Below are 144179 nucleotides of genomic sequence, written 5' to 3'. Positions count from 1 at the left end.
CAGAAGAGGAAATGCAGAAGTCTCTAGAGGGACCTCCCTGGTGGTCCAGTGGTGAAGAATCTGCCTTGCGAGGCAGGGGATGTGAATTCGATCTCTGGTCAGGAAACTAAGATCCCACATGCCGCAGAGCAACTAAGCCCGAGGACTTGTGCGCCGTAAGGAAAGATGGCGCAACAAGATCCACCGGCTGGAATCAAGACCCAACGCTGCCAAAGAAATAAAGAAATATTTTTTTAAGTCTCTGGAGGGTAAAGATAGTTAAGCCTGACCTCCAGACCTGGCTAGCCTTTTCGCCAATATTTTGGAGTCCTTCTCGCTCCATTGACCACGTATCTTTCCCTTTTTGCTTCCCAAATTATCATCATAAGGGGTTTCCAGGAGTTTGTTGGAGGTCTGGAACAGACCCAGAAAGGTGAAGATCTTTGGTATTTGGAGCAGTGAGTCAACCAGATTTCAGATAATAGGCTCCTTGTCCCTTTTTCAAACAAACAAACATAACTTCACGTAGTTATGGAAACCCCATATTAGAGACCCAAGGGCCAAGAAGGAAAGCAAAGCGTGCCCTGTATATACCCTTCCTTAGGGCTACTTGGCTTCTCTCCCATCCACCTGTGTTTCAATCATAAGTGAACTTGTCAGAAAATGATTTTAATTGTACACACAATATATGAATATCTTCTCCTTACAATGAAAACATAACAGGTAAGGATAAGCCCTGTTTAGCTGCCATTGCCAATCCTAGGCTTCCTTTCCCTGCCTCTGTTCAATGTGCTTAGAGTCTGTCCTTCAGTTCAGTTCAGTTCAGTTCAGTCGCTCAGTCGTGTCCGACTCTCCGCGACCCCATGAATCACAGCACGCCAGGCCTCCCTGTCCATCACCAACTCCCGGAGTTCACTCAAACTCATGTCCACAGAATCGGTGATGCCATCCAGCCATCTCATTCTCCGTCGTCCCCTTCTCCTCCCGCCCCCAACCTTTCCCAGCATCAGAGTCTTTTCCAGTGAGTCAACTCGTCTCATGAGGTGGCCAAAGTACTGGAGTTTCAGCTTTAGCATCAGTCCCTCCAATGAACATCCAGGATTGATCTCCTTTAGAATGGACTGGTTGGATCTCCTTGCAGTATAAGGGACTCTCAAGAGTCTTCTCCAACACCACAGTTCAAAAGCATCGATTCTTCGGCGATCAGCTTTCTTCACAGTCCAACTCTCACATCCATACATGACCACGGGAAAAACCATTGCCTTGACTAGACGGACCTTGGTCGGCAAAGTAATGTCTCTGCTTTTTAATATACTATCAAGGTTGGTCATAACTTTCCTTCCAAGGAGCAAGCGTCTTTTAATTTCATGGCTGCAATCAGCATCTGCAGTGATTTTGGAGCCCAAAAAAACAAAGTCTGACACTGTTTCCACTGTTTTTCCATCTATTTCCCATGAAGTGATGGGACCAGATGCCATGATCTTTGTTTTCTGAATGTTGAGCTTCAAGCCAACCTTTTCACTCTCCTCTTTCACTTTCATCAAGAGGCTTTTGAGTTCCTCTTCACTTTCTGCCATAAGAGTCTGTCCTTACAGAAGTTTATCTAAACGTTTATTTTTTCCTATAGAATGCACATAATGTTGCTGTGTGCTTTAAAAAAAAATTGTGTCATACTATACATGCAATTCTGGAATTTTCACTCTTTATTTAAAAGATTGTCAACCCTAAAGATACATACACTTCAGTGTTCATAGCAGCACTATTTATTATAGCCAAGACATGGAAACCACATAAACGTCCATCAACAGATAAACGGATAAAGAAGATGTGGTATATATATATATATATATATAATGGAATATTTCCCAGTCATACAAAAGAATGAAACAGTCCTATCTGCAACAACATGGATGGAGCTAGACTTTATCATATTAAGTGAAGTAAGTCAAAGAGAAATATTGTAAGGTATCACTTATGTGTGGAATCTAAAAAAGTAATACAAATGAATGTCCTTACAAAACGGACTCAGAGACATAGAGAACAATCCATGGTTATCAAGGAAGGTAGGGGAGAGGATGATAAATTAAGAGTTTGGGATTAATTATGCATAGTACTACAAGGATGATAGATAAACAACAAGATTCTACTCTATAGCACAGGAAACTATACTTAATTTTTAATGTAACACGAGGACCTTATACTCAACATCTTGTAATTACCTATAATGAAAAACAATCTGAAAATTATATGTATATATATAAAACTGAATCACTTTTCTGTACACCAGAATCTAACACAACATTGTAAACTAACTATGCTTCAATTGAAAAAAAAAAGAAATAGTATATTACCGGTCATCATCTTAAAAAAAAAAAAAAGTCATCCCTTCACATCTAACACCTCACCAGGAACTGTTCTTAGTGAGCACCCTGGAAGGAAAACTAATATTTATCATGGTTTCAGTCAGTTCCAGACTACTATTTATTTATTTAAATTTTTCATTTTATATTGGGGTATTGTTGATTAACAGTATTGTGTTGGTTTCAGGTATACAGCAAAGTGATTCAGTTATACATATACATGTACCTATTCTTTTTCAAATTCCTTTCCCACTTAGCATTGTATTATTATGTATTATGTATTGTATTATTGCACAGTATTATAATATATATATTTATCTTTGTGTGTGAGGGAATATTACTCAGCCATGAAAAAGAATGAACTCTCACCACTTGTGGCAACACAGATGCACACGGGGGCATTATGCTCGGTGAAATGTCACGTATTGTGTAATGCCAGTTACGTGAAATACTCAGAGTAGGCAAACCCATAGAAATAAAAAACAGATTAGTGGCTGCCAGAGCCTGGAGGAACAGGGAAGGAGGAGTGTCTGCTAAATGGATATGGAGTTTCTTTTGGGAATGATGAAAATGTTTTAAAATTGATAGAGGTGATAGTTATACAAGTCTGTCGCTATAGTGAAAGCCATTGAATTTTACACTTTAAAGGGACGCACGTTATAGTATGTGAGTTATGTCTAAATGGAATTATTATTTTAAAAAATAATAGAAGAAGCAAAGCAACTGACGGGAGGGGTGGGTAGATTTTCACTATTCCACTGCACTGCTTATGTACACAACTGTTTGAGAAACTTCCTAAGAAAGAGTTAATGCTAATGATGCTGATTCAGCACAATGATAATGGGTTATCCCTGAGCTGGTGGTCAGTCATTCCAGTCAGTTCAGTCACTCAGTCGTGTCCCATCTTTGTGACCCCATGGACTGCAGCACGCCAGGCCTCCCTGTCCATCACCAACCCCCAGAGTTTACTCAAATTCATGTCCATTGAGTCGGTGATGCCATCCAGCCATCTCATCCTCTGTCATCCACTTCTCCGCCGGCCTTCAATCTTTCCCAGCATCAGGGTCTTTCCAATGAGTCAGTTCTTTGCATCAAGCAGCCAAAGTACTGGAGTTTCAGCTTCAGCTGAAAGAAGAATATTCCGAAGAATATTCAGAACTGATTTCCTTTAGGATGGACTGGTTGGATCTCCTTGCTGTCCAAGGGACTCTTAAGAGTTTTCTCCAACACCACAGCTCAAAAGCAATTCTTCAGCACTCAGCTTTCTTTATAGTCCAACTCTCACATCTATACATGACTACTAGAAAAATCATAGCTTTGACTGGACAGACCTTTGTTGGCAAAGTAATGTCTCTGCTATTTAATAAGCTGTCTAGGTTGGTCATAACTCTTCTTCCAAGGAGCAAGCGTCTTAATTTCAAGGCCGCAGTCACTATCTGCAGTGATTTTGGAGCCCAAAAAAATAAAGTCTGTCACTGTTTCCACTGTTTCCCCATCTATTTGCCACGAAGTGATGGACAAGATGCCATGATCTTAGTTTTCTGAATGTTGAGTTTTAAGCCAACTTTTTCACTCTCCTCTTTCAAATCAAGAAGCTATTTGGTTCTTTGCTTTCTGCCATAAGGGTGATCCAACCAGTCCATTCTAAAGGAGATCAATCCTGGGTGTTCATTGGAAGGACTGATAGTAAAGCTGAAACTCCAATACTTTGGCCACCTCATGCGACAAGTTGACTCACTGGAAAAGAGTCTGATGCTGGGAGGGATTGGGGGAGGGAGGAGAAGGGGACGACAGAGAATGAGATGGCTGGATGGCATCACCAACTCGATGGACATGAGTTTGAGTGAACTCTGGGAGTTGGTGATGGACAGGAAGGCCTGGCGTGCTGAGATTCATGGGGTCGCAAAGAGTCGGACACGACTGAGTGACTGAACTGAACTGAACTGAATCAGCGTATCTGAGGTTATTGATATTTCTCCCGGCAATCTTGATTCCAGCTTGTGCTTCACCCAGCCCAGCATTTCTCATGCTGTACTCTGCATATAAGTTAAATAAGCAAGGTGACAATACACAGCCTTGACGCACTCCTTTCCCGATTTGGAACCAGTCTGTTGTTCCACGTTCAGTTCTAACTGTTGCTTCTTGACCTGCATACAGATTTCTAAGCAGGCTGGTTGGGTGGTCTGATATTCCCATCTCTTTAAGAATTTGCCGTAGTTTGTTGTGATCCACACAGTCAAAGGCTTTGGCATAGTCAATAAAGCAGAAGTAGATGTTTTTCGATGATCCAACAGATGTTGGCAATTTGATCTCTGGTTCCTTTTCTAAATCCAGCTTGAACATCTGGAAGTTAACAGTTCACGTATTGTTGAAGCCTGGTTTGGAGAATTTTGAGCATTACTTTGCTAGCGTGTGAGATGAGTGATATTGTGCAGTAGTTTGAGCATTCTTTGGCATTGCCTTTCTTTGCGACTGGAATAAAAACTGACCTTTTCCAGTCTATGGCCACTGCTGAGTTTTCCAAATTTGCTGGCATATTGAGTGCAGCACTTTCACAGCATCATCTTTTAGGATTTGAAATAGCTCAACTGGAATTTCATCACCTCCACTAGCTTTGTTTGTAGTGATGCTTCCTAAGGCCCACTTGACTTCACATTCCAGGATGTCTGGTTCTAGGTGAGTGATCACACCATCATGATTATCTGGGTCATGAAAATCTTTTCTTCTGTGTATTCTTGCCACCTCTTCTTAATATCTTCTGCTTCTGTTAGGTCCATACCATTTCTGTCCTTTATTGTGCCCATCTTTGCATGAAATGTTCCCTTGGTATCTCTAATTTTCTTGAAGAGATCTCTGGTTTTTCCCATTCTACTGTTTTCCTCTGTTTCTTTGCACTGGTCACTGAGGAAGGCTTTCTTATCTCTCCTTGCTATTCTTTGGAACTCTGCATTCAAATGGGTATATCTTTCCTTTGCTCCTTTGTCTTTCACTTCTCTTCTTTTCAGAGCTGTTTGTAAGGCCTCCTCAGACAGCCATTTTGCCTTTTTGCATTTCTTTTTCTTGGGGATTGTCTTGATCGCTGCCTCCTGTACAATGTAACGAACCTCCATCCATAGTTCTTCAGGCACTCTGTCCATCAGATCTAATCTCTTGAATTGTCACTTTCACAGTATAGTCATAAGGGATTTGATTTAGGTCATACCTGAATGGTCTAGTGGTTTTCCCTATTTTCTTCAATTTAAGTCTGAATTTGGCAATAAGGAGTTCATGATCTGAGCCACAGTCAGCTCCTGGTCTTGTTTTTGCTGACCATATAGAGCTTCTCCATCTTTGGCTGCAAAGAATATAATCAATCTGATTTTGGTATTGACCATCTGGTGATGCCCATGTATAGAGTCTTCTCTTGTGTTCTTGGAAGAGGGTATTGCTATGACCAGTGCATGCTCTTGGCAAAACTCTATTAGCCTTTGCCCTGCTTCATTCCGTGCTCCAAGGCCAAATTTGCCTGTTACTCCAGGTATCTCTTGACTTCCTACTTTTGCATTCCAGTCCCCTATAATGAAAAGGACATCTTTTTTGGTGTTAGTGGTAGAAGGCCTTGTAGGTCTTCATGGAACCGTTCAACTTCAGCTTCTTCAGCGTTACTGGTTGGGGCATAGACTTGGATTACTGTGATATTGAATGGTTTGCCTTGGAAACGAACAGAGATCATTCTGTCATTTTTGAGATTGCATCCAAGTACTGCATTTCATATTCTTTTGTTGACCATGATGGCTACTCCATTTCTTCTAAGGGATTCCTGCTCACAGTAGTAAATATAATGGTCATCTGAGTTAAATTCACCCATTCCAGTCCATTTTAGTTTGCTGATTCCTAAAATATCAATGTTCACTCTTGCCATCTCCTGTTTGATCACTTCCAATTTGCTTTGATTCATGGACCTAACATTCCAGATTCCTATGCAATATTGCTTGTTACAGCATCGGACTTGATATCACCAGTCACATCCACAACGGGTGTTGTTTTTGCTTTGGTTCCATCTCTTCATTCTTTCTGCAGTTATTTCACTGCTGATCTCCAGTAGCATATTGGGCACCTATGAACCTGAGGAGTTCATCTTTCAGTGTTCTATCTTCTTGCCTTTTCATACTGTTCATGGGGTTCTCAAGGCAGGAATACTGAAGTGGTTTGCCATTCCCTTCTCCAGTGGACCACATTTTGTCAGAACTCTCCACCATGACCCATCCATCTCAGGTGGCCCTACACAGCATGGCTTATAGTTTTATTGAATTAGACAAGGCTGTGGTCCATGTGATCAGATTGGTTAGTTTTCTGTGATTGTGGTTTTCATTCTGTCTGCTCTCTGATGGAGGATAAGAGGCTTATGGAAGCTTCCTGATGGGAGAGACTGACTGAGGGGGAAACTGGGTCTTGCTCTGATGGGCAGGGCCGTGCTCAGTAAATCTTTAATCCAATTTTCTGTTGAAGGGCGGGACTGTGTTCCCTCCCTGTTATTTGACTTGAGGCCAAACTATGGTGGAGATATTGAAGATAATGGCGGCCTCCTTCAAAAGGTCCCAGGCACGCACTGCTACACTCAACCCTGCAGCAGGCCACCACCAACCCACGCCTCTGCCAGAGGAGGGAGAGACTATTTTACTAATCCCATCATTTTCTGAGTGAAAAGAAGTGTGTACGTGAATCTGGGCATATGCACAGACTGGCTGATATTGCCAGTTGCTTATCCCTTTTCTATTCCTCTCTTTCTCTTCCATTTTGTTTTGGGCAGTTCAGTTCAGTTCAGTTGCTCAGTTGTGTCTGACTCTTTGCAACCCTGTGGACTGCTTCATGCCAGGCCTCTCTGCCACAACCAGCTTTCGGAAACTGCTCAAACTCATGTCCATCGAGTCGGTGATCCCATCCAACCATCTCATCCTCTGTCATCCCCTTCTCCTCCTGCCTTCAATCTTTCCCAGAATCAGGGTCTTTTGCAATGAGTCTGGTGTTCACATCAGTGGACAAAGTATTGGAGCTTCAGCTTCAGCGTCAGTCCTTCCAATGAATATTCAGGACTGATTTCCTTTAGGATGGACTGGTTTGATCTCCTTGCAGTCCAAGGGACTCTCAAGAGTCTTTTCCAACACCACAGTTCAAAAGCATCAGTTCTTCGATGCTCAGCCTTCTTCATGGTCCAACTCTCACATCCATACATGACTACTGGAAAAACCATAGCTTTGACTAGACGACAGGACTTTGTTGGCAGAGTAATGTCTCTGCTTTTTCATATGCTTTCTAGGTTTTCATAGCTTTTATTCCAAGGAGCAAGCATCTTTTAATTTCATGGCTGCAGTCACCATCTGTGGTGATTTTGAAGCCCAAGAAAATAAAGTCATTTGGGGGCAGGACTGTACCCGAACACCTTCCCAAGCTCCCTTGAAGCTAGCGGTGGCCGTGTAAAAGCATTCTTGCCGATGAAGACGTAAGCAGAGTTGTGTCAGAGCTGTGTCAGATAGCTTTTGCTTGTGTGTTAAATAGGCAGGCTCAGAACTGGCCCTCTGAGACTTCCCTGGTGGTCTAGCAGTTAATACTCTGCGCTCGCAGTGCAGGGGATCTGGATCCAATTCTTGGTCAGGGAACTAGACCCCATGCGCTGCCAAAAGGCACAGTGCAGCCAAAAAAGAAAAAATGTGGTCCTCCTTTTGATTCACTCCATCTTCTTTCTGCCTGGGTCTTGGACTTGATGGCTAGAGCCAAAGCAACCACTTTGTGGCCAGGAGAATCACAGACTCTGACAACATTAAAATGTAGAAACAACGGCAGAGACTACCTATGTTTGGGTATCGTTTGATTTCTTTCATTCTAATCTTCATTCTCAGTTTTGTTTATATGCTTGTTTTTCACTTACCTGTGAGAAAAAGGAATCCTAGTGTTCAGTGTGGTCCACGGACTTACAACATAGGCATCACCTGACAGCTTGTTAGAAATGGAGCATTTCAGGCCTGCCCCAGCTTCCAAATCAGAGTTCATAAGATCCTCAGTTGATTGAGAGACACATTCACGAGTGAGAAGCTGTGGTTTCAGTAATCACACGAGTGTGGCTGATTGCAATCTAACTGAGATGGAGGTTACCTAGACTCCACAAGACACGATTAGGTGCTGTTTTGTTATCAACAATAGTGGGAAATCATCACAGGCAGCTGAAGTAGGAGAGAAGGAACATGGCAGGACAGCCAGGAGTACTGGTGTGGGGCATTTTCTGGATGTTTATTAAATATTCTATGGTATTTACTCCATTCCAGGCATTGTTACAAGCATTATGGCAAGAATAGCTTATTTAATCTCCGTGGCAACCTATGACTCATTTCACAGATGAGTAAAGTGAGGCACGGATAGGGTAAGTCATATAACTGGTGAGTGACAGAGGCAGGAGAGGAACTCATGCATTCTGTTTCCAGAGGCTGTACCTCACTTCCCTGGATTCTCCCCACAGGCTTTGGGAGAATTTTTTAAATTAATTAATTAACTTAGTTGTGGCATGTAGGATCTTTAGTTTTGGCATGTTAACTCTTAGTTGTAACGCGTGGGATCTAGTTCCCTGACCAGGGAATGAACCTGGGCCTCCTGCATTGGGAATGTGGAGTCTTAGCTTCTGGACCATAGGAAGCCCCTGGGGAGAATTTTAAGGAAGCCAAAGCACCTGTAGGGAGGTTAGAAAGTGGATAAGTATTCCTTTGTTTTCCTAGTGCATTTTGGGAGGTATGGGCTAAACATGCATTATTCTCACTTCACCTTCGAAACTTCATCTCTTCAACGCTTATCTGCTGAGTGCCTGGTATGTGCCTTGAACTGGGGGTGCGTTGGTGGTGAGATCCTCTTCCTGCCTCCACAGACCTGGGAAGAGACAGGTAATGAGTTCTGATGTTGTGCAGTCAGTCCTGGGAAAGGAGTGAGCAAAGCAAGCAAGGAGAAGGATATCTAATCCAAGAGACAGAAAAGAGCCAGATGAGGCGTGAAGGATGACCAGGAACTATTCAGGCAAATCTGGGCTGTGTAAAATGTACTTCTGAGGGAATTGCCAAAATAAAGACCCAGAAATGAACAAGAGAGTGGCACTGAATGGCCACTGGTACCATTTCCTCAACCACCAGCCCTGAGGGTAGATGTGTTTAATTTCCATTCTACATATGTGGAAACTGAGGCTCTGGGTGGCTAAGCAGCATGCAAATTCTAGAGTTACACAGCAGATAAGTAGCAGAGATGGGCTTGAAATCTGCTTGTAGTTCAGTCACTAAGTCACGTCTGACTCTTTGCCACCCCATGGACTGCAGCACATCAGGCTTCCCTGTCCTTCACTGTCTCGGAGTTTGCTCAAACTCATGTCCATTGAGTCGGTGATGTCATCCAACTGTCTTATCCTCTGTCGTCCCCCTCTCCTCCTGCCTTCAGTCTTTCCCAGCATCAGGGTCTTATCTGACACTAAAGGCAGTGTTCCTTCTACCATGTTTATCCTACCCCTTCTAGAATCAGGGACTCTGTGCCTTCTGGTGCTTAGAGACTTAGACCAGCAGTAGGAAATGGCAACCCACTCCAGTGTTCTTGCCTGGAGAATCCCAGGGACGGGGGAGCCTGGTGGGCTGCCGTCTATGGGGTCGCACAGAGTCGGACACGACTGAAGTGACTTAGCAGCAGCAGCAGCAATGCCTGTGTAACTCCAGCAGCTGAGGTCGAAGGGTAATTCCTAGTGTTCCCTTGCACCTTCCCCTTTATCTTGTGACACTCCTGAACCCCAATGGGCTGTGGATCTCCAGGGTAAATGTGCTTGACTGGCTGTGTTCAGTAACTAGGTTCAAGGTGACGGGTGACGTGCCAGTCTGGCTGGCCTTATGCACCCTGGGGGAATGGCCCACATATGTGTTTTCACCCTGATCCCTGATCCTACACCTTTAGACGTTCACCACGCACCTTGTTAAACATCTTTCTAACTTTTTTGACAAACTGCTGGTCTCCTCCCACCCCACTTTCTCCCCTGCCTAACAAGGCGGGAGGCTGATATATTATCAGGTAGATTTCTGTCTGCTCCTTGTATTTATTTGGCACTGACCCAATGCCATGAGGCTGCCAAGTGGAATCTGGTCATCTTAGGTTGAATTAATGAAAGCATAGGGCTCAGAATCAGGGAGGTGGACTTGGATCAGCGCTCACCAACAAAGAACATTCTGTTCTGGGAGAAAGGTCGCCAAAGGCAGCCAGTTCAGAGGAGGGTGTCCAGAGAGTAAGAGGCTCAAAGCCAAAATGTATGAGTAATATTGAAAGAATTGGGGTTGTCTGGCCTGAAGCAGGAATGACTCAGGAGGAGATGGCTCCCAAACGAACGAGACTCCAGGGATCTGCAGGGGTCATGTCTCAGCATCACTTCAGAGTCCATTCCTCTGCTGGCAGCCAGATCTTCAAGCCCTCAAGTCCTCCCAAGCCCCTGCGTTTCCTCATTCATTCCCCTTACTAAGCCCTAACTTTTCCCTCTCTTCAAACCCACGACCTTGCTCTCACTTCTTTTATTTTTACAAATGATTTTGCCTTCTTTCCAGAAAAAAATTGAGGCCAGTAAGAAGAGAAAAAAATTCCCTGCACCATCAACTAATTAGTATCTGATCTCATCCTCTCCCTCTTCCTTCCTGTCTTATGGCTGGACTCCTTCCCAGGTGATTGCTTCCGCCATGACTCTGGAGGTCATCCATCAATCTTGTTCTCGTCTCTTCAACATCTTCCACTCTGCTGCTTCTTTCTCCTCTTCCTATGCACAAGTCTAAGTCCTTTCCTCAAAAAGCAGACCAGCCCCCTGCTGCTCCCACTGGTTGCCTCCTTTTCTACCTTCTCATTCAGGTAATCTTTACACTCCCTCTTCTCTTCCTAGATTCAGTTCTTCAAGCCATACCATATAAGCTGATGCTATTTAAGATATTGGGGGACATCCTTGGTGGTCCGGTGGCAAAGACTCTGTGTTCCCATTGCAGGGGGCCTGGGTTTGATGCCTGGTCAGGGCACTAGATCCCACATGCCACAACTAAGAGTTCTTATGCCACAACTAAAGAACCTGCACACAGCAAGGAAGATCCCATATGCCACATCTAAGACCCGATGCAGAGGAATAAATAAGTATTTTTTTAAAGAAACTTTGGAAAAAAGACATTGGACAATATTGGGTTGAACCACATGAAATGACATGTTTCTGGTAATAGCTTTCTTGTGATATAACTCACATACCCTACAATTCACGCATTCAAAGTATACAATAGTTTTTAATATATTCACAGACTTGTACAGCCATTACCATAATCAATTTTAGAACATTTTCACTATCCCACGAAGAAACCCCAATATCCATTCCCCCAGTTCACCAGCTTTCTCCATCCCAGCCCTAAGCAACTGCTAATCTACTTTGTGACTCTACAGATTTGCCTATTCTGGACATTTCATATAAATGGAATCATATATTAATAATATGGAGTCTTTCCCATATGACTTCTTTCAATTACGGTAATGTGTTCAAGACTCATTCATGTCGTGGGTGGTATCAGTAATTCGTTCCTTTTTATAGCCAGATCATCTTCCATTGAATGGATCTACCACGTTTCTTTGCACATTGATCCGTCAATAGATACTTGAGTTATTTCTACATTTGACTATTATAAATAGAACTGTTAAAAACATTTGTGTACAAATTTTCATGTGGTAACTCTATGTTAAATTTTATGAGGAACTGCTAGACTGTTTCTTTTATATTCTCACCAGCAGTGTATGAGTGTGTCAGTTTTTCCACATTTTTGTCAGCACTTGTTATTAACCATCTTTTTTTGTTATAGCAATTCTAGTACATATGAAGTGATATCTCATTGATTTTTTTTTCATTTCCCTCATGACTAATGATGTTGAGCATATTTTCACATGTTTATTGGCCATTTGTCCTGAAGAAATGTCTTGAAAGTGAAAGTGGAGTCGCTCAGTCGTGTCCGACTCTTTGCGACCCCATGGACTGTAGCCTACCAGGCTTCTCCATCCATGGGATTCTCCAGGCAAGAATACTGGAGTGGGTTACCATTTCCTTCTCCAGGGGATCTTCCGACCCAGGGATCGAACCTGGGTCTCCCGCATTGGAGGCAGACGCTTTAACCTCTGAGCCACCAGGGAAGCCCCTAAGAAAGGTCTTACAGATCCTTTTCACATTTCTTATTTGAGATATGTTTCTCTTTTAATTTCAAGAATAATCCATTTACAAAGTTGTGTTAGTTTCAGGTATATAGCAAAGTGATTCAGTTACACACACACACACACACACACATATATATATATATTCTTTTTCAGATTCTTTTCCATTATAGGTTATTACGAGATATCGAATATAGTTCTCTGTGCTATACAGTAAGGCTTTGTTGTTTATCCATTTTAAAATATAGTAGTTTATATCTATTAATCCAAAACTTCTAATTTATCCCTCTCCTCCTTCCCCTTTATTAACCATAGTTTGTTTTCTATGTCTTTGAGTCTATTTCTGTTTTGTAAATAAGTTCATTTGTATTATCTTTTAGATTCCACAAATAAATGACATAATGATATTTTTCTTTCTTTGTCTTCTTCACTTAGTGTAATAATCTCTAAGCTCATCCATGTTGCTGCAAATTGCATTATCTCATTCTTTCATTCTTTTTAGGGCTGAGTAGTATTCCAGTATATGTGTTTGTGTGTGTGTGTGTGAATATATATATATATATATTTTACATCTTCTTTATCCATTCATCTGTCAATGGACACTTAGGTTGTTTCCATGTCTTGGCTATTGTAAATAGTGCAGCTATGAACATTAGGGTGCATGTATCTTTTCAAATTAGAGGGTTTCTTTTTCTGCATACGTGGCCAAGATTAGGATTGCTAGTTGTTCAGTCACTCAGTCGTGTCTGACTCTTTGCGACCCCATGGACTGCAGCATGCCAGGCTTCCTTGTCCTCCACCATCTCCTGAAGTTTGCTCAAACTCATGTCCACTGAGTTGGTGATGCCATCCAACCATCTCATCCTCTGTCATCCCCTTCTCCTGCCTTCAATCTTTCCCAGCATCAGGGTCTTTTCCAATGAGTCAGTTCTTTGCATCAGGTGGTCAAAGTGTAGGAGCTTCAGCTTCAGCATCAGTCCCTTTCAATGAATATTCAGGATTGATTTCATTTAGGATTGACTGGTTTGATCTCCTTGCAGCCCAAGGGACTCTCAAGAGTCTTCTCCAACACCACAGTTCAAAAGAATCAATTCTTCGACGCTCAGCCTTCTTTATGGTCCAACTCTCTCTTTAATGAACATCTTTATGGTCCAATAGATGGGGAAACAATGGAAACAGTGACTGACTTTATATTCTTGGGCTCCAAAATCACTGCAGATGGTGACTACAGCCATGAAGTTAAAAGACGCTTACTTCTTGGAAGAAAAGCTATGACCAACCTAGACAGCATATTAAAAAGCAGAGACATTAGTTTGCCAACAAAGGCCTGTATAGTCAAAGCTATGGTTTTTCCAGTAATCACATATGGATGTGAGAATTGCGATTGCTAGATCATATGGTTGGCGAAGGCAATGGCAAGCCACTCCAGTACTCTTGCCTAGAAAATCCCATAGACAGAGGAGCCTGGTAGGCTGCAGTCCATGGGGTCGCTACAAGTCAGACATGACTGAGCGACTTCACTTTCACTTTTCACTTTCACACATTGGAGAAGGAAATGGCAACCCAGTCCAGTGTTCTTGCCTGGAGAATCCCAGAGATGGAGGAGCCTGGTGGGCTGCCGTCTATGGGGTCGCACAGAGTCAGACACGACTGAAGTGACTTAGCAGCAGCAGCAGATCATATGGTAATTCTAAGTTTTTCATCGATACTCCATGTTATTCTCCATAGCAGCTGCACCAATTTACATTCTCACCAACAGTGTGGGAAGGTTCCCATTTCTCCACACCTCCTCCAGCATTTATTATCTGTACACTCTTTGAGGGTGGCCATTCTGACCCGGGTGAGGTGATAACCTCATTGTAGTTTAGATTTGTATTTCTCTAGTAATTAGCGATGTTGAGTATATTTTCACATGCTTGTTGGCCATCTGTATGTCTTCTTTGGGGAAATGTCTATTTAGGTCTTCCACCAATATTTTTTTTCATTTGATTGGGTTTTTTGGTTTCACGATACTGAGTTGTGTGAGCTGTTTGTATATTTTGGAAATGAAGCCCTTGTCGGTCGCATTGTTTGCAAATATTTCCTTCCATTCCACAGGTTGTCTTTTTGTTTTGTTTATGGTTTCTTTCTTCTGTGCACGGTTATGTATCTTTTTAATATTGAGTTCTAAGAGTTCCTTACATTCATTTTCTAGATACAAGTCCTTCATCAAATACATGATTTGAAAATATTTTTCCATTACATTGGTTTTCTTTTCCACTTTCTTGGTAATGTCCTTTGATACACCAAAGTTTCTAATTTTCATGAAGTCCACTTTACTGAATGTATCTATTTTGTTGTTTTGTTTGTGTTTTTAGTTTCATGTCTAAGAAACCATTGCCAGATCCAAGATCGCAAAGATTTACTCCTATGCTTTCTAAGAGTGTTACAGGTTTAGTTCTTACATTTAGGTCTTTGATTCATCTTGAGTTAATGTTTGTTATGTGTGAAAGTTAGGAGTCAAGCTTCATTCTTTTGCATATGACCATCCTGTTTTCCCAGTACCATTCATTGAAAAGACTACTCTTTCACTCATTTAATTGTTTTAATATCCTTGTTGAAAAATCAAGTGATTGTAAATATGAGGGCTTATTTCCCAATTCTCAGTTCTTTTCCATTGATCTTTATGTTGATATCAATGTCTATCAAAGTGTTAATTTTGATAGACAGTAATTAACACTGTTTTGTAGTAACTTTTGAAATCAAGATATATGAGCCATCCAAATTTGTTGTTTTTCTAGATGGTTTTGGCTATTCTGGTGGCTCAGATGGTAATGTGTCTGCCTGCAATGCGGGAGACCCGGGTTCAGTCTCTGGGTTGGGAAGATCCCCTGGAGAAAGAAAGGCAACCTACTCCAGTACTCTTGCCTGGAAAATTCCATGGACTGAGGAGCCTGGTAGGCTACAGTCCATGGGGTCACAAAGAGTCGGACATGACTGAGCGAATTCGCTTTCACTTTGGCTATTCTATGTCCCTTTTATTTCCACATAAATTTTAGGATCAGCTTGTCAATTTCTATAAAGAATCCAGCTGGTATTCCAATACAGTTGTGTTAAATCTCTCAACCAACTTGAGGAGTGTTGCCTTCTTAACAATGTTAGGTATTGTGAATGTCCTTCCTTCTATTTAATTTTTTTTCAACGCAATTGCTATCTTTGAAGTTCCAGAACAGTTGAATATTGGCAAGTTAGTTATTTTAAACGTAATACACAGAGAAAAGAAAGTCAGATTTTCCCACAAAGCCAGTATAATTTTCACACACAAACCAGAATCCAGTAGCATCTTAAAACCATAATGGACACAACCTGTTTGCAACAGGGTAGTGGTTTCCTGTGGGGAGGGGAGTAAGAATGGAAACTGGGGGGGGATGTGTGGAGTTGCATGTGTGTGTTCACTTTGTCATCCATTCAGCTTTTTTTCATTTATTTAAATTTCTATTTTAGCAATTATAAAGACACCTCAATAAATTTTAAAAAGATTTATTGGCGTGTAGTTGATTTACAATGTTGTGCTAGTTTCAGGTGTAAAGTGAATCAGTTGTACATGTACATATATCCTCTCTTTTTTATTTATTTGTATTTTGTCTATGCTGAGTCTTCATTGTTGTGTGTGGGCTTTCTCTAGTTGTGGAGAGTGGGGGCTACTCTCTAGTTGTGGTATCCACTCTCTTAGATTCTTTTCCCCTATAGGTCATTACAGAGTATTGAGTATCATTCAGTATTTTTGTCTTTAAAGATTGGTTGATTGATACTTGGCTGTGCTGTGCGCGGGCTTTCTCCGGTTGTGGTGAGTAGGGACCACTCTTCATTGCGGTGCTCGGGCTTCTCATTGCAGGAGCTTCTCTTGTTGCAGAGCACAGATTCTAGGGTGCATGGTCTTCAGCAGTTGTGGCTGCTGGACTCTAGAGCACAGTCTCAATAGTTGTAGCACACAGACTTAATTGCTCCCGGGCATGTGGAATCGTCCCAGACCAGGGATGGAACCCATGTCCCCTGCATTGGCAGGTGGATTCTTAGCCACTAGACCACCAGGGAAGCCCTTAGTTTTTTTAACAGTTATTTTTAAACATTATTCTAGATGAACCCAAGGTTTTGAAAGAAGTTTAAGGATTCCAACGTGAAGACAATGTGATGATATTCACAGGTAATATAATTGCAAATCTAGACAACCCAATAGTACTGTTGGAAAAACTCTTTCAAAAAACTCTCTTATACAGAATGAATTAAGCCAGGAACGTGGTTGGTTGCAAGACAAATATCGAAAATCAACAGCATTTTTATGTTTCAGAAAAAGAAAGCTAGAAAAAAAGGAAGAAAAATACTGTACTCAAAAGAGCGCCAATACCCACTTTTATAATGTCAGCAAAAACGAAGATGAAAGAAAATGGAAGAAGAAGCAAATGAAAATACATACCATGTTCATCAATAAGAAGATTTAATGGTGTGAAAAATACATATTCTCCCTAAATTTACCTTTATTTTTAACTTTATGTCAATAAAAATACATTATAAGGTTTTTGTGAAAGTAGACAGAATCTAAAGTTCAAATGGAAAAATAAACAAGTGAGGCTAGCCAGGAAAATTCTGAAGAAGAAAAGTAATAAAGAAGGATTAACCTTAGTATGGTGGTGGTTTAGTCACTAAGTTGTGCCCGACTCTTTGTGACCCTAGTATGCTCTGAAACATATTATAAAGCTGCATTTATGAAAAATGTTTGGTACTGGTACATGAAAAGAAAGACAGATTAATGAAACCAGTTAGAATTCAGAAACAGATTAAGTACATTTGAGAAGCTAGTGTATGGTAAAGCTGTATTTCAAAGCAGGGAGGAAAGAAATAAAATCATACAATGTAGTCATTGGTTCCCAGATAATTGCCTAGCCATTTAAGAAAACATAAAGCTGGGTGCTTATCTGATTCCTTACATCAGATAAATTCCAGATGAATAAACAATTTAAATGTAAATAAGTGAAACAAAGAATAAGAAAACACGGGCATGTGTACACACACATATAATTTTGAATCGAAGAAAATCCTTCTAAGCAAGCCACAGAACTCAGAAGCTGAATAGGAAAAAAATGGCTACATAAAAATTAAAATAGCTGCATAGTATAAAAACAGCATAGACTAAGTTAAAAGATAGATAACGCACTAGAAAAAAGTAAAAAAATTCAGAGTACAAAAAAACCCCACTTTCTTTAATATCAAAGAGTTCACAAATAAAAGGGAGAATATGAATAGTTTGAAATTGGACAAAGGATGTGAACATGTAGTTCACAAAAAAGAAATCCAAATTGCTGATAAACACATAAAAAGTCTCTCAACCTCACTAGTGACTAAAGAAATATAAATTAAAATGAGATAACACATTGACAAAGATCAAAAGTGTTGATATGGTTAATTCATGTTGATGTATGACAGAAATCAAACCAATATTGTAAAACAAACATCAATCAATTAAAAATAAATATTTTTAAAAGTGTTGATACTGTTACACCAGTGGCATGGCAAAAAAGTGCTGAATAGTGCCCTAAAGGAATAAGAGGAAATAGATGCTTTTATAAATTGTTGGCCAGGGCATAAATTGGCATACTTATCACCGTGGACAGAGGAGTTTGGCGGGCTATAGTCCATGGGGTCGCAAAGAGTCGGACACGACTAAGCAACTAAGCACACACATCGCATTTAAGGATGTTCAAATCCTTTGACCCAACTAGTTCACTTATGTAAATCTACTCCACAGATAGTTCAAATACATTAATAAAGGAATAAGTAGAACTTTTTTTTTTTAAACAATCACAAACTAACAGAAAAGTTGGAAATACAGAAAAAGAACTCCCACCCCTGCACCAAACCATTTGAGAGTAAATTGCTAACATAACCTGAAAATAGAACCAAATTCATGCCACATCTCCCTAAAGTAAATGAGAGTTTATTTCCCATTAGCTCAGAAACTCTCATGTATAACCTAATACAGTGATTGAAATCAGAAATTAACATCGATATCATCTAATCATCGAACTCTTCAGGTCCATAATTATCTGAATGATGTCTTTGTAGGAAAAGGATCCAGTTCAGAATCAAGCATTGTTTTTGGTGGCTGTATCTTTTTAGTCTCCTTCCATCAGTCTTTCCCTGACTTTTATAACCTTGACACATAAAAAAAATTACAAGCCAGTTCTTTTGAAGAATGCCCCACAATTTAGTTGATCTGAGGTTTCCTCGTGATCAGGTTCAAGTTACTCATCTTTGGCAGGAACCCCACAAAATGATGCTGTGTTCTTAATGCATCCTACCAGGTGGTGCTAGATTCGGATGTTACCATCTCTGGATGATGTTCATTTTGATCACTAACGGGGTGTCTCTCAGGTTTCTCCAGTGTAAAGTTACTCATTTTCCTTTTACATTTTGAAGCACTTTGTGGGAAGTGTTTTGAAATTATGTAAATATCCTGTTCTTTGCCAAACCTTTTTTTTAAAAAAACAGCTTTATTGACTCACATATTTAAAGTGTCTAATTTGAGAAGTTTTGACATATGTATACAGCTGTGAAACCGTCACCACAATCAAAATAATAAACATATCCATCATCCCCCAAATTTTTCTCTTGCCTTTTTGTAATCTTGCCCTCTCGTATTTCCCTGAATCTTCCCTATTCCTTGGCAAGCACTGATCTATTCTAGTCTATTACTATAAAAGAAGTTGCATTTTCTAGAATTTTATATAAATTGAATCATACAATTTATACTCTTTTGGATCTGAGTTCATCCACGTTGTACATATTAGTAGTTCATTCCTTGTAAGTGCTGAAGAATACTGTACTGTATATATATTAATCAGTCTGTTTCTGCATTCTTCTGTCGATGGACAGTTGGGTTGTTTCTCGTTTCGACGTGTTACAAAGGAAATGTCTCTGAACATTCATGTACAAGTCTTTGTATGAACAAATGCATTTGTATCTTTTGGGTAAGTACCTATTAAAAAGCTATCAAAATGGTTTTTCAAAATAATTGAATAATTTATGTTCCCACCAGCAGTATGAGAGCTACAGTTGCTTCACTTCCTTACTAACAATAGTATTATGAGCCTTGTTTATGGACATTTTTATAGGTGTGTGGTGGTATCCTATGGTGGTTTTACTTTTCATTTCTCTAAGTACTAAATCTTTTGAGCGTGTGTGTATCTTACTTACTGAAGGTCTGTTCACATTTTTGGCCTATTTAAAAAAATAGGTTATTTTCTCTTTATTGAGTTTTGTGACTCCTTTATGTATTCTGGGCATAAATTCTTTATGTGGTTTGCACACATTTTCTCAATGTCTGTGGCTTTTCATTCTCTCTCTGAACAGCATCTTTTAAAGAGCTGATATGTTTTAATTCTGATGTCTTATGGATTATGTTTTTGGGGACTGTGAAATCATTGCCTAACCCAAGGTCACAAAGATTTCCCTTACATTTACTCCCAAAGTTCTATAGTTTTTATTTTCATATTTAGGTATATGATCCATTTTGAGTCAATTTGTATGTATGATATAAGGAATGGTTTGAAGTACTATTTTTGTTTTCAAACTTATTGAAAAAATTATCTTTGCATCCTTTGCTGAAAATAGATTGATCAGATGGGTATAGATTTGTTTTGGGATTTTCTGTTCTGGTACATTTATCTATTTATCTCTTTTGGTGTCAAGCCACTCTATTACTGTTGCTTTCTAATAAGTCTTTGAAGTTGGGTTGCTTGGTCTTTCTCAAGGTTATTTTTGTTTTTCTATGTCCTCTATAGTTCTAGATGAGATTTAGAATCAACTCGTCAATTTTTACCAAACCACCCCGTGAAAAAAATCTTGCTGGGATTTTGATTATCATTCTAGTAAATGCATACATCAAATTGAAAATCCTTGGTAGCTCATCGGTAAAGAATCTGCCTGTATGGCAGGAGAACGCTTACCAATGCAGGAGACTTGGGTTTGCTCCCTGGGTCAGGAAGATCCCTGGAAAGGGAAATGGCAACTCACTCCAGTATTCTTGCCTGAGAAATCCCATGGACAGAGGAACCTGGTGGGCTACAGTCCATGGGTCACAAGAGTAGGACATGACTTAGCAACTAAACCACTATCATACATCAAATTAGAGTGACTGACATCCTGATAACACCAAGTCTTCCAATTTGTAAGCGCCACTTATCTCTCTGTTTATTTAAGAACTCTTTAATTTCTTTCCACAATATTTTGTTATCAGGGTATAGATTTTGCACATTTATTCAGATTTATCTCTAAGCATTTCATATTTTTTGATACCATTGAAAATAGTTGCATTTTTAATTCCAATTCCTATTGATCATTGCTATTGTATAGAAATAGAACTGATTTTTGTATGCTGCCTTTAAACCCATTTACTAAAGCTAGAAGCATTTTTGTAGATTCCATAGAACTTTCTGCATCGAAAGTGAATAAAGATAGTTGTACTTCATTTCTACTCTTTTGTATTGACACCCCCAGAACAATGTTGAATAGAAGAGGTTCAAGTAAGAATCTTTGCCTTATTTCTAATATTAGAGAAAAATATCCAGTATTCCATTATTAACTATCATGTTAGTTATAGAATTTAAGTGCCCTGAATCATGCTGAGGAAATTTCCTTCTATTCATAGTTTGCTCGGAGAAGGCAATGGCAAGCCACTCCAGTACTCTTGCCTAGAAAATCTCATGGACAGAGGAGCCTGGTGGGCTGCAGTCCATGGGGTCGCTACTAGTCGGACACAACTGAGCGACTTCACTTTCACTTTTCACTTTCACACATTGGAGAAGGAAATGGCAGCCCACTCCAGTGTTCTTGCCTGGAGAATCCCAGGGACGGCGGAGCCTGGTCGGCTGCCATCTATGGGGTCGCACAGAGTCGGACACGACTGAAGTGATTTAGCAGCAGCAGCAGCAGCATAGTTTGCTATGAGATCTTTTTCTTTAATCAGGAACAAGTACTGGATTTTTCCCCAAACTTTCTCTGCCCCTATTGAGATGACTACATGGTTTTTCTTATATGCTGTGCTGTGTTTGTGTGCTGTGCTTAGTCGCTCAGTCATGTCCAACCCTTTGCGACCCCATGGACTGCAGCCCACCAGGCTCCTCTGTCCATGGGGATTCTGCAGGCAAGAATACTGGAGTGGGTTGCCATGCCCTCCTCCAGGGGATCTTCTCAACCCAGGGATCGAACCCAGTTCTCCTGCATTTCAGGTGGATTCTGTATAGTTTTATAATATGATGATTGATTTCATTTCTGGAATAAACACCACTTGGTTGTGGAATATTGTCTTTCCTATACAGTTCCTATATAGCTTCCCTGGTGGCTCAGATAGTAAAGCATCTGCCTGCACTGCGGGAGACCCGGGTTCAATCCCTGGGTTGGGAAGGTCTGGAGAAGGAAACGGCAACCCACTCCAGTTCTCTTGCCTGGAGGATCCCACGGACGGAGGAGCCTGGTAGGCTATAGTCCATGGGGTCACAAAGAGTCGGACACGACTGAGCTACTTCCTTATACAGTTGGGTTTGTTTTGCAAAAACACTTTAAATTCCATATTTGTGTTCATTAGAAATGTTGGTCTGTAGTTTTCTTTTCTTGTAATATCTTGGCCTTTGCTACTGGAGTAATTTTGACTTCTTATAAGGAATTGAGAAATAATTCCTCCTCTTTAATTTTCTGGAAGAGTTTGGTAGATTTTGATGTTATTCATTTCTTAAATATTTACTAGAATAAATGAAACAGTCTTGACCTGGACTTTTCTTTATGGGATGGTTTTTAACTACAAAGTCAAATTTTTAAACAGATAAAGGACTATGCAGGTCATCTCTTTCTTCTTGAGTGAGTTTTTGTAGCCTGTCTTTCAAGGAATTGGCCATTTTTAAGTTGCTGAATTTTTGGCATAAACTGGCTTATACTCTTATTGTCATTTTAATGTTTTTTAATTTGTAGCATTATCACCTCGTTCATTTCTGTTATTACTACTTTGTGTTTTCTTTTTTCCTGGCTAAAATATTATGAATTTTGCTGATAAAACTAGTTTCTCAAAGAACTAGCTTTTGGTTTCATTGATTTTTCCCTTGTTTATTGTTTTCTGTTTCACTTATTACCACCCTGGTCTTCAGTATTTCCTCTCTTTTTGAAAATTTATTTATTTATTTTTGGCTGTGCTGGGTCTTTGCTGCCGTGAAAGCTTTTCTCTAGCTGCAGGGAGCGGGGACTACTCTCTAGTTGCAGTGCTCTGACTTCATTGCTTTGGCTTCTCTTGTTGCCACTCCAGTATTCTTGCCTGGAGAATCCCGTGGACAGAGGAGCCTGGTAGGCTACAGTTCATGGGGTCGCAAAGAATTGGACACGACTGAGTGGCTTCACTTTCTTTCTTTCTTTCTCTTGTTGCAGAGCACAGGCTGTAGGACATGCAGGCATTAATAGTTGTGTCACATGGACTCAGTAGTTGCCGCTCTTGGGCTCCAGAGCAGAGGCTCAATAGTTGTGGCATATGGGCTTAGTTTCTCCATGGCATGTGGGACTGACCCAGACCATGTGTCGAACCTGTGTCTCCTGCACTGGCAGGCAGATTCTTTACCACTGAGCCACCGGGGATGCCCTCTTGATGAACTGGCCCATTATTGTTAAAAAAGGATCATGTTTTTCCCTGGTAATAGTCTTTGCTCTAAAGTCTTTGCTGATATTAATATAAACACTTCAGCTTTCTTTGGATTGGTGTCAGCCTACTTTATTTTTTCCTTCTCTTTGCCTTTAACCTGTCTGTGTCAGTATTTAAAGGGGGTTTCTTGTAGGCAGCATATAGCTGGATCCTTTTTTATCCATTCTATTTCTACCTTTATTTGGGATGCTTGGACTACTTATATCTGATGTGGTCTAGTAAATTTAAATTTCACACTTTGGCTATTTGTTTTCTGTGTGTCCCATTTGTTCTTTGTTCCATTTTCCTTTTTTTTTTTCTGTATACTTTTAGGTGTGTAATTATTGTGACTTCATTTTACTCCTTTGTAGGATGCCAAGAACTTTTAATGTTTAGAGGACGGCCTTTTAACAAATGTGAGAGACAGAAGAATCAAGGATTTGATCCCCGGGTCAGGAAGATCCCTTGGAGGAGGGCATGGCAACCCACTCCAGTACTCTTGCCTAGAGAATCCATTAGACAGAGGAACCTGGCGGGCTACAGTCCATGGGGTCACAGAGTTGGACACAACTTAAGTGACTTGGCATGTACGCATGATGGGAAAACTGGATATCCACCTGCAAAAGAATAAAACGGAACCCTTACCTTACCCCATTTTACTCTTTTGTTGGCTTAATAGCCATTAACTATTGTGTTATTTCATATTCTACCTTTAAGCAATAGTACGCATCTTGGTAAACAGACATTACAGCAGCGCATCTATTTCTCCTCTTCCAGATTTTGAGTTATTGTTGTCTTATGTTTTATTTCTACGTATATTGTCAACCCCACAAGACATTTTTCTCATTTTTGTTTTAAACAATTGTCTTTTAATCATATCTGATGATGCTGTATGATGAAGTTAAAGCGAAAGTCGCTCAGTCATGTCCGACTCCTTGTGACCCCATGGACTACACAGTCCATGGAATTCTCCAGGCCAGAATACTGGAGTGGGTGGCCTTTCCCTTCTCCAGGGGAATCTTCCCAACCCAGGGATCGAACCCAGGTCTCCCGCATTGCAGGCGGATTCTTTACCAACTGAGCCACAAGGGAAGCCCAAGAATACTGCAGTGGGTAGCCTATCCCTTCTCCAGCAAATCTTTGTGACCTAGGAATCAAACTGGGGTCTCCACATAACAAGAAAAAATATTTTCATATTTATCTATGACTTACCTATGTAGGTACCATTTGCAGTGCTCTTTATTCATTTATATACTCTAGATTTGTATCTTGCTCATTTTCCTTCTGTCTGAAGACTTCATTTTATCACTTTTTCTTCTGAGAGTACAGATCTGCTGGTGACAATTATTTTCTTTTCATGCTTGAAATATGTTGTCTTTTCGGTTGCACTGTTTCTAAAAAAATCTACTGTCATCTGACTCTTTTCCTTGGTTATAATGTTTTTTTCTTTAGCTGCTTTTAAGATTTTTTTCTTAATGATTGTTTTTAAATGATTTGATTATATTGTACTAGTGTCATTTTCATCATAGTGTGTGTGTATGGAGGGGTGGGTTTTATGTTTGTTGATATTCTTGAATTTGTGGTTTATAGTTTTCATCCAATTTGGAAAAAATTTACAATTATTTCTTCAACTATTTTTTCTATTCCCCATTTCTGTCCTTCAGAAGCTCCAATAACATACATATTAGGCATTTTAAGTTGTTTCACAGTTCATTGATTCTCTTCATTTAATTTTTAGTCTTTTTTCCAATCTGTTTTATTTTAGAGTTTCTGTTGCCTTGTGTTCAAGTTCACTAATCTTTTCTTTTCCAAGATCTAATCTGCTGTTAACCCCACCCAGTATATTTTCTTAGACATTGTAGTTTTAATTTCCAGAAATTTACTTTAGATATTTTTAAAAAATATCTTCCACATCTCAACTTTTAGAACATTTGGGATACAGTTATAATAATTGTTTTAATGTCCTTCCCTCTTAATTTTAGCATCTATGTCACTTCGGGTCAATTTCAACTGATTAATTTTTCTCATTACAATCATATTTTCCTACTTTTTAACATATCTGGCAATATTCTATTTGATGCCAGACATTGCAAATTTTACTTTGTTTGATGTTGAATACTTTTGCATTCATATAAGTGGTCCTAAATTTTCTTCTGAGATGTAGTTACCTAAAAACTCTTTGAACCTTTTAAAGAGTTCTTTTAAACTTCGTTGTGTAGCACCAGAGCTGTAGGGTTTTTTTTTAAACTTTGTTGGATAGCACTACAGTAGAGTTTGTTTAGACCTAACTGTCCCAATATTAAAGCAAAACCCTCCTGAGTATTCCACCTGATGCCCGAGGTTTTCTGCACTGATTAATAGGAACATGAACTCGGTGAGTCTATATATTTTCCAATTCTTCCAATATTTCCCAATCTTGACTCATTCCATGACGTGAAGACACTGTTCAGTTCTCAGCTAAAGAGGCAGGTATGTCCCTCTGCAGATCTCTAGAGCACTCCACCGGTGTGATTCTCCTCTCTGGCACTCTGACCTGTCAATCTAGCCACTTTGGTTGCACTTTACTGCTGCAGACGCTCAGCTTCATTGCCTCAATTCAGGGAGTCCACTCTGCTTGGGCTCCCCCTCCCTGTGCTGCTGCTGCTGCTGCTAAGTCGCTTCAGTCGTGTCCAACTCTGTGCGACCCCATAGACGGCAGCCCACCAGGTTCCCCCGTCCCTGGGATTCTCCAGGCAAGAACACTGGAGTGGGTTGCCAGCTCCTTCTCCAATGTGCGAAAGTGAAAAGTGAAAGGGAAGTCGCTCAGTCGTATCCGACTCTTAGCTACCCCATGGACTGCAGCCTACCAGGCTCCTCCGTCCATGGGATTTTCCAGACAAGAGTACTGAAGTGGGGGGCCATCGCCTTCTACACCCCCTCCCTGTACCACGGTATTATTGCCTAGAAACTATCCTCAAGCTGTCATCTCGGCAATCACAGGGCTCGCCTCCTTTGTTTTCATCTCCCAGGGATCACTTTCCTAGTTATTTGGCTGCCCTGGGTGTTTGTTGCGGCTCGAGGGCTTTCTCTGGTTGAGCCTCACCGACCCCTCTTGCTGTGAAGCACAGCTCTAGAGCACAGGCTCAGCGGTTGCGGCACATCAGCTCTCTGTGGTCTGTGGGCTTAGTTGCCCTGCAGCGTGTGGAATCTTGGTTCCCCAACCACGGATTGAACCCGAGTCACTTACATGGAAAGATGGATTCTTAACCACTGGGCCACCAGAGAGGCCCCAGGGATCACTGTCTTCCACTCCTTGATGCTCAGTGTCTTGAAAACTCTTGTTTCATAAATTTTATTTGTATTTTTAGTTTTTTTCAGAAGGGAGAGTAAATAGGGCTTTGTGTGCTTCACCTTGGTTGGAAGTGGATGTTGAAGTCCCTATTCCTCACCTAATGTTTAATGAGTGATGAACGATATGTATTTGTGTGTATGCAGACCTATGTGTTGGTTGCTCCATCGGGTCTGACTCTCTGCGACCCCATGGACTGTAGCCCATCAGGCTCCTCCGTTCATGGGATTCTCCAGGCAAGAGTACTGGAGTGGGTTATATCCCTTATTATGTTTGTTTATTTAACACTGTGTATGGTGTTGGAGAAGACTCTTGAGAGTCCCTTATACTGCAAGGAAATCCAACCAGTCCATTCTAAATGAGATCAATCCTGGGTGTTCATTGGAGGGACTGATGCTAAAGCTGAAACTCCAATACTTTGGCCACCTCATGCGACGAGTTGACTCACTGGAAAAGACTCTGATGCTGGGAAAGGTTGGGGGCGGTAGGAGAAGGGGACGACGGAGAATGAGATGGCTGGATGGCATCACCGACTCTGTGGACATGAGTTTGAGTGTACTCCGGGAGTTGGTGATGGACAGGGAGGCCTGGCATGCTGTGATTCATGGGGTCGCGGAGAGTCGGACACGACTGAGCGACTGAACTGAACTGAACTGAACTGATGCCCTCAGTCGCTCAGTCATGTCCGACTCTAGGACTGTAGCCCACTAGGCTCCTCTGCTCATGGAATTTTCCTGGCGAGAATACTAGAGTGGAGTGCCATTTCCCACTCCAGGGGATCTTCCCGACCCAGGGATTGAACCCGTGTCTCTTATGTCTCCTGCATTAGCAGGTGGATTCTTTACCACTAGCACCACCTGGGAAGCCCCTATATTTGGTCAGTGTGTATAAGAAAATTTTAAATTCAAAAGTGTTCGTGCAGCATTTCTTCACTACAACTAATGAACTGAGAGTAAAGGAGGTTTGCCCTCAGGGCAAAGCAGGTGTTATTATCATTTCTTCAGTTCAGAGAAAACGAGAAACAGTAGCTGAATACTTTAGTAGTGAATGTTGAGAGACCTAGTAAGAGGCAGACATACCCACTTTATCCTCAACAAAACAATCAAGGTGCCTGGTGGATCAAACAAAAGCATTATGAAAGAATGTTGCTTGTATCTGGAAGATAAAGCAAAACCCAGCAGATCTAGCAAAGTAACATGTCTAGAAGAATCTAGTTCTTGCTGGAAGTCAAGATGGTAACAGGCTGGTACCTGGGAGAACAATGATGCCTCTTGATTCACCTTGTGGAACTGCTTAGAATAAAGACGACATTCATTCTTCATCACTCAACAAATATTAAAGCAATGCTTAATACCTCCCAGGCACCGCTCTAGGTATTGTGAATACAACTCTGAAACCTTACCGACAAGTCCCCGTTCTTGTGGGTCTTACATGCCAGCAGTGCCTGGATAAAATGAGTTATCTCATGAGAACATGTAAGATTCCAGTGCTAAATGCTAAAGGGGTCCTTTCTGGGAGAGCTGAGTAAGAGGGGTAAACAGTCAGTGAGGTCTAAGTTAATTTTGATACATGAACTGCATCCATATTAGTAAGAGGTCCAGAGAATCTCTGAGAAGGTTTATGAAAGGCTATTTGAGCTGAGATTTGAAGTAAAAGTTTGTTAGGTAGACATGACAGGAGGGAAACAACATATTCAAGTCAGAGGGTCTTTGAAACATATGTGAAAGTAGCAATAACTCAGTGACACTGGAACACACAGCAGGAATCCTAAGAAACAGGGTGGGTTACATAGTAAGAGTTCTTAAAGAGCCTTTTTTTTTTTTTTTTGCTAAGCAAGGGGTTTTAGATAATATTCTATAAAGAACAGAGATTCGTTTAAGATTTTTTTAGTGGCAGCAGCAGCACCTGATCAGACTCATTTGTTAGGAAATCACTTTGGTCCTAATGTGAATGTTTGGATAGAGGGAGGTGAGCAAGCATGGAAAAAGCATTCCTTTATCCAGTGAGTGTTATTAAGGGCCTAATATATACGAGGCAGCATGCCTAGATACAAAAGATATAGGAGAACAAGGCAGATGTGGACCTTGCTCTCCTGGAGCTTATAAGGAATCCAGATAATCAAAAATCAAACAACCCTTCCCCCAAATTAAACAAATAATGATGGAAGTGCTACATTACAAATGTGATCATGTCATGAAGAGGAAGTAGAGGATGTCTTGAGACTATGTGATTGGGAGACCTGATAAAGTCAAGGTGGGTGGTGGTCAGAAAAGTCTATCCTGAGGAAGTGACGTAGGGTGGAGAGCTGATGAATGGTAAGGAGCAGGCTGGGTCAAGACCTGGACACCTTTTAGAAAACGAAAGAAGAGCCTTTGGATTGAATTGTCTGGAAAAAGGCAGGTGACTGCAGATAGCACTGGGAGACCTTGCCAACCACATTAAAAATATTAGGCTTTGAGTCGAGCCCTGGAAAGCCTTTGAATTAATATTTTAAGCTGGAGAGTAAGATCATCAAGTTCTCAATTGAAGAAAAATCACTGGGGCTGCTCAATGGAGAATGATTTCAAGTGAGCATGTGTAAAGCTGGTGAGAATGTGAAACAACCTGAGCTCTTTCTGGGACTGGAAATGTAACCTGTTGTAACCATTTCAGAAACATTGTATAGCTTCTTCTGTAGTTATGAATGCACTTATCCTGTGATTCAGTATTTCTATTCCTAGCTATTTATCCAAGAGAGAGAGAAACATATGTCCCATGTCCAAAAAAAAAAAAAAGATTCATACAAGAATGTTCAGAGCAGCTTTATTCACAATAACCCTAAACTGGAAGCAACCCAAGTATCAGTCAGCAGGAGGATGATAAACAAACCGTGGTACTTTCATTTAATGGGATAACTCTCAATAACAAAAAGAAATGAACTTCTGACACATGCAACAATGTGAATGACTCTCAGATACATTCAGCAAGAGAAACTAGGCACCAAAGGATATGCGCATACCGTATGACTCCGTTTATATGAGGCTTCAGAATTGATAGTACTAATCCATAGTGATGTAAGTCAGAAAAGTGGCTTCTGGGTGTCAGGTGTGTGTGGGGGGTGAAGGGAAAACAGGTGAGTGGTGAAAAGGGACACAGGGGAATTTCCAAGGCATATTTATTTGTCAAGACTCATCTTTTTTTTTTTTTACTTCAAATGTGTGCATTTTATTGTATTTAAACTATTCCACAACAAACAGAGGAAGAAAAGAGAACCTGTGCCTTTTTCAGGGTTATGGGTGGGGGTGGCAGAAGAGGAAAATAAGAAGTTTGGAAACAAAATAACAAGGATGCATTGGATGGGAGGGAAGGAAGAATCAAAATTAACTCCTTTCTGGCTGGGATGGTTTACTGTTAGGTATTACTATCTGTGGGAAGTTGTCTTTTTGGGAACAGGTTTATGTGTGGTCTAGGGGAGTGAGACAGAGAAGGAATAAGGCTGAATTTTGACACCTGAGTCTGAGAAAAATCATTTGTCCCCATTAGTTAAGCTAGTTAAGTCGCTCAGTCGTGTCTGACTCTTTGTGACCCCGTGGACTGTAACCCACCAGGCTCCTCCGTCCATGGGATTCTCCAGGCAAGAATACTGGAGTGGGTTGCCGTTTCCTTCTCCAGCGGATCTTCCAGACCCAGGGATCGGACCCAGGTCTCACGCATTGCAGGCATACGCTTTAACCTCTGAGCCACCTCTGTCCCCATTACACGACACTTAATCCTGTTAATCCTGCCTTGCGAGGTTGTCACTGGAGTAGCTTTCCTCCACTCTTTCCTCACTTCACAGCAATAGTTCTCCATAATGTAATCCTTCATCTCCACTCCTCAGAGGAGTTGGGGAAACCTCTGAAGAGTTCTGGGTCATCACAAAGAGGTAGGATTCAGTGGAGAGGGGCTGAACACTGCGCAGTCACTCAGTCGTATCTGGCTCTTTGCGACCCCATGGACTGTGGCCCACCAGGTTCCTCTGTCCATGGGATTTCCCAGTCAAGAATATTGGAGTGGGGTGCCATTTCCTACTCCAGGGGATCTTCCTGACCCAGGGATCAAACCCACATCTCCTCCACTGGCAGAGGGATTCTTTACAACTGAGCCACCTGGGATAGTCACACAAAATGTAGGATTCCCCACCCCCATCCCCCATCCCATCCAGACATTCTCATGAGTAAAAGGCACATTTGTAATTATCCAAGGACCTAACTCTCTTTTTCCCCAGTGTTAATATACCCTGAAATTTTCAGTAATGCAACGTTCCACTAAATTGAAAGAGACTTGTTTTCTAGTTGTTGAGAACTTTGACTGAGAGTTGTTCTCTCTTCCAGATAAATGGCATGTCCAGCATCACTACACCTCTTGGTGTTTGAGTAGTTATTTCAACACTGCTGTGCCAGGCTGCACTGGTAGCAGTGATTCAACACATGGGTGCCTGGATCTGCCGATTTCACTGAGTCTTCCAGTGCAGACAATTGCCAAATATTTACATAGTGAACGACTTTTTATTATATTTTGTTTTATTTTACTTACACTTCTTTGACTCTTTATTTCAGATGTCATTTTATGTGATTTTAAAATTTTACGTTAAGTAACTTCTACTATCTATGATGATCATTTAGGGATGGTAGGGGTGGTGTTACAAAATATTTCTTATCAAAGGGAGCTACAAAGTCTGATTCAGTTGAGGAAAACAGATTTACAAAGTAGTGTTTAGTGATCTAGGCTCTGAAAACAAATTGCTTGATTTTACCACCTATTATTTAGGTGGCTTTGTACAAGTTAACTATCCTCATCTGTAAAATGGGGATAACATACCTACCTTACTGGGCTGTGTGAGGACAACAATAATGATTAATATTTTTAAAGCACTTCAAACACTGCATAATTGGCCCATCAATTGCCACATATTAAGTACCAAATATATTTTAGTTAAATAAAACAAATATACTCTCTCCAGGAAATCTCATTTATGTTCATATCTTCAATAGCCATTTATACACTATTATGCACATTGGAGAAGGAAATGGCAACCCACTCCAGTGTTCTTGCCTGGAGAATCCCAGGGACGGGGGGAGCCTGGTGGGCTTCCGTCTATGGGGTCACACAGAGTCGGACACGACTGAAGTGACTTAGCAGCAGCAGCATGGACATTTTTCTAAATTTAAAAATCACCTAAAAGTACATATACATTTCATGATGATATCTGGTAGAGACTTGGGAGAAAAACAGAATCCTTTCAAGTACATAATTTGCCAAGGATTGGGCTAGCCAATTGCCCTTCTTAGATAAGAAAAAGAGGCTTGAAGAACATTTATGCTCTGGTAACCTCAGAAACCGAAGGACCAAAAATCCCAAGGAAGAGACAAATGGAGAAAAGAGATTTCCATTTAATTCGAACAGCCTCTGTCTCTTACTATGCTAAGAAGAAGCAGAATTTCCTGACACAGTCACTGATTTTTCCAGAAATAGAAAAACATTATGGTAGGAAAGGCATATTTAATGTTATATACAAATTATCAAACTGTAAACATCAGTCATGAGGCATGTAACAATATTCACTTAATCTAGAGAATAGGCTTCATTGTAGGAAATGGCATTGGCTTACTTAAATGACTTGTGTTATGTGAGTCATACGTGTCTGACCACCACAACAGTAACACACACTGCCCCTTATCTTTCAGATCTCAGGTGAAGCATTACATTTTCAAAGAATAATGTTCCTTTGTTTCTCTCTCAGCACAACATACATTTCCTTCTGTGCACTTGTTATAGCTTGTAATTATACACTTTAGCTCGGTTCAGTTCAGTCGCTCAGTTGTGTCCGACTCTTTGCGACCCCATGGACTGCGGCACACCAGGCTTCTCTGCCCATCACCAACTCCCGGAGCTTCAGAGTTTGCTTTAAAAAAACAGTCTGCCGCTACACATGGGAGTAGTTGTTCTTGTAATGCTCAGAGTTGTGTCCTGGCACAGCACCCAGAGCATATATAGCTTGACAAATACTTGTTGCATAGACAGACTGGCATTTTAGCTTCTGGGGTATACATGTGAGATATGGGCTAAAAATATGGATTTGAAAGTTATCTGCATTTCAATAATATTTAAAAACAAGAGAAAAGATGAAATTACCCATCCCAGGAGAGAGGGGTAGGGGGAGCTTTGGAGATCAACATTTCTTTGTTGAAGAAATGAAGATGATGACAAAGGAAACCCAAAAAATGAATGGCTGGAGAGGTAAAAAGAAACCCAGGAGAATGTGCTGCCAAGACAATCAGGAAAAGAAGCTCTCTTAATACAGTGGGACTGATCAGTTGTGACAATACAGCTAAGAAGTAAATTAAGATCAGAATAGAAATGTTACCATTGAGCTGGGGAGCTTCAAGGTCATTTTGGACTTTCCTGTTGGTCCAGGAGCTAGGACTCTGAGCCTGCAATGGAGGGGGCCTGGGTTCAATCCCTGGTCAAGGAACTAGATTGCATATGCCACAAGGAAAAGCTGGCTTAAAATTCAGCATTCAAAAAGCTAAGATCATGGCATCCAGTCCCATCACTTCATGGCAAATAGATTGGGAAAAAGTGGAAACAGTGGTGGATTTTATTTTTTTGAGCTCCAAAACCATTGCAGATGGTGACCGCAGCCACGAAATTAAAAGACGCTTGCTCCTTGGGAGAAAAGCTATTAATACAAGCTAGACAGTGTACTAAAAAGGAGAGACATCACGTTGCTGACAAAGGTCTGTATAGTCAAAGCTACAGTTTTTACAGTACGCCCGTCTGGATGTAAGAGTTGAACCATAAAGAAAGCTGAGTGCTGAATAATTGATGTTTTCAAACTGTGACGCTGGAGAAGACTCTTGAGAGTCCCTTGGACAGCAAGGAGATGAAACCAGTCAATCCTAAAGGAAACCAACCCTGAATATTCACTGGAAGGACTGGTGCTGAAACTGAAGCTCCAATACGCCACCTGATGCGAAGGGCTGACTCACTGGAAAAGACCCTGATGTTAGGCAAGATTGAGGGCAGGAGGAGAAGGGGGCGACAGAGGATGAGCTGGTTGGATGGCATCAACAACTCAGTAGATATGAGTTTGAGCAAACTCCAGGAGATGGTGAAGGACAGGGAAGCATGGTGCATGGGGTGACAAAGAGTCAGACACAACTTAGTGATGATCAAGGTTATTTCTGATGTTGATAAGAGTGATTTGGGGTGAGGAGTGGGGATGACAGGTTAGAGTAGGCTGGGAAAGGAGGTGAGCAACTGGAATCAGCTGGTGGAGAACACCTTTTCAAGAAGTTTTGCTCATAAGAGAGAATACAACAAAGTTGGAGAGGAATGAGGTATCCGTGGAACTTTTTTGTTTTGTGCATTTTTTTCTTTCTGTGGAACTTAATAGAATATGTTTATATGGTGATGGGACATTCAGTAGATGGAGTAATTATTAATAAAGGGAGAGAATATTAAGGAAGATCCTGTAGTAGTTTCTTTTTCCTTTTTTTGACTGCACGGGGAATTTCCCCAACCAAGGACTGAATTCTCACCCTCTGCACTGGAAACATAGAGCCTTAACCACTGGACCACCAGGGAAGTCACAGTAGGTTTCTGATAAGGAATCAGTGCTGGTTTTCTGTAGCCTTCTTTGACCTACCCCTATGAACCAAGTTTAAGAGATAAGCAAAAAGTACTTATCAGGACTTCATAATACAGCCCTGGAGGGTTGTCAAACCACTCTGAAAAGACCTTCAAGAAACTGCATCTTCTCAGCTTCCTTGGAGCTAGGAGTTAGTTCCAGTTCAGTTCAGTTCAGTCACTCAGTCTCTTTGCGACCCCATGAATCACAGCAGGTCAGGCCTCCCTGTCCATCACCAACTCCCGGAGTTCACTCAAACTCACGTCCATCGAGTCATTGATGCCATCCAGCCATCTCATTCTCTGTCGTCCCCTTCTCCTCCTGCCCCCAATCCCTCCCAGCATCAGAGTCTTTTCCAGTGAGTCAACTCTTCGCATGAGGTGGCCAAAGTACTGGAGTTCCAGCTTTAGCATCAGTCCTTCCAATGAACACCCAGGACTGATCTCCTTTAGAATGGACTGGTTGGATCTCCTTGCAGCCCAAGGGACTCTCAAGTCTTCTCCAACACCACAGTTCAAAAGCATCAATTATTTGGTGCTCAGCTTTCTTCACAGTCCAACTCTCACATCCATACATGACCACGGGAAAAACCATAGCCTTGAGTAGACAGACTTTGTTGGCAAAGTAATGTCTCTGCTTTTTAATATGCTATCTAGGTTGATCATAACTTTCCTTCCAAGGAGTAAGCGTCTTTTAATTTCATGGCTGCAATCAGCATCTGCAGTGATTTTGGAGCCCCCAAAAATAAAGTCTGACACTGTTTCCACTGTTTTCCCATCTATTTTCCATCAAGTAATGGGACCAGATGCCATGATCTTAGTTTTCTGAATGTTGAGCTTTAAGCCAACTTTTTCACTCTCCTCTTTCACTTTCATCAAGTGAAAGAGCATCAAGAGGCTCTTTAGTTCCTCTTCACTTTCTGCCATAAGGGTGTCATCTGCATATCTGAGGTTATTGATATTTCTCACGGCAATCTTGATTCCAGCTTGTGCTTCTTCAGGCCCAGCATTCCTCATGATGTACTCTGCATATAAGTTAAATAAGCAGGGTGACAATATACAACCTTGACGTACTCCTTTTCCTATTTGGAACCAGTCTGTTGTTCCATGTCCAGTTCTAACTGTTGCTTCCTTACCTGCATATAGGTTTCTCAAGTGGTAAGTCAGGTGGTCTGTTATTTCCATCTCTTTCAGAATTTTCCACAGTTTATTGTGATCCACACAGTCAAAGGCTTTGGCATAGTCAATGAAGCAGAAATAGATGTTTTTCTGGAACTCTCTTGCTTTTTCCATGGTCCAGCAGATGTTGGCAATTTGATCTCTGGTGCCTCTGCCTTTTCTAAAACCAGCTTGAACATCTGGAAGTTCACGGTTTGCTGAAGCCTTGCTTGGAGAATTTTGAGCATGACTTTACTAGCATGTGAGATGAATGCAATTGTGTGGTAGTTTGAACATTCTTTGGTATTGCCTTTCTTTGGGATTGGAATGAAAACTGACCTTTTCTCAAACTTGGGTGCTATTGGCATTTTGGTTCAGATACTCTCTTGGTAGGGACTGCTGCTGCTGCTAAGTCGCTTCAGTCGTGTCTGACTCTGTGTGACCCCATGGACTGCAGCATACCAGGCTCCTCCGTCCTTGGGATTTCCCAGGCAAGAGTACTGGAGTGGGTTGCCATTGCCTTCTCCGCCTGTTAGGGGCAGGGGTTGAATCTCCTGTGCAGGGTTGAATGTTTCCCCGAAACCCTGGCCTCTACCCACATGGATACCAGCCGTATCTAGTTGTGATACTCAGAAACCAGAAATTGCTAAATCTTTGTGAGGGTTGGAGAGCAGATTGCCCCAGTTGAGAATCAATGATTTATTCAAACCTGAAAGTGAAAGTCACTCAGTCATGTCTGACTCTTTTCAACTTCATGGACTCTACAGTCCATGGAATTCTCCAGATCAGAATACTGACCTTTTCCTTCTCCAGGGGATCTCCCCAACCCAGGGAATTGAACCCAGGTCTCCTACATTGCAGGCGGATTCTTTACCAACTGAGCTATCAGAGAAATCCTATTCAAACCTAAGAAAGTCTAATTAAAAAGAAAATCAGCTAATCTTAACAGCTGTTTTCATTGCCTTATGCTCTTATGGAAAATTATCATAAACTTGGTATGAAAGCATACTGTTCTATATATACATATTCTAATTTTTTAATTCCTAAAGAAATACTGTAATATAATTTTTTAATACTTTCGGTAGAAAGAACAATAAAAGAAAACCAAACCAAACATACACATGGATGAATCGAACTTAGGGATGATGGCAAGAAAAGGGAAGTCACTAATATTTATTCGGTGCCCCCTACATTTCACATTGAGATTCCCCCGTGGCTCAGTGGTAAAGAATCCACTTGCAATGCAGGTTACTCGGGAGATTCAGGTTCAATCCCTGAATGGGGAAGAGGGATCCTCTTCCATCCCTTGGAAAAGGAAATGGCAACCCACTCCAGTATTCTTGCCTGGGAAATCCCATGGACAGAGGAGCCTAGAGGGCTACAATCCAAGGGGTCGCACAACAGTCAGATAAGACTTACCATCTAAACAACATTTTACATTTTGTAAGAGATTAAAAAAAATTTTTTTTTACAAGCTTATTGTATAAAAATGGAAAAAAGATATATTGACAAGGAAATTTTAAACTTTCAGTTAACATTTTGGTACATATGCTTTAGGACTTTCTGTGCGTTCATTCATTCTCTTATTCATTAACTTATTACACATCGGGGGCTTCCCAGGTGGCGCTAATGGTAAAGAATCCCCCTGTCAGTGCAGGGTAGGAAAGAGGCATGGTTCCATCCCTGGGTTGGGAAGATCCCCTGGAGAAGGAAATGGTAATCTGCTCCAGTATTCTTGCCTGGAGAATCCCATGGACAGAGGAACCTGGCACGCAATAGTCCATGGGGTCGCAGAGACAGGACTGAAGCTATTTAGCACACATGGATGGCATCACCGACTCGATAGACATGAGTTTGAGTGAACTCCGGGAGTTGGTGATGGACAGGGAGGCCATCATGGGGGTGCTGTGATTCATGGGGTCACAAAGAGTCGGACACGACTGAGCGACTGAACTGAACTGACACATCTCCCTGACAGAGGACAGGAACTGGAAAGTCAAGGGAGCTTTATTTTTTTAGTGGGAGACTTTTAGGCATGTTTTAAAGACAATGCAAAGATCAAAGTCAGTCGAAAGAGGAAAATGGGATGACAGGTGTAGTGAGGTTTCTCAGAAGGAATGGATTTCAAGCACTGAGTTGGAGTCATCTTTAGATGAGGGGAGGAAAAAAAAAAACATTGTGAGAGGATTGAAAGAATACACACATATGCACACGAATGTATGTATCTGATTGTATCTACAGGTATGTATATTCCTGTATCTACCTGTAAGCATGTACCTTGTATCTACAGGTAGGTTTTTTTTTTCAATTTTATCTATACGTATGTATCTTACTCTATATGTTTTCACTACGTGATCTACTGAGGAACTTGCTTTTTCACTTATTCTATCGTAACCATTTCCCCTCCTGCTGTTACTCTTCCTTACCATCATTTTTAACAGTATCCTAACACATGAAGTAGTTCAGTCTTTAAAGCCACCTCGTAATGCTGGACATTTTCGCCGTCACAATTTTTCACTGCCATCAACGCGGGACTTAATATCACGATGGTGACATATTTGTAGCTCCCCAGGATTATTTTTCGAACAAAAATTCAGGGAAGAGGAATTGCTGAGTCAAATGGTCAGCCTAACTCGAGGGATAAAAGTCGCTTTTAAACGTCACAGTCATCCCCAGGTATGCATTCTTTACCTGAGGAGGAAACAGAGAAGCAGAGAGGTTAAATAATTGGCCCAAGGTCAAAAATAATTGCAAGTGGCGGATTTCAAAAGCCGCGCGGGCTCATCACGCTGCGGCAGGGATAGAATTTGCGGTTTAGGCGATTCTTTTTTTTTTTTCTGGTGTGTTTCTGTGGGGGAGGGGCCGGGCAGCGGGGAAGGAAACTTGTGTCGCAGCAAAGAAGGAGGAGAAGGGGAGGGAACTCATGTCAGAATCCGAGCCGGCTGCGCCGAGAAAGGGTAGGCTCGGACTCGGTGGGCCCCCAAGCCGCTGCGCCGGGCACCTCCGGGGCTGTGACCCGCTCCAGGGAGGTCGGGCCCGCGGCCGCGCGGTTGCCAAGGGTCTGCCCAGTTTGCTGGTCCAGTTGCTAGGGCCTCCATCTTGAGGCCGGCGGCGGCGACGCTCCCGGAAGGGGTTGCCGAGCGGGGCATTCACTTCCGGTGTGGGGCCTGCGGCGGCGGCGGCGGCGGTGGCGGCGGCGGTGGCGGCGGCGGCGGCGGCGGCAGCGGGTCGGGGTAGAAAATGGCGCTGGCGCAGCGGCTCGGGCCTCTCCCCGCGGCGCTGCGGAGGGCTTGAGGCTCGCGAGCCTCACTCGCCGCGCCCCACTTGCTCGTGCACTTTACACACATGAGGTGAGCGGGGCGGGGGCCTCCCTCCGGGCGGGAGGAGCCTCGGGCGCTGCCGCAGGGCCCGCGATCGCGGGCGGCGGCGGCGGCGGCGCCGGGCGTCCCCGGGACCTCGGGCCTCGGCGAAGGGGGCGCCGGCTGCGCCGCCGCGGAGGCCGGACGTGAGGCCCGGAGGGGCCGCGCCGCGCCGCCGGGGCCGGGCCGGGGGCTGCGGCTGGCCCGCGCCGCCTGGCCGCAGTCGGGGCTGCAGCCCCGCGGCTCTGAGAGCCCCCCCGGGCTCCCTTGCCCCCGCCCCCCCGGCCCCGGCGCGAGCCTCTGCAGCAGCAGCTCCGTTTTCACGCGCATCTCTCTCTCTCTCTCTCCCCCTTTTTCTTTTCCGTTTCAGAGAATTGGAAGCTAAAGCTACCAAAGACGTAGAAAGGAATCTTAGCAGGTAAGATGGGCGCGCTTTCCGCCTCTCACCCCCTTTCATTAATCGTGTATTTCCCCCCGGGCTCGCCCTTGCTGGGTTTAGAAGTTCCCCCGTGTCATTTTCTATCGCACGCAGGGAGCAGACACGGAGAAGAGGCTGGAGGGAGTACTGGATGGAGGAATTGCGGGGAGATGCGTAATTACGCGTGTGTTCCTTTCTTGGGCGGGGGTGGGGGGGGTGGCAAAAAACAGCGAAAAGCAATTCTTGTAAACTTAGTTAAAGCATTCTCACCCTTTTAGAATTTAATTAGGGGACTTGTGCATTAATTACTATTGTAAATGGTTGCAGGCATTGTGTGACTCATGATTGAGGCGGCCCTTATGGCGGGCTGTCAAACTGTTTTGGCTTCCCCGTTATTACTTTGTAACTCAAATTGTTGCCTTTATAAAGAGATACTATGTCTTCGCTTTTTTTTTTTTTTCCCCTCTACACATTGTAGTCAGGCGGATTCTGTTGCACTGGAAACAGTTTTGCCCTTGAACTTTACCGAGCATAGACTGCGTTTTTTTTTTTCTTTTGAAAATACATTTATATCTACGTTCGGTGTGTGCTCCTTTTATCAGGTGGTAAAATAATTAAAAATCTGTTCCCAGTAAGTGATTCTCATTCCTCTTGGACCTGAGTGCTTTTGCACTGGTAACTTAAATCATCACCACAAAGGGTTTTTATTGTTTTGTTTATTAAACGATGCCCCTATGAAAATGTCGAGCTTTATTGAGCTGTAATTGCTTAAGCATCAAGGCATTTAACTCTTTTTCACATTCATTTTCTGGTCTTACAGTCTTTTCCTTTCTTTTTCGCCGTTTTCTTTTGCATCATATTGGGACAGTGAGAGAAACTTCTAGATCAACCTAATCAGTGAGCAGCTTTTACTTGAACGAAATAAAAATATTCTGTCTCAGGTCTTAATGTAGTCTGTGCTTGGTGATTGTAAGTTGTGTTTGTATTGAGGTTTTAACATTCAGAATTCAAATCATCTGAATGTTTTTTCAGCATATGGAATCACTTCAAATTGCTGGTCTTTGGGGTTATATAGATACTGATTTATTAAACTGGTCGTTAAAGAATCTGTTCAGTCGGTGAAGGATGGTCATCATTGGCTTAACAAATAAGAGATATTCTGTTATTCAAAATAATTACACAATCATTTTAAGGAAATTAAGCCTGACGGTCGCTGCCTAAATAACTGGATATTTAAGTTTTGTTGTTAGAAGCTATTAACGTTGAGATATGTAACGATTAAATAAAACAGGTTGAGTTTTTAAGATACACTTTCAGAAAGGAGCTTGGAGTGTCAGTCTGTTTCTTTCTATTTTTGCTTTGTCAGGTAACTATCAGTATAATTCCTGTGGAGGTTTTCTTGGACGTAATTAAAAATTGTCTCTACCACAGGTATACTTTCTATGTGCTATTACAGTTGGTTAGAACTTGGGAGTCTGTATCAGCTATGTATCAGAGTTTGAATCCCAGCTTTGTCACTTAACACTATGACCTTGACTCTAGGCAAATCACTTAGCCTCTCTCTTCCTAATCTGTAAAGCGAGAGGTTTGGGCCTGCCAGTTGCCACGGTCTGTTAGGCCCCTTGGGTTTTATAGAAAGGAGTCAAGTGTTGTCCCTGGCCGCAGACTCCATGTGCATTTTAGGAGGAAGGCTGTAATGGGCACATGAATAACTGACAGCAGGTAAATGATGCAAGGGTCAAAAGAAGATACCATTCCATTCACAAATTCAGAGATCTTCAGTTGGTTAGAAGGAATGAAAAGGAAAAAGAAATATAAAGGATGTTACAGGGAAATTTTCCTAAAGGTTAAAAGTTTTCTGAGGAGGGAGAGAAGATTAGGTGGGCAAATGCTTCCCTTTCAACTCCATCCTTAGCTCTGTGCTTCCTTTTTTCCAAATAAGGAGAGTATATTTGTCTTTACCAATTTGTGCCTCCCCAGGAAGGCATTATCCTATATTCAGTTAGTAAACATGTCTTGCCCATCTTATATGTTCCAAATGCAAGACTAGGCACTAGGGAAGGGAAGAATGGCCGTAGCTGAATTTAGCGGATGTTTTGTCTGCCTGGCACACTTTGAAGATCTTAAATCGACTCATCTGATCCTGGAACTCTGTGAGGTAGGTGTTTTCAGGATCTCGGTCTCTGTTTTACAGGTGAAGACTTTGATGCACAAAGAGGTTAAGTAACTTCCAGGAGGCAACACCGCTGGTAACTGCAGGGGATGTTGCTCTTGGGGTTGTATTGTGTTGCCTCCCGAGAGGCATGGCTCTTCACCTCCAAACACGTGGAAGTGTCTTTGGGGAGGCAGAACCCACATGCACTTATCTAGCACTCCTAGATAAGGATTTCTCATCCTGGGCACTGTTGACCTCTTTTTTGGCTGTGCCACGAGGCATGTGGGATCCTAGTCCCCTGACCAGGGATCAGACTCACACCCCCTGCACTGGAAGCTCGGAGTCTTAACCAGTAGACCCCCTGTTGACATTTTGACCAGATCATTTGTTGTTGTGAAGTCTGCCCTGTGTACTATGGGATGTGTAGCAGCATCGGCCAGAAGTACTCACTCAGGTGTGACAGTCAAAAAACATCTTTAAGATACCACCAGGGGTCCCCTCGGGGTGTAATCACCCCCACTGTTCTAGATCTTCATGTTTCCTGAATATAACCAGACATTTGGATTTTTAACATTAAATCTGTAAGTGTTAAATATCTTTTGTAATACCGTGGGACTCCAAATTCCCACTGTATAGACCCCCTGTTTGGAAACTCCTCCAGTCTCTGAATGAATGACGGAAGTTTTATTGTCATTCTCCTTTTCCTCTGCTAAGCTGCAAACCCTGAGGACAGTGTGCCAGGTAGCCAGAGCCAGTTAAATGAGACTGGCACAGTTGATAAGTTTGGTTGCTCGCCTGAGGTCAACTCTCTTTCTTAATTTACTGTCGGCCATTAAAATTGTCACTTTTTGTCAGGATCCTGGCATTCAAAAGACAGAACTGTAATGTCTAGATACGGGAGATCACCACTGAAGCTAAATTTTAAAGAATGGAATCTGTTTTAAAAGGCATATAGGAACAACAGCAGAAATAAAGGTACGAAATCCAGAATGTATAGGGATTGTGAAATAGCAGTAAGCAGTTAAGTTGCATTGGCATGTAAGGGTGGGGGCAGGGGTAGAGTTTCTTGAATATCTGGTGGAGGATATTTTGCATAAATCTTACATTGTGGGAAGCTACTCCGAAGCTTTTAGGTAGGGTGGTGATAGGATAGAAAATGATAACTAGTGATCTGGGCAGGAGGTGAGGCCGACCTGAATTAAAGTGGTAGCAGAAAAGCAGGAGTGTGATTACTCAAGGTGTTGAATCTGGGGTTTGGCACCTACTTACTGGGCTTAGTTGTGAGAGGAGTCTTGGGACTTGCCTGGCCATCCAGTGGTTAGGAATCTGCCATCAAGTGCAAGAGACTTGGGATCAATCCCTGATTGGGGAACTAAGCCTACGTGCTTTGGGATAGCTAAACCCATGGGCAGCAGCTATTGCGCCTTCAAGCTCTAGAACCTGTGCACCACAGCGAAGACCTGATGCAGCTAAATTATTTTTTTTAATTAAAAAAAAAATCCACTAAATATGCAGGGGTCTCCGTCTTGGGTGAAGGGGAGATTGACCCAACCTCTGAACAAAATAAATGTGAGAAGGTTTGGGGGAAAAAGATGATAAATTATGGTTTATAGTTGTAAAAAAAAATCCCTTCTAATTCAATGTATCTAACTTTAAAAAGTAAGTATATATGTGTGTGTATATATATATATAAAGTAAATTTATATGTAAATTATATGTATAAAGTACATATATAAATTTTGTAAGTTTTATATATATATATAGGAAGCCAAAACGATAAAATCATTGCGTATTTAGATCTAGACCATAACACCAGCCAATATTTGGATCCCTTCATTTTACAAGTGAGAAAGCCGTGGTCAAGGTTATAATCTCTAACAAGTGACAAATCTGGGATTCAAACAGACCTTTTGACTCTAGGGTACTTCAGGCTAGGCAGTATTTTATATTGCACAATAGGAAAAGTAACTTTGGTTTCTTCTTTCTTTCTGAAAATAGAATAATTACCTCAATAGACTATTTTGTGACCATTTTACTAATTATGTAGTGTTTGTTGTCTGAAGTAGAAGTTACATGCTTTGTTACGCTATTTTTCCCCCCCTAAAACCAACCATTAAATGCCATCACATGAGAGAAGTTGTTAAAGATGCTACATACTATATCATGTAGCATCTAAACTGGAACGTTTTTATCTGATACCCCTTTACCTTGGATGTGCTAACTAAAAAAAGACTAGAGAAAGCAGGAGTGAACTTCCTAGATAAGGTGCTCTTGGAATTCACCCAACTTTATTTGGGGGGAGAAGCTTCTGATTTTGTTCAATTTTTGTGTTGCTTTCCTGTGATGTGCTTTGTAGGCAAACAATTTCATATTGATAGATTTCTTTCTAGCTTTATTTGGAAGCTATGTGGTACATCAGTTGGTAGAATAAATGAATCATAAAAAGTAAGCTTAATTTTAAAGTGTGTAACAACCCTCTATGGAAATTTTAAGTATAAACATTAAAAAATCTGAGTAACATTCTGTAACCTCTTGTGAATTTTGGTATCTGAAATAAATCTGTGAGTATAAGTTACCGTCCTTTACAGCTCCATTTCATGACAATCTCAAAAGTATTGCCCACAATTGGAAAGACTTAAATAAATATGGCTGTATATATTCTGCTTAGGTTAACTTATAATGTCTCTCACTCAAAATCAACAAAATGTCCTCCCATTTAAAAAATTTTAAAAATCATCCTAATCTTAATTAAAGTAGCAAGAAGAGTACAGTGAACACTTGTATCTCCACCTAGGTTTCTGTTCATTTCAGTTCAGTTCAGTCGCTCAGTTGTGACCGATTGTTTGCGAACCCATGAATCACAGCAAGCCAGGCCTCCCTGTCCATCACCTAGGTTTACCAGTTACTAATATTTTGCCACATTTGTTTTATCATGCCCTTTCATCCCTAAATAAAGAACAAGGGCATTCTGGGTAACAGCAATCAAATAGATCATAGTTGGAGAAGTTTAGCTTTGTTACAGTACTATTTGGTTCATATTCAAATTTTCCCAGTTGTCCTAATAATGTGTTTTCTTTTTTCTCAGTTCCTTAATCCAGGGTTGCATTTAGTTGTCTTCATTTCCTTCCATCAGGAGCAGTTCCTTGTCCATTTCTTCCCCGTTCATGACGTTGACATTTTGGAATAGTCCGGACTAGTTGTTTTTTCAGACTTCAGTTTGGATTTGTCCTGTGGTTTCTGTATGATTAGATTCAGGTTAAACCTTTTTGGCAGCAGTGTCACGCAGATGACGTGTTTGTTCTCAGCATCGGGTGCCCTCCCCCACCACTTGGAAGGAGATTACCTGAAAGTTTACCCAGTGCTTTTACCTTTACACTAACTCAGTGTTTTGTTTTTTGTTTTTTTCATTTTAGGATGTGCCAAACAATTAGTTGAAGCTGAGGTATAATTTTAAATAGTCGAGGTTACAGTAATTACAAGTCTTTTTTTAAATTGCCCAACTGAAATGACTGCAGCTTTTTTGAAAGGTTATTCTGAAGATAACTCTTATTGTTAGACGTAAAAGTTGTGTGTTTTTGGCTTTTCACCTGTAATAAACTGATAACCCTAGTAAGAAAATGAAACATCGGGCTGGGCTTGTGATATGCTTTCTTCAAAAGAACGCCCACATTGAAATTAGAGTGGCATTGTACCACTGAATTCTGTGGGGACCACAGATGGTATGAAATAGTTCAAAAAACTGAATGTATGCTTAAAAAAAACAATCCTTAGAATACTTCAAAGGCTTGTGGCTCCCCAAATATTAAGAAACATTGTATCATAGGGAGGATGATAGAGGAGCTGAATAATGTGAATAAAGAGATTTTTAAGATTTAAAAAAAGAGAAAGTAACATTTGACTAAGGCATAGTTTCTCTTAAAAAACCTCAAAGAGCAACAATGTGAAAATAAGAGTTGACCCTCAGGGAGTTGGTTTGAAAACCCCCAGCCCAGCCCAGCCCATTCCAAAATCCAAAGATGCTCAAATTCTTCATATAAAATTGCATAGTATTTGCATATAACTTACACACTTTCTCCCTTATATGTAAATCATCTTTTAGATTACTTATAATACTTTATTCAATGTAAATACTGTGTAAGTGGTTGTAAATGCAGTGTAAATGCTATGTGACATTTGCCTGTGTATAGCAATTCAGGTTTTGCTTTTTAGGACTTTTGGAATTTTTTTTGATCCTTGGTTGATTGAATTTGGAACTTGGGCTTTGGAGGGCCAGCTATATAGTTTAAATGTCCTATCAAGGTGGTCTTATTTTTAAAATGAATTGTATACTCTGTATGAGCTGGTTATGAAGCAGAAATCCTAGCATTTCTATTCTTTTAACAGGGAAAAAGCATTTTGAATTTTAGTGTGTTGTGTGACCATGACTCAGCTGACTTCCCGTTTCAAATGGAATGTTCAAAACAGATTGAAACCTGGTTAAGGAATTTTATACTTTGAACCTTACAAGATATTTTCTGCAAGCAGCAATTGATTAGATTTTGTATAATAACAAACATGATGAAACCAAGTCACTTGTTTTGCTGTTCTTACTAGTAATTTTGAGTCAGCCAGCATTGATTGAATGGCTTGCTGCAGTGATACTGAATATTTTTTACAATTTTGACGGCTGTGTTTTGTTGACTTTGGTCTCTTTTTTCTCTCACTCTTTTGGAGTATCCCCATAAATCACTAGGACGTGGTGTTGTGTGGTATGAAATATGCACTGATTTTAAATGTGTTTTGAGCATTACTTCACCGTGTTAGGGGCTACCCTGTTGGCTTAGGCGGTAAAGAATCTGCCTGCAGTGTGGGAGACCCAGGTTCGATCCCTGGGTCGGGAAAATCCCCTGGAGAAGGGAATGGCAACCCACTCCAGTATTCTTGTCTGGAGAATCCCATGGACAGAGGAGCCTGTGGGCTACAGGCTGTGGGGTCACGAAGAGTCGGACACAACTGAGTACATCTCTGTTTGCTGCTGTGTTAATTGACCGTGCAAGGGTGTCAGAGAAACATGTTTTATTTAATATTCTACTTGTGAGTCCCTAGATGATGTGAGGCATATAAGTGAGAATCTCACTATGAAAAGATAGAAGGGAATGTAAAATGTGCCTTCTCTGCATCACTGCAGGTTAATCATGCTCAAACTGCAGTTCTCAGCCTGTCACTATTTCTTAGAAACCTCCGCCGCCTCCCTAGTGACTCTGGAATTGAAGCCCAAACTCTTGTCTGTGCTAAGCTTATCTGTTTAGTTTTATCCCTCTATTTCTTGCTTTATCCTCAGTTCCTCCTTCTCTGAATGTCTTCCTCAGTTTCTCCCTCAAAATTTTTTTTTTCTAACACTTTCATATAGCATAAAGTTCACCCTTTTAAAGTGTATGATTCATTGGTTTAGTTTATTTGCAGAATTGTGCAATCATCACAGCTCCTTAATTCCAAAACATTTTTTAATACCCCCCTCTCCCCACCCCTCAAAAAATAACCCTTACTTCCTGTTGATCACTCCCCCTTCACCCCACCTCCAGCCTCTGGCAAACCACTAGTCTATACTCTGTATGGTTTTGCCTATTCTGGACATTTTGTATAAATGGAATCATAATATATGACCTTTTGTCTTGCTTGTTTCACTAAGCATGTTTTTACAGTTCATACATGTTGTGGCATGTGTCAGTACTCCATTCTTTTTATGGGCAAAAAATACTCCATTGTGTAGCTGTACCACGTTGGGTTTATCCGTACATTAGTTGGTGGGCATTAAGGTTGCTTTCACTTTGGGGCTATGATGAGTAATGATGCTGTGACCATTCATTTACAAGTGTTTGTGTGGACGTGTGTTTTCCGTTCTCTTGGGCATGTACCTTGGGGTGGAAGTTCAAGGCATATGGTAATTCTATGTGTTAACTTGCTGAGGAGCCGCCAAGCTTTTCCAAAGCAGCTGCACCCAGTTTCCATTTCTGCCAGCAGTGTATTTCATTTTCTCCATATCCTCACCAGTGTGAGTGGTATCTCATTGTGATTTTGATTTGCGTTTCTGATAACGCTGCACATCTTTTCATATGCTTACTGACCATTTGTGTATTTGATTTGGAGAAGTGTCTATTCAAATCCTGTGCCCATTTTAAATTTGGTTATATTTTATTGTTGAGTTGTCAAGAGTTCTTTATATGTTCTAGATGCAAGTCCTTTGTTGGATTAATGATTTACAAATATTGTCTCCCATTCTGTGGGTTGCCCTTTCACATTCTTGATGTCCGCTGAAGCATAGAAATTTAAAATTTTGGTATGGCCAATTTGCTGTTTTAAACTTTTAAAAAACATTTATTTGTCTCTAATTGAAGGATAACTGCTTTATAACATTGTGTTGCTTTCTCCCGTACATCAGCATGAGTCACAGCCATAGGTGTACGTGTGCCCCCGCCCTCTTGAACCTGCCTGCCCCATCCCAGCCCTTTAGGTTGTCACAGAGCGCTGGTTTGGGCTCCCTGTGTCATACAGCACATTCTTGCTGGCTCTCTGTTTTACGTGTAGTAATATATATGTTTCCATGCCACTCTCAGATGATCCCAGTCTCTCCTTCCCCCACTGTGTCCACAGGTCTGTTCTCTATGTCTGCATCTCCACTGCTGCCCTGCAGATAGGTTCGTCAGTACCTTCTTTCTAGATTCCGTATACATGCATTAATATATGATGTGTCTTTCTCTTTCTGACTTCACTCTTTTTTAATAGGCTTTAGGTTCATCCACCTCATTAGAACTGACTCAAATGCATTCCTTTTTATGGCTAAGCAGCATTCCACTGCATGTATGTGCTGTAGCTTCTTTATCCATTCACCTGCTGATGGGCATCTCAGTTGCTTCCGTGTCCCGGCTGTTGTAAATAGTGCTGCAGTGAACACTGGGGTACGTGTGTCTTTTTCAGTTGTAGTTTTCTCAGGGTGGAAAAGGAAATGGCGACTCACTCCAGTATTCTTGCCCGGCAATTTCCATGGACAGAGGAGCCTGGCGGGCTGCAGTTCATGGTGTCGCAAAGAGTCAGACACGACTGAACGACAGACACACAGGGTAAATGTCCAGTAGTGGTATTGGTGAGTCATAGGGTACTTTTATGGAGAAGGCAATGGCAAGCCACTCCAGTACTCTTGCCTAGAAGATCCCATGGACAGAGGATCTTGGTGGGCTACAGTCCATGGGGTCGCTACTAGTTGGACAAGACTGAGCGACTTCACTTTCACTTTTCACTTTCACGCATTGGAGAAGGAAGTGGCAACCCACTCCAGTGTTCTTGCCTGGAGAATCCCAGGGATGACGGAGCCTGGTGGGCTGCCGTCTATGGGGTCGCACAGAGTTGGACATGACTGAAGCGACTTAGCAGCAGCAGTAGGGTAGTTTTAATCCTAGTTTTTTTTTTTTAAAGAATCTCCATACTGTTCTCCATAGTTGCTATATCAACATTTCCACCAACAGTGTAAAAGGGTTCCATTTTCTCTACACCCTTTCCAGCATTTATTGTTTGTAGATTTTTTGATGTTGGCCATTCTGACAGGTGTGAGGTGATACCTCATTGTAGTTTTGATTTGCATTTCTCTAGTAATGAGCAATATCGAGCATTTTTTCATGTGTTTGTTAGCCATCTGTATGTCTTTGGAAAAATGTCTGTTTAGGTTTTCTCGCTCTTATTGATTGGGTTGTTTGTTTTTCTGGTATTGAGCTGCATGAGCTGCTTGCATATTTTGGAGAGTAATCCTTTGTAAGTTGTTTCATTTGCTATTACTTCTTCATTTTTGCGTGTACATTTCAGTGAAATTAAGCACATTCATAATGTTGCTCCACTGTCACTACCGTTCACCTCCATAACTTCATCTCGCAGAACAGACTCTGTACCTATTAAACAATACCACCCCATTCTCTCCTCCCCTCCACCCTTGGGAACCACCATTCTACTTTCTGTCTCAATGAATTTGACTGTTCCAGGTAACTCGTGTTCATGGAATCATAGTGTTTGTCCTTTTGTGACTGAATTATTTCACTTAGCAGAATATTCTCAAGGTTCATAGATGTAGTAGCATGTCATGCAATTGATTTTTGTATGTTGATTTAATATCCTGCAGCTGTGGTGAACTCATTTATATAATTTCCTTTTCAATCTTAATGCCTTTGATTTCTTTTCTTTTTTTTATTGGAGGCTAATTGCTGTACAGTGTTGTGGTGGTCTCTGCCATACAGCAATTCTAATCACTCATATATATATATATTCCCTTCCTCTTAAGCCTCCTCCCCCACTTATTTTTCTTGCCTTATTTTCCTAACTAGAACCTACAGTAAAATGTTGAATAGGAATGGTAAAAGTGAACATCCTTATCTTGTTTCATCTTAGAGAAAAAGCGTTCAGCCTTAAGCATTAAGTACAATGTGAACTGTGGACTTTCTGTAGATAGCCTTTATCAGAATAATGAAATTCCCTTCTATTCCTGGTATGAACATTTTTGTCTTGTCTTGAAAGGGTGTTGGATTTTGTCAGATGCTTTTTCTGTATCTATTGAGATCATGTTGTCTTATCCTTTGTTCTGTCAATGTTATATTACATTGATTTTCATATGTTAAACCAGTTTTGCATGCCTGGGATAAATCTCACTTGGACATAGCATATAGTTTCCATTATATGTTGCTAGACTCGATTTATTAGTCTTCTGTTGAGGATTTTTGAGTTTGTGGTCACAAGGGTTATTGATCTATAGTTTTCTTTTCTTGTGACGTCTTACGTCTTTTGGTACCTGGTGTGGTCTAGTCTGAAATCTGGAGTCTTGAACTGTTTGCTTTGGCATCTGTCTCATTCTGAATTGTGCATTAGTAATTGTTTCTATGTATCCAGTTCCATTTTTCCTTTTTAATTTTTTTCCAGTTTTTAAAAACACTTTATTGCTTTTGATTGCATGGGTCTTGGTTGCTACGCTCAGGCTTTACCTAGTTGCAGTGAGGAGGCTGCTGTCTAATTGTGCTGTGTGGGCTTCTCTGTTTGCAGAGCATGGGCTCTGGAGCACAGGCTTAGTAGTTGTAGCCCATGGGCTTATTTGCTTCGAGGCATGTGGGATCTCCACACACCAGGGCTTTAACCTGTGTCCCCTGCATTAGCAGGTGGACCACCAGGGAAGTTACTTTTCCAGTTTTAAGGTGTGATTAAAAAGTTCCGTTTTCTTTTCTCAGTTAGTGCATACCTGTGTGTCTGTGTTTTTGAGATATAATTGACATCTGACTTTGTGCAAGTTTAATATGTACAACTTGCTGGTTTGAAATGTTTATATACATGTTGACCCTCAGAAATCGTGGGTTTGAACTGTATGGTCCTGCTTATCTTTGAATTTTTCTTTCTTCACTAAATACATACTACCATATTACATGATCTGTGGTTGGTTGAATCTGTTGATGTGGAACTGTGGGTTTGAAGGGCCAGCTGTAAAGTTATATGCAGCTTTTTGACTGCATAGGGTCTGTGCCTGTAATCCCTGCCTTGTTCAGGGGTCTGCTGTATTCCAGCAGGATTACCATGGAAGTATTAGCCAACACCTCGCTCAGGTCACGTAATTATCGTTTCTTTTTTGTGGTGAGACCATCTAAAACCCAGTCTCTTGGCAACTTAGAAACATACAACACAGAATCATTGGCAGTAATCTCTATTCTGTGCATTAGATTTCCAGAATTTACTCCCCTTAGTTGCAAATTTATTATTTCCTTTAGTTGCAAGTCCTGTTTAACAGCATCTCAATTTTCCTATCCCCTGGTCGCTAGTAACCGCAAGTTTGATTTTTGTCCCCTTTTCTCCATGTCTTGCCAACACTTGTTACTGCTTATCTTCTTGAAGATAACCATTCTAGGAGGTGTGCCATTCTGTTTTCTACTGTATGCTCTCTTTTCTTTGGTCACAACACAATCTTCTTTGTATGCTGACATTAACTCAGTGCAGTGTTTTTTTTTTTTTTTTTTTAGTGCAGTGTTTTGTACCTAGTCTTTTGTAGCTAATGTTTAGTATACACTTACGTGCATCTCTTAAGCACTTCTTCTGCATTACTTAATTTAATTTTCACAACACACCTTTGAGGGAGGTACAGTTTAGGACCTCTTATAAACGAGATGGAGGCTTTAGAGAAATTAACAAGTTGCTTATACAGGTCGGTAGTGGAGTTGACATTTAAACCCGCTTCTCTTTTAGGTTCAGAGCCAGAGCGCTTAACCACATGCTGTGCTGCCCAGGAAATGCTTGCTTGAATAGATTGGATTTAAACTGGTCCTTAAAGAAGTAGAATGTGGGTAGAAGAAAGAGTGGGAAGAGTGCATGTGTGGTGGTGGGTGGGTTTATAGTGTTAGTAAAAGCAGGAATTGGTATTTAATTGGAGTACCTGGTGCTGGGGGAGTACAGTGCAAGTAGAACTGGTTTTTGTTCCCAGAGCAGTAATTAGTTCTATTTGGAAGAGTGAGATTAACATCTGAAATAATTAGAAAAAGAGCATTGTTTAATTAGAGGTCAAGAGTGAATTTTGTATGAGTTGGAAAGAATTATGAAAGAACTAGTAATTAAGTTAAGCCTCAAAAGAGGAGGGGATTTAAGAGAGGTGTTTAGCAAACCAGATTTTGGATTGGGCTTTACCATTGTCTTGTGCTGTAATCCTTGTAATCCTTTACTAGTATTATTTTATTGCTCTGATTGTGAGGCAAATAGAAACCCCCTTTCAAGCTCAGCTTCCTACTTTTTTAGGAGTTCCAAACTATGTATCATCTGGATCTTCATGTCTACCTCATCATATCCTATTTTTCTCTTCATTCTTGAAAGGAAGATATGCTTACTTTGAACTGTGCTTTATAGTTCAAAATCAAATGCAATATAGAAATATACAGTATTGCTGCCACCCTGACTTTTGTCCTCTTTTTCTCCACATATTTCTGTCACAAATATGTATTTTTATTAGTTTCTCTGTGTGTGCGCTTCTAGAATTTCTTTATGCAAATACAAGCACATGGGGAAATGTATCTCTTCCCCACTTTCAACATGGAAGGTAGTATCAATTCAGTTCAGTCACTCAGTCATGTCCGACTCTTTGCGACCCCATGAATCAGCACGCCAGGCCTCCCTGTCCATCACCAACTTCCGGAGTTCACTCAAACTCATGGCCATCGAGTCGGTGATGCCATCCAGCCATCTCATTCTCTGTCGTCCCCGTCTCCTCCCACCCCCAATCCCTCCCAGCATCAGACTCTTTTCCAGTGAGTCAGCTCGTCGCATGAGGTGGCCAAAGTATTGGAGTTTCAACTTTAGCATCAGTCCTTCCAATGAACACCCAGGATTGATCTCCTTTAGAATGGACTGGTTGGATGTCCTTGGAAGGTAGTATACCAAACCGTTTTTTCCCCAGTTGACTATATACCTTCCAGATCCTTTTATGTCACAACATGGAGACCTTCTTATCTGTTTTATAGCAGCACAGTGTTGCATTTTGTGGATGGATCAATATTATTTAATGACTTGAGCCTTTGCAGGTATGAACTACCTGTGACTGTAAACAAGCTTCTCTCGTGTTACCTCGTTGATTATTACCTTCTCTGATACTTTTGTTCCCCAACCCCTTTTCTGCTTCCACATAAGTACTAGTCTTCCTTATGTTGGGCTTTCCTGGTGGCTCAGATGGTAAATAATCTGCCTGTAATGTAGGAGACCTGGGTTTGTTCCCTGGGTTAGGAAGATCCCCTAGAGAAGGGAGTGGCTACCCACTCCAGTATTATTGCCTGGAGAATTTCATGAACAGAGAAGCCCGGTGGGCTGCAGTCAGTGGGATCACAAGAGTCGAACACGACTTATTTAAGGAAATAAGGAAAGTCGAACACTTTCCTTATTTTTAAAAACAAAAAACTTCATTTTTATCTTGTATTTTTCATATCAAGGCTGCATTTTTGAAAATCTGATCACGCTTAACCTCTTTTGCAACATTCAGTTTCCATCTCTACCATCTGGTGAAATTACGGCTTTGTACTGCAAGGAGATCCAACCAGTCCATTCTAAGGGAGATCAATCCTGGGTGTTCATTTGGAAGGACTGATGCTAAAGCTGAAACTGCAATACTTTGGCCACCTCATACGATGAGTTGATTCACTGGAAAAGACTCTGATGCTGGGAAAGGTTGGGGGCGGGAGGAGAAGGGGAGGACGGAGAATGAGATGGCTGGATGGCATCACCGACTCTGTGGACATGAGTTTGGGTGAGCTCCGGGAGTTGGTGATGGACAGGGAGGCCTGGCGTGCTGTGATTCATGGGGTCGCAAAGAGTCGGACACGACTGAGGGACTGAACTGAACTGAACTGAGGTTACCAGCAACTTCCTGTTGGGTGATATTAGACTGGCTTTGGTGGTTAATTTAGATGTAGGAGGACTGAGGGAGGGAAAAAGGAAAGGCTGATGAGCAGATAGGGAAAGGCTGGGAGAAAGCAGAGTAAGGGAAAAAGTAGGTGAACAACATTTTTTGGCAGAAGATGTGAAATTATTTTCATAACTAATTTGTAACATACAATTGGCCTCTGTGTGAAGATGACCTGCCTTACAGTGATTTGTGACTGATAGGCTAGTTGGGCGCTGTGGAAAGTTGCCCTCTATTTTCTCTAGTTCCCTTGTGACTCAGCTGGTAAAGAGTCCGCCTGCAATGCGGGAGACCTGGGTTTGATCCCTGGGTTGGGGAGATCCCCTGAAGAAGGGAAAGGCTACCCACTCCAGTATTCTGACCTGGAGAATTCCATGGACTGTATATCCATGGGGTCGCAGAGCTGGATGCGACTGAGTGACTTTCACTGTTTATCACTTCCCTATAACCGTTTCTAATAGCAGAGCTTCTGTTTAGAAACTTTCGCTTTCTGCAATCTGGAGTTGTCATTAGCCTCTCTGTCTTTTGTCAATCTTATTGATATTGTCAGCTGTTTCGATTTCTTGTGATTACCTTGGACTCCTTCTTTGCTTTTCATTTCCACTTGCCACCGTCATGGTTCAGGACGTTGCCCTTCTGCTTGGATCACTGCGACAGTCTTCCCCGCCTGCTGTGCAGGTTTGTTCTCCCTTCTCCCCCAGTCAGTACTGGCTCTGCATATTGCCATGCTGATAGGTCTCCGTGCTTTGCTGTGTCCATGCCCGTTTGTGCTTCCTTGCCTGAAAAAGCCCCTCTCTGTCTCTGTAGAAATCCTGACTTTTCTTTAAGACCCAGATCAACTTCTTACTTCTCCCTGAAGCTTTCCTTAGCTGTAACAGCTCATACGCATGTCTTGATTTTCTAAACTGGCTTATAGCCTCTACCAGATGATTTCTTGTTTCCATATTTCAGGCGTGTTCAGTTGTTGTTCCTACAGAATTATAGTTTAAAAATGATGAATTCTACTTGAGTTCTCCTAGTACACAGCAGACTGCTTGACTTATAGGAATCCCCAAGCACATCCTTACTGATTTATTGATTAAACATTGTGTGGGTTGTTATTAAATAATTTTGGATACAGAGAGTCAGATCATCCAGGTACCTTGAGGGTCTGCGTCTTTGCTATGCTGTGGATATGCACTTTTTAAAATGGGATTTTCTTTTTGATTTTCTAACAAATGATATACACTGAACTGGACCTTGAGCTGTTTTTTGTCAACTCAGTGGTGTGTCTTAGAGATCTTTTCTGTAAAGCCATGTTTGTTGGGGGATCCCCAATGTCACCTTCTGTTTTAACAATTCACTAGGAAGGCTCGCAGGATTCAGCATATAGTCATTCTCATGGCTGTGAATCATAAGAATGAAAGTATACAAAACAAAATCCTTAAAGGGAAAAGGCACAATGGTCAAAATCCGAAGGAAACCAGGAGCAAGCTTCCAAGATTTCTGTCCCTGTGATATCTCATAGAATGCGCTTAATTTCTCTAGCATCAAATTATGACAACATGTGTTAAGTGTCTACCAGGAAGGCTCATTAGAAATTCAGTGCATAGGGTTTTTTCTTTAGGGGCTGTTTATGTAGGTACCATCTACAGCCAGCCCCTAAAAAAATGTTTATGGGGTTGCAAAGAGTCAGACACGGCTGTCGACTGAGCAACAATACTGAACAGCAGTTGTAGGTACCTTCTGCCTAATATGTACCAAAATTCCCAACCGCCAGAAGCAAAGTAGGCTTTTAGCAAAACTGTGTTGCTTGTATGTTGATTTGGGATTGGTGGGAACCTCCCTGAAATCCAAGTACCTTGACCCCAGTCAGGAGCCAGTCTTGCAGTGCTTTCTCAGGATAGTGGTCTCAACGTGCTGTGCTAATAATAACTCTTTGCTGCACACCATGGAAATCTGTTAACTCCCCTCCTTTAAAAAAAAAAACAACTAATTAATGTGTAATGTTTCATGATGTGAGTACATCATGGTTTAACTTTCCCTTGTTGATTGGTTTTTAGTGTATTATTTTGCAGTATCTATTTTTGTACATTTTCTTTTGTAGAGGCTTCGATTGAAATTGATCAGTAATGTTTAAAAATTTACTTCCAAGTTGTTCATCAGAGGTCCTTGCTAGTTCATGTCCAACAGCAGTTTACAGGACTATCCTTTGGAAGTGATTGCTTTGAATGATATTCATGTTGGGAATGAAGGGAAAGCTGACAATCAAGAATCAGGAAGAGCAGGTCCAGGAAGGGCCTTCTGGATCCCAGACTTGCTGCCATTAAGGACACTTGTCTTGCCCTTTGTCTTCCCAAGATTCTTGGTTCACAGTCTCATCTCCTTTTATCTGTCTCTCATCTCCCACCTTGCTGCCTTACTCATTTGAGTGTAGGCTTGTGATTGTTTTTGTCTTTTATTATGGAAATTTTCAAACATACACAAAAATAGAACAGAATAAAGAGCTTTCTGTACCCATTACCCAGTTTCAGCAGTTGTCAACATTTTGTCAATCTTGTTTCATTTTTTTCTCTTTTCCTATTTTTGGGAGGATGGAGTGCAGCCTAGAGTAGTGAAAGCAAATCCTAGACATGGTGTTTTTAAAAGCATTCATTTTTGGTATTGATTTACAAAAATAGTGCATGTTTACCATAATATTTTAAATAGGGGTTTTCTTTTTAAAAAACTTAACAATTCCTGTAAATAGTGGTTCAGTTGTGAGGTTCCTCTGATGTTCCTAGTTCAGAAGGGTATACAGAACAGACAGACAACTTTTAAAAATTATGATCTAACACTGTTCACGGTTTTATAAATTGCTTTTTTTCCCTGGTGGCTCAGACGGTAAAGCATCTGCCTTCAATGCGGGAGACCCTAGTTCGATTCCCGGGTTAGGAAGATCTCCTGGAGAAAGAAATGGCAACATACTCCAGTACCCTTGCCTGAAAAGTCCCATGGACGGAGTCTGGTGGGCTGCAGTTCATGGGGCCGCAAAGAGTCGGACACGACCGAGTGACCTCACTTTCTTTCTTTCATTTAACAATGTTAGGGACATTCCTTCAAATCAACAAACAGGTCAACTTATTTTCAGGGCAATATGCTATGCTATTATAGAGCCATTTCTTTACCGATGGACATTTCAGTTTCCGCTCATATGCATATGGCCTTGTGCACTAGCTACTGTAAGATACATTCTGAAGCGTGGGATGGCTGGTTAGATTATGTGTAACTATTTATTTATTGGCTCCACCCCATGACACGGCAGATCTTACTTACCCAACTGGGGATTGAACCATGCCTCCTGCAGTGAAAGCTCGAATTCTTACTGGAAGGACCATTGGGGAAGTCCCAGATTATGTGTAACTTTAATTATTAAACTGTTACCACAATACTCTGCAAAAGGCTATAGTAATTTCTGCATTAAAATGAGAGAGAACCTCGTAATAATTTTCATTTTTGCCAGCACTGCATATTATCCCTGATCATTTTTACCAATGAAATTAGGTGTTTTTTTTTGCCTTTATTAGAAGGAAAACCCAGCACTTTATTTTGGGAAAAACGTATTGAGTTGGCTTTATACTAGGAAACGCAAAGCTTGGTTCAATACTGGAAGATCCATCGACAGAGTTAATCATATCAGTGATCAAAAGTCAGAAATTCTATAACCATTTCAGTAGAGACAGAAAAGAATTTTAACAGAATATAGCATGCACTCATAACTGGATCTCCCAGCAAACCAGAAACAGAACAGCCTTTTACTGTTTAAATATTGAAATTTAATATTAATACTGGAAAACTTTTAATATTTAAGTGTTTGAATACTTACTCACATGGCTGAGAAACTTAGTATTGAATGAAAAGGTTTATATGTTGAGCTCTCCCTTCCCCCATATTCCTAGTTCCTCTGCCCCCTCCCCCAGTCACTGTTAGTTTCTTAGGTGTTCTTTTAGAGTCACTTTATACACACGCAGGCGAATATGAATACATAGCCTCTCTTGTACTGTCAGGCATCTTGAATTTTTCATGAGTGTTTTTTTTCTTTTAAAGGACAAGCATTATTGCTCACTTCTGAAAGCTTTTTAGCTGCGTTCATGTTTCTCTCTCTTAAAAAAAAAACTTGAACTCCTCAGACATGGACCTTTTAGCTCTTTACTCGTTGTTTCTCCCACATTGCCCTCCCACAAACATTCACAGAATAAAAAATACTAACATTGCTGTCTTAAATATCAGCAGTGCTTGGTGCCCTCTCATTAAAACCAGTGGCTGTTCAGTCTTTGTCATTGACTCTTTTGCTGTTCTTACTCCTGATTATACTTGCATGGTGTTTGGAACTCCACTACTTTGAATTCCCTGTAGTATGGGATTGGCCTAAAAGTTCATTCGGTTTCCTATACAGTGCTTCTGCTGCTGCTGCTGCTAAGTCGCTTCAGTCATGTCTGACTCTGTGTGACCCCATAGACGGCAGCCCACCAGGCTCCCCAGTCCCTGGGATTCTCCAGGCAAGAACACCGGAGTGAGTTGCCATTTCCTTCTCCAGTGCATGAAAGTGAAAAGTGAAAGTGAAGTCACTCAGTCGTGGTCCCCATGGACTACAGCCTTCCAGGCTCCTCCGTCCGTGGGATTTTCCAGGCAAGAGTAGTGGAGTGGGGTGCCATTGCCTTCTCCATACAGTGGTTCTAGTAGCTCTTAATTGTCTTTAACTTCATTGGAAACAGTTTTGTAAGAGTCTGTTGTGACAGCTGTCCAATCAGTGTGCATTTAAAAAAAAAGACTTAACAACATTGGTGAGTTTTGTGTAGCCATTTTAATATTGAAGATGGAAGAAAATGCAGTGCTGTTAGCATATTATAGTTTATTATTTCAAGAAAGGTAAAAAACTGAATTGTGAAAAAGATTTCTGCTGTGCATGGAGAAGGTGCTGTGATTGATCTAATGTATTAAGAGTGGTTGGTAAAGTCATGCTGGAAATTTGTCACTGGACGATGCTCCACACTCCAGTACTGGTTGAAGTTGATAGTGATCAAATCAAGACATTGAGAACAATCAATGCTATACCACGTGGGAGATAACCAAAATACTCAAAATATCCAAATCAAGCGTTGAAAATCATTCACACCACCTTGACTTTGTTAATCACTTTGATGTTTGGATTCTACACAAGTTAAGCGAAAAAAACCTTGACCATATTTCTGCGTGCAGTTCTCTACTATAGACGTAATGAAAATGTCTTGTTTTTAAAAGAAATTGTGGTGGGCGATGAAAAGTGGATACTGTACAATAATGTGGGATGGAAGAGATCATTGGGTAAGCAAAATGAACCACCACCAGCCACACCAAAGGCTGGTCTTCCTCCAGAGAAGGTGATTTGTTTATGGTGGGATTGTAAAGGAGTCCTCTATTATGAGCTCCTTTCGGAAAACCAAGCAATTAATTCCAACAAGTGCTGCCCCCAGTTGTTGTTTTAATCATTAAGTCATGTCTCTCTTGCACCTTCGTGGATGGTTGCCCGCCAGGTTCCTCTGTCCTGTCCATGGGATTTTCCAGGCAAGAATACTGGAGCAGGTTGTCATTTCCTTCAGGGAATCTTTCCAACCCAGGAATTAAACCTGCATCTCCTGCATTGGCAGGCAGATTTTTTATCTCTGAGCCACCAGGGAAGCCTAACTGCTCCCAGTTAGACTAACTGAAAGGAACTTTTGACCAAAAGTGTGCAGAATTAGTCAACAGAAAACTCAGAATCTTCCATTAGGGTAACACAGGAGCACATGTTTCTTTGATAACCAGGTACAGCTTGGCTGGAAAGTTCTGACTCATCCGCCATATTCACCAGACATTGCACCTTCAGGTTTCTTTTATTTTGGTCTTTACAAAATTCTCTTTATGAAAAAAATTTCACTTCCCTAGAAGACTGTAAAAGGCATCTGGAACATTTCCTTGCTCAAAAACGAAAAGTTTTGGGAAGGTGGGATTATGAAGTTGCCTTGAAAAATGGCAGAAGGTGGTGGAACAAAATGGTAAATACACTGGTCAGTAAAATTCTTGGTGAAGTGAAAAATATATCTTTTACTTTAAAACTAAAGGAACTTTTTGGCCAACCCAGTACATTATTTTTGAAGTGTTCTTACAAAAGGTGGATGGAAATAAAAGAATTGTATATGCACATAGTCTGAAGAAAAAGTGAGAAGATGTTTCACTTAACCCATTTAAAGGAAAAGGTTTTATTCTCTGTCTCTTCTGAAAAGAGAGCTGGTACTTTGGAAAGTATTAGGGTATAGGGGAAAGGGAAGACCATGGCTTTGAGAACCTAGATTGGAATCCTGACCCCACTCCATACTAGCAGTATGACCTTGGACAAGTCTCTTAACTTTTCTGAGCTTCAGTTTCTTAATCTATAGGAGGGAAATCGCTCCCTAACTTTTAAAAAAAGTGACAAATGAGAAAATATCCATAAAGTGCCCAGCATAGTCACTGTAACGTCCTAATCACTCAGGTTTGTTCTCATTTCTAGACCCAGAACTTGCATTTTAAGATGTCCTGCTGCTAACTTTTAAGGGGAGAATGATTTTGCTGACTAGACTGTTCTCTTTGTGGAGCGCATATCAAATATGATGGACAATGTAGAGCTATCAAATCCATCAACTTTTATTCCTTTTGATAAATAAGGTGAACGATAAACTCAGATATTTTGAATGAATTTCTGTTAGCATTTAAATTCTGGAAGTCAGTCTTTGGGCACAGGTGGTTGTGGGCGTATGTGTGTGTGTATTTTTTCCAGTTGGCTTTCTGAAGGAGAGGTGGGAAAAGTAGGCTTAGTTGGTTGTAATGACAGTTTTGAAGAGAACTTTTGTTTCTCTTAGGCTTCTGGTGTCTACTGTTAATGTAATATTTTCATGAGGAAAAATGGTTCATCTTTTAAGTACTAAAGAGGTCATTTTTGGTCTGCAAAACACTTTTCATGTCATCAAAAGGTCTTCAAAATGAAGTTTGAGAAGGATGAAAAAAATTCCAGGTAAATAGTAAAGGAACATCCTATAGAGTAAAATGACAGAAAAAGGACTTGTCTACAATTCACAGGCAAACACAAAAAGCAAATGCTAACAATTCCTGACGTTTCTACGTAAGTGACCCTAAATATCTTAAAAGTTGAATGAATACAGTCTTCGAGATATCACTGAGAATTGGTGAGAAGGGTTCCTAACTAGGCATTTGGGTGCTTACTCAAATGCGTTAAGAAAGCATTCTTCATTGAAACCTGATAAAAAGGTGATGAGACTGATGCACATGGTAATCTATCCCCAGTTTCTTCTTAGTGCTGAAAGAGTTCAAGTCTGTAGAGCTAGTAAACAGCTTTGGTTGAGTAACATAACAGTGATGTAATTTATTTGCCTTTGTTTACTAAAATGCTTTTCTTTTTTTCTCTTATGCTGTAGCTATCTGAGGCGTTGACTTCTAGGATTATAGTGTGCAAGCTTGCTCACTTTCATTGCCTCCCTGACACAGAATGCTAGAGAGTGAGTCATGGTTACACTTGGCTTGATGAGCCACAGGACAGTGCTACTTTGAACAAAATGAAGTGAAAGACAGCAATAGTTATCATCCTCTTCTTCCAGCTTCTGATTTTAGCAGTTGTAAACTTAGCTTTACTAAACTGTCATCAGTTTTACATGTCACTCTGTTTTTCACCGTCTCACTACAGCTCCTCAGTTTCAACAGAGCCAGGTTAAGTTTCGGGTAATCTCAGTGTGAGTGTACCTGTAGCATCCCTTCTAGTTTCTTATGTACTTGTCTGTGTTTTCTCATTTTATCTCCTACTGCATCCCCACTGCCATATGCATTCCAGCCTTAAATGGATTATTTTACAGTTTTCCAACTATCTAGTTCCTGTTCTTTGAACCATCTCTGCCTGGTATTGATAATGACCCCTCTGGAAATCTTCCTCAAGGGCAGAATTGGGTACTTTTCCTTTGTGTGTTGATTTTCTTTAGGGGTCTTGTGATTTTTGGTTGTCTGTTGGTATTATGAATGAAGATTTAGGTTCTAGACACTAAAGTGATTAACATAACGAGTATGTTTCCTCCAATTTTGTGTGTAGATTTCATTACCCGGTAGCCCTCTACTTTGAAAGAACTGGAGGAGTGTTGATGGGGAGCCCTGTATGTATGAAGGGTGTTGACTGTCGGGCTTTACTTCGTGTTTTTTTTTTTTGGTTATAGGCTGAATTTGAATGCGTTTGCTACCTGCGGCCGTGTAGCCATCTAGGAATGCAAAGTGGATGGGCGTTGTTGAATAGTTGGGGCCTTTCTGTTCCGTATGCAGTCTTTACTCCATGCCTATTTGTGCTCAGCCAGCTCTAATCTTGGAGCCTCTCTGGAGCTGCACCAGAGGATGGCACATACAGCCATTTAAGACTTCTCTGTGTTTATTCTTAGATTGTAGCTTCCTTTGCTCTTGTTTATGCATCAGCTGTGAATAGATTTAGTACCTTTTCCCCTGTCATTTTGGTGAGTGAGAGCAGAGAGGAGGAGACGAACACATTTGCCCATTCATCTTGAAATCCTGAGCCGGGAGTTCTGTTGCCAAATTTGAACATTTCTGATTTTAAGAACTGAAACAAACTTATATTAGTGCATTATGGATTGTTTCCCAAGTGTTGATAGACTAGTTTTGAATGTTTATAGGATATGAAGTTCGTATAATGCTAAAATACAAGTCATCTTTTTATGAATAAGTTGTGTTCTAAAAATAGGTATGAAAACAGAAAGAGACTCACAGACTTAGAACTTATAGTTGCCAGAGGGGAAGGGGTAGTTAGAAGTTTGGGAAAGTCATGCACACATTGGTGTATTCAAAGTAGATAACGAACAAGGACCCACTGTACAGCACGTGGAATTCTGCTCAGTGTTATGTGGCAGCCTGGATGGTGGAGGGCAGTTTGGGGGAGAATGGATGCGTGTATATGTATGGCTGAGTTCCTTCACTGTTCACCTGAAACTACCACAACATTGTTAATTGGCTCTGCTACTGCTGCTGCTAAGTCACTTCAGTCGCGTCCGACTCTGTGTGACCCCATAGACGGAAGTCCACCAGGCTCCCCCGTCCCTGGGATTCTCCAGGCAAGAACACCGGAGTGGGTTGCCATTTCCTTCTACCCCAATACAAAATAAATAGTTTAAAGTTTGGGGAAAAAATAAGTATAAAGCTTTTTAGAGCAAGGAAAGCTGAAAATATGCCAGATACTGGTCTGGAGAGGGTTGGGTGGAGAGGTGGTTCCAGGCATTGCCATTAGCTGCTGAAACAAGATAACTCTGCTCATGAGATGTTGTTTACATTCTAGAATTGGAGGGAGTTGTTTGTTTGCCAATGTAAAATTTGCTAACTTAAAGTTATCTTCTTTACTATAACATTAAAGTCTACTACTTGTGACTTACTAAAGAAAAGTACTGTTTAGTGGCTGTATACTTAGATTGAGGTTTTAAGTTGTGTTTTACATTAATGAATGATAAATGAATAATTTGCCATATCTTCTAATAAGAGTGAAAATGAATCTATATGCAACATTACTGTTATTCATCCATTTTGGGAAAGTTAATTGCAACTGTGTGGTTCAGGGATTTAGTGCAAGAAGAAGAACAGTTGATGGAAGAAAAGAAAAAGAAAAAAGACGACAAGAAAAAGAAGGAAGCTGCTCAAAAGAAGGTAGTATATGTATAAACTAATTACTTATATTAAGCAAACATAAATTTAAAAAATTACTCTTATTGGATTACTTAAAGCATTTGTTTTAATGTTTTAACTTCAGTGGTGTTTCATTTTAATATTTAATGTCTTTGAATATGCATAAATAGTAATGTATGTACAATTTAATGCATAGTTATTTCATCTTGCCAGTAATTTATTTCAAAGGTAAGTCCTTTCGTAGGTCTTTATTTTTCAGTTAGGTGTTCCTACGTTTTCATAATACTTAACATCATTTTATAGTGAGAAGAGCATGGAATTTGTGGCTTTCTAAAGAGGAGTTGAAGTCTGGCTCTCCCACGTAGCATACAGAAGGTTGTGGCCTTCAACTTTGTTTAGCCTCTCTGGCCTTAGTTTCCTTACGTTTTAAATGAGATAATGTAATGCGTACGCATAATAGGAAATAATAATGGAAGTAGTAATAAATATAATAGGAAATAGTGTCAGTTTTCTTTTCCCTGTTTACTTAGTACCTAAGCTCATGTTTTTAAAATTTGCAGGTTTTGTTAGAGTATATATGTATTTTTTTTACTTTAAAATTTGTTTTTATTATAATATATTGATTTTACATAGAGTAAAATTTTCACTTCTTGGTGTACAGTTCTATGTGTTGTGAAGCATGCTTATAGTCATATCATCACCACTGTCATAATCAAGAAACAAAAGTTTCATTACTTAAAAAAAGTTTCTCATGGTATCCTTCTGTAATCAAAGGATATTTAAAAATAAGCCTAAGACATAATTGCTTCAAAAAATCTTTAGCCAGTACATTAATTAAAAACAATAAAGCAACACAGATTGCAGAAAAATAAAAGATGGCTGTAAAGATTTTTGCAAATTAATAGTGGAGGCTGATGACAGTTAGCTGGGGACTCATCTCCCACTATATTGTTTCAGGGACCTTAAAAATGTTCTTAAAGACCCAACGAAGATACTATTCCATTTCTGTATTCTGATGAAAAGTTATGACTTTAATTTTTAAAGATATACCTTTTTGTAGTAGCAACTGGGTTTAGACTATAGTAACAGAATTATCTCCCCATTATTTAGTAGGGAAAAACTCAGGGCACCAAACTGTGGCAGGTAGGGAGCTACGGAAGCACAGAGAGAAGTGTTTAACTCAGCCTGAAATGGGATACAGAGACAGGGGAATTTTCTTAGAATGGAAATGAACCAAGTAAATGAGGAGCAGAAAGGAAAATGGTTCTAGCAGTAACTGAGATTTAAGTTGTCCATAGCTTGTATGGGTTAAAGTATGGGTTTTGATTGAAAGGGGTGGTAGGAAAGGAGCCAAGTGTAGAAATGAAGCCAAGTGTAGAAATGTCAGGGGACGAGACTGGAGAGGCTGGTCATAGCTGTTGGCACTTCTCTCATTTTGACCGTTGGGTGGCCAAAGATGAATTTTCTATTTTAGAATTGTATTTAGAACCTTGACCGAGTGTAGCATTGGGTTGGGTAGAAACTAGAGACTGTGATAATAATTGAAGGGACTATTAAAAGTATCCATAAAATTTGTTTAAAGGATATGAAGGAAGAGTAATTTAGATTGACCCTTAGGTTCTAGATTGAGTGGCTAAATACATCTTGAAAGTGAAAGTGAAGTCGCTCAGTTGTGTCTGACTCTTTGCGACCCCATGGACTGTAGCCTGCCACTCTCTTCCGTCCGTGGGATTTTCCAGGCAAGAGTACTGGAGTGGGTTGCCATTGCCTTCTCCAGGGGATCTTACCGACCCAGGGATCGAACCTGCTTTCCCGCATTGTAGGCAGACGCTTTACCGTCTGAGCCACCAGGGAATCTTCAGAGAAGTTTAACCAGGTTTGGGGATACACAGAAAGGGGGAAAGAAATATAGTTCAGTTGTGGGCTGCAGAGTTTGGGTTACGGTGACGCCAGTAAACAGGAGGACAGAGGACAGAGCACTGAGGATGCGTCAGTGGTGAGATGAGTTGATTTAATGGGTGGTCCTTGTTATTGGCCTTTGGTTACCCGGGAGTGAGGGGGAAAATGCATTGGTAGTTGGTAGGTAAGATTTGGGATGGTTCCTAGTATATAGAGTTTTGGCATTGGTGATGCCTTAGGCCTCTGTCAGAGGCCTGTTGGTATAGGACAGTTTTTGCAATTGATCAGTCTTTGCTCAGGATTTGTTATGAAAAAAGTTGTATATCTGTAAGTCTAAAGCTGGGAGGAAGGCTTATCATACTCTTGTTTGAAGGCCAATTACTTAACGAAATGAGAGTCTTAAGAAACTTGAGATTTATTGAGAAAGATGCTAGGGTGCACTTTGTGTAGAATTATTAGTTTGGCAAGCATCTGAGTGATGGCATTAGGCCATATTGATTGATCCCTGCTTCTAGAGTTCAATATTTAGCTGGTAAGTTTAGGATGTATGTGAAACAAGAGAAGAGGCCTTATTGTATAATGAAACATGTTAATTTGGAATTTACTGTAATTACTGAGGAAATTCTAAGAAAGGGAGGAGTTACTCAAATGATTTCTTTAAATATTGTTTGTTTTTTTTAAATTAAGGAATAGTTGACATACAGCATTTTATTGTGTTCTAAGTCACTTCAGTCATGTTTGACTCTTGTGACCCCATGGACTGTAGCCCACCAAATTCTGCTGTCCATGGAATTCTCCAGGCATGAATGCTGGAGTAGGTTGCCCTTTCCTCTTCTAGGGGACCTTTCTGAGCCAGGGGTCGAACCCGAGTCTCATGTCCCCTGCATTGGCAGGTGGGTTCTTTACCACTAGCGCCACTTGGTGACTATTTTAGTAGTTTCATGTACACACCATAATGATTCCGTATTTGTGTCTATTGTGCAATGATCACCACAAGAAGTCTAGCTAATCGTATTTTTTTTTCTTGTAATAAGAACTTTTAAGATTTTAAATACTATATTTTTTAAATACGTGAGTATAATTTTAAAGTTGTCGCATATTTAAGTAATGACTAGTCGTTGAAGTTTACCTTTACATTCTTCATCACCAAATCTGAGTCCCCAAGTCAGTGTTTTTAACGCATGAATGATGATTTTTGTGACATTTGCCTCTCACAAAATCTGAATCGACAGTTCTTCATACTCCTCGCTGCTCCATCTCTGCCTCACAGTATGGTTCATCTCTCACCCCAGCTGTGTCCCACTGAAACCACCATCAGAGGCTTAGAGATGTGAGGAGGGTTTTTTCCCTTTCATCAGCTCTTCAGCTTTGATAGGGTATTGCTGTGTATTCTGTATACACAGTAATATCTAGGGATTGAACATTATATACAGAATATTTAATACTGCTAATAAATGTTCAGCTTAGTAGACTAAACCGGCACGGTAAATAAGACTGTTCTCCGAATTCCACATAACTGGCTTACAACTGAATTTGAATACAACCCATTGGTGAAATGAGGACAGCTGGTGTTTCTGAAGGCTGTTACCAAATAGCTCTTTAAAAACAAAACAAAAGGAAAAATCTCCCAAGTTGGCACACTTACAGCCCATATGAAAGATTGTGAGTCACAGGAATTCTGTGTTTCCTTAAGCTTGTCTTTGGCTGTAGTAGGAGCCAGCAGGTGTATCCAGGTAGATGACAGACATCTCCGTAAGTCAGGGAGATGAGCCCATTTATATAAATGTTGAAAACACAAATTCACTATGGTAAAAACAATCTGTCCGTTTTACGTAATCTGTGTACACTTTTTAAAAGACTACGTATTTTTTTTTTTCTGAAAAAGATTTCAGATACTATCTGTTTTAATTCAGTGAGTTTATGTGCAAGGAACACAAGCATTAAAATGAGTTAAGTGTCACCATCAGAGTGATGGAACAGGAATAGAATTGAAATCTTCTATTTCCCCCAGCTGGTGGTTTTCCAAAACTCGGTCCTTTATCCTTTTGGTACAGAACATTTATCTTGTACTTTTATTTTTTACCAACCAAAGGTGAACTTTAAAGCTGGAAATAATATGATAGTTTTTATAAGGTATTTAATAAATCTTTATGCCATGAATACAGAAAACAGATTTACCAGCTCCTAATTGCCACTGTGGCAATTTAAATTTAAAAGAAATTCAAATTCAGACCTCTAGCTAGTTTCTATTTTAAATGAAAACTAGATAATGTAATTCCTTACATAAACAATCAGACAAAGCTCACTATACTATTTATACTATGATAGTTTTTCTAATTTTGTCTATTTGTTAAGTATCAATTTAAATATTTTAAATTCCTCTATAAAATTTGTTTACACAAAATTGCATGGTTTTTATTGTATTTCAGTCCCAGTGCATCTCTAGTTAATAACAAATCAATGACCAGATGATTTTTTTTTAAGCCTTCTATTTCACATCAAAGAATTATGGCTATTTGCTTATCTTCTGATTCTAGGCTCAGAAAATAATACAGCACAGGAATGTAGTTTCTGTACTTAAGAAAAGGGCAACAATAGTTGCAGTAGGTTGTTAGTATGAATTTCTCTCGTTTCTGGTTTTAGAAGAAATTTCTAGAAGGAATCTTGAGGGAAATGTAGTGAGAAGGAAAAAGGCGGATGAGAAACAGGTTAATTATAGAGGGATAATTTAGTATCAACTTTACTTTAAACATGTAATTATAGTTCCTAGAAAGCATATAATGGTTGAGGGTTGGAGGAGAGAAGCACCAAGACAAATTGGGATGTTTTGGTTGAGAATGTGTGAAAGTCAGTACTCATGAGAATTTTTGTTACTGTGTTAAAAGCTTGAAGGGATTTTTATAAAAGGCTTTGTGGATTTAATGTATTCATTTTGAGTTTAAATGAGACATAAAGTGTAGAAAACTTCCAATTTCATTCCTCCTCTTTGGAAATTTTAGTATTTACTAGTCATGTCTCCCAAAGGTCATTTTGTTCTGAGACTGGGAATCTTACTTGGCACAGTTAAGACATTTTAGATGATTTGAAAGAGAGGGAAAAAAGCAAGACCTGGGAACTGGGAGTGAGTTTGAGTCAGATCCCTTCCAAGTATGAGAGCACGGAGCCAGAGCATGGGCGAGTAGGGCCGACAGTAGCCACACTCGGTCCTATTTATTGAATGCTTTCTGTATGCTTGGCGCTGCCCCACGTGCTTGCTCTCTCTCTTTTCCCCCTTAAGCTCTTTATGTGAGTTCAATCCTTTTAGCCTAAGAACAAGTCTGAGGTAGGGTTTTTGTTCCTGTCTTATAGAGGAGGAAACCAAGCTTTAGAGAAGTTAACTTACTTTGACCAACGTTACACTATTGATGGTGAAGCCAGGAGTGAAAACGAGGCAGTTGGGCTTCAGACCCTGAGTTCTTAACCACTGAGATTTACCTAAGGGTCGAGGAGCTGGGTCAAGTGGTGCAGAGCCTGGCAGAAACAAAATAGCCGGCATGGACCTGGCATGTCTGCCACTTGTCTTCCCTGATAAACTGAGACAGTGGAACTAATTGCTTGTGGAATCGTAGCTCAGGTTTTTTGGTTTATTTTTTAAGAAAACAGTATTCAAAATAGAAATACATTTGCTTCTCAGTTTGCCGAATTGTTTAGTTGTGTTGTACAAGATCCACAATGATACTTCACATTTGAACAGTATTATTTATCCAGAAAAGATTTATATTTCACTTGAGCCTCATGAGAGCCCTGAAAAGGTAAGCAGTACAGTTGTGTTTTTTCCCCTCCTCCTCCATTTGAGGGATTAGGAAACTTGAGACCTAGACGGTTTAAATGACAAGGTCATTTCAAAGTAAAAACAAAAAAAATCGTTGAAGTTAATTTTAATATATATTATGTAACCCAGTATATCCAGAATATTGCTATTTTAACTTGTAATCGGTATGAAATATTATCAACAGGATAATTTACCTTTTAAAAAAAATGCTCACACTAACTCTATCTCAGTGGTCAGTAACCACTTGGGGATAGTCGCCTCATTTTGAGCACTGCAGACAAATACTCTTAAAATCACTGACCCCCGCTTGGAAAATTCTCGTTTTAATAGTTTGTGTAATATACAAGCGTCCCTGGACCAACTCAGCACAAAAAGCTGTTTGAATCATTCCATTTGCTCCTCATCAGGAGCTCTTGAGTTCTGGTAACTAACTTTCTTCCACTGTATTAGTTGGTGTTCCGATGGGCAGACTCCTTTGAGTGTCTCCTTGGCGCTGTTGTCTGTAGATGACACAATACTCGAATGAGGTTAGCTACTGTTTTCAAGCAACATGGAGGAATTTTTCCCCAAAGGAGCTGGCATAGGGGACACCCTTTACATTGTAAGTCCTGGAAGAGCAGTACTGCATGTCTTGAAACTTAGTAATATGGTCATGGCTCCTATGTACTGTAGCCTAGTTTCCTTTGGAAATAAACCGTGGAAGAAACCAGGAGAGGTAAACAAAAAGAGATCCCCACAGAACAGCACACACAGTCTGTTTTCAGTGCAGAATCATTTCTGTGTAGATTTTGTTTCAGAAAATTATGTTATCTTATTGTTTGGCATGATATGTATAATACTTGAAAGTATTCAGGTATTGAGATCTATTTTTCTACTGTCAGATTTTAAAAACAATTTCTCCCAGAAATAAGTGTTCAAGCTAGTTGACTGGTCTTTTGCCATTGTCCTTCCATCAGTTTTTTGTTTTTTTTTTCTTTTAAATTTTAAATCCATATAAAGTAAAGATGGGCCTCCATTATTTTACTTGTTACTAGTGCTCTAAAATTTGGTAAAGCATTTACATGCCTAGATTTACTCTCTGCCTTTCTGGGCAAAGGTTCATGTTTGGTATGGCTTCAGTATTATATTAATTGCCATACAGTGTTTTACCATGTAGTTCCATAATGATATAATTTTTAAAATGGTGTTTCTGGCAATAGTTTACTATGATTAAGCAAAATGATTTATCCTGTTCTGTGACAGTTTAATAAAAAGGCTTATCTTCATTTAGAAACAATTCCTGATTATTCAGTAACTAATTATTCAGTCTTCCCTCACCTCGCTGCCTATCTGCCTATGCTTGTATCTTTTTTCTTTTTTTTAGGATTCCCCCACAGTTGGGCATCATCAAAAAGTTGATTTTTGCTTGTGGCCTTTGTGATCAGTTCTTATCGAGGCCCTTGAAGTTTGAGCCAGGCACCTGCAGGCAGTCCTGCTGTGCTCGAGCCCCTCTCCCTGTAATTACCAGACACAGTGCAAGTGGGGGCAGGCATGGGAAGCAGGGCCCGTAGCAGTTTAGCTTCAGAACACAGTCATTTGAATTGAATTGTCAGATGTGTCGGAAGAGACAAATATGTTTCAAAATTTTTCCCACCCCAAAATATCTAAAAGTTAGCTATGTTTAACTGCAGCAGCCTAACTTCCAGGACTTAAATTTGTTACTAGTTTGGCCAAGGAAGTTATATGCAGCTTTTCTTTCAGAAAACATGATTTATCTTTTATCATTTGAAATAAGAAAATTTGAAGCCTTTTAAACATATGCAGAATTCAGTAGATCCATTAAAGGTAAAGGTGACAGTTATAGAAAAATAATTTTAAAACTAAATGATGAGAGAAGTGCAATTCCATTTTTATTATATACTGTCATACAATGGTGTCTTCTCCACTTTGTGCCTAAAACATTTCAAGAATTTTTTAAAATTAATAAACATTGTGTCAGGGACAATGGGGCACATCTATGGGAAAAGCATGCTTTCTTTGCATATCTTTTCCTATGCAGTTCATCTAAACGATGGATTCCTTATTTGATAGAAGTGTATATGTCTTATGTAATAGTAATGTATGAACATTTTATCATAACAATCCATTTCTTTCAGTTTCATATTTACATTGTTTTTTGTTTGTTTGTTTTTATTTTAGGCCACTGAACAAAAAATCAAAGGTACGTTGTTTAAAGCTATTTTTTATTATTTTTTTCATTAAAGCAAGGTTGTTGATATGCATTTTTATTCATCTCCAGGATGGGAGAGAGAAGAGCGTGAAAGGGACAGAGGGGAGGGGGCAGACTTCTGCAGTGGCATCACCTTGGAGTTACCTTTTGGGGTTTATGGTTTATTGTAGTATATATTGCCACTTTGAAAATACACTGTCTCGAGACCTACCTTACAACTATCTCCTTGATCACCACTTCCTAACATACTCTCTTGATTTGAGTGTTTGAACACACATGTCTTTCCTTTAGTCTTCCGTCTAAAAGTTGTCCTGTCTGGAGCTTCCTCTAGGATTTTATTTCTTGTTCCCTGGATACTGTTGTCTCCCACTCCTTCCTGTAGGCAGACAGTGACATCCGTTCTGTGTTATCACTGAGAATATTAGATTGCTAACCTTGTGGTCAGATTGAACAGCCCCCAGTACATGCCAAGCAAAAGACTTCAGGGTGGTGAGGAAACAGGAACCTAATTCCTCTCAGATCCTGAATCAGAATTTCTTCACCCTCCCAGAAGTTAGTGAAAGGTGCACGGTTGTCTGATGTTGAACTTATTGGCCTAGAGATTGTGAATTTTTACTTAAGCTATACCAGAAGTATAATCTCTGCATTTGACTGATATCTGCAGTAAGAACTGCCTGTTTCTGTTAGAGGTAAGGTGTTGGTTAAGGTCACATTTTTAGATGCAGTTGTTTGAGAGGGATCAGGAACAGTTAAGGAAGACCTTTTTTGAGGTTGTGAGTCTTAAAAGATGAAATAGCCAGTCAAGGAAAATAATGAAATGGCAGAGGGATCAGCATGATTGAAGACACAGAGACAAGAAATAATGGGATGTTAATGTGTCCTAGTGGTATTCCAAGAGCATTAAGTACCCAGTGATAAGTGGGCAAGGTTAAAGGATTTTTCTGAAGGAGGTTGGGAGGGGCCAAAGAGGGCCTAATATGCTAAACGTACTGAAGGAGCCCCTGAAGGAAGAGCTTAAGAAGAGGGTGACATCATCATTTGTTTTTTCATTCTTCTTGTAAATCTATCAGTCACTTACATGGAAAGTTTGGTTGAAATATGGGCAGGGATTTGAAAGATGGTGCCAACAGAAGACACTGGGCAGAAGAGGCAGGTGAGCAAAAAGAGGGAATATTCAGAGAATGAGTATAGGAATGTTAAAGGGAGACAGCAGAATACAGGCACAGAGGTGGGGGGAATCGGAAGACTTTGTGCTGATTTTTACATGTAAACATCATGGTCATAATCTATGCTTTAGAAATGTTTCTTTGTCAGTTGTGTCTAGTGGCACTAAATAGAAGCAGTACCAAACAGGGAAGAGAAGGAATAGAGATAGTAATGGGGATTTGAACTGCAGTCTTGACAGTAGAGGTAGGGGGTGTATGGCAGATGTATGAGATATAATTGATAGCGTTGGCAGCTGGTGAGAGCAGAAGAGAACCCGAAGGTGATATTGTGGCCTTGAACCTGATGTCTAAGAAAGTTACAGGGATGTGGGATGATGTAGGGAGTAGCATTGTCAAATTAATTAATTAACATGAGTTCCCTGACGGTCCAGTGGATGGGACTCTATACAGCAGGGGCCACGGGTTCCATCCTTGATCAAGGAACCAAGACCTCACAAGCCTCACGGTGTGGCCACAAGAAAAAAAAATTTTTTTTAGTAGGAACATGACCAAATTAGTTTTTTTTAAATTCCACTTTTCTTGCACCACTCCCTTGGATAAGAATGTTGAGTTGTGTTTGTTACTTTGCTTCAAAACCAAACTCCTGATTGACTTACAAGGGCCTCTTTAATCCGACCTCCCACAATCTAACCAGCTTGTTTCCCATCACTCCTTCATATTTTTCAGATCCTTCTTATCTTTTTATGTTCGTTCCTGTTTCTGTTTCTTTTTGATCCCATTTCTCAGCCAAGGATGCCTTTCAGCTTTTCTAAACCTCTCAGAACTTATTTTCTAATGGATCCCTCCAACTGCCATTGATCCTTCCCTTTCTGATTTCTTAAGATGTTGTGACATGTATTAAACCTGGGGCACAAAGTTATATTCTAACCTTAGATTTTTGACTGGTCCATGTATATTTTTGTTTCTTTAAGCATGATCTTTGAGTGCCTGCTGTCTGTATCCTTTCCAAACAGAAGTCATTTCTTTTACATCCACACATGAAACATGAACATATTTGAATCTTTTTAAAACAATTTTTTTCCACAATTCTGAGAATGTTAGGCTGAGTGTATGAAGGTCACTTCAAAATACTTTGTTGTTTTGCCAGCTGTTTTACTCACTTTATCCTTCTTTGGATGGCAGCTCCTTTCATACTTGGTCACAATTACTCTGATTCATGAAAGTGTATCTATTTTTGTGATGTGTTTAATATCTGTATGGTGTTTATGGTTTGGGGTTGGCAGTGATTAGATTACAAATTGAAGTCTTGTAATATGGGTTTGGCTCACACAGTTGATTTTTGCTAAGCTTAATTTTGGAATAATTTATGATTTTCTGAAAAGTTGAAAAATAGTACAGAGAGTTCCCATATAGACCTCACCCAGTTCCCCATTATTAGCATCTTACATTTCTGTGGTATTTTTGTCAAAACTAAAACTGACAAACGTTGATTGGTGTTACTGAACTCCAGACTGTATTTCGATTTTAGCATTTCTTCTATTAACTTTTCTGTTCTATGATCCAGTGCAAAATAATTTGTTTAGCTGTCATTTCTCCCTGATCTCCTGTGGTCTCCACACAGTTGTTTTTATTGATATTCTTTAAATTTTTAATTGATTGCCAACATTTAAAACTCAGGAGAATTCATCTTAATTCAAGATTATAGTTTATACTGTCAGCATCATTTTTGTCTTTTTGTATTATAGAGTCTGTATAAAGCCCAAGTTTAGTTACGTGTGGCTTTTAAGTACTTGAAATGTGGCTAATGCTGCTGAGGAACTGAATTTAAAATTTTATTGGACCACATAGTTCTAGAGCCTCCTCCTTTGTTGTTAGAGTCAAGATTTTAGTGCTCAGACTGAGCATAACTGATTAGGCCCGGTACTTCCTTTAGAAGTCTGCCTTAATGAGCTATTTCTTTTTCTAAGGCTACTGCTATTCCCCATTAAGTAACGCTTACTCCTTGGAAGGAAAGTTATGACCAACCTAGATAGTATATTAAAAAGCAGAGACATTACTTTGCCAACAAAGGTCCGTCTAGTCAAGGCTATGGTTTTTCCCGTGATCATGTATGGATGTGAGAGTTGGACTGTGAAGAAAGCTGATCGCTGAAGAATTGATGCTTTTGAACTGTGGTGTTGGAGAAGACTCTTGAGAGTCCCTTGGACTGCAAGGAGATCCAACCAGTCCATTCTAAAGGAGATCAATCCTGGGTGTTCATTGGAAGGACTGATGTTAAAGCTGAAACTCCAATACTTTGGCCACCTCATGCGACGAGTTGACTCACTGGAAAAGACTCTGATGCTGGGAAAGGTTGGGGGTGGGAGGAGAAGGGGACGACAGAGAATGAGATGGCTGGATGGCATCACCGACTCTGTGGACATGAGTTTGAGTGAACTCCGGGAGTTGGTGATGGACAGGGAGGCCTGGCGTGCTGTGATTCATGGGGTCGCGGAGAGTCGGACACGACTGAGCGACTGAACTGAACTGAACTGAACCAGTATTGCTGTCATTCACTGGTGAAACTCTAAAAGCTGGATTTTTGTAAGGTGTCACGAATTGAGTTCTTGACCAGCTTTGTTATATGAAAACAATATGATGTTTATTTCTTGGTGCAGTGAACTCACGGTTCATCTCATAGAAGTGTGGACCCTTATGAGTGACATAATGAAATTTTTGAAAATTTTATTCTTGTGACTTGAACTTTGAAAAACTGTGAGGAGGATAAGTATTGGAATGTTTGAATATTTGAAGTTCCTTTTAAAAGTATGTATTTGAGTATCTCTTTGAAACAGCAGAGAAATGAAGGGCTGAAAAAAATTATGGTGAGATATAGGAATGGATGAATATCTTGTGGCCCTATACCCTGTAAAGGCAAGGAAGAAGTGATTGGGAACTCTGGAGAATAAAGGTCATTAAAAAAAAAAAACTTTCCAGTTCTGACACTGGCTTGTTTTGGAAGCATACGAAGAATTGTACATTCCTTACAAAAGAATAAGCACTGTTAATTTTTGTCAGCTGATAGTTATTTTTCTGTCTGTCTGTATATTATCTTGCCAGGGCTTTCTTCAGGTGGTTTCATAAGCAAGCTAATTATAGAGAATGGTAATCCCTAGTGCTCCTAAAGGGGATAAGGGGAACTTTCAGATGGAAGCAGGAACAGAGAAAATTTGGTACGGATTTTTTGTTTTCTGATGATCACATAGGGAAGCATAGTTTATTGCTTCTGTTCTCTTTCTGGATTAATTTAAAACTGATGAGAATTAAATCAACATTTAAAACATTTTTGTTTCTGCCACAGTTAGAAACCATTATTTGTATTCAGTTCGAGTCTTTTCTGTTTTTCTGTCAGATACAATTTCATTACTTAAATCCATTGATCTAGGGTGTGATCGAAATGTTCAAGAGCTGTTAAATCAGCTGCATGTCACCTCATATTGGAGACATCAAGATAGTTAACTCTGAGCACTGAAACTGTGCAGCATGCACTGTGCTTTACATTTGCTTCATTTATCAAGGTGAGATTCTAAATATTTAATCACTAATGGTGAATGGGCACCAGTGATTCAGAGCACTGTACTGCAGCAGGCCCAAAAGCTTGATGTGCTAAGAGTAAATCCAACTCTTAGCTACTGAATTTTGGGAAATATGTGGGACCCAGTGAAGGGACCAGAGCAGCAGTCTGGGAACCATGAGACTTCATGCACTGGATATTTAAAAGCTAATATGGGAATAAGGCTTCCTCAGTGTGTAGTAGTGCAGTATAAGCCTGCATTTAATAATTTCAACAGCCTTAGGAGAGTGGATAGCATTATCATTATTTACAGACAAAATCAAGACTAAGGAAGTTTATGTAACTCGCCTGTTGGTTATGCCGCTGATTAATGTCTGAGTAAGGATTGGACTATTAACCCTACTGGTGTCTTTCGCCTTGTTTTCTTTGAAAACATCCCTGTGGTTGGGTTACATGAAAGACAAAACAGGAGAGCTACACCATTGCCCATGCTTTAATAATATACAGCAAATGAACTAAAGCGATGCGTCTTTTAAAAATGTTACAGAAAGGTCTTTTAATAGTATACGAAAATGTATGTATATACATATTCCCATAGGTATATGGTATTTCCCATTTGAGCACAAAGAAATAAAAACTGTATTACCAGCATAATTTTTTTTATTAGAAAGGGTTTTGACAGCTTTGTGATATGTGAGGTAGTCGGCTTTTCAAGAATTTTTAGCATTCGTGGAATATTTATTGTGGGCCTGGCCTATTTCATGCACTGCTGTGGTCCCTGTTGTGCATGAATAAAACAGACTCCCAAGTCCCCATTCCCCGTGTTACCATTCTCATCCTTGTTTTACTTTCAGTTCAGTTCAGTTCATTCGCTCAGTTGTGTCCAACTCTTTGCGACCCCATGTTTTACTCTAGTAAAGGTAAATGTATTTACCTGTGATCTCAGCTTAGCACTCCATTTTCCCCTTGAAATCCTGTTTCTTAATTGCAAAGCTTCCTACGATGATGAAAGTCAGGAACTTTGGTGGCTTGATAAAAGGTCACTGTACGGCATAGATCTTCAGAGGAAACTGAGGCCCAAATAGTTTGTGACCAGAAGCACGTTGCCTGACCTTGTTCACATAATGGCACATGTAGAAAATGACATTTGTGGAGCTGTTGTAAACAGAAGAGGCTGCTCTCAGCTGAAGATGACAGTCCAGAGTCTGACCACCCAGACTCTGCCCCCGCAGCATCCGTGTAACCTGTTTCTGCCCCACAGGTTGGGAGGGTCTGCTTTTAGAATCGGGGATCAGTTCAGTGTTTTTCTCCACAGTGTGCTTGGTACAAATAATGACTTTTGTAATACAGGCAGGTATTAGGTAATATTTGGAAGACCAAGTTCTAATTCCAGATGTGCCATGATAGTACTTTGCCTTTATGAGAAATTCTGAAGGCAAATGGGTGCTGACCTCTTTGAGGAAGCAGAGGTTCTTACTGATTAAGAATTTACTAATGGTGATTGTGTTTCTATGAAAAGGTGTTTGAGCCATGTAGCAGATAAGGTTTGTTAGCTGTGCGCTAACAGGAGGTGGGAAAAGTGGCCTTTTACTTCATGGGAGCCAATAAGAACAATTATTTTGGGGTATTTCAGTCACAGTTTTTCCTTTTCTCCTATTAAGAAAGAAAAATGATTTATATAGATTTATACATGTAAATCTAAATTTATGTACTCAAGGGGTTATAAAGAATGCTAAGAACCTCCCCCCCACCACTTTTTTTTTTTTTTTTTAGGAAAGAACCATTTTATTTCTACCAAATATAGATGTGTTTGCTTATAAATAATAATAAATTATTAAAATAAGTAGAAATGATTTTGTGTATTTGGATGTCTGATGAAACTGGAGCAGGACAAAGGAGACGAAATGAATATGAGAAAAGTGGAGATTAGTTAACAAAGTAAACTATTGTTGGAAATGAGATTCAGAGACTATTGAGCCTATAGTTGTTGGTGGCTTGAGGGAGCGTCCTGGGTTTGCATCCTGAGCCCTGAGATTTTATGCCTGGGCAACAATTAGGTCTTCAGTTTCAAAGAAAACGAATTAGGACTCTTGTTTAAATTTTGGAGTAGAAATTGCAATGGATTAGCAAGAGTAGCTTAAACAGTTTATACTAACTTTATAAGGGAAAGCTCCCAACTAGGAAAAAACACATTATATATGATAATTTCACTTTGTATGGTGGTTCATTGGTAAAGAATCCACTTGCCAGTGCAGAAGACACAGGTTCGATCCCTGGGTAGGGAAAATTCCCTGGAGGAGGAAATGGCAACCCACTCCATTATTCTTACCTGGGAAATCCCATCAGAGGAGCCTTGCTGGCTACAGTCCGTGGGGTTGCAAAGAGTTGGACATGACTTAACGACTGAGCACCTTTAATAAGAATAGTAGCTGAGCTTCTGAATGCATACTAAGAGCTCGCTCTCATGCCAGTAGCCTTAGTGAAAGTGCTCCTGATAAAATGATACTTAAAGGCAGCATTTTGCTAGAAGCAAATAAGGCAATCTAATAAGGTAATCCTGGAATTTTTGCATAATCCAAGCATAGTGGTTAAAAGTCCAGTCTTCTGAGTCAGATAAACTTTGATTTGAATCCTGCCTTTGTAGTTCTTATCTCTACGACCTTGAGCAAGTACTGTAACCTCTAAACTTGGGTTTGACTCTGTTAAAAGGAGATAATCTAGGCTACTTAATGTGGGAATGACATGATATATAGAACATACATCACAGGACCCTGGAGGTTAGTTAATGCTGAGTATGTAAAATAGATAACTTAATATAAACACTGGTTAGAAATTTTTGATCTGTAGCTTTTAAGATGAAAATGTATACTGCGAGGAACACTGGTTTGGAGGTCAGATTTGGTTTTAAATTTTAGCTCCACCATTTACTGGATGTTAAATCATGGGCAGCCTTCTTCTGAGCCTTAGTTGCCTTACTGGTAAAATTGAGGTAATAATTCAAATGCGTAGAATCATGTGAGGATAAAGGGATATTAAATTGCATGGTATCCAGCTGATACTTGGTAAGTTTTAACTTCACAGCTATGGTTTTGCAGTATCTTAGCAACCTTTCAGTCCCTTGAAACATCATGCTAGTAGTTTCCCCAGTCGTTTCAGAGTTCCTCCTCACCCAGACGATGACTTGCTTTTTCCTCTCATTAAAGTAGAACCCAGCCCAACGTGGGTGAATCACTGTAGTGTTTCTGCAATAGTGTAAGAAATATGAGGGTGGGATATATGATCTTTATAAGTTTGTCAGGCTAAAATTGGTATTTATTGCTTTGATTTAAATATAAATCAATTTGTTTATTGGTAAAATGGAGTGTTATATGTTATTATTTGTACTTTTTTGCTCTTAAAAATTATCCATTCTTCTCTACCCATTTACTTTTTGAGCTAAGAGTTTTTGTTTTCTGTTTACATGAGCTCTCTGTATAATAAGCTCATTAACATTCCATTTGATGTGTTTGATGAAAAAAATTCTAAAATTATGGACTGTATCATATGTTTTAGGTTGTTCTGAGGATGAGATTCCAGGGAGAAATACCTAAATATCAGACCCCCGAGGGCTTATGTGTGTTTAAAAACAACAGCATTGTATAGTATTAACTGTTTAATTTTTCTGAACTTCATTTTTATATATATGGGAGTGTTTTTTCTAATTTAAAAAAATCATTTCTTCATCCTGTATTTCTTAAATAGTTCGTATCTTCAGTGATTATGACAGATCTTCTGTTATACAACTTCTGTGAACTTTTTGGTTGTTGTTTTTTTTTCCAGTATGTTTGGAACTTCTGTTGTTCCTGTTACTGACTTCTAATTGAATTTTTAGGTATTACCCTTTTTTTCCCCTTTGGAGTCACAAATGGAAGTTAAAAGTTCTGTAAATGTTCCTGCAGTATCTAGTAGAACGGTTTTCCAAATTTACTCAGACATGAGAACCACGCGATACATTTTTTAAAATGCAGGTTCTGATTTAATGAATCTCTGAGGCTTGAAAAACCTGGTTTTTGTTTGGTTTGGTTTGTGTGTTTTTTGTTTTTAAACACATTTCCCCATTCCCCATAGCACTTTTAATTAAATTTGGGGATCACGTCTAGAATTGTTAGTTATATGAAGAAGAGACTTGAGGGCAGTAACTCTCTTTAATTTTCATTTTGTATTGGAGTGTAGTTGATTTAAAATGTTGTGTTAGTTTCAGGTGTACAGTAGAGTGAATCAATTGTACATATACATATATTTATAGCCATTCTTTTTCAGATTCTTTTCTCATTTAGGTTATTGCCAAATATTGAGTAGAGTTCCCTTTGTGAAAAATTACAGTAGGCAATTTTTTTTCTTTTTTGAGCATGATCCTCTGCCTGAAAAATAAATCTTTCATCTTCCCACTTCTCTGCATCTCACACATTTGGGCATGATCTGATGGAGAGATTAACCAAAGATCTTGAGACTACCATATTGTGAATGTTGTGTGGGTATTCTCTCGCTCTTAAAGAAGATCTGTACTTTAGAACAGATCTCCCTTCCTTCGGTGTTTTGCTGAAGAACAAAATTTGTTAATAGGGTGATTTCATCCAGAAATTCACTAATGAAGCTTGGCAGAATAATTTACTCAGTCATCAAAACCTAGAGAACTGCAGAAGGACAAATCAGTTCTGTTTCTCTGTGTTGTAGTTTAAGATGGGAGATTTGGGGTAGGAAGATAAAGAGTTCTTTGAAGCAGCAGAGCTAAGACCAGGAAAAGGTGTATTTCTGATTTCTCTGGGATTTTGAAATGAATTAAAACTAAGGGAATTCAGGAATTCCCTGGTGATCCAGTGGTTAGGACTCTGTTTGCACTTCAGGAGGTATGGATTTGAGTCCTGTTTGAGGAGCTAAGATACCACATGCCCCTTCAGTTCAGTTCAGTTCAGTTGCTCAGTCGTGTCCGACTCTTTGTGACCCCATGAATCAGGGCCAAAAAAAGAAAAAAAAAAAACACCTAAGTGAATTCAATTTAGTGTTTGTTTTAAATTTGGGATCTAATTTTGAAGTGATTGTTTATATCTTTCTGTTTGGTGTTTTTTCTGAGGAACCTTTAAACAAATGCTAAGATTTGGGACCTCCCTCGTGGTCCAGTGGTTAAGGCTCCACACTCCCAATGTAGGAGACAAGGGTTCGACCCCTGGTCGGGGAACTAAGATCCCACATGGCAAAAAAGAAAAATAAATTAAGATTTGCTCATACCTGTATAAAATATAAATACAGTTTATTATGTTTAACATTAGTTTTTAAGTCTTATTTTTCAAGTTCTCAAATGGCCATTCAGTTCAACTTGTTAAGGATTAGCAGAAGTTAATGGATTGACAAGCATTTAGCTATTTTGCAGATTGGCTAGTGGCACTTAAAACTGCAGCCATTTATCCACAATGAAGATTTTAGCACTGCATCTTTGTATGTCAACTGAAAAGCCAGAGTTCCCCCTCTATGCCTTTCAGCATTATAAAACTGACAGGTTAGTAAAGGACAAAGAATGTGTATTATACAGGGGAAGTATAATCAATATTGTTAAATCATTTAGTATGCTTATTAATGATAGCAGAAATGATCTTTATAGTAGTACAGTATTTGGCTATGTTTTTAATAAATTTGATTTATAAACTCATTATAATTGAATAGAATTGCTCTTCACATTTTCAGCTAGCTGCTTCTTTCCCTTCCCACCTCACGCTTAAAATATAAGAAGATGGAATTCAAGTTATTGGGTCTTATATATAGGGATAGTTGGCAAGCATTATTTCTGTAGCAGTAAAATGACATTATGCCTTTCCTCCATTTTCTTCTGAAAGCTGCAAAGTGGGGAAGCAACAAAAGTTGGAAACACCTATCTTTGGAATTTCTTGATATACAGAATTTTCTAATCTGCTATGAAGTTTTTATCAGGTTTGTGCTTTGTGAAACTCTTGACTGCAAATGTGATGATGTTGCTGTTATTCATCAGGAAAGTTGAAATAATTGATTTTTTATTTTACTGCCCATACTTGTTTTCACTTCCTCTGAATGTGAGGCAGATTCTTTAAAGTGAGTGTTATTGAAAGCTACCTTATTACTTACAACAACTGGAATAATTAATTTGAGAATTTAGGCTTAAAGAGATTATAATTACATATTAGAAACATGAGTAATAAGGGAGAAAGATAAATATTATACATGGTATTGCCTGATAAACAGTAAAGTTTAAACTAGTTTGTAACTAGTTTGTTACATGTTAACTTTTCTTCCCAAAGTTATTTTATTTTGTGACTCTTAAGAGCATAAAATAATTCCCTGTAATAAAGGTTTTATGGATTGTTAATCTATAGATGACACAACTTTTTAAAAATATTTGAACAATTTTGTTTTCTAACTGACCAGCTTTCATTGGTACATGCTATCTTGCCTTCAGAGAGGTTGACTTGTTTTTCCCATATAATGACACATACTGAGATTGGAAATAGTAATTCTAGGTTAATGTAAGTTTGCCCAAGCAGTCTATATTTTATAGATGCTTTGTAATTTTAACTATTTTAGTCCTTTGAATAATTCAAATGCAAATCTGTATGTGGTTTTTTATTTTCCAGACATCCATTTAATATGTCTTTCTGTTAAAGTGAAACCATGTCTTGAAATGGCAGTTTGTATACTATGGTTATTATTTATGCTTGTACTTTTAGAAAATTTTCAGTGTAGCCAATAGGAAAACTATTATGCAAAGCTGATTTGTAAACTTCAAAAAGATAATAAAGGAAGATCTTGAGGTATTAAGATGTATTAATTGATGTTTTGGGGAGTTCAGTAGTAATACAAGGTGATTGATGGCTGGTTTGTATTTAAACTGTTCTTTAAATTTGTAGATAGCTGAAGGAAAGTTCATTTTAATTTTTTTCTGAAATGTTTTAAAAGTTAACAAATTTTTAAAATGTTATTTTAAAGAAGCAAATATTCATATAAGATAATTTCAATCATTAAGAAATAAGAGTACATAACAACTTGTTTTTACAAATTTAGAGCTTGGTATATTTAGGATTTTGGATATTGTTTTTTACTGGTTTTTTATTTGAATGTAAGACTATTGCTATGGGATTTTCTGTTTTTCCAATTAATAGATTTTTTTTTTTTTTAGCAACAGTTTAAGGTTTACAGAATGAAATGATGTTTTTACATTAAGAAATGCCAGAAAATTAGGATAAAAGTAGGAAAAAGCAAAAGTTAATAATTTAATCGTAACATTGTTTCACAGAGTCTTGATTTGAAAGTACAGTGCAGGAAGGTGTGGATTTAAATTCTCTCTTGAGTAATTTTTCCATTTTCAAAATTTTAAATGCTTAATTATTTCTGGGCCAATTCAAATTTTGCCTATCTCCTTTAAACTGCAAAAGACAAATTGGGTCATGGTATGGCCCCCAAAAAATGTAAAAGTAAAAAATTGTAGTGAATATGTTTTATACTAGCTGAATGAAATTTCTTCAGAATACTTTTCTGATATTGTGATAATACGTTAGGGCTAATTAGAGTGTCTTTCCACATTAACAAGCATATTGACTAAACTTGTCTTGTTTTCTGGATGTTGGCTCTGGATTTCTTTTAGAGCAGGCGTTTGTGACCAGTGAGTTAGTTACTCGGCAGTGTGCTTACCCAGTGACCATCACTGTTCGTACTCTTTCTCCTTCTCTTGATCATTCTTTGTCCTTCTCCATCAGTTCCTGATTGCAACACCAACCGTTCAAGAGGTGGAATAACGGTTGGCGTTGCAGTGTTTCATCCTCAGTATCATTCTGCATTGTTCTTTGGATTCAATCATCTCCTCTGTGCTGACAGTTCATAAGTTGTTGTTCAACCAGTAGTTCTTGGCCGTTTGCTGTGTTTGGTTCTGGGAACGCCAGTGGAGAAAGGAAGAAGAAATCAGAAACCTGCATTTAACGAGCACATTGCAGTGTAAGAGATGCCCCAGAGTTTTGTGGGAGTGGGGGAGGGACATTGTCATAATATACTTCTAATATTAGCTGAGTCTGGGAGAGGGAGATGTCGGGGGGTGATTGGTTGTTTCCTAGGAAAAGTGGTGGACAGAAATATTTTGAAGAAAGGAATGTCATAAAAGAGCATGATACCTTTTGGAACACCACAGACATTTGATGCAGAAGAGGAGATTGTATGTGGATATAGCAGGGTTATGAATCTGGAAAAGTGGTAAGCAGGGGCTGTGTTAAAGACTTTGCATTAATTCTGAGAGCACTTTAAAAATATGGATAACATAAGGCAGAGGTTTGGGCAAAGAGTGAAAAGAGGGCGGGGTGGGACCAACAAGGAGACCAATTGGGTTTTGCATGATTGAACTGATGAGTCTAACCTATTCTGAGTCTTACCATTTCTTATTTTATAGCTTCATACCTTCTATTTCTACTTGTATGTTGAATGCCAAACCCATATTTTTAGTTCAGACTCTTACTGAGTTAGAGAACCATCTTGCTCCCAACCAGTTAGCATTCCTATAGCAGTGGTTTTCATAGTTTACCTGAGGACACGTGAGAGGCTCCCTGAAGCGCTCTTGAGACCCACAAGGTTAAAACTGTTTCCATAATAATAGAAAGACTTTATTTGTCTAGTTCACGTTTTCTCTCATGAGTGTGAAGTTTTCTAGAGGGTACATAATGTGCAAATCACGACCAATTGGATGCAGAAGTGGTTGTAAGAATCCACCTGCCTTCTGTTAAGCCAGATGTTAAAGGGATTTGCAAAAACATAAAACAATGCATGCTTTTTTTTTTTTTTTTCTTTTTTGGGGAAATGGTTGTTTTTTCAAAAAAAGAACTTTATAAAGGATTTTCTTAACGATTTAATAAATATTTTTCAAATTTCTTTAATTTTCTAGCATAGTAAATATCTATAGGTGTAACCCATATAAATGAAAGATTTTTGGTGTTCCATATTTTTTAAATTGTAAAGGGGTCTTGAACTAAAAAGTTCAAGAATGGCTGTCCTAGAGTAATAAACCTAACAACAACAACAAAAACTAATTAAACTCATTCTTTCACAGATACTTCCCAGATTTAATTTTTTCTCTATTTCATATCTTTGTAAATGGTACCACTCTCTACTCAAATTCCAGGCCAGAAACCTGGGGTTCATCTACCCTTTTTACCTAAATGGTAATAGTAATCACTAATGCTTACTGAATACTAACCATGTGCCAGATACAGTTTTTATTAATAATTGTTTACTTCCATTATTGTGTTAAAGCCTCACAAAAACCCTATAGGTGTAGGTGTTAGTATTTACCTTTATTTTTCAGATGAAGAAAAGGTACAGAGGGAATAGATACCTTGCCCATGGTCATGTAGCTACCAAGTTGCAGAGCCAAAATTTGAATCCAGCCAGTCTTAATCCCAGGGACGGGGAGCCTGGTGGGCTGCCGTCTCTGGGGTCGCACAGAGTCGGACACGACTGAAGTGACTTAGCAGGAGCAGTCTTTTGAACCTGTACTTCTTTGTTCTGTAACAGTTTATGCAGGATAGATATATGTTTCTTGAGGACTTTATTTACACACACACTCCCTGTGAAGTCATCTGGGCCAGGTGCTTTTTAGAGAGGTAAATCTTGCAGGATCTTTTAATGTCTTCTACTGTTATTATACCATAGGATCTTCTACTCCTCTGTGAGCTCATTTTGGGAAACTATTTTGTAGGGCAGAGGCTGGAAAACTATATCCTGCAGGCCAAATCTGGCCCACTGCCTGCTTCTTTATGTGAAGTTTTGTTGGAACACAATCATATCCATTCATTTACGCGCTGTCTGTAGCTGTTTTTTGTGCTACAGCAGCGAGTTGAGTAGCTGTAACAGAGACTGTATGGCCTGGAAAGCCTAAAATGTTTACTATCTGGCCCTCTACAGAAAAGGTTTGCCAAGCCATTAGCTGGCTTTTCTGTTTTATTGGTATATATTACACATAGTATCTTGTCTTTACAGACTCTCTATATATGAAGTTAGGTGTTTTTTCTCCCAGTCCTATTTATATTTCTTCTTTTATTTCCCACATTGTTTGGGATTACTAAAATTTTGTCTGATGTATTAGTAATAGTGTTAGTGTTGGTATTTGATCTTATGCTGTGCCCTACAATAATTTGAATAGCATTTGATTTAGAGAGATGTTTTGTAACAGTGTGCTAGCTTTTTAAAAAATGAAGTATGCGTGGTAGTTTTGATCAAACTATCTGATCCTGATGGATGATTTAATAATTTCTTCATTTCTTTTGTGCTAATTAGTCTGTTTTTTCTGCCTCTTCTGGAATCTTGTGGTAAATAATTCCCTCCTCCAGTTTTTCTAATTATTTATGAGTTGAGCCTAAAGAAATATCTTAATTTTAGAAATCATCTCAGTTTTTACATTTTCTTTTTTAAAAAATTAGGTTAACTGGTAGTTTACTTTTTTCGTAAAATCATGCTTTGGATTTATTGGTTCACTGTTTTGTATTTCAAAAAACTTATTGAATCAACAGTGTAAAATATTTCAGATCAAAATGTAAAATTATAGCGTATATTGTTTATAGAGTTAAAAATATTTGTGTCATGTATTTAAATCTTTATTTGCTTATCGATTCGTGTTTAAAGTCATTGGTTTCTGTTTTTATCTTTACTGATTTCTTATCTCTTCTTTTTGTTGGATTTTTAACTTGAGTTGGTTTCTTCACATTCTCATTCCCTGGTTTAGTCATGTCTTAAAATTTATTGTGTGTATTGTTTTTATGATTTTTTTTTGATAGCTCTAGAGTCCTGGTATTTATATCCTCTTTAGCTCAAAATTTATTTGAATAAGGCAGTTTCAGTTGCTAGTTTTTCCAGTGTGATTACATTGTAGTCCAGAAATATCATCTGTATTATTACTACTTTTTGTAATTCATTGATATTTTCTTTAGTACTGAATGGTATGTGTGTGCACTTCCTGACTATTTCATGAGTAATTGTCAAAAAAGGTGTTAACCTGATTTCAAGGTGTATGGTTTTGCTTTTTTTTTTTTTACAGTTTTTCTTTTCTTTCTTCACTTGGTTTACATGTTTTGATATTAAGAATTGATATATGAAGGTTCTTAGCTGGTTGTTTCTTTTTAGTTGGTTTCTTAATCAATATGCAAAATCTTTATAATGCTTTCTCTTTGAATTTTAAGTCTGCTTTCATCTAAATTTTGTTAGCATTCTTGTTAGTGTATCTGTCTCTGTACTTTTTTCCACCAGTTTTCCTGAATTGTTTTGTTTTAGGAGTGATTTTTGCAGTGTATCCCTTAAGTTTGTTTTTTTCTTTTCTCAACCCTTTTTATGGTCTTTATTAACTAGTTAATTTAACCATTCACATTTTTATTGTGATTACGGATATTTTGAGGCTTATGCTTGGCATTTCATTTTGTATTTCATGTTAAGCACAATTTAAAATAATTCTCTTTATTGCATCTTCTGTGTCTATTGAATGGTTTTGTCATTTTTCCTTTTTCTGATGGTTTAGATAGTTACTGACATAATTAATCTAAACTTTACACGTAGACAGTAGCCAAAATTACTCATATTTATTTCTGTTACCCGGCAGCTCCACCCATACCCTGGCACACCTGCATGCACTGTTAGCTTCTTTATTCTTCACTATGACATTTCATGTTTACATCTGAGATTTTACTTCAGATTATGTAGTTTTACAATCAGTAGTTATGTCTCAATGTTTTTTGCTGGCATCACTGAAGTTTTCTGGCCCTAGAGACTAGTATCTATCAATATTTAAGCCTCTTTTTCTCTATGGCACTTTATTGATGAAAAATACAGGAGTTCTTTGAATTTTTGAGGTAAGTGTGGGGTTGCTGGGTGACCAGTGTAATACTGCTTCTGAATTCCTACTCACTTCTATAGTAGCGTTGGGGTTCTTATATGTCTTCATGTAAGTTATCTTCCTACTTTCTTGAATGTATTAAAGAACACTTCCCTGTTGCTATCTAACATAAATAACATCTTGTTTGAGTATTAAATTGTTGTCACAGTCTTTTCCCATTAGGAATAAAGTGGTGGACAAAGTTAGGTTTTAGCAGTGGGTAACTATAAAACTTTAAGGTTACATTCAATTGCCAGATACAATACTGAGTTCAGTACTAGGCATGTAAAAGCAGAATTAAGAGTTTTTATGTGCCTTGTAATATCATAGTTAACATATATTGGTCCTCTTGGTTTCAGATATATTTTAGAGTATTCTAGTTCCTTATTTTCTGCATGACAAAGGAATATACATTATTGTTACATTCTAAGAGCATTAACTTGTCTAGGAGACAAGATTTTCATACATAAAGTAATTAGACCTAGAGTACACTGGGCCCAAATTGTTAATAAGAGACTTTTCAGTCATCAAGAATAGAAGGACTTTGAAGCAATAGTTGGAATATTTGTAATCTTTCTAAGGAATTCCTCCTGAACTACAGTTTGTTTTGTATTACTTTAGAAAAGTCAAAGTCAGATTTTAAAAAAATAAGAGGTCAAGATCATATATTAGTAAGTATCAGTGATATAAACTAAATCCTCCAGCTGTTAGAGAAAGAAGATAGTAGTGAGGCTAGACCATTGAATGAGAGGCGGCTGTAGATCTGGGGGCTTCTAAGAGGAAGTTTAGTGACTTGGAAACAATCTAGGTAACCAGTACTTTATCACAGAATCATATACATTGTAGGCATTTGATGAATATGTCTTTTATTTAGGCTGTAGTATGGCTTCTGTTTACTCTTTACATTATGCTAGATATTAGACCAACACTGTCTATATCATATAGACAAGGAAAAAGATACAGAAATAACCTAGCTCGTGCGTGGTGCGGCTGTTTAGTTTCAGGCCTGGTGCTCTTAACTCTTGAAGAGTTTTCTCAGTGTCCTCACCAATCACATGGAGACAAATTGCTGTTTAAAACAGTGGCATCTGCGAAGCTGATTAAATTGCTACAAAAGTATAAAGTGGTATTGTGTCAACCATTAAAAAATAGACACCATGTATAGGCATTTTATTGCAGATTTGGTTCCAGGCCACCACGATAAAATATTGCAATAAAGCAACTCATGAATTTTTTGGTTTCCCAGTGCATATAAAAGTTATGCTTACTCTGTCCTGTAGTCTAAGATATTTAATAGTATAATGTCTTTAAAAAGTGTACATACCTTAATTTAAAAATAATTTATTGCTTTAAAAATGCTAATCATTAGCTGAGCCATTGTGGGTCCCAATCTTTTTGCAGCACTAACATCAAAGATCACTGATCATAGTTCACCATAATAAATATAATGAAAAAGTTGAAAATATTGTGAGAATGACCAAAAGGTGAAACAGACTGACAAAGTGAGCAGATGCTATCAGGAACAAAAGGCCGCCAGTAGACTTGCTTGATGCAGGGTTGCCAGACACTTTTCATACAAACATGCAGTGTCTTCAAAGTGTGATAAAGCACAGTAAACCAGAGTATGCAGCTCAGCCTTATGTTTGGTGCTCTGTAAACATTATTAACATACTCAACCTTAGGATAGCTCTATGAGCAATAGGTGTTAACCCTGTTTCACAGAGACCACAGGCTCAGGTTTATACAGCTTGTCCAAGGACATAGAGCTTTTTAAAGGCATCGCTGGGATTGAAACCTGGGTCTGTCTGGCACCGAAAGTTCATAGACCATGCTGCCTCTCTGTAGTTTTAGAGATTGGGTATAGTTTCCCTGATTTAGAGTATTTCCACCAGTTATATAATCTCTTTTAGGAGTCCAGAAATTCACTGTAGTTTCCAACTGTTTGTACCGTAGACAGATTGTGTTTCTCCAATTTGCTTAAGCCAGCATATTAAAATTATTTCTCTAGTTTAGGTTAGTCTCACAGATTTCATCGTATGATCTTTGTATTTCGTCCCTCTTCTGAATTTTTCTTATTTGATTCAGATTTTACATTTTAATAACAAAATCAGTGTTAACCTTGTCTTTTTGTAAGGGAACTAGCAGGATTATTTTCTACCTTTACTCTTGTGTGGTCTTTCAAAGATGAAAACTAGGGATCAAGCGCATTAAGAAGGAGGCAAATTCAGAACAGTCGCCCGGGACTCGAGGACTCTTTAGGGATTACCAGAACTTCGTCGTCTTTGTTCTTGTAGTTACTGTGAGTCACGGAGTTGTATGATCAGTGCTTGTTCTCTAGTCAGAGGTGACAGGGAAAGAGGTGGTGAGCCGAGCTGTCATCCAGGACAGGGAATGCTGATAGCTGTCCATTCCTTTATCGGATAGGTAGTCAGCCGAAGTAAAAATCTGATGCTTGGCAGTGGTCCTTCCCAAGAAAACTTGAGCCCATGAATGAGGATACCCCTGCACACGTAAAGAGTCTATTCCTTTAGGATTGTTTTCCTTGGGGCCTTTTTGCTTAGATGGCTTGCAATGGAGGTACACTTTACTGGCTAATCTTTTCCACCCCTTTTCTTTTGTTGGGATTAGTGCCAGAACAGATAAAGCCCAGTGTAAGCCAGCTTCAGCCTGCCAACTCTAATAACGGCACTTCCACAGCAACCAGCACTAATAATAATGCCAAGCGAGCCACAGCCAACAATCAGCAGCAGCAGCAGCAACAGCCGCAACAGCAGCAGCAGCAACCGCAGCAGCCGCAGCAGCCACAGCCGCAGCCGCCACCACAGGCCTTGCCTCGGTATCCCCGGGAAGTACCACCTCGATTTCGCCACCAGGAACATAAGCAGCTTCTAAAGAGGGGTCAGCATTTTCCCGTCATAGCAGCAAACCTGGGATCTGCTGTTAAAGTGTTAAGCAGCCAGTCAGAAAGCAGTGCTTTAACAAATCAACAGCCACAAAATAACGGAGAGGTGCAGATCAGCAAAAACCAGTCAGGTGAGAGAAGGCATTTCTTACGAGACTCCAACTATCATCGTTAGCAGTGTAGCAAGTTTATAAATTCATGCCTATTTGGTGATGTTTCTGTATTCATCAGTATCTGGGTTGTAAAGGAATTCTGTGCAGGAACTTGTGAATGGGGAATCTTAAAATGTTTCCTGTAAGTTCACTGTCACTCTCCCTTCAGATCTTAACCCATTTTAGTAAACAGCTTATAGAGCTGAAGTTATATGCTAACCAGTTGTGCATATTAACTGCATTTAATCCTCAGCAGCCCTGTGAGGTATCAGCTGTTCTTATCTCTGCTTTTCAGTAGAGGAAACTGAGGCACCACGACAAAAATGGCTTGAGGTCGTCGCTTACCGCATGCCGTAAGAAAAGACCACCACCCGTGAAAGTTCTTTTCAGAGCGCGTGCATTCAGTTATTATCCCAGCATGGCTTTTCTCAGCCCATTAATGATTGTGAGGCAGAAAATAAGTTCAGTATGTGACTACAGTTTTCTCAGAGTCCAGTTTATTTCCCTGTGTGCTGACGATTGGTGTGTCCATTCATTTATTGAACTGTTTTGATGGTTTTATCCCAAGCCATGTAGAGAATTGAGGATAATCAAGATTCCCGCACATGAAAACAGTAGCAGACCAGTAACCAGCCCAAGTCTCTGGAGCCAAAAGGACCTGGTTTTTTAAGTCCTGGCTCCACTATATACCAGCGTGTGACCTTGGCAGATCACTTAATTGATCTGTGTGTCCGAGTCTCATCCGAGAAGCCTTTCCTAGCTGTCCCAGGTAGTTACTCACTTTCTGCCTCTGTGTTCTCTTCCATACCAGGAACTGCTCTGTACTTTATCATCCAGTATTTCACAGCTAATAAGCAGCAGAGCCTGCACTCACACTGAGATCTGTCTGACTCCAAAGCTGTGCACGTAGCAACCACGCCGTGCTTTGGCAGCCTACTGGATGTGATAGGTGAGGAGGCAGAGGACACACATGTGATTTTCTGGCATAGGTAATTAGAGAAGCAAGTTATTGGAAAGGATACAAACTTAAATCATCAGCCCGAGTTAATACTTACCCCTACACACTTAGCACTGTGTAAGCTTGACCAAATGACCTATCAGACCGTCTCTGCTAATCGGTGAAGTGTAGTGCCCCGTCTGTAAGGTTGCCTTGCGGATTATGCTCTGTGACATGTTAAAGCAGCTAGTTTCGGGTCAGATATTTAGGCACTGAATGACTTATTTTCCCTGAGAGTTTGCTAGAAGGATCTGTGCTTTTCAGGAGAAAGAGTCTGGTTGAGACATGTTACGTCTAATGCCAAGCAATTAATAATTTGGTTTGAAGTTCCTCTAGGAAGTCAGGTTGGAAGCAGTTGTACTGAGTCATCAGCATCATTGTGGTTAAGACTTCGGAGAGGTTATTTATGCAGCCAATTCTTGAGTACCTACTGCAAACTAAGCAATGGTGGCATATTTAACAAACAGGAAAGTGGGATAATAACTTTAGGAAATACATGTTGAATATGATTTTCAGTTGGGGACATGAAAGAGTAACGCTGTTTTTGCAGTGGAAACAATGGGAGTACAAGAATTTTCTCAAAAGATTGGTATGGGTCAAGAAACCTAAAAGTGTTATGGGTATACATTCAGGTGAAAAGAAGCCTAAGATGTGGACATAGGAAGACGTCTTCAAAAAAAATAAAGGGCTGAGAAGGAAAGATATCCCAGCTGTTTCTAAAACAATTTCACAAAGGTGGACAGTGTTAATGTGGAGGCTAAGATGGAAACAAGACGGGTACAGCAATCTGACTAAAATTCAGAATTAAATCCCCAGACAGAATGCAGATGCAAGCAAAGCATTCTTCAAGAGAACCAGACTTGTGCTTTTGTCTTTTTTTAAACATTTGTGAATCCCCTTTTACCAGCATAGTTTCATATTTATGTTAAAAAAATTTTTTTAGGTGCTACTAGTAATGATAATAGAAACATAATGGAGCCTTGGATATCTGTTTATTAGAGGGGACTTCTTATATAAGTCCTGGCTCCTGAAGGGCTAATAATAAATAATAGTGACAGTAATAGTGACTAACCGTTATGGGGTGCTTATAACCCACACACTGTTTTAACATGTTTAATTTTCATTTTACAGATTAGAAAATAGCCTAGTGATCAATGAAGAGCAGTGTACTGGGCAATATAAATAGCATGAATGATAGCCCAGAAACCTGATAATTGCATGTTGTGAAATTATATGTAGTTCAGAAACGTGGGAACACATCCTTAACTATCTTGGTCTATTTGTATTTGACTTTTTTAGTTTTCTGACCAGAGAGAGGCGATGGAGTAGATTTGACATTCAAATTGATACATACAGTAGCACACAGAAATTTACTTCAGAGTTGTCATAGTAAAGATGAGGAGTGCTGGATACACTTGCCTTGGCTTCGCAGAATGCACTTCTCATTTATTCACTGCAGTGGAGGGGAGGGCTAGTGCCTCGTCTAAATAGAGGTCACGCAACTAAATCCTTCATAGGACGAAAAGAAGCTGTGGGAACTGCGGTAAATGTGTTCATTTTAAGGTTCTCTTGAGCCCTGTGCTGGTCAAACCGCACAGCTGTGCAGGCGGAGTGGCCAGCCTGTGGCTGTGCCGCACGCGCAGAGCGACGGTTTCAGTCACTCTCTCTCTCGCCTTAAGGTGCAGGACCCTGCTGCTCCCCAAATAACCCTTGAATCTGGGGGGACTAATGTGCTTTGCCAGGGCTGGCGGCAGTGTTGTTCTTGTGGGCCAGAGTGTTCCAGGTCACATTTTATCATCAGCTGACGTGACACATTCAGAAAAACAGATCAGCAAACACCCATATACCCTCCACTCAAATCCAGCTGTTGTTAGGACATTATATGTACATAGACATGCACACATGTGCCTTAATGTTCACCGCTCTTCACCTTTATTACTTCTCCAGATAATTTTTTAAAGAGTAGAGTAGTCTTCTATACAACTGTGACACCACAATCACCCTTAAGCAAAAGAGGGATATTTTCAGCAGTATCCTGTGATACGTAGTTTGTATTCAGAGTTTTGCAGATGGTACCAGGAATGTGTTTTAGTTTATAGTGAGGTGCAACTTAGCACACATACATATCATTTATATAAAATATAAAGCTTGCAAAACAACATTATGCCTTGCATATGAATGAATTCAAATATAGCATTTTGTGTGGTTACTACTCAATTACCTACTGTGGGAGAAACGAGATATAATCAAGAGAGTGTACACAGGAGTGTTCCATTATGTTAGTAGCATATTTCCTAAGGTGAGGGGTATGTGAGTATTTTTGTATTAATACTATAGATTTTCCTGTGTTTCTTTCTTTCTTTTTTAAAAGAAACGTAAAGAAATGTGAAGTATAATGGTGAATTACTAAAAATTGGGGCTGTTTTAATGAAAACTGTTAATATTTAAAGTTACCAGAAATGTTTAAAGGTTAAAATACTGTCCATCTACCTGTGCTCAACTGTCTTTTTAGTGCAGTAAATGTATATCCTTGCTGTCCTGTGACTTCTCACTCCAAGTGTGTCCCATGGTCTGTAAACATATTTAAGTCTTTACAGGCTTTAAAAGAAATTCCTTTAAACTCCCATTCTCTTGGGATTATTGTAGAATTTCTGTTTACTTTCTTTTAGAGTGCTTAAAAAAATAATCTATACTTGGACTCTCTAATACATTGCTTCAGTCCTCTGTCATCTGGCTTCTGCTCACTTGATTAAAATAGTTCTTGCTAAGGTTGCTGATCTGAATGCCAAATCCAGACTTTTTAATTGTGGTTTAAAAAGCAGACTTACAAAAAACCAGACTTACCCATTTTTATCTCAATAGATATCTACATTTTTTTTTTAATCATTGACTATGTTCTCCTTTTTAAAGCCCTTTCATTCTTTCATTTTCCTTTGACCAGTTTTCAGACTTTATTCCCTCCCATGGCTTTGTTTCACCTCTCTCCCCAGTTTTAGGTTTCATGTTTTCTGGATGTCTTCAGCTGATGTTGGGCCCTTCAAACTCAACATCCGAAATTGAACTCAATTATCTTGCCACGTACTGGTTTTTCATTCTGGATCCCATTGCGCGAAAGGGTGGCACCCCTGTCCATCCACTCACACGTCTAGAAATCTTAAAATCATGCTTCACTCTCCCTCTTCTTCATGCCTCACAGGCCACTGGTGTACCATGCCCAGCTGGCTTTCAGTCCAGAACAGCTCTTGGCTTCGCTCCCTCCTCTGCACTGCTGCCGCCATTGACTCAGTTCAGACACGCAGCATCTAGTCTAGAGCAGCAGCCCTAGGAGTGTCTTCTGTAGCTGTGTCCCACCATCCTCACCCCGTCTCTCAGACCAGAAACCAGTCATAATCCATGCATTGCATCTGGTTGTGGTCCTCTTTTGTCTTTAACCATCTGTAACCTAGGCTCTCAGCCTGTTTTTCTGGAAGGCTGCTACACCTATTCATTTACATGTTATCTATGGCTGCTTTCCAGCTACTGTGGTAGAGTACTCACCACAGTGGCTATCTGGCTGGCAGAACCTAAAATATTTGTTAATTGGACCTTCACAGAAAACCTTTGCCAGCCCCTGGACTAGGGATTAGAATAACTAAGGAAAACATTTTTCACTTTCTCACTCAAGTGCTATTTGAAATTGTGCTTCTGAAGTTCTCTCATATTCCAAATGATAACATTTCATACTTCCTGGAAATGCTGAAGGCCTTTCTTTCTGGTGAAATTGGAAGTCTTTAAGGCAGAAAGCATATGTTTGACTATTCTGTTTGTTACATGATACATATTTAACTTAGAAAAATGTATGAATTTTCCTGGATCTAAGTTCTTCGTGAATGAATTATGCAGTCCCCTTGAATTCTCACCAGTCTTTGCTTTATCCCATGTACCTTCTTTCTGAATAGGTGCTGTGTAATACACTGCTATATTCTTCTTCTTCTTTTCCTTTTGGCCATGCCTCCTGGCTCACGGGATCTCAATTCCCCAACCAGGGATTGAACTCGAACCTTTGGTAGTGAGAAAGCAGAGTCCTAACCACTGGACTGCCTGGAATTCCCTCCCACCCCACCCCCTTTTTAAAAAAATTGAAATATAGTTGGTTTGCAGTGTTGTGTTTCTGCTGTACAGCAGAGTGAATGAGCCACATGTATACATATCCCCTCTTCCTTGGATTTCCTTCCCGTTTAGGTCACCACAGAGCACTGAGCAGAGTTCCCTGAACTAAACAGTCAGTCCTCACTAGTTATCTATTTCATACATGGTAGCATATATATGCCAATCCAGACCTCCCCGCCCCCCTCGCCCCTTTTGTCCATTCGTTTGTTCTCTCCATCTCTCTCTGTTTTGCAAGTAAGTTCATCTATACCATTTTTCTAGGTTCTGCATATCCTTTTATATATATATATATATATTCTTTTTGGGGTATGGTACTAGAGCTGCCCTCAGTCTTCCTATCATAATTTTGTATGAGAGTAGGGTGCTGATTTTAGATTTCTAATGTTTTTTTCTCAGTTAAATGCAGCCTTCCAAATCTTGGTTTAAATTTTTTATTTTGTGCTACACTGTGAAACTGAACTGTCCACTTTCCTCCCACCAGTACAGGGGTTTACAGTCTCACTGTCCCTCACGATTTCCTGGGAAAGCGTGACTGTCATCTTCTACGTCCTAATGTTGCTGTATGTTTATCTTCCAGATCATTTGTAATGGTGGATTCTGGCTTCCTTGTGTGTTAAGGGAAGTGTATTATTTGACTTCTTTCAATTCTGAAGTAGTCTCCAACCGTGAAATGCTTTAGTTGTGATCGCTGAGGAGTCCTGCACTTTTCGCCCTACTCCCCCTGCCTCGCCCCCCCCTACACACACACACTCTGATTTTTCTGTCTAAGCTGAAGTGTTTTTCAGAAGAAAAAGTGGTCTTTGTGACCTATCACTGGTAAATACAGTTTTTTGAGGTAGCCTCTTAATTTATGCTTTTGGGAAAGTATCAGATATGTTCCAGATTTTAAATGGAGTTTTAACTAATAGTTACTGATGGCATCTCTTATTTTCCTAAAATACATGGGCATACACAGCAAAAGGCAGGTGTGGACCATAACCCCCTCCAAACTAGGTCATGGCCAGATTGTGAGAAAGTTTCACTACCATTAAAGATAATAGAATTCTTTTGCAAAGTGTATTCTGCTGTTTTCTGGGGCGTTTTGCTCTTGATGTATTCAGGCATTTAAAAAAAAAGAAAGGAAAAAACCTTACCTTTCTTGTAAGTAGCCAAGTTTGTTTGGTTTTTTTTTAATGGTTTCTTTGCTTTTATGTATACAGAATTCTCATCACAAATTCATGGTTTCATCTTTAACACTTGAATCATTTGGATTTACTTTTGATAGATCATCTCATTTACAGAATCTTTAAAAGTATTGAATATTCCTTTTCTTTAGGTGATTTAAAATGCTAACCTTTGGCATATAACCTTAGATAATATACTTGGGTCCATTTCTGGATTAATTTTTCTGTTCTTACATACTGTTTAGTGCCTGGTAAAAGTTTTTTAATACACTTATTTGTCTTATGTGAATTTTTAAATTTTTATATCTCTTTAATCAAATTACAGACTCTTGTTAGTAAATTTTTATAATTAAATTAAACTCTGAAGGAATATTGTTATATCTTCCTATTGAGCAAGTTTATATTTAATCAGGTTATCTGCTATGACCTGCAATAAAATTTAATTGAATATTTTTAACTTTATTTCAAATCTTCCTTAATACTTTTTGTGGTTCCTATAATTAGGATCCTTTTCCATCCCATTTTCTTGTTGGTTATTCTTGGTGCATAGGGAAAGTGGCTTTTTACATGTTAACGCTTTCTGTTTCTTTTCTACTAATCTTGACCTCATTAGGGGGTCATATTTCATCAGTTTGTGCTTCTAGCACAGAGTTGAGTAGTTGTATTGATAACAGATTCCTGTCTTTTCCCTGTTGTTAGGGGAATGCTGATTATGTTTCAGTGTTAAATCCCAGGTCCATTCCTTTGTTTTCAACTTGAGTAGTTTTGTCTGTCTTTCTCAGTTTTATTTTCTTATTCCTGTTGAATGGGAAGTGGCAAGACACACGCACGCAAATAATAGATCAGAAGTACTTTTGTTACAGACCATGGCTTGACTGTTTTCGATTTGGAGAAAAGTGGAAGGTTTGGGACTTGCCGATCTGGATTTGCTGTTCACAGTAAAGAATCAAGGATAAATCTTAGGTTTTAGGAAACTTACCAAGATGAAGAAAACTGGAAAAAAAGCAGGCTTGTTTTTTTCCTTTGAGAAGAGGCACCTGTGGAGGTATAATCTAGGCGTTAATAACCTTTTTGAGATAGCTAAGTAGAGATTTAAACACATTGGTGTATGGTTTCTAATTTTGCTCTTTATGAGAGAGGTATGGTAGAATGAAGAACTTGGGAGATAAGACTGAAAATTATGATAATCATTGATACATATTAATTAGTGAAAAAATAATGGCCCTCATTTTTATCTGAATCAGATACAGTTCAAAGCAATTTTAGTTAGCAATCATTTAATCCTTACAACTGTGTGAGGCAGCTGCTATTACTATTCCCACTTTATAGATGAAGAATCCAAGGCACAAGAAGATTTGAGGATCTTACCTGTAGTCACACAGCTGGTAAATGACAGAGCGACTCTTAAACCCAAGCAGGCTGGCTTCGAGAGTTTTGCTCTGCATCATTGTACCAAACTGCCTTTCATAGAGCACTTATTTGAAGCCAGCAGTGAGCTGCATACTTTACGTATGAAACTAGGTTAACTAACAACCAGGTAAAGAAGTCCGTATGTACTGTGTGTATCCCCATCTTACTGGTGTGGTCATACAGCTACTACACAGACTTCAGTCTGGGTATCTCTAGAGTTCAAGCTAGAGCCACCCCGCTTTTTTACTTTAGGATGAACTCTGACTTTCTCACCTTATTTTCTACAGCCCTTGAGCCTCCATTTCTTCATCTGTAAAGTGAAGGTAATTCCTACTCTAGGGTTGTTTCAGGGATTCAGTGACAGCATACCACATAAAGCACGTGCTCCAGCATGCTGAATGATATTGCCAGCAGTGCAGGCACTGGTCTGTTAGTGAGACTGATGTTTCTGTGTCCTTTATTTCCTGAGAAAAATCCTCATGGGCACTGGAAGATGAAAAGCTTTCCTTGGAAGCTTCGAACTGCCAAGTAATTTTTAATTAGAGTGGCAGTCAGCAGCACTTAGAGAACTTCTGAGAAAATACATGTATTTAAGGGGTTATGTATCCATGTTCGGTCTCTGTTTAGTCCCCCTCCTTTTATTTTTTTTGCTACTCTTTCTAGCTCTTTACTTTTTGCTGCTTAGCAGTTGTGCTTTGAGAAATAATGATGCATGTTGAATCTGATTTTTCATATCAGCAATACCCTCGTGGGCTTTTCTGGTTCCTCAGACAGTGAAGAATCCACCTGCAATGCAAAAGGCCTGGATTCATCCCCTGGGTTGGGAAGATCCCCTGGAGAAGGGACCGACTACCCACTCCAGTATTTTGGCCTGGAGAAATCCATGGACAGAGGAGCCTGGCAAGGTTACTGTCCATGGGATTGCAAAGAGTCGGACACAACTGAGTGACTTTCACTTCACTATACCCTCATAATGAGTGATATTTTACTTTCTGGGCTTATAGCACCTAGTGTTTGGTTCATTATGTTTGGGACATGACTTAAGCATCTGTATTACTTTCAAACACTAACTATGATTCTGATAACTTCTGTAGTATAAAGGACTGCAATGTGAACAACCCCCTGAGGACCATCTAAATTCCCACATCTTATCTCTGAAGATTCCTGACTTAACCAGATTCTTAAACTGAATGAGTGATGCATTTGGGAAAATATTCTAAGCAATAAAATAACTAGATGATAATACATAGCAGTAAGTCTTAAGTTTATCGGATTATATGACTAGTCATTAATGTCTTCGATGTCAGCAGTTGAATTTTTAATCATAACTTTGATCTTTAGCATATCAACTGTTTTCTGTTGTCTTCTAATAAAAATGGCCCTTAACACATTTTTATGAAGGCAATATTTCTACTTGTGTGCTGTATTTTTCAGATTGAATTTGAACACTAATGAAATGCAAATATAATGGAAAAGGCTTTATAATTCTTATAAACTTGTTAAAATACCCAAAACAGTTGTGTGAAATAGCTATTCTAAAAACATGTGGATAGAAAAGGATTCCTGATATATTTCTAGTACATTTCACCAAGTTTGGCTTGTCCACTTGTCATTCCCATTTGCATCCCAGCCCCTTCCTTCCTGAGGTTGGGCCTCCAAGCCTAGGTTGCACCATCGTCCTAATAAATCATTTCTACCTTGTCCTTCCTGACTCCAAATTCTTTATTTGCTGATATGTTCATTCATTCATTCACATACATATTGAGGAACTGTTATGTTCCAGGTACTGCTCTATGCTCTTGGAATAACATAAATGAACAGAGCAGCAAAATTCTATGTGGAATTAATTATTGAATATGGAAAGTTGGTGGCTGGGATATAACCACCTCCCTTGTAATTATATTGCCAAGTGTTATATTTTGTTGAGGAGCCATACACATTTATAATACATTCATCATTTTTTTCCAAACATTTGATATATTTTTGTGTTTCTTCTTTATTCTAGATATAAACCACAATACTTCAGGATCCCATTATGAAAATTCGGAGCGGGGACCTGTGTCGTCTACAAGTGACTCTAGTACAAACTGTAAGAATGCTGTTGTGAACGACTCCCCTGAAAAAGAAGCATGGCCCTCAGTCCCTGGCAGTGATCCGGAGTTGGTTTCAGAATGTATGGATGCTGATTCTGCCTCCAGTTCTGAATCAGAGCGACACATCACTATCATGGCTTCAGGGAGCACAGGTGGTGAAAATGATGGCCTTCGGAATAGCACTGGACTTGGATCCCAAAACAAGTTTGTGGTTGGTAGCAGCAGCAATAATGTGGGCCACGGAAGTAGTACTGGGCCGTGGGGTTTTTCCCATGGAGCCATAATAAGCACATGTCAGGTCTCTGTGGATGCTCCTGAAAGCAAATCAGAAAGTAGCAACAATAGAATGAATGCTTGGGGCACTGTAAGTTCTTCATCAAATGGAGGGTTAAATCCAAGCACTTTGAATTCAGCTAGCAACCATGGTGCCTGGCCAGTATTAGAGAACAACGGACTTGCCCTAAAAGGGCCTGTAGGGAGTGGTAGTTCTGGTATCAATATTCAGTGCAGTACCTTAGGCCAGATGCCTAACAATCAGAGTATTAACTCTAAAGTGGGTGGTGCCTCCACCCATGGTACCTGGGGAAGCCTTCAGGAAACTTGTGAATCTGAAGTAAGTGGTACACAGAAGGTTTCATTCAGTGGTCAACCTCAAAATATTACCACTGAAATGACTGGACCAAATAACACTACTAACTTTATGACCTCTAGTTTACCAAACTCCGGTTCAGTACAGAATAATGAACTGCCTAGTAATACAGGGGCCTGGCGTGTGAGCACAATGAATCATCCTCAGATACAGGCTCCCTCGGTTGTAAATGGCACTTCCCTTTCTCACCTTAGCAATGGAGAGTCAAAAAGTGGAGGCTCTTACGGTACTACATGGGGTGCCTATGGTTCTAATTACTCTGGAGACAAATGTTCAAGCCCTAATGGCCAAGCTAATGGTGACACTGTGAATGCAACTCTAATGCAGCCTGGCATAAACGGGCCTATGGGCACTAACTTTCAAGTTAACACAAATAAAGGAGGAGGCGTGTGGGAGTCTGGAGCAGTGAATTCCCAGAGTGCATCCTGGGGAAATGGTGCAAATTCTGGAGGAAGCCGAAGAGGATGGGGAACTCCTGCACAAAACACTGGCACTAATGTGCCCAGCGTGGAATGGAACAAACCGCCTAGCAATCAGCATTCCAGTGACAGTGCAAATGGCAACGGGAAGAAGTTTACAAACGGATGGAAGTCTACTGAGGAAGAGGAGCAGGGTGCTGCCACATCTCAGACAAATGAGCAAAACAGTGTGTGGGCCACAACGGGAGGTGCAGTGGAGAGTGAAGGTAGTACAGAAAGCACTGGACGCCTCGAGGAAAAAGTGACCGGGGAAAATCAGAGTCGAGAGAGAAGAAAAATGGATCAGCACACGTTACTCCAAAGCATTGTAAACAGAACTGACTTAGATCCACGTGTCCTGTCCAACTCTGGTTGGGGACAGACTCCTATTAAGCAGAATACTGCCTGGGACACTGAAACATCACCTAGAGGGGAGAGAAAGACTGACAATGGGACAGAGGCCTGGGGAAGCTCTGCAACACAGACTTTTAACTCAGGGGCATGTGTAGATAAGACTAGCCCTAGTAGTAATGATACCTCATCTGTATCGGGGTGGGGAGATCCCAAACCTGCTCTGAGGTGGGGAGATTCCAAAGGCTCAAGCTGCCAGGGGGGATGGGAAGATGACTCTGCTGCTACAGGAATGGTCAAGAGCAATCAGTGGGGGAACTGCAAAGAAGAGAAATCCGCTTGGAATGATTCGCAAAAGAACAAACAGGGATGGGGTGATGGACAAAAGTCAAACCAAGGGTGGTCCGTCTCTGCCAGTGATAACTGGGGAGAAACTTCAAGGAGTAACCATTGGGGTGAGGCTAACAAGAAGTCTAGCTCAGGAGGTAGTGACAGTGATAGGTCTGTTTCTGGCTGGAACGAACTCGGTAAAACTAGTTCTTTTACATGGGGAAATAACATTAATCCAAATAATTCGTCAGGCTGGGACGAATCTTCTAAACCGAATCCTTCCCAGGGATGGGGAGACCCTCCAAAGTCTAATCAGTCTCTAGGTTGGGGAGATTCATCAAAGCCGGTCAGTTCTCCAGACTGGAACAAGCAACAAGACATTGTTGGATCTTGGGGCATCCCGCCAGCAACAGGCAAACCTCCTGGTACAGGCTGGCTGGGAGGGCCTATGCCAGCCCCAGCGAAAGAGGAGGAACCCACGGGCTGGGAGGAGCCGTCCCCAGAATCCATACGTCGCAAGATGGAGATTGACGACGGGACTTCAGCTTGGGGAGATCCCAGCAAATACAACTACAAAAATGTGAACATGTGGAACAAAAACGTCCCAAATGGCAGCAGCCGCTCAGACCAGCAAGCACAGGTGCACCAGTTGCTACCGTCTGCAGGTGCCATCGCAAACAAAGAGGCAGGCAGCGGCTCCGGTAAGTTCTCGTTTTCCGCAGTCTTGATTGTTTTTCATAGTACTTCACAGCAGCAGGAACCTGGTTTCAGTTTACTGTTTTGGGATGTGCACACAAACCTTTTTCTTTTTTTTTAACTCTAATCCAGGAGAAGTTTGTAGGGAAGAAGATTATGGGGAAGGTGTTACTGTCAGGAAACGGCTCTGCCTTTGGTAGTATTGGCTGTGAATCCCACATACTCCATTCTCTATCTGGAAAGTTATAGAAGGCAGAATTGGAAAAGGGATGTCAAGTGGGAATACTGTACGCTTTCCTCATCTCAGTTCTTCTGACTCGAGCCGTTACATTTTGGTTTTATTATTTGACTATCCCCAGAAGTAAAACAAGTACCTATAAGTATAGTCCTCTAAAAATGTAGATGCTGTAATTGACCACAGAAGGGATTTAAGTAGGCATGTTGAATACAATGTGTATGTGTGTGACAGTGACATTTTTCATTAGTTGTCATTGAGATGTGCTGTCTTTTTAATGGAGGTTTCATTGAATAATGATCCTGTTGGATGTAGAGACAGAAGTGTTTTCATGAACTAACGTTTCAGCACCTAATTCTTTTTTCTGAGTATTATTAATTTAGATTTAATTCTTAGAAGAAATGTGTGTGTATCTAAGCAGAAGGCTGTTGTGGTCCCTAAAATTGTTGTTTTAAAACAATGTATTTATGGCTTGGCTTTGCCTTTGTTGATGATGGTTGGCTTTAAACAGCCTAATAAATTTTAAGAAGCGTTGTCCAGCATATGCAAGTAGGATGCCTACCTATCGTTAGCCTTATATTAAATTACATTTTCCAGAACAGTGATGTTGAAAGGTTGTACTTATAGTAAAAGTTTTATACTGTTACCCTGCTTGATCACCTGCTTTAATTCACTAGGTTTGACTCAGAATGACTTGGCTTTTCTAGGAATAAATTTATCCTCAAAGGAGGATGACTTGCCATAATTAAGATTATTCAAAAGAATCTGCTGTGCACCTAGAGGGCAATTCTGAAAGAAGAGGTGAAAAAAATTATAGTTAGATTATAATAATGGAAAATTATTTGTCTTCTTTACATGAAACAGAGGCCATCCTTTTTGCCCATCACAGCATCATTATTTAAAACACAAATGTGAAGGTCTTCTTTTGTTTCCTAAGTATTCCTTATCACCCCTTCAACCTGCTGATGACTTCTTTTCCCACACTTTCTGAAGGCTGGGGTGAGCCCTGGGGGGAGACTTCAACTCCAGCCACAACTGTGGATAATGGTACTTCAGCCTGGGGTAAACCCGTAGACAGTGGGCCTAGCTGGGGCGAACCCATTGCTGCGGCATCCAGCACATCCACGTGGGGCTCCAGCTCTGTTGGTCCACAAACATTAAGCAAATCTGGTAAGTTACTGGTAATTCCTGGTTTCCGTTTCATAGCAGTGGTTATCTCACTGTCTGTAATTAAGCAATTGGATGACGTTTATGACGTTGATAATGTATCCACATATTATCATAATTGTCAAGCAATTTTCATGCTATCCAGCGCAAGAGACTGAGTATAATAGTCATGGGGACACATATCCATGTGGTCTGGCTCAGGTACCAGACAGGTCCCTAAATACTACACAGAAAATGAACAGAGTTCAGGAAGGACCCTTAATATTCATACAGACATTGTTACTATTCTTGTAGGGATTCCAAAGACCAAGTATAGAGATGAGATACTTTCTGCTTCTGACCTGCATGCTGTACTCTTGGGCCATTCTCCTTAAAAATATGTATTAAGATGAATTTTTTAAAATTCCATGCATCCTCGTGGCCCTAAGCAAATACGAACATAAATGCTACCAGTGTCCCATGTTTAGGAACCCTCTAATTTGTAAGAGCATGAGAAGTGTTTCCTTGAAAATTTTACTAAAACTAAATTCTTGTTTACCTTTTAGCTCAGTATATAACATACATTTTTGCCATGCAAACCTGGGAAGGGAAATAAAAGAGGTTTTTTTAGGTTGTCCCCCAACTCTGCCCCCTTAATGAGTGCTCATCCTCCGGAAAGAATTGTTTGACTATAGCATGTTTCTTTTTGTCGCAAATCCACAATCAGGGCCAAAATCTATGCAAGACGGCTGGTGTGGTGATGATATGCCCTTGCCTGGAAATCGCCCCACTGGCTGGGAAGAGGAAGAGGATGTAGAGATTGGAATGTGGAATAGTAATTCATCTCAAGAGCTTAATTCATCTTTAAATTGGCCACCATATACAAAGAAAATGTCTTCGAAGGTAAACATTTCAAGGGCAAAGCCCTTGAAACTTAAAATTCCAAAGGTAGTTTCCCCACAACAGGTAATGTGCTTGCCTACCTGTTTATGGCAGTCAGTATAGTCCAGGCAGTCCCCAACTTAGATAGAGCTTACTGTGTGGGCATCCACCTAGAGAGACCTAGGACCACGGGAAGGTCCTTTCTCCCCGCTCTTGCAGCCTGGCATCTCTCTCCTTCCCCTGCACCATGCTACCTGGGGCAGCCCCTCACCCCGGATGGTGCCTGCAGTGGGGCACATGTTGCCGCCTCCCATCCCACCTCCTCGCCTGCAGCCCTAACCTCCGTGTTACCCAGAGTTACCGTGCTCCTTATTTGTCCCCCACCTTTGTCCCTTCTCTACTCAGTAAGGTCCTGGGACAGAAATCCCTAGGAATGAGTAGAGCGTTTGGTTTTGCCTTTATATGTGGACAAATCTTATTCCAGACCTGGCTCTATATCAGAATTGTAAGGCATTTGTTACAAGTATTATTTCCTATACCCTAGGCCTACTGTTGTTTTGGAAATTGAACCAAGTTTCTTGTTCTCAACAAACTCTCCAAATGTTTCTGATGCAGAGCCAGGTTTGAGAAGACTAGTGTCAGATTTTCTTGGGGCCCATTTTCAAAATATGTGCTTAGTGTCCCCCCAGCTGATTCTGGTATATCCTTTCCAACCTGTTTGAGAATGAATTCTTTTTGAGGGATCTTCGAAGTCAGATACCAGTAGCTCATGGCCAGGGTCCCTCCCTTTTGAGCCTGGGATTCTAAGTCTAGGACCTTCCATTTTCACTTTTAAGACTTTTCTTCATTGGGCTGCAGTTGCCTACTGCCTCACCATATAGCGTATGAATCATTTTCCCATATTTTACATAAATCATTTGATCCTCATAACCTTCTGAGATAGAATACTGATAGGAATTTGAAACTGGAAAAGGTGGTGGCTTGCCCAGAGTTGCATAACTAGTAAGTGACAGAGCAAGGATTTAAGTTTAGGTCTTCCGATTCCAAACCCTGTGTTCTTCCCACTGGACCATGCTGTTTTGTGACTTTGTCTTTCCTTACAGGGTCTGAGTGGCAAAAAAAGGAGAAGGGAAAGGGTGTGTAGCCTTTTTACTCTTTCTCCTTTGTTTCTACTAGTAAAAATCTTTTAGAAAGCAACTGCAAATATTTATTTAGCCTCTGCTGTGTCCCAGGTACTGTGCTTAATGCTGGGGATTCAAAAACACTAGGATCAGAGCATACTTCAAGGAGCTCAGGATTTCGTATGGGGTGTGAGGAGTGCTCTAAGAAGTGTAAGCTTGAGTTTCGAAGATGCCTGGGAGTAAGATGTGTTAGGAAAAGTGGTAGCCTGAAATACAGAATGTGGGGGGATGAGGTGACAGTCTACTCCACAGTTAGATTAGAGGCAGATACTAAAGTGTTTTTAGTACCATGCCAGATAATTTGGACTTTATTTAGCATGATGTATGGAGCCAATCAAATTGAATAAAAGGCAGGATCGGTTTGGTTTTTAAAATTGGAAGAAAGACCAAAGTTAGTGATCTCATTTAGGAAGCTTCTGCATTCATTCAGGTTAGAAAGGATGGCCTGAATTGGGAAGCAGAAATAAATATTTAGTAGAAGGGACTGATGTGAGAGACATTTGGGATTAAAGAGACAGATCTTAGCAACCAGTTAAGTATGGGGTGGGGGTAAAAGAGGAAAAGGAATCAAAGTCAACTTCGGAAACCTTGGAAGGGGTTAGATGCTTGCTTCAGAGACCTGCTTTCAAGGGGAAATTGCAAAGCTGTGTTCTGTTCCACAGTCAGAAGGAACAGGTAGTAGCAACGGGATAGGGAAATTATGGCAACAAATTGAGAATGGTTCTGTGATCATTTATGGGAGGCCTTGGTCTCTATGGCTTCCAGCCTCCCTGTCTACCAAGCTGCTATTCGTGAACCGTTTGTTCTCTCAGCTCATGTTTCCAAGTGGTTTCCGTACCTTATACCCCAACCAGCCACGGAAAGCCAACACCAAGTAGGAAGAATCCCAGCTTTAGTTGCTGCTGGGGATATTGTGTTCTTGGCAACATAAATTGGAATTTTAAAATACTCTTTCGTATGGAAACATATGGTGTTTTTTCAGTACAGTGCACATAGCATAATTAAATTATGGTTTTAATTGGTTTCTTTGGACTAACCTCAGAACCTAGTGACTATTTTTACTTTGCTTTGGTGTGAGAATTCTACAAATCCAAATTATAATTAATTTTTTAGAACACAGTCCACTTGTACTTTGGAAACTGTCTGGTGAACAGTTCTACATTATCCAGAGGACCTGTATACTTTCTGTAGATCATCAAGGCCCTTTGCTTTTGTCTTTTCCTTCTGACTGCTTGCCCTTAGAGATTTCTCTGTGCATTACAGCTATACGAGGACTGGAGCAAAGGAAGTTGAAAATCAAATAAGTTGATTTTTAATTATTAACAACTCTGTGAGAAGAGTTGATTGGAGGAGAAATTATTGGCTAAAAATGAGAGTTTGGAATTGTCTTGAAGTTTAATTAATCCATCACTATACCCAGATAAATAGAGATGGCCATGGCATCTTTCTGCTCTTTTATTTTACAAAGGGAATGATGAAAGGTGGAAACAAACAAGAAGAAGCGTGGATAAATCCATTTGTTAAACAGTTTTCAAATATCAGTTTTTCGGTAAGTATGTTTTCTTAGCAACCTCCTCCCTTTTTAATGGTGGTTCATAAACTTACCCTAGTTTCATTTTTTTTGTTTTCTTTAATTGTTCTCTGAGTCGTTATGAAATGCTGAGGTTAGAATAAAATTTTCCATGGGTTCTTCTTTATTTTTGTAGTTATAGCTAAAAGTACTGATCACATATCTTTTTTTATTATTTTTTTTTTATCATTTTAGGCAATGAAAAATGAGGTTTTATGATCCACTTAAATTTCACAAATGAGGAAATAAAACACTTCACTTTTATTTTCGTTTGCAAGTTAAGGTCAACTAACAAGCTACTTTTTTTTTTTTTCAGAGAGACTCGCCAGAAGAAACTGTACAGAGCAATAAGATGGACCTTTCTGGAGGTAAGAAAGAATTAAATCAGCTTGAGTTTCATCTTCGTCATTGATGGGGAGACTCACCCATGACATAATCCAACTGAAAGAGCACTGACCTCAACCAGGAGAGGGAGCTCTGGGTTTCTGCTTCAGTGTCCTATTCTCTCTGGCGTACATTAGAATGTGGGGATTATGTGATTTGGTGTGCCTTTTAAAGTGTAAATCACTGTGCAGCTCTAAGCTAATGGTACTGTTAGTCTTTGGTTACTGCAGATTTAGTCCTGTCAAGAATAAGTTATCTAGGTTGGGTGATACAGTCTTCTTAATGTAGGGAACACTTTTTACAAAGGCCCAGATACAGTGAGAGAAACATCTGAAGCCATATTGGAGAAATAGTTGAAGAATAGATATAAATTGACTGTGGCAGTGGGAGTGTGGTAATAGTAAAGGCTTTACGTAGGTAGATTTGCTAGAAAACTAGGTAGGTGCTAAATTATGTGGCGCTTGGGTCTCTGAGCTTTATTCTGAAAATAAAGGATTAAAGAATTGTAAGCAGGAGAATGAAATGATTTGGATTTATGTTTTAGGAAAATAATCATGGCTATAGATCGAAAATCTTGGGACAGAAAACATTGGCAGTGGAGGAAGACTAAAAGATACTAAACATAGCAAACCAGTTAGAGATTTTGTTGCTGTAGCTGGTGAGAATTTTCATAGCTCTAAGCTAAGACAGTTGTTGGGAAGAATCTTAATTCAGTGGAGATACAGGGATCAGAATCAGTAAAAGCTGATAACTGGTTTGAACGAATTTGCTACAGGATGAACACGAGGGTGTGGTAAAAGATAATTCCCAGCCTTCTTGTCTGGACAGTTTTGTAGGTGGTAGTGTTACTGTTTTAGTCTGAGTCCAGGTGGAAGAGAGGGACCGTATAGTAATTTGAACAGGGAAAGTTTAATATAGATGCAAAGACTTACTGTTAGATTGATGAGGGATTGGCTAGGAAGAGATAATAACAGGACCTCCTAAGAATATATGAATAGCTGATAAAAGAAGTAACCTAGAGACTAAATTGTAAAAGTAACTTTCAGCAGCTTAAAAATGCAAAAAGGGAGGAAAAAGAAGAAAATGGCCTATACAGTTAAGATAGATAAGCAATAGATAACATGCAGAATTGTTGCTTATGAGGTGAAATGGTGAGAGAAGCCACTTCTACTTTCACCTTTTGATTCTTACTGCATCCTTTTAGGATGTTGTCTCTCAGCTTGCTTTGTAACTGAGTTTTCAGTAACCAGTTGTACCTTTCAGTTTGGCTAGCTACTTTCGGATGATACCTGTGGTAAGACCAGTTAAGCGCATTATTACTCTTTCCTTTGCTATGAAATGAGTTCTTTGATCAGACAGTGCTGTGAGGAGGGATGGATAAGGCCTCTGAGACCATGGATGGTAAGGGGGAAAAAAATCCATATCCAGAATATGTGTCTGTTCCTATGAGGATAAGGCTCTGCCTCCTGCGTGACTCACTGAATGGCAAGAGAAGTTGCTGGGATGCTCTATTGTTGGAACTTGCTAGCAATCTACCCTTTTTGGGTGCTGGGACAAGCTTCTCATGGAGGGCTGTGTCACCAAAGATACTCTGCTACAAAGCTGCTTGGAGGTATTTGGGAATGCTGGGAGAAGCTGGCCTCGAGTGAGGCTGACCACCCTGAACTGCCAGGGTAGGGCACAGGAGAAGCTGGGAGCACTGCCAAAGCCTCCAGGAGCAAGTAGGCAAAACTTCTGCCTGCAGCGTCTTTCCAGTACCCCTTGCTGATAAAACCTCAGTGCCAGTTGGCAAATGAAAATGTAGAGCCCAGATACAGTTTCAGAGAGCAGTCAGCAAGGGTGAATTTGGAGCTGAGAGACAATAAACCAGTAACTGGCCATTATTTGAGATAGGAAATATATAATAGGTTGGATAGACAAGATTACTGAGTTCAAAGTTGCTATGAAAACCATGTGGTGATATCCAGTAACTAGTTAAAAAAAAATATCTAGGTGTGGAGCTTATAAAAGGTAGGGCTGGAGATAATAAGTGTAATTAATTAGACATTAATGATAGTGCAGCTTCAAAAATAGGTTGTGGAGGGAATTCCCTGGTGGTCCAGCAGTTAGGACTTTGTGCTTTCATGGCCAAGGGCCTGGGTCCCTGGTTGGGGAACTAAGGTCCTGCAAGCCGCGTGGTGTGGCCAAAAAATTTTAAAGTTAAAAAAAAAGGGGGGGTTGACTAGAAACTTAGAGTGATGGACCAAAGACAAAGTCCAGGGGCAAAAATGGCATTTAAGGAAAGATGCGAGGAGAAATGGAACAAGCTTGAGTAGAATGGGGTAATTTTTCAGTAGCAAAATGAAAATAGAGATTTGGAAAGAGGAGAGTGATTGTCATGGAGTGGATCTGACCCTGGTGGTTTGGAGGAGTGTCGTTGGCAACTTAGTCAAGGACTAGGGGGCCTTCTTATACAATTGGTCAGGGAAGGCTGCCGCGTTTGGAGCTCAGAGGGTTTCTGAAGTGATACCGCATGGTTGGAGGAATGGTGTAGGGAGAGGATGTATCACACTTCCTTTTTAAAAAAGATTTTATTGGGTAGGCAGAAGTAATGTGGATTTTTAGGAAAGAACAACTTGGAAAGAGATTTGAGAGAAGAGTTGCCTGGGTTAGATGTGAAAAGTGAGGAAAAGAGTTCAAAATGGCTATCTTGGATGTTTCAGTGAATTAACAGAGGGAAGAGAACAGGGAAGAGTTTGTTGCAAATGCTTATTGAAGAATTTCCTTTTGGTGGCTCAGTAAAGAATTTGCTTGCAGTGTAGCAGCCCCGGGTTCAGTCCCTGGGTCAGGAAGAGCCCATGGAGAAGGGGATGGCAACCCACTCTAGTATTCTTGCCTGGGGGATCCCATGGACAGAGGAGCCTGGCAGGCTACAGCCCATGGGGGTCACAAGAGTCAGACATGACTGAGCGACTAATACTTTGTGAAAAATTTTTCCTTTCCACTTGCCTAAAATGAGGGTTGTAAAGGCGGGTGTGTCGTGGTGGTGGCTACAGCAGCAGCTCTCTCGCAGGAGGACAGCAGTTGAAAGAAATTGTGGGTGAGATTTGAGGATGGAGCCTAAGGAACAAGGAAGGAAATGGACTGCAATTTTTGCAAGTTGTGTGGCTAGGAGAGTAAAGACACTGCCTCTGAGACCCATGAAAATCGAAGGGCAATATCGTGCTTGGTTTCTCCAGTTAGAAGTGACTTGACGCCTGTGCCACTGCGTCAAGTCAGAGTAGACACTGGTCTTTGAGGGTCACCTTGATGGTGAGTAAGCCTAAGGGAGGCCAGTTTGAAGAGAGTTGAAAGAGAATGATAGATTTGAGATTTAAATTGTCTTTGACTCATTTGCTCCAACCTACCCACAACCCTTTGTAATAATAACTCATTCAGAATTAGGTGCATCTCAAAGTGGTCAATAAATAATCTGACGACCAACCGGTCATCAGATGTACTGAGTACATCCCACCATCAAAGAAGCACAGAGAAGTGGGCTCAGCTCTGGAGAGGGGAGCACTCAGGACAGGCATAATATGGTAAGGATGTGAAGTTAGAGATTCGTTTAGGATGGTAGCCTGGGAGTTGGCTGTTTCAAGCACAGACTTTTGCTAGACACAGGGATGCCGTGAGAGGAGGTCCTGTTTATTGCAGGAGAGCAGAGCAAGCCCTTAGGGAGGAGAAGATCTTTCCCATCTGCTGAATGGGGTGATGATAGTAGAGTTATAAGCATTAAATGAGAATGCATGTTCACAGCAGTGCCTGGCACACTGTAAGCATCTACTGGATGATGGTTTGTCATAGTGCTGTTTCCTTTGTTATTGGAAACTATGTTACTATAAAATTAAGCAGATTTGAAATGACCAGAAATGTCTTTCCTTTCTGTTTACTAGTCTGTTTTCAAGTTATTTGGTTCAATAAAATATAGTGTCTGCTAAACCTAACTTGTGAGGCATTTAAGATTTACTAAATGCTAGTACATTTTTCACATGTCAAGGCAGAAGTCATTTTGGTTGGGAAGTATTTCTCTTTCTGCCGTAAATTTATCTGAAACCAGCTAGGTTAATTCTCTTCCTACTTGATGACATAATCTCCTGCATTTGTTAGGAATGTTACAAGACAAACGAATGGAGATAGATAAACATAGCCTAAATATTGGTGATTACAATCGAACGGTCGGGAAAGGCCCTGGTTCTCGGCCTCAGATTTCCAAAGAGTCTTCCATGGAGCGCAGTCCTTATTTTGATAAGGTAAGTTGTCTGTCTGTTTTCTGTCTTGTTTTACCCTTGTGGCCAAGAAAGCAATATACTTAATAGCATAATTTTTCGTTAATAGTTTAGAACATTTAATATAGTATGAAGTGTTATAACCCAGTTCCAAATATTACTGGACTTGTAGTTCATTGTCCTTTTTTGTCACAGTTTATCACAGGGATCGTATTTATATTTTCCTCTTAATCCCGTAAAATATGTTTGGTTCTTTTTGTGTGCTCTAGAATTAACACTAATCTGATCTCTTCTGTTTTCTACCTGTTTCCTGTTGATGCTGGAATGTCATGTGACTTCTCTCCTGTTGCTGCAATGATTTCTCCCTTCCACTTGTTTGCTTGGCTGGTGTTGCACGTCTTTCTGTCTGTCCAATCAGGATGGCATTGTAGCAGATGAATCCCAAAACATGCAGTTTATGTCCAGTCAAAGCATGAAGCTTCCCCCTTCAAATAGTGCACTACCTAACCAGGCCCTGGGCTCCATAGCAGGGCTGGGTATGCAAAACTTGAATTCTGTTAGACAGGTAAGTCCACACGTGTATTTCAGGCTCTCTGTTGATTTGTATAAGTAATAAGAGCTCTCTTACATGTAGTTGCTGTGTTTAAATCAGTATTACAGTGTGTGGTAGTGAGATGTTAGTCCCTAAAGAATCCCAGTGGTATTTGGTGGTGGTTGTTTGTTTTCGTAGAATGGCAATCCCAGTATGTTTGGTGTTGGAAACACAGCAGCACAACCCCGGGGCATGCAGCAGCCTCCAGCACAACCTCTCAGTTCATCTCAGCCTAATCTCCGTGCTCAAGTGCCTCCTCCATTACTCTCCCCTCAGGTAAGTAAGCTTTTCCACCATATTCTCTACTGTTTACCTGGAGTAGAACCTCAAATTTATATTTGAATGAGATGACCGGTTGGTCGTCAGATTATTTATTGACCACTTTGAGATGCACCTAATTCTGAATGAGTTATTATTACAAAGGGTTGTGGGTAGGTTGGAGCAAATGAGTCAAAGACAATTTAAATCTCAAATCTATCATTCTCTTTCATAAAATACCTTGAGGGGAGGACAACGTTAGCAATATGAGTTGACTGGCTGAGGATTTGTCACTGCCGCTTTTTACTTAACCCATGAAAGTACATGGAACAAGAGATTAATGAAACCAGAAAGAACAATCCTCCCCCCGCCCGGCCCCGGCCTTAATAATCCACAATGTAATTGCTCTACTGATATTTTAAAACACATCGTATGTTTTGTGAGCTTGAGTTTCTTTTATCAACATAGTTAACTTACCATTGTGATTCACAGGTTCCAGTTTCATTGCTGAAGTATGCACCAAACAACGGTGGCCTGAATCCGCTCTTTGGCCCTCAACAGGTAGCCATGCTGAACCAGCTATCCCAACTAAACCAGCTTTCTCAGATCTCCCAGTTACAGGTAAGTAGAATAGAGTAACAGCCTTATTCAGTGTACATTCATTGTCTACTGTGAAGTCCACACTAGACTCTGCGCAGAAAGTGGTTTTCAGTAGACAAAGCAGGCATAGTCGTGGCCCTCAGGGAGCTTCTAGTCTCTAAGTGAAGGCAGTTGGTAAACTGGAAGGGCAGGATGCGGTGTGAGCAAGCCCAGCCAAGTCTGGAGTGGCCGTGGGAGTAGGATGATCGGGAAACATCTACCTGATGACGTGGTAGTTTAGATTGGGCAAAGGACTGAATTCACCAGAATGGCTGGAGGCCAGTGAGTCCAAATGACAGATGATTCTGGATGAGGCAGAGTGTGTTGGCATCGACTAGATGGAGCCATGCCTTTGTAGGTCCCTCTGCCACAGTCGCTCTGCAGCACACTTGTCCGTGATGACGTGATTCTGATGACCTGTCTGCACTTTTCCCTCCAGCGATTGTTAGCGCAGCAGCAAAGGGCGCAGAGTCAGAGAAGTGTGCCTTCTGGGAACCGGCAGCAGCAAGACCAGCAGGTAGATGCGACCCTTCCCCTTGCTTTGCTCACACTCAACTGAGATCGATTCCATTGTGACAAGGCAGCTGAAATGCCTTTATTAAAATATAACGGAAAACATTATTAAGTCTTCTGTCTGCCTGGAAGTCTTGTTAACTGGTGGACAGTGATTCTTCACCTTCCTGATGAGAAGGAACTGAATTCAAAAATGAAGGGGGGATTGAAGGTATCCGTAAAGACTTCGCTCCACAATTTTTCCCAATCGTTTTGTCATTTTAAGGGTCGACCTCTTAGCGTGCAGCAGCAGATGATGCAACAATCTCGTCAACTTGATCCAAACCTATTGGTGAAGCAACAAACTCCGCCATCTCAGCAACAGTCACTCCATCAGCCAGCCATGAAGTCTTTCCTTGAAAATGTCATGCCCCACACTACACCTGAGCTGCAAAAAGGGCCATCACCAATAAATGCTTTCAGCAACTTCCCTATAGGTGGGTTTCTCCTTTGCCTAAGCACTGGGCTGGTGCCTGGTGATCACAGGTTGACCTCTTTCTTTCTGACCTGTCCAGTTTTTCTCTCATGAGCACCACGTGGTTCTTTAGCTGCTCCGTCTCTGAGTGGCCACGCATCTTCTAGCGTTAGCCTCTCTTCTTACTTCAGGCACGTCTCTCTCTGTTCAAGAAAATCACACATTTTACAAAGCCCATGCCCAGGTAGTGCAATGGTAAGAGTCTGCCTGCCAGTGCAGGAGATCCAAAAGAGATCCTGGATCAGGAAGATCTCCTGGAGAAGGAAATGGCAACCCACTTCAGTATTCTTGCCTGGGAAATCCCACAGACAGAGACGCCTGGTGGACTGTAGTCCATAGGGTCACAGAGAGTCAGGTGCTCGTTTGAAATGAGTTAACATACATATATTTATTTTTAACACTCAGATATCTTCATCATAGGATATGAAGGGAGGGGAGGACTGAAATTTTAGAGCACACCAGAGAAATTTTGAGCTTTGCTGCTTTGTAGAAATAACTTGGAACAGTCACATCTGAAATTTTAACTATTGTTTAAACGTTTACAATAAATTACTGGCATAAATGTAAAAAATAGGAATGAGAGAAGGAATTGCTTTTATTGCATTTACATTTGCTTCCCCCCAACCCCTCTTTTCTTATTAGGTCTCCAGGTTTTTTATTCCCTCTGGGAATTTCAGGTTTATTTGTCTTCTCCTTCCATAGGTCCCTCTTCTTCTTGTGCCTTTGAATATCTTTTGACCTTTGATCATTCGCACCCTGTTCGTTTTCCTTTTTCTTTCTCTTTTGTAAACCAGCTTGTTTGGTCACTAGCCCGACTTTGTTGAGGATGTTCAGTTAACTAGCATGTTCTGGGCTGTGGGCGGAGGTTGGGCCTGCTGTTGTTCCTGCTCCCATTTCATGTTGGCTGGACCTGATACATGACTCAGCTCTCCCTGGTTTCACTATGGGCTCAACTAGGCCATTGATGAAACTTCGAGTTTTAGGAGTTGGTAGCAATCTTTTTACATTCCTTTGTCTGTTAGGTGAATACCATAGAAGCTGTGTCCTCCCAGAGACAGCAGTATGGTGATAAAAGAATACCCAGGTGTACATTGAGAGGTTTTGGTCTCACTAGTGAAAGGAAGTGACTCTCACTATGTGATTACATACTGAGCCATATAGATTGGGCCACTGAGGAGATAAGTTTATATATAAGCAATTTCCTATCCCGCTGGCCTTAGAGCAAGAGACGTTTCCCTGCTTAAGGAAATCTGCTTTAACCCAGGCAAGCACCAGTGTGGTTGTCTAAATCAAGCACTGGCAAACTACAGCCCATTGGTCAGATTTGTCTGGCTGCCTGATTTTGTAAATAATATTTTATTGGAACACAGCCATGCCCTTTGGTTAATGTATTTCCTAGCTGTTTTTGTGCAGCAACAGAGTTCCATAAAGACACTCAGACCGTGTGACCCACTGAGTCTAAGATACTGTCTAAACCTTTACCTAAAAAGCTTTCCGACTACTGGGTCTAAACGGTGAGTCCAGAGGGCAGTACATTTAATTACTTTCTCCAAATGGGATGATATTAGCGAATTTATATTTTTAAAGTTTTAAGTTTGGCCTAGCATCACATGGACTCTCCACCAGACCCAGTATCTAAAAACCATTTATTTTGAAACTTTAGATTAAGAACCATTTGGATGTATTAAACAAAGATTCTGGCTCTTGCTGAAAAGTTTTCTTTCTTTTTTTAAATTTACTTCCTTTTTTTTTTTTTGATGGCATGCGGAATGTTAGTGTGGATTTCAGCACTGGAAAGATCTAAGCAGAGAAGTAATAGAACCTCACATACTTTTTAAGAACTCATCTTGACTGACTTTTCATTGTGTGCCCATTTATATGCTTTTAATTTCTTACCCTGTGCATACTTCAGCTAAAGGAAACATCTATCATCAGTTCTTTTTTTTTTTTTTGGACTCACTGCATGACTTGTGGTATCTTGTTCCCAAACTAGGGATCGAACCTGTGCCCCCTGCAGTAGAAGCAGGGAATTGGAAAGTTTTCACTTTTAACAAGCATCTCACATTATTCTGCAGATGATAGTCCTCAAGATCACACTTCAGGAAACACTGACTTAATGGTCAGTGACTAAGATCAAAATGTCCATCTTTGTTCCAAGAGAATATCTAAGGCCGATACGTGTCACTAGCAAATCAAGTTAAGTTGTGCCTTGGGATACAGGAGTCTTGCCCTTAGGTACAGTCCTGCCCTTACAGCAGGACAGTTTTACTTTTAAATACCAATATCCTTTGGTGGGTCAGGCAGTTGAAAACTGTTGTTTATAAGCAAAAGTTAGTAACTGAACATGGTCATTTGTAATTCTTCATGCATGGTACTCTTGGGAAGTTCCTAAAAAGATATATTTTAGTAGCTAAACAAATACTTGGCTGCCTTAGAATTTTCTCTTATTTTGCCAAGGAATCAAAATAATAATCAAAAAATAATCAAAATTATAGGAGTAGTTTTCCACAGTTAATGCAGGTATAGTACTGACAGTTTTGTGGCTTAAAAATGTATATTATTGAGTATTAGCTAGCTCTTTAGAATTTCTGTGTGTTGCTTTGTCTGGTACCCTAGCCAGGCTCTTTCTTCTGACGATGTTTCTGCGTGACCTTGGCCAGGAGCCCAGAGTATCTGTCCTGCCTGCCTTGCCTTTGTCTATAATCATTTGGCTGTGCCACGTTTGCAGGGTATTTATTAAGGAACATTAGACAGGACGGAAAACATTAGATTAATTGCATATGTTTTTCTAGAAAATGAAAGTTATGGTACGAGAAGGAGAATGTGCTATATTTTTATAAAGTGGTTTTTTAAAATTGTTATCTATTTTTAGGCTTGAACTCAAACTTGAATGTAAATATGGATATGAACAGTATTAAAGAGCCACAGTCGAGACTAAGGAAGTGGACTACAGTGGACAGCATTTCTGTGAACACATCTTTGGATCAAAACTCCAGCAAACATGGTATGAGATACATTCTTATATTCTGACTTTTTGAAAACTGTCAAATGCTAAATTTAGGCCTTATTTTTAAATATATGTTTTCATAGCTAAATTCTCTTAAGAATCTTTCCTCATTATTAAAAAGTGCTTTATTAGTTATTGAATCTTAATTAAAATAAAAAATCTTTATTGTGCTATTGTGAAAAGTAGAGGTCAGAGTACACATTTATTTTTTTACTTAATCCCTCTTTAGATGGTCATTTAGTTGATTTTTGCTCTTATTTTACTGTTTTAATGTTCTACTTAGCATTTATTCAGTTTAATCTGGTGTAAGGGATTAAAGACTTCCACCATTAAAAGAAAACAAAACTTGATTTCTGATAGTTTCTTATCCTTTCATTTAGTAAATGTTAATGAAATATTTTCTGCTTTCCAAGAACTGTGCTCAACCACTTGGAATACATAGATACACCCGTACATATATGCATACAGTTGAGTATGCAAGTAAAAGTACTTGCCCTGAAGGAGCTCATTGTTTGGTAGCAAAAATAAACATATAAACAACTTTAGTTTGCTGTGACAGGTGCTCTGAGAATTAATACATATAAAAGGATAAACAGTACAAGAATGTAAGTCCAGTGGAAAAGTGAGTAAGGAATAACAAACCACAGGTGAGGCAGGTTTGCAAAGGCTTTGAACGGGCTCCTCTGAACCGAGTCTTCCAGAGTTTACCAAAGGACTGGAGAAAAAACAACAAGGAGAGGGTAGCGTGAGAAAAGGTCAGAGACAGGATAGCCTGGTGAGTTCTGCCTCACGGGCACCTCTGGGGGTTGACAGCCCATGCGCGAGAGAGGGGGAGCAGGGCACAGCTGCATTAGTAGGTATGGAGCAGTCAAAACTTCTGTACCTGAAAAATCACTCTAAAAATGAAACGCGTGGCCACCTAAAGGTGCCAAGGCTTAAAGGAGTGAGTGAGAAAGAGGGAAACACGTGAGAAGAGGGAGTGCGTTGAAGGGAGCATTAGAATTAAGGACAGAAGGACTGGGTACCTAACTTCACTCATTCTGCAAACACGCGGTTATCTGTAATGCGCCTCCTGTGTTTATCGCCTTCCTCAGTCCAATCTTGTACCTCACCCTGGGCTCAAGGGTCATTCCCAAGAAGCCTCTTCCAGGCTTTGTGCTTGAATAGCACCTCTTGGGCATATCTGTCTTACGCTGGTATCCGTCTCGGCCTGTCTCCATCACAGGGAGGAGTGAGTCTGTGCTGTGCTCACCTAGTCCCATTGAGTGCATTGCAGCGCTCGGGGAACCTTTGCTCGGTGCAAGGACGAGTGGACGATGATGCGTTTATTGGTCGAGGAAACGCAGGAAGTGAAACACACCTGCTGGGACAGATAATGGATTGATTTTACAGTGTGGTGTTAATATTTTGGGAATAGCTCAACATGGACAAGCCCAGTAGAGGCCTAGTACTCAGAAGAAAAATATGGGCCGGAGTAAGATTTGGTGTTCATCAGAATGTTGATGTCATGGACATGGACGAGGTTGCCCAGACTGATGGAGCATAGAAGGAAATAGGACAGAATCTTGGAGCCAGTGGGAATAGAGAAACCTGGAGGAGAATGGGTGGAGAGATAAGATGTGGAAACCCAGAGAAATGTCTCTACCGTGTGATTGTCTGTCTCCTCGGGTTAAAATGATTTTTCCATGTCTGTTTCACATGTCTGAGCCTCAGTTTCTTTGTAAAAATGAAATATTTCCTTCCTTGCACTACTGTTGTAGGTGTAATATGTATCATATTCCCAAGTGTTTGGTATGCTTACCCAGGGCATACTGGTATATAGTATGCATTGTATAAGTGGCGTGTCATCATGCAGCATAGGTTTTGAAGTCAGACTTGGGATTTGATCCTAATTCTTGCATAGTGTTTGCATCTGTGAAGTGGAAAGGAGGTATCATAGAAGTATCGAGCATTGAATGAGATAGCATAAATCTCCTGTCTCATTGCCTGGCATGAGACATGCAAGTAGTGGGTGGTGGTATCTTCTATTATCGTAAGTTTTTCATTCAATTCAATTAGTAACTTTGTGTTTTGTACTTTATCTTCTCTTTTTTTAAACTTTTATCTGCTTTTCATCATTTTTTTACCATACATTTTATTGTTTAATTCTGCATAAACCTGGAATGTGAGCAGTGAATTTTTAAGTTTTTTAGTAAATAGCTTAAACAATAAATAACTTCTATACCTGTATACATAGCAGTCTAATGAACATATTCTAGTAACATTCTCTTCAGAATAAAGAGGAAGTTGATGCTCTTCCTTTACTTCAGTGTAAGTTCCTATTCTTTTTTCTTAATTTAATATAGAGTTGATGTACAGTATTAGATAAGTTACAGGCATACAGTATAGTGACTCACAGTTTTTGAAGGTTATACTCCATTTATAGTTATTGCAAAATACTGGCTGAATTCCCGCTGAATTTCAGGTTTTAAAAGGCTGTGTTTTGTTTTTTAAGCTTTTCATTCTGTTTAATGAAGGTGCTTTTTCGTATCATGGTAACTCTGGTTGTTTATATTTCATTTTCTCCCTGAACTCCTCCTGTTTGCTCCATGGTTCTTTTCCTTCTCTTGCTATATCTCTTCATCCTGGTGGACATTTGGAGTCTTCTTCTCAGGCACATTCTTTCTGTTTACTTTGTGTTCTGTTTTCCTTACATTACAAAGAGAAATGTTAATCATTTTATTTCTATTATTAATATTTTGGTGCCATTTGTTCTTTTTCCCTTGTAAAAGTAAAATCGGAATCTAACTTCATGTATTTTAGGAGCGATCCCCAAATGGCGGGTCTGTGTGTTATGTGCTGTTAGACCCTCACCATTTTGAAAATAATTTTTTTGCAACCAGCATCCGTTTAAATGTTCATGAAGTGTCGTGTTCAGATTCCTGGCATCTCTGCGGAATGGAAAGTTCTGCCGGCACCAAGCTCCAGAGCTGTCACCATCCCGAGCTTAGTGGCTGCTGCCTGTGTGGCTGCTGCCCTGTGCTTACTTGCTCATTCTTCCTGCTCCCCTCCCACTGAGATCTTCCCTCCCACTGGTGGAGAAATATTTCTCCCTAACCAGAGGACTGCTGCTGCTGCTGCTGCTAAGTCACTTCAGTCGTGTCCAACTCTGTGTGACCCCATAGACGGCAGCCCACCAGGCTCCCCCGTCCCTGGGATTCTCCAGGCAAGAACACTGGAGTGGGTTGCCATTTCCTTCTCCAATCTGTGAAAGTGAAAAGTGAAAGTGAAGTCGCTCAGTTGTGTCCGACCCTTAGCGACCCCAGGGACTGCAGCCTACCAGGCTCCTCTATCCATGGGATTTTCTAGGCAAGAGTACTGGAGTGGCTTGCCATTGCCTTCTTCAACCAGAGGACTACTTCTCTGAAATTGTGTTTCTACTTGAGGAAGGACCATGGGATTTTTTTTCCTAAAGGCAACTTGCTTCACTTGTTTATTAAACCTGGTTGGCCCTATTGGCATTTGTATTTCTATGCTATCAAAAATGGGGTCTGTTTTTCTAATAGTCGCAGAGGAATATAGAGATCATTTTTTAAGGGGGAGTGATCTGATCGCAGTATTCAGGCTCACATCAGAGCCTGGAGACAGGAGAGGCCTGTGGGAAAGGTTTGGCTGGCTCTGATAACTTGCATCACAGTCTTAAACGCGTTCTATTTTTATCTCCATCTAGTGAAGCTTAGCGGGCTAGTAAGATAGTTGTGGAGCTGAGAAGAAAGGGCAAAGTCAAGAGAACTGTCTGTGTCAGAGACCCCCAGGTACACTAGTTTCCCTAAGAACCCACAGAACTCAGAAAAGCTGTAATACTCATGGTTATGGTTTGTTACAGCAAAAGAATAGAGATTAAAATCAGCAAAGGCAAAAGGTGCATAGAATAGAGTCCAGGAGAAATTAAGAGAGGCTTTCTGTTGTCGTCCCCTCTCAGTGCAATCTCTTGGACTTGATTCTCCCAGCAACAGTGTGTGAGAACATGTACAAAGTATTGCCAAGCAGAGAAGCTCGCTCAAGGTTTAGCATCCTCAGTTTTTATCGGGAGTCAATTGTGTAGTCGTGGAACACACCTGCGTGTCAGTCTCCAGCACCCTGCAGACCCTACATGCATAACTTTTTTTCTGTGATTGCAAAGATTTCTGAATCATTTTGTTTTGGGTTCCCTGTGTGTTGAGACAAAAAGAGCATGACCCAGGCCCCATGCCCAGAAGAACAGATATTCACCACAAGTCCCGTTGTTATCATAAACGCTGGCATGGCCATGGTTATGCAAAGGAACTCTTATCTAGCAGGCCCCTCTGTGAGCTTCAGGAACCCAGCAACCATCAAGGGCTAGTCTTGGAGCTCTTTGCTACGTGCAGCCTAGCCTTGCTGTGCTAACCCTTTTCTGTTCACCTTCCACAGTCAAAACACCAGGGGAGTAGAGTGGAGACAAGGACATTTAACCCCAGAGTTGTGGAGCAGTGAGGGCTGGACTGGGCTCTGGGGTATTTGTGATACTTTATGGTCCTATGATTCTGTTTTCTTCACCAGTTTATAAAACCCCTTGCCCCTCGTCGCCCAGAGAAAAGTGCAGTGTTCAGGAGCAGGAATAAGTTTATTTTAGAGTTGAGGGCTGTTGCTTATAAAGAAATAAAAGGCATCATCTAAAGTTACATGAAAGCACTAAAACCAAATATATATCAATTTGGTTAAGTGGGTCAAACTAATTTATTAAAAGAAATTCATATTGAATCCTAAAGTAAAACCTGACTCTATGCTATATACAGGGAACCCAAAACAAAATGATTCTGGAATCTTTGCGATCACAGAAAAAAGAGTTATGTAGGAAGCAAAATTGGCAGGATTTAGTGATTTTAGATAATAAGAGCTCGGAGAGACTTGTTTTCTAACTTAAGCAGCATCAGATCTACCTTCCCCTGGTTAGTATTAAAAGGATACTTTGTGACATTGATTCCTTTCCTTTTCATTGGGTTTTCTCTTAAAACTTGGACTAACCTTGGCTTAAAGGTCAGTTTGCGGCTTTGTACACACTGGGCTGATGATTACCCGAAATTGAAGGTGAAATTGCCGTGTAATTGAAGGAACATTGGAAGGTGAATCAAGCAGCCCTGAATTCTAAGCTAGCTTGCCACTCAGTGGTGTATTACATTTGGAATTTCTCTTAAAAGTGGCAGCTCAGACAGTGGTAAAAATGTCAAAAGAAATACGGATCCTAGAATCCACACTGAACTCTGCTGTGTGTTAGCACTGCTGCGTATTACCTCCTGGCAGGTTTCTTTAACCTTTCTGAACTTCAGTCCCTCATCTGCTCAGTGGGAATAGTAATAGTGCCCCTTGTGCTGTTTTGAGGATGAGCAAGGCAAAATCTCTGTAGCTCTCAAGCACTAACCAGGGTTAGACACCTAAGTGACCCGTGGGTCTCAGCCTTCCTTGTTACTGCTGTTGCCATCATTGTTCCGTCATGAGTGCCCTCCCTCCAAGACAGGGCCATTTCTCCAGTGTAAATCCAGCTCCATTTGTTTAAAACCTCTCACGTAAATTTTTATGTTTCATTTTTCTGATGTTCTCCCATATAGTGACTGATAGAACGTAATTGGACCACGGCTAACACTTAAGGCGTGTCTGTTTTCCTTTTTAACAAAATGAAGTTTTAATAAGTAGAAATTGTTTCTCTTTAAAAAGCGGAGGACAGGGAGTGCTTTTATCATTGCTGGTTCTTGCATAAGAATTAATCACTTGAAATTTGGCAATTGTGCTTACTTACTGTATTACTTAGAACTACTACTTTATATATCCTACTTTATTTCCAAGTGGCTTTAATTCAGCTAAGATACATAGTTCACTCAGATGAAAGTAATACCTAGATGAGGAAGCCAGAGAAGAGAGGGCAGTGAAATTGGTGGGATAATTGATTCAAGTCAGGGATGGGTTAGTGCCCACCAGTGAGTGGCATGAGGTCCTGTATTTTACCAGAAGCTCATAGCTGGAGCAGCCCTGAGTCCATGAACCAAAACTTTCCTCATATCTATTTCAAAATCTGCAATAGACAAGACACTTTCCTTTTGTTGTCAAATCGAGTTTTGTGTGTCTGACGCACAGTGAGGCCAAACAAAAGGAAATGTTGGAGTCTGGAATATAGTTTGGAACAGCGTATTGCAAGGCCAAGCGAGGAGAAGGTTGCGCTGGAGCTCAAAAAGCCCGACTCCCCACGGTTTTCAGGGGAAGAGGTTTCTTATAGACAAAATTGAGGGGGTGGGCTGCAGGGGTGTTACCTTCCTCTGGTGGGTGGTGAGATAACAGGGTGGTGGTTCAGGAATCTCAGCCGCTAGCCTTCTGGTCCCATCCTCTGGGGTCCCCTGCTTGTGCTCAGCCTGCAGTCAGCGTTCTCCACCGGGCTGGGGGTTGTCAACGCATATCCTGGGAGGAGGAAGCAGGACCTGGCCAAGAGCTGTGCTGTTGTTTCTTGACTGCCTTTCCTTCGTTTCTGCGTTCCCTCCCTCCCCTGACTGAATCAGCCATTTGGCACTCAGGGAAGGTCTCCGTTCGTTCCGTCGCTCAGTCGTGTCCGACTCTTTGCGACCCCCTGGACTGTAGCCTACCAGGCTTCTCTGTCCATGGGATTCTCCAGGCAACAATACTGGAGTGGGTTACCGTTTCCTTCTCCAGGGGATCTTCCCGACCCAGGGATCGAACCCGGGTCTCCCGCATTGGAGGCAGACGCTTTAACCTCTGAGCCACCAGGGAAGGTCTAGGAGGCCGAAATCTGTTTTCTACGAACAAGAAGTGGGGGACATGGAAAAGCTTTTGTACGCAGGAGAACCCCAGAGGGATCTGATAGGTTTCACTTTCTTCACCCTTGCTCCTCCCCCTTCCAGAAACTGAATCTAGAAATTTAACAGGCATTCTCTTTTTTTTAAAAGTTGATTGAGATAATTTACATGGACAAGTCTCCTTTTAAAGTATACACTTCTGTGGCTTTTAGTACGTTCTCAGAGTTGTGTACCCATCACACAAACAGTTGTTGAACACCTTCCTCACCCCGGAGGAACCCCTTTGGTGTCATTCCTCCCACCTCCACTTTCCCGTCTCTTCTAGCCATAAGTGAAAACTAGTATTTTTGTTTTCTATAGATTTGTCTGTATTGGACATTTGGTGTAAGTGGAAGCATGTAATATCTGGTCTCTTAAGGCTGGCATTTTTGGCTTAGCCTGTTTTCAAGGTTCATGCGTGTTGTAACATGCCGTATTTCATTCCTTTTCACATGTACCACGTTTTGTTTATGTACTCATCAGTTGGTGGATATTTGAGCCTAAGGGATATATATTCTCGATTTCTTCCTTCTTCCAGTCTCCCCATCCAGTCCATCTCTGAATAGTGCCCATTCTGCTTTCTAGTTTATGCATCTGTTGTGTCTCCTAATGGTCTCCCTGCTTCTGTGCTAGCCTTCCTTCTCTTTTCCACACTACAGCAAATGTGACTTCAAAACAAATGGAACTGTATTAGTATGAATTCCCTTCCTAAAACCCTTCGATACAGTGAACTCATTGCCAAGTCCTAGAAAGCCCTGTCTGAGGGTGTTGCCAGTTCTGAAGGCTTGCGGGAACAGATAGGGCATCGGTCAGTCTGGAGTGGTGGGGCCGGGGCAGCTAGAGCACGCAACACCCCACCTCAGCATCTTTGAATTGCAAGCATTTAAGACAAAATGTCCTTGGTCGTCCCTGCTCCTCAAGATCAGGGCCCAACTCCTCCATGTTGTTCACTCTCCCATTTACTCTTTTTCAGACCAAATGATCTTTCAGCTTCTGAGACAAACTGGCAAACGATTTTTCTCCTCTAGTCTTTGTGGAGGCCTCACCCACTGGCTGGAAGTTTCCCCAAACTCTTTCCGTGCCGGCCCTTCACCTCCTCACCACGCGTTCTCTCCTTCCGCCCTCTGTCCTTCAGCCTTTCTGTCAGTGAATATACTGTCTCTGAGGGCCAGCACCCCATCAGAGAGAGGTGACTGAGGTCTTGGAGAAAGCGCAGGGCTTTTTTCCTCCTGACATCTTCACCTAATCTACAGAGCACAGTTTGGAACCCACAGATCTAATAAAAGTTTTTCTTACTGTATTTGACAAGCTACAAGAAATAAATGTGATAGTATATTTTGCCTTCCATTTTCTCTTTTTTAGGTGCTATTTCAAGTGGTTTCAGGCTGGAAGAGTCTCCATTTGTTCCCTATGACTTTATGAACAGCAGTACTTCACCAGCCAGTCCTCCAGGTTCAATAGGAGATGGCTGGCCACGTGCCAAATCGCCTAACGGCTCTAGCAGTGTTAATTGGCCACCAGGTAAAATGCTGGCATCTTCTTTTGTGAGTGTTTGTTTTCATTAAGATTTCTCTGGACATACAAATGATTTGGCCCCAGTTCTGTTTGATTGGACTGAATTGCACAAAGGATGGGGGAGAGCCCAGAAATGGGGAATGAGAAGTTGAGCATCAGGTTTGGGCTGCTGAGTGACCTGGCCTGTTAGCCGTGCCTGTATACTGTGAAGGTGGGGTTAATTAGTCCAGCACGAAGAATAATAGAAACCTGTGTTCATTGTTCTTCTCCAGCTGGGGACTGACATGACAGCATTTCTATCTATTGAGGAATCACCAGAAATGTACTTACGGCCTGCTTTGTCCAATCCAAGTTGCTGTAGCTTTGTGATTGTAATAAAGCACTTTAAAATACACTTTTAAAAATATATAAACCCAGAGAAATTACATCAAGCAAAAATTTGCAAGTTACTCATTGAGAATATTGGGAAATATGTGAGAATTTCATAGACTTTTGGAATAAAACTTTGGGATAGTTAGTAGTGGATTTTTAGATGATGATTAAGCCTGAACTAATTTTAAGTTTTTATTTCCAGAATTTCGCCCTGGTGAACCATGGAAAGGTTATCCAAACATTGACCCTGAAACTGACCCTTATGTCACTCCTGGCAGTGTCATAAACAATCTTTCAATTAATACTGTGCGGGAAGTTGACCACCTCAGGGACAGGAACAGTGGTATGTAGACGGGTACAACTTAGGGTTTCTGGATGGTGCAGGGCCGTGTAAGCGGGGCTCATGGTAGATGTGAAACTCTGAGCAGCAAGAGTCACTCCAGCACAGCACAGCCCCTGACATCCAAAGGGCTTGTGACAGTGATAACAGAAATCTCGATTACCGTAGGTAACTCTTCAGTTCAGTTCAGTTCAGTCGCTCAGTCATGTCCGACTCTTTGCGACCCCATGAATCGCAGCACGCCAGGCCTCCCTGTCCATCACCAACTCCTGGAGTTCACTCAAACTCATGTCCATCGAGTCAGTGATGCCATCCAGCCATCTCATTCTCTGTCGTCCCCTTCTCCTCCTGCCCCCAATCCCTCCCAGCATCAGAGTCTTTTCCAGTGAGTCAACTCGTCGCATGAGGTGGCCAAAGTATTGGAGTTTCAGCTTTAGCATCAGTCCTTCCAATGAACACCCAGGACTGATCTCCTTTAGAATGGACTGGTTGGATCTCCTTGCAGTCCAAGAGATTCTCAAGAGTCTTCTCCAACACTAGCCACTTTTTAATTGATGGGGATTGATTATCACTTGATAGGGTGAACACGTGTATTAACTTAAAGAACCAGTAGACATTTGCTTTCTAATAACTATATTAATATTTACCTATTTTATAACAAGTTGCCATATAGTGGTTATTAAGAAATGGCTCTTTCTTATGAAAGATGTTATATTATTATTTATTTTCACACTCTGGATATTAAAGAACTTTCCTCTGGAGAAGCATTTGGCTTTCTTGGTCTCTCAGTGAAAATAAGAGCAATTGAAGGGTCCATGCATCTGGATGCGCTTTGCAATGGATTATCACATAAAATCCTCCTTCTCCCTGCCACGGGGTTATTTCTCACCATGTACAGGAATGCCATGCACACACGCGATAGAGGAAAGGTGAACAAAATGAAGGAGGATAGATCTTTGTAACATACATCCTCACCGCTGTCCCTTTAAACAGTTGGTAATAAAGAAAATGTCAAACAGTCAGCATTTTCTATCAGATACATAGATTGTTGACAGATGTTTGCCGTGTCACAGTGGTGAGATAAGAATCCTCGTCATTCTGAAATGGCTGAATTAGCCAACAGCTGTGTGTGGAAACACCTGGAACCACTGCTTTCACAGGAGAAAGTGGGCAGTGAGCGCTCATGGCCTGCAGTTAATGAAAGGATCCAGCAGCAGGAACTCTTGCAGAGATTCACAGAAGGGTCGGGTCTGGAGCTAAACTAGAGTAGCCGTCAAGGGGATTCGCAGTAATAGGAAGAGAGGCTGGGTTCTGGAGAACGTGGGGCACCATGGGGAGGAATGAAGGCCTGGCCCACTGGTGGTGCCAGTGCCAGGGCGCCTTGGTGAGCTGCCCAGCAAGAAGTCACGAGTTCAGAGACAGGCCAGGGACTCAGATGGAGCCTGGTACTGAGAGGCAAGGCCGGTGTTGCCTCTTGGCAGTCGCACTGTTGGAGGGTGGTCTCATAGACACGTACGAGGAGACGGGTGGGAGAGGGGCCTCTTCCGAGCAAAGGTGGAGGCAGGAAGGAAACTGCCGGCGTGGGCACCGTGCCCGAGGCCCTGAACACGCCTGTGTCCGTTCTGTGGCCTACTCTTAAGTTGCGGGTTCTCTGAATGCTTCTCAGAATGCCTGGTCTCCTGCCCTAATGAATGATTTGTTGGGCTCTTCCCTTGTGTAGGGTCATCCTCATCCTTGAACACCACGCTGCCTTCAACTAGTGCCTGGTCATCCATTCGTGCCTCCAACTACAACGTTCCCCTCAGCAGTACAGCACAAAGCACTTCAGGTGGGCCTTGTCCCTGGCGCCTGGGCTCTCGTCATCAGAGCCTGGGGCCGGGGCTGTTGTGTTTACCTCTTATTTTAATCCAGAGTCGTCTTTTCGGGGAGCTTGGAAAGTATATTTCTGAGCTTGGGATGATATTTTTAACACTATTTACCCCCTTTTAAAATTGATCGTATCCAGTCGTCATTTATTAAAATAATCAGGGTTCACTGAATAGCCACTCTCATCTGAGATTAAATGTAATTTAGTTCAAAGCAGTAGTTCTCAACTGTCTGTAGTGAAGGACCTTTTATTTTTTTTAATGCCCAGTTCTTTGCATACTGATCACTTTTGTAAAATACAGTAAACCTGAACTTGAAATTGCTAGAACAATGATTACAGCCTTGGAGGAAGGGTCAGATTGCTCTCGAAGTTTACAAACACTTGCTCTGAATTTCTTGTATTGTCACAAGCCAGTAAAAAACTGGGTTGTGAGCAGTCTTCCCATCACACTTTGAGATGTGCTGGCTTAAAGACATGCTCCTCATGATCAGGTAGAAAAAACAGTTGGCGGTGACAGAAGTTATACATTTTCCTGTTGGCTTCTGCTCCCCCGCTTTTTCAGCCTTCGTTTTATTTAGTTTCCTGTATTCCTGGCTGTGCACTGGACACATAGGCAAACTGCTTACCCTTGCTGAACCTCAGTAGAGAATGTGTGAGGATCAGAAGGAGAAGTAGGCCGCAAGCCCAGCAGACCAGCACGCGGCACAGAGTCGCCCCCTCGAATGTCTGCTGTGAGGACTGACTCCCTGAGTCGGGGCTGCTTTTTTCATGAGTGAACAACAGAACGCTAAACTCGAGTGGTCTGAGTGTCGGTCCTGAGGGGCTCCTTATGGCTGTTAAGGTGTGGAGTTCCCATTCGCTCTTATGAGTGGGGCTCCTTATGACTATTAGGGTGGGGAATTCCCACTCGCTCTTTGGAGCAGTTCAGAGCAGTGCTCAGGGTGGTGTTGTGTTGGCTGGACTGAGTGTCTCACAGATCTTAAAACTATTAATGAGACAAACAGTCTGTTTTGAGCCTAGGGAGCAGGTTCCTTTTTAAAGTTTATTTTTGTTTGATCTGCTTTTAGCGGGGGAATGGGTATTGTCATTACTTAAATTTTCTCTTTTCTGAAAGCATTTCTCTCCCTTCTCCCCCTCTTTGTTTTTCTCCTTCGAGTAGCCAGAAATAGTGATTCCAAATTGACATGGTCCCCTGGTTCAGTTACAAACACCTCTCTGGCTCATGAGCTGTGGAAGGTCCCTCTGCCACCTAAAAACATCACTGCTCCGTCCCGCCCACCTCCGGGACTGACTGGTCAGAAGCCACCCTTGTCTTCGTGGGATAATTCTCCCCTTCGAGTAGGTGGAGGATGGGGAAATTCTGACGCCAGGTATACCCCAGGTAAGATGCCTTGCAAGAAGGTGGTTTCTTGTGGTTCATTCACTGAACACCAGCCAGTACCGCCAGTCTCGTTTAAGAGACATGAGAAGGAGACAATTATATTATCCTTCATAAAGTAGGATTAGAATGTAACACAGCATAAGGTTCCTAGTTCATTACTGTCTTCTGCCATGCTTTGGAGAGTGTGAAATTTTCCTTTAAATTTTGCTCACGTTACTTAGGTTTCCCCAGAAACACACCAGTCAGCAATGAAGCTAATAGACTGGGGACCCCTCCTTCCAGAAGCTGCTCAAGAGCTCATCTCATTCCGTGTAGTAACTTACTGCACGTGGCAGGCTTGAGGTGACCCCATGTCACATGGCGAAGTATCATCTGACAAATCTGGGGTCAGCGGGGACAGCCCACCTGGGCCTTTAAGAATGGGACCTGTTTTGGGCTGAAAGCTTGGCCTGTACTTAGGATCATCAGAAAATTTACCGATTAAACAGGGTCGTTCCAGAGTGAAAGGGGGTGCTGTTAATTAACCATGCAGGCCTAAATGGGACTGTCCTAGGAACCCTGGGACAAATGGTTCCCACCCCCCTGCTCCTTCTCTAAACGACTAACACGGGACTTGTGCTGGATCACGTCCCCGCCACCTCCCCCAGCATACTCTGCACACACAGCCACAAACACAGCTCAGGGCTCATCTGCTCCCGTGTCCCCCAAGTGCACAGGGTTTTCTCATCTCCAGGCTGAAAATTGTAGTGAAACCTCATTAATAATAATTTCCAATCTTTAGACCAGTGATTGGTTGAAATAAAACTTAAAATGTTTCCTGAGAGGGAAGGTTTTAATTATGTGAAAAGAACACTTGAGTCTGTTCCAAGTTACTAAATCCAAGTTAGCTTGGTGTGATGTGTGAGCGATTCTTTCAGGCCACAGGCATCTTCTGGGTGCCAGCTCACCGCCTGGCAGTGCACGATGAGGAGGCATCTTAAACGTGGCTGAGGACCCCTGACCCTCAGGAGGGTCGATGGAGTCGGGTGGGATCAGGAAGCCTGTGTGAGTCAGCCACGTCAGCAAAGGGGGCAGTGTCGGCCAGGGTGCGGAGACCTGGGAAAACACAGGGTTTCCTGTTGAAGTCGGAGCTTGGCAAGGGTTGGGGGACGGTGTACAGGGAGTGCTGAGTGCCTTGAGCTGTGATGTGCAGCCATCTTCTAAAGGGTTTCTGAGGCTCTTCTGAACAGTTTTAGACAGGAACGACTGGATCATGTCTTGAAGCTCGGCTGCTGGGAGAGGGAGACGATGCCTTGGGGCCAGACAGGAAAGCCAGATGCAGAGCCCCTGTAGTAGCCCAGACTAAACAAGGAATGTCTGGGCAATTGCAGGGTCTTAAATCCCCTCTAACTTTGCACCCTGGGGGATGTGCGTGCAAAGTCATCCAATACCTGAGATGATCGTGAAGTTAGGCTGTTCCCCAAAGGTTACCATTTTGAGATAGGTTTAGCTTTATAAATGGGAAGAGCCCAAAGGCTTCTGGCCTGTGGTTCACTCGCCCACTGTGACGAGCTGGTAGCCCTCGGAGCCCCTCACCCCCAGAGGCCAAGCCATGTGCCCCAGGAATTAGCTGCTGGTCAGAGCTGGAGTGGGCTGGCATCCTGGCCTGCGGGGAAGATACCCCAGGTAGAAGCACAGGTGAGTAGGAAGGAAGGAGACGGGTGCCCTGAGCCCAGGTGATCCTTCTGAATCCCTGCAGTGTAACTGGGCTGTGTTTGTCCTGAACAGTCATTCAGGCCACGGTCTCGGAAGGCTGACTTGTCCTTTTTTCTTCCTTGTTTAGGTTCCAGCTGGGGTGAGAGCAGCTCAGGGAGAATAACAAATTGGCTTGTTCTAAAAAACCTTACACCTCAGGTAAGAACATCAGGTGTCCTGCTTGGTGGTGTCCTGGTTCCAGATCACATGGAAGCAAAGGTTTCCATGCTGGCGTAGGTCTGAGATGAGGACTGCCCAGGCCTGCTCAGTGGACTAAGTAGATGTCGAGGCCTGGCAGAGAACGGTCTTCGGATACCTCAGGCAGGCTGGTGGTCTGATCCTGTGGTTCTTATGCTGTGAAATGCACAGGAGCCAATCAAAACCAGAGCCCTGGATCTCACCCTGCAGACCCTCATGTAGCAGACCTGGGCTAGGACCCAGGGTCTGCATTTCTGTGAGGATGCTCAGATGAGTTTAATGCAGGTGGTCTTGTACCGCATTTTGAGAAACCGTGTCTGCCGTTTAGATAAGAACATTTTCTTAGTCCCTGGACGACCCCCTCCTCTGGAGGCTGGGTGTTAAGAGCCCACCCCCCTCCTCCCCAGGGAGCAGTGCCTTGATGAATCCTGTCCTCAGGGCAGGGAAGAGAGAAGACCTGAAGCCACAGCAGGGGCAATGGCTAACTAAGGAATTGGGGATCTGGGGAATATCCAGGAGTCTAGAGGCCACAGAGGTATGGCTCTGGGACCAGTGGAGGTGGGGAGGGAGGCACTGTGCCCCATGACAGCAGTGAGTCCCAGTGCAGAGTGGCACCAGGAGTGAAGGACCTTGGGCAAGAGAGAGAACCAGAGTCCCAGCCTGGGACCACCTCCCCAGACGGCCCTCGGGGCAGTGTGTCTAACTGGCAGCTCCCCTGCTCTGTTTCCTAGATCGATGGCTCAACTCTGCGTACTCTGTGCATGCAGCATGGCCCACTGATAACATTCCACCTGAACCTCCCACATGGAAATGCTTTGGTCCGTTACAGTTCAAAAGAAGAGGTAGTGAAGGCACAAAAGTCTCTGCACATGTAAGTTGCCCATTCCGCGCAGGCGCCTGGAAAATGCCCCTGGGGTCGCAGGTGCGGAATCCTCTTGTTAGGGCCCCCTCGGGTGGCTGGAAGCACCACCAGTGACCCTGCGCACCACCCCTTGGCCGGCACGTGCAGCCCTGCAGTGAGCACCTCAGAACAGCTGCGGCCTCCTGTGTTTTGGCTCCAAGGGCAGCGTTCAGAAGGGAGCGCATCGCCCCAGATCAGAGTGGCCCTAGAAAGTCCTTTAAATTGCCAGTTAGGAGACACGACGTGATCTTGACACCTCAGCAGAGCTTGGTGGCACGTCTGTGTCTGGAGAGCCCTGGGTGCTGTGCCCCACCACGTGTGGCCTCCGGGATGCACGCGGGCTGGCAGGACGGCCCTCAGGGTCCTTGCGTGCCCTGCCCTCTCCGTTTCCCCCTCCATAGCGACAGCATGCCCCCCTGACTTTGGCTCAGACCCCTCAGCCGGCCCTGTCTTCACCAGGCCCGCGTGTGTCTCTCTCCTCCAGGTGTGTACTGGGGAACACTACTATTCTTGCTGAGTTTGCCAGTGAAGAGGAGATCAGTCGTTTCTTTGCACAAAGTCAGTCTCTGACCCCTTCTCCCAGCTGGCAGTCTCTCGGGTCCAGCCAGAGCCGGCTGGGCTCCCTCGACTGTTCCCACTCATTCTCCAGCCGGACCGATCTCAATCACTGGAATGGTGCTGGGCTGTCGGGAACTAACTGTGGAGACCTTCATGGCACTTCCCTCTGGGGGACCCCACATTATTCCACAAGCCTGTGGGGTCCTCCCAGCAGCAGCGACCCCCGGGGAATTAGCAGCCCATCCCCCATTAATGCTTTTCTTTCTGTTGACCACCTGGGTGGGGGTGGAGAGTCCATGTAACAGTATAGACTAGACTCATGAACTTCGACCTCAAGCCGCGAAAGAAAGGAGCACGAAGTTGGGCTCGCCGCCTGCAGCCAGGGGCCACCTGTGGGAACAGCTATTCTCTGCACATTTTCCACTTTGTTTTCCCTGAAACATATCAGTTTGAATACTTGAATCATGCAGGCCAATATTATAATGTGAAAAGGTATCTATCTATTTACACTCCCAAATAGCGCCATACATGCTAAACCGTATAGAATGAGCTCACTTGTGTATATTCATCATGTTTAGCCTTTGAGTTCTTTTTTTTTTCCCCCTTCCTACCCCTCCCCCCATTCATTCTTTTTCTCTTTTTGCAAACAAGTTTTTGGGCTGATAATGTATGAGCTTTTAACTTTGCACTGAGGGCGCTCCGTCTGCTCGGCAATATGGGGAGGGCGGCTGTCCCAGTGTAAATGTTTACTCAAGGACGCTCTCAAGTGTGTGCTCTCCACTATGCCTTGACGTTTGCCTACCTTATTGTGGTGTCGTGGAGCTTAAAAGATCAAGTTATGATACTGACTTAGGACTATAAGTGAAAGTATTGCACCAGTTTTTTCATGTTATAAAACTAAAGAATTTCACTCTGCAGTTTGAAAAACTGTGGCCACAGCTGTGACTTGCAGCCCACCTGCCACCCAGGACGGGCCCTGCACTTTGAATAGGCTTTCCATTTTGTTTTGAAGGTTCCCACGTTGAGCCTTCTTGTTTACAGATTTTTTTGTTTGTTTTTTGAGAAAAAAAAAAATGTTTACTCTTCCATCATTTAAAAAAAAATTAAAAGACAAAAAAAAAATGGAGGATGATTTAAAAGATGCTTTCTATCTCTGGGAAAAAGGAGCAGCATTTGGCCATGTTCTTTTGTTTTTCTATTCCTGTCCTAAATCAAAGAGCATGGTTCTCAGGAAAACCAGTTCCCCAGTTTAAAAAAACAAAAAAAAAAAAAACAAAAAAAACTCCTTGTAGTTTCTTATAGGAAAAAAGAAAAACCCCAACTTTTAGCACTGATACTACATATTGCTCTGTTTAAGAATTTTCTCTGCCAAAAAAAAAGAAAAAAACAAAAAAATGCTTAAAGCTGGAGTTTGAGATTCTGCTTTCAGATGCTGTCTTTTTATTAGTGAGTGATGATGGTTTGCTAATAATCAATAGGTAATAATTTTTTTGTAATCCCATCAAGTGGCTCTCTCTGTTTCCGCTCTCGTGACTGTGTTAATGTTTAACTGTTGTACCTTAAAGCCGAAATCAGTAACTATGCATACTGTAACCAAGATACTGGGCTTACAGAATTGTTCGTTGTATAAAGAAAATTTTAAATGTTGTTGCAAACTAACGAGTTACACCATTTTTAAAATTTCTTTCTCCCCACCCCTCCCTTTTTTTGCCCACAAATGGTATTATAATGCTTGCTTAGTCAAAGAAGAGAGACTAAACAAGGGTAAAAATTTTAACAGTACAGAATTTGCCATCATTTCATTGCCTTGATTCTAACTGTTTGTGTCCTAAGATGCAAAAGAAGTCAGTGGCTTTTAACTGTTTACAAATAGAATGTGATTGTAAAATGTACAGTTTGGTTGTGTTTGAATTATGAACTTTCTTCAGATATAATAAACCATGACTTTTTGGCTGCTCAACATTAACTGTCTCTTTTTTGTGAATTTATTTGTACGCTCTTTTTTATAACGAAAGTTTCAAAGTTGCTACGTATGAGGGTTCTCATAGAGCAACCGAGTAAAAAAAAAAAAAACCTGAGCAAATATTTGAACATTTTATCCGAACTTATTCACAACTTCACCCTGAAATAATGTGAGAACAGTGGGAAACTGTCGCTTGCTCCTTCCTGCCCTCTCTGAGCATCTTTGGGATCTCGTTGCTCAAAGCTCTGCTATGACTTCATCTTCCCCACCATTTGTGCCCATCTCAAGCCTCAGCAAGAGACCATTTGGAACATGAAGCTTAATGACTTGACAGTGTTCTTAGTGTTAACTCTCATACCTCTGTTACGAAATGAGAAATGCCACAGCCTGGACTGGCCTTTTTCTTCCCCCTTTCACGGCCCTCGCTGCTCACCGCAGGAGCTGCGGGGGCAGAACCTGTGTATGTATTTCAGCGTATGACTTCAGATCATGCTCCAACTTGCCAGGTGTAAGCTAATGTTGTTGGGACACCTTAATATAAGCAAATGTTGTTCAGTGCATTCAATGTATATTGACTTCCATACTGGTTTTTCCAAAAACCAAAGGTAGCTTTGAAAAACCACGTCTGGAAATGTTTGGAACGTTAAGCTGATTGACCTTTTGGGGCTTTGAGTAGTATATAATTGACTTCATAACTGCGTTAATTGTATTGTTAAAAGTGTTTGGGAGTTTTTTGCGCTTGTTATGTGGAAATAAAGTGTTTGATTTAAAAAATTAAGAAGTGTTTCGGTGTTTGCCTGGTCCATAAACAGTTCTAGTCCCTAAACGACTGTGTTCCTCCTAAACCTTCCTTAACCTCGCCCAACTGCCCGTGCCTTCGTCTAGATGGTTGGTCTGCCCATGACATTCCCCTGGCTCAGTGACCTTGAGTCACTAACAGCCTTTTAGAGTTGCTCTAAACATTTTAACGCATCCAGCCATGTGTTTCCAAATAAAGTTCTTAGGAGCTACACAACTCCTTCTCCCCTGGACGTGTCCTGTGCTCTAGACATCCTGAGCTGCTCCCTGAGGGCCTGCTCAACACCGCCTTCTCCTCAAAGACAGTAATCCACTGGGGTCAGCTTGCCTGGACTGGCAGCCAAAATCCAGACTCTTGTCCTGTACCAAACTGCATCTGTTTTGGGTTCAATAGAAAAGGATAACTTGATTGCTTTGCCAGGCAGAGGGGGACACAGGGGGCTGATAACCCTCAAGATTGTGTGTCCCAACCTGGAGTGGGTAGTAAGGAGTTTATTATAAAAGGTTCAAAGAGGTTGTGATCCGCTCGTGAACATTCTTCTGAGGTTGGTGATGAGACAGTTGGGAGTCAGCACCATCAACTTTCTGATTCCAACCAGTCTGGGGTCTGTCTGCCTGTTTGTGGGCAGCGTACTGTTAACTTCTTCCACCTGAGCTGCCAAACAGCTCAAAAGTCTTCTGTGTGTCCTTTGAGAGGGAACCAGGACCCTGTCCCTAAGGCTGCAGTATTGTCTTGACTGCTCCATTATCTCTGCATCCTCCACCTTCCGTGATTAACAACCGTTTGGAACTCAGGGAAGGTCGTGAAGGCTGAATGAAGCCTATTTGCTGCAAATAAGAAATAGAGAAAGGCTTTTGTGCCCAGTAGCCCCACTAGGCCTTCCTGCTCAGTCTCACCATATCACAGAGCCACCTGAATTTTCCTAGATTTCATAGTTTTAAAAATCAAACCCTTATCTCAGTTTTTTGATAAAAGATGGTGATGTCAAGACTCTGTATGAAAAATCAGTGCCATAAATAAGCTATCCAAAAAACCAAAAAGTAGATTCAGTTCTGGGTGGAGACAACCTGTCAAAGCTCAGGGGGAGGTGTGAAGTCTTTGCAGAGGAGTTAAAGGCACAGCATCACGGAGGACCCACACTTTATAAATGTTTATTTATATTTTTAAATTTATTTGGCTGCAGTGGGTCTTAGTTGCAGCTCACAGGATCTTTAGATGCCACATACGAACTTTTAGTTGAGGCATGTGGGGTCTAGTTCTCTGACCTGGGTTTGAACTGGGGCCCCCTGCTTTGGAGCTCGGAGTATTAGCCACTTGACCACCAGGGAAGTACCTATTTCTCTTTTTAAATTTTATGTTATTTATTTTTGACTGCATTGGGTCTTTGTGGCTGAGCAGGGGCTTTCTCTAGCTTATCATTGCGGCACCTTTTGTTTAGGGCGTGGGCTCTAGAGCATGCGGTCAATGCATAGGCTTAGTTGCCCGCAGCATGTGGAATCTCCCAGACCAGGGATCTAACCCAGGCCCGCTGCATTCTCAGGCGGATTCTTATCCAGTAGGCCACCAGGGAAAGTCCTGTTTAATCTTTTTTTATTTTCTGGCTGTGCCACACAGCAGTCAGAATCTTAGTAGCTGGAGTTGAACACACACTCCCCCTTCAGTGGAAGCCGCCTCATAACCACTGGACAGCTAGGGAAGTCCCTTTTTTAAAGAATGTTTTTGCTTTTTTATTTCTTGGAATACCCACACTTTAGAAATTGCTCCTCGGGGATGTCTGCAGTGTGTACAGGCGGTCAAGGATAACTCCCAGCTTCGTCCACTGGGTCCCATCCTGAGGCCTTGACTCAGCGTTCCCTTTCTCCCCTGAGAAGTGCTACCATGACCACTGACGGCCTAGGCAGCTGGTAAAACCCATGTCCTTGAGGAGGTGACATTTGAGCAGATCTCTAAGGGCGTTGAAGCAACAGCCAGGTGTGGGGCAAGATCAGTCCTGCAGGCCGGGAGGGCATCAGTGTGAGCCAGGGGGACAACACAGGAGACCAGCGGAAAGGAAAGAGAGAGAGCGCTTGCTCCACCGTGGTTGCCTGCTAGCATCACCCGGGAGCTAGAAGGAAGTCCCCATGCTCTAGCCCCACTGCAGACATGTTTTAAAACGATGGAACCCTGGCCCTCGGCAGTAGAAGTGCAGAGTCCTAACCACCGGACCACCGGGGAATTCCTTTCTATATTATTTCTTTTATAACTGTATGTGAATCTACAACTATCCCAAGAAAAATTTCCATCTGAAATGTAAATTAAGCTCTTGCTAAAGGAATGATCGTCAAATCATTCTCTTGATGGAGCAGATATTTTTAACACTCCTTTTGGACAAATGCCCCAGAGTTCCTGATTTCTGTCCTTCGGAAAAGTAATAGAGGTAAAACTGATTCTTTGGCTGTTTTAGAGGATCTTTTTAAAAAATCTGTGCATTTTTTTGGGGGGGACCTCACTGTGCAGCTTGCAGGATCTCTATTCCCCAATCAGGGATTGAACCTGGGCCACAGTAGTGACAGCCTGGAATCCTAACCACTAGGCCTCCAGAGAACTCCCCAAAATCTTTATGAATGCCTGTCTCGTTGGATTTTGCAAAGGGGTAAATAATAAATTGACAACAAAAAGTAAAAAAAATAAATAAATAATGTTAACTCTATAGCCATCCTAAGGCCTTCCTGAGACTTCTGGCTGTGCTTGGAGTGCTGGGTCAGGATCCCAGGCAGGTCCCAGCACTCAACAAAGGCCCCAGGGTTCCCCCACGGTTAAGATGCGTCCCACGTGCTCATTCACTTCAGTCATGTCCAACTCATTTTTGACCCTGTGGACCATAACCTGCCAGGTGCCTCTGTCCATGGGATTCTCCAGGCAAGAATACTGGAGTGGGTTACCGTGCTCTCCTCCAGGGGATCTAAGGAACCCCTCCCAAGTGTGCACCAGAGACTTCAAGCCCTTGTTTGCACTTCCTAGAGTCACTATTTTAGTTTTGTTTCTGTTTCAATATTTTTCCTGTAGAAACATAGATAAGTGATTACAAAGAGATTTTTAAGGAATACAGTTAAGGCCTAGCAATGACTATAGGCCCTTGTTACATAAGAATCAGAAGCCCCGTTCTTGGAAGCTAAACCTCTGGCTGATTCATGTTGATGTTTGGTAGAAGTCAACACAATACTGTAAAGCAATTATCCTTCAATTAAAAATAAATAAATTGGAAAAAATGTCCCATTCTTCAGGAATTTAGTTTTCAAGTATTTCATTATTTTGAATTTTTTGTTCAATAACATTGTCTGGTTTTATTGGGCTAGTTATTATCATCCCCCTGCTAGATATAACAAGTGACTCTGGTTTGCTTAGGTTGCCTTGTAAATGCACACATTCAGTTTTAATTTTTTTTGGGGGGATCAGGCCGTTTTTACTGCGGGGCTTCTGGGGAGGGTCGAAAGGCTGGGAGCACAATGAGATTCAAGTCCTTCTCCCAGCCAGGATCTCTCCAGATTCGAAGTCCCTGAAAGCAAGATTTACTTTTTAAATGACTCACATTTAAAGACAACCTTAGGGACTTCCCTGGTGGTCTGGTGGTTTACGAATCTGCCTTCTAATGCAGGAGACAAGTTATTCAATCCCTAGTCGGGGAATAAAGATCCCACATGCTGTGGGGCAGCTAAGCCTGGGTGCCACAGCTGCTGAGCCTGCCCATGCTAGAGCCTGTGCTCCAGAACAGCGAAGACCCAATGCAGCCAAATTTTAAAAAATTTTAAATAATTAAAAAAATAATAAATATGATGAAAGTGAAAATGTTAGTCACTCAGTCGTGTCTGACCTTTGCGACCCCACAAACAGTAGCTCCTCTGTCTACGGAATTCTCCAGGCCAGAATACTGGAGTGAGTAGCCAGTCCCTTCTCCAGGGAATCTTCCTGACCCAGGGATCGAACCCAGGTCGCCTGCATTTCAGGCAGATTCTTTAGCATTTGAGCCACAGGGAAGTCCCAGAAATATGATGGCACTCCCCTTATTAAAAAATAAAGACAATCTTAGTTATATACATAGAAGTTCAGGTGATGGGCAGAAATGGGACATCCTGAGTGCCTAAGGGCGAGGCAACAAGGCCAAGGGAAAGCTCTTCCCAAGGGCACAGGTGTAACAATTTAGACTTCCTTGACTGTTCAGTGGTTAATACTCTGAACTCCACTGCAGCGGGTGCTGATTCCATCCCTGGTGGGAAACTAAGATCCTACATGCCTGGAGGTGTGGCAGAAAGAGAGAGTAGATAAATAACCTTTTATTGGTCTTTTATGGCCTTTGAAATTACACCGCTCCAGACTGAAATTCTCATCAGACCATCTGCTAGCTCGGACTCTGACCCCCAACATCCAAAATCCTTCGGCTTGGCCTTCAAAAGAGATCTTTATTTATTTATTTTTTTCCCAGGAGTGTGATTGCAGGGTCATATGGTAGCTCTATTTTTAGCTTTTTAAAGAATCTCCATACTGTTCTCCATAGCAGCTGTACCAATTTACACTCCTACCAACAGTGTAGGAGATTTCCCTTCTCTCCACACCCTCTCAGGCATTTATTGTTTGTAAATTTTTTTTTTTTTAGGTAATTATTTTTTATTGGAGGCAAATTATTTTACAATATTATATTGGTTGGTTTTGCCATACATTGATATGAATTTGCCCCGGGTTTACATAAGTTCCCCCTCCTGAACCCCCCTTTAATCAGACCCTCTCTCCACCCCCAGTGCCATGACCTCATCCAGGGCGTCTCCTGCTCTGCACCCCCTCTGACCACCCGCCTCACAACAGCTAGGGTGGGCTTTGCCTTTTGTCCTTTTAAAAACCTCCATGGGGACTTGGCTGGTCCAGTGGCAAGGACTCTGCACTCCCAGTGCAGGGGGCCTGAGTTCGAGATCCCCGGTCAGGGAACTAGATCCCATATGCCGAAAGCAAAAGGTACTGTGCGTGATGCAACAAAGGCTGATCCCAAGTGCCCCAAGTCAGACCTGGTGCAGCCAAATATATGTATATATTTAAACTGACATAATGTTCATACCATACAGAGCCCAGTTCTAAAGTGTACCAATCAGTGGGTTCATAAGTGCATGCACTCATGTAGCCCTCATCCCACCAAGAGAGAAGCCGTGTACATCACCCCAGAAAGTCCTTTTGTGCCCCAAAACTCTGGGGCTTCAGCTCCGTCACATCACCAGCATGTTTATGACCCTCTGATGACTTCCTGTAGTGCTTAGGGAAAAACCCTGACCCCTTACCATGGCCTGCAAGCCTGGCGTGCCTAAGATTGTCACCCCCTGTCCTCACCTGCTCCCCTCTCCTCAGCCCTCCCCAGACCCCCTTGCTTTCTCCCACCCCGGGGAATCACCTCTTCCTCCGAATCAGTCTTGCCCCAGTGTTCAGCTGGCTACTCCTGATCCCACTCCAAGCAAAGATGCCTGTGCACGGAACGCCTTCCCAACCTTCTCTCGAATAGCCCCCTCCCACCCTGAGCCGTTCTCCTGTCCAGAACAATGGCTCTCAACTGGAGGTGATGTTGGCCCCGCCCCAGGGGATAGTCAGGATATCTGGAGACCTTTTTGGCTCTTACAACAAGGGGGTGGGGGGAGAGCCTGCTCCTGGCATCCAGCAGTTGGAGACTAGGGATGCTGCTCGATGTCCTTGAAACATACAGGACGCCCCCCCCCCAACACACACACACACAGAGGAAGGGATTATCCAGCCACAGAGGATGAGAAGCCCAGGTCTAGCACGTGACCTGTTTTATTCCCTTCAGAGCATCTCTTAGTATCTCCAAGGAGTCCCTGCGCATTACCTCCTTCCAGAATGCATGCATTGTCATCCTCCCATCCAACTGCAGAGTGAGATCAGATCCAGTCACTCCTGAGCCTCCAACCCTTTGAGGCTCCTGCTGAGCTTGGCAAAACTGCAAGCTCCTTCCCGTGGCCTTTGAGGCTCTGCTGGACCTGCCCTGTTGGCCTTGACCTCACCTGTTGGCCTTGACCTCACCTGTTGCCTCCTCTACCAGGTCACTGTCCACCAGCCTTTGGCTCCCTGTGGGTGACAGCTGGATCCACCCCCAACTCCTGCCAGCTCCTCAGGCACCTCACATGGCACTGGGGACATCCTTCTCTCCAGTCACAGCAGGGGGAGCAGCACTTCTCTGCAAGACGTCCTGAGAAAATGGAATAAGTCTGTCCTTATTCAGGGATGGGGAGATAGAGGCACCCTTTGGGGGATGGAGATGCAGTGTCTCTGGAGAAGCAGGTCCAGGGTGATGGAGAGGAGACTAAAGTATCTGGGGTGTGAGATGGAAGGAGGCACTCACTCCCAAGGGCACTTGCACCACCCTGACAGAGAGAGGCTCCATCCTGGGGGAGGGGACAGGCTAAGGAAGAGGGGCTCCAGCCTGGGAAGGACAGGCTAAGCAATGGGGGATCCACCCTGGGGCAGACAGGCTAAGGAAGGAGATCTCCACCCTGGTTGGGGAGGGAGCAGGATAAGGAAGAGGCTTTCCATGAGAATGACCATTAAAAAGGCACGGTTCGGGGGTGGAGTGGGAACTTCCCTAGTGGTATGGTGGCTAAGACTCCAATCTTTCAATGCAAGGGGCCCAGGTTCAATCCCCAGTCAGGGAACTAGATCCTGCAAGCCACAACTAAGAGTTCACATGTTGCAACTAAAGATCTCACAGGCTGCAACTAATACCTGGTGCAGCCAAGTAAATACACTTTTTTTTTCTTTTTTTAAAGAAAAGAGAGGTGACTCATTCTGCAGTGACCTGGGCCTCAGCCATCTGACCCTGCCCCTGGAGCAAGCAGGAAAAGAGAATTTCGAGAGACTGGAGGCTGAGCCAGACGGTGCCAGGGACAGCTGGGACAGCTGGGTTTCTGCTCCTGACCTCCAAAAGATGGCATTTCATAGGTGTTGAGGGAGTCCAAATACAGGAGCTGGGCCAGCTTCCCCAGGTGGGCAGTTGGCTGGGCTGTGGGTGTGCCTGGTGGTGGGAAGGGAGCTTGAGGGGGCTGTACAGGGGAGGGGGTGCCCTGCAGGCTCCAGGAAAGACCCACCCAGACCAGGGTGGTACACAGGGGAGAGAGCACCTTCTCGGAAGAGTCAAGGAACAGGGTTCTGAAAATCATAAGGGAGGGAGGGGAGCAGGAACTTTCAACTGCAGGTTGAG

The 144179-nt window shown here is 41.1% G+C and overlaps 1 protein-coding gene across 8 annotated transcripts; it reads left to right on the top strand.

Annotated features, from left to right (window-relative positions):
* Positions 1 to 38558: 38558 nt before the first annotated feature.
* TNRC6A (trinucleotide repeat containing adaptor 6A) lies at positions 38559 to 136154 on the top strand. 8 transcript variants are annotated; one of them, XM_055409700.2, is made up of 25 exons: positions 38559 to 38721; positions 39101 to 39148; positions 63363 to 63450; positions 71318 to 71339; positions 90598 to 91002; positions 100748 to 103324; positions 104548 to 104724; positions 105428 to 105603; positions 106686 to 106718; positions 108232 to 108312; positions 108650 to 108701; positions 112846 to 112988; positions 113383 to 113529; positions 113695 to 113832; positions 114307 to 114435; positions 114893 to 114970; positions 115232 to 115442; positions 118353 to 118484; positions 126689 to 126847; positions 127416 to 127556; positions 129274 to 129381; positions 130580 to 130801; positions 132624 to 132694; positions 133465 to 133604; positions 134119 to 136154. In XM_055409700.2, exons 1-25 carry the CDS (start codon positions 38717 to 38719, stop codon positions 134492 to 134494), a joined length of 5859 nt encoding a protein of 1952 aa, XP_055265675.2. In that variant the 5' UTR covers positions 38559 to 38716; the 3' UTR covers positions 134495 to 136154. The 8 variants fall into 8 exon arrangements, 7 of the variants coding, with proteins under 7 accessions (XP_055265675.2, XP_055265679.2, XP_055265680.2 ...); XM_055409704.2 differs by lacking the exon at positions 90598 to 91002 and having other exon boundaries at positions 38560 to 38721; XR_016036604.1 differs by lacking the exons at positions 38559 to 38721; positions 39101 to 39148; positions 134119 to 136154 and adding an exon at positions 133141 to 133268 and having other exon boundaries at positions 63058 to 63450; positions 133465 to 133599.
* Positions 136155 to 144179: the final 8025 nt, after the last annotated feature.

Source organism: Moschus berezovskii, chromosome 27, assembly GCF_049115385.1.
Source record: "Moschus berezovskii isolate FMDL1 chromosome 27, NW_MosBer_1.0, whole genome shotgun sequence".
Taxonomy (NCBI): Eukaryota; Metazoa; Chordata; class Mammalia; order Artiodactyla; family Moschidae; genus Moschus; species Moschus berezovskii.
This window is presented reverse-complemented; position numbering and strand designations above follow the sequence as displayed.

Excerpts from the sequence above, each read along its gene's own strand:
- TNRC6A (XM_055409699.2), top strand. The coding sequence starts at position 63,304 with ATGCAACATTACTGTTATTCATCCATTTTGGGAAAGTTAATTGCAACT. Across the intron at positions 91,003-100,747 it reads GATCAGCAAAAACCAGTCAG|ATATAAACCACAATACTTCA; the intron begins GTGAGAGAAGGC and ends TCTTTATTCTAG. Across the intron at positions 114,971-115,231 it reads GGCAGCAGCAAGACCAGCAG|GGTCGACCTCTTAGCGTGCA; the intron begins GTAGATGCGACC and ends TGTCATTTTAAG.